The sequence below is a fragment of the Hemiscyllium ocellatum genome, chromosome 1 (genome assembly GCF_020745735.1).
Source record: "Hemiscyllium ocellatum isolate sHemOce1 chromosome 1, sHemOce1.pat.X.cur, whole genome shotgun sequence".
NCBI lineage: Eukaryota > Metazoa > Chordata > Chondrichthyes > Orectolobiformes > Hemiscylliidae > Hemiscyllium > Hemiscyllium ocellatum.
This window is the reverse complement of record NC_083401.1, coordinates 61467996-61581256: the sequence shown is the minus strand read 5'-3', so window position 1 is coordinate 61581256 and position 113261 is coordinate 61467996. Positions and strand designations below refer to the sequence as shown.

At 41.0% G+C, this 113261-nt stretch overlaps 1 protein-coding gene and 1 long non-coding RNA gene across 2 annotated transcripts; one reads left to right on the top strand and one right to left on the bottom strand.

Annotated features, from left to right (window-relative positions):
• Window positions 1-1146: 1146 nt before the first annotated feature.
• Window positions 1147-96145, bottom strand: LOC132818630 (gamma-secretase subunit Aph-1b-like). The gene is made up of 7 exons (XM_060829643.1): window positions 95783-96145; window positions 74837-75007; window positions 56616-56689; window positions 37938-38060; window positions 12768-12895; window positions 8718-8841; window positions 1147-1726 (listed from the first exon to the last, which is right to left on the bottom strand). Exons 1-7 carry the CDS (start codon window positions 95893-95895, stop codon window positions 1710-1712), a joined length of 750 nt encoding a protein of 249 aa, XP_060685626.1. The 5' UTR covers window positions 95896-96145; the 3' UTR covers window positions 1147-1709.
• LOC132818640 (uncharacterized) lies at window positions 95557-112377 on the top strand. Its single transcript, XR_009645006.1, has 3 exons — window positions 95557-95645; window positions 107933-107997; window positions 111546-112377. It is a non-coding gene; the product is annotated as an uncharacterized LOC132818640 (long non-coding RNA).
• Window positions 112378-113261: the final 884 nt, after the last annotated feature.

The following is a 113261-nucleotide window of genomic DNA, read 5'->3' as shown; positions in this document are numbered from 1 at the left end:
TTAAAATTTACATGGTTAAGAAAGGTTTAAAGGGATACTGGCCAAATGCAGATAGGTAAGACTAGTTTAATTTGGGAAACTTGGTCAGCATTGCCAAGTTGGACTGAAGGGTCTGTTTCCATGCTGTATGATTTTATTTCTTGTTTTGGATACTGTGGTCATGTACATTACCAACCTGAATTAGATTCATTCAATTTTGTATTTATCATCCTGAATACTGAGCTGTATCAAGTTTGCTACAAACTGTTCTGTCATTCATTTTGACAATTACTGTAGATCATCTTCCAGGAAAAGGAAAAAGAAATTGCAAAAGCTGCAAATATACAGTTATCCTCCGTAATGGAAAAGGCAGGTAGTGCTATTTTATGTACATATCCTTCATCATGTTGAATGATGAGATAAAGCAGTCAATCAAATGCTAAATAGAGAAGCTGTATGAAAAGATCATCAGTGAAATAACGGTCATAAAAATGACAAGTGAGACAGCGGAACAATGAAAAGTGCCAGAAAAAGCCAGTGACAATCTCTATAAAATAACGGAACTGGAAAAGGTTCTGTATAATATGATTTATCTAAACAAGCTATTTTCAATGGGCAGAGGTACTTCTACCCAAATATCATCATGGTCTGGATTTTAAGGAAGGGCTAGGACATGGTTTGGAGAGGGGGGTGCTGTAATGTACTGAGGAAGATGAATTGATAAGCAAGCATCATTTCCTCACAATTACTTCTGCATCAGCAGTGGAGAAGATCAAGTACAGCATCCACAGGCCAACACAGTCACAAATTAAAGGCCTCTTCACGCTGGCAACACACTGAGACCTGTCTGACTGGCTTGGAGCACCCAGGTCCCACTCACCTGGATGGCAGGGCAGTTGTGGCATCCTCAACTACTGGGCACAGACCCAATCCCAGTGATGCTGCCGAGCAAACTCCAGTCCCAGGAAGGTAGCATGATATCTAAAGTTTAATAATAATGTTGGCATTTAGACCAATCTCAAAATCTACTTAGGCTCCAGGAGCATTGGGCCAAGAACAAAGCTCGATGTTTGCCTTCCCCCACACAGCCAGATGTCTGTAATCTTTCCAACAGCTTCAGGTAGCAAATGAACACCAATAATAATCCAGCAAAGGTCCACTCAAAAGTAGTATTTCATTATCAGACTTTATTATTTAATGCATTGATAAACATGACTCATGATAATGTCAAAATAAATGACTTCAAAGGAAACTGTAATAAAACCCTGGTGTATGAATTGTTCCAGATCCACAATACACCTTATACATTTACCCTGGGATACTGAGCACTGCATAAACAATTTTCAGAGAGTACCATTTCCAGGTTGTATAAGAATTACATTTCTAATTTATAAAAAGCAAAAGCCCATCAGTTACCACAAAACCTAAAATTTCCCATCCCCAATCACGGTGCAATGCATTGTAATTGCAAACTTTTCTGTTCAGTAAAAAAAGTTTTCTTCCAACTACCCACACAGAAGCATACGGGCAGTCCCACAAGTGTTGAATAGAAGAACAATGGATTCCTGTCTTCTGTTTAGAATTGTTCCCTGTAAATAAAATTTGCAATGGTATTGCTTCAACTGTTTTCAAGGCTGCTGTTAATATTCCAGCACTCTGCAGTTTCTGGCAAGATCTCATCCTGGAACAGTGGTATGTGTTTCTATCAGGAGCCAGCCTGTGTTGCAATACTATTTGTTTTCCTTACCTGAAGCAAAGGAGAGAAAAAGAACGTTATCATATTCCTAGCAACAAAAATGTCAGCTCACTTCAGCGGCAGCATCACCTTCAGAGTTAGAAAGTTGTTGGCTCTACCTCCATGTGAACATAGTGTACTTCATTGAATATCATTATACAAAAGGATGGCTACATTCTTCAAAGTGTCATTTTTCAGATGCAATTTTATTTTGTAAAAATCAAGTGCCTGTTTGTAGGTGGATGTAAATGAGATGAAAGTATTTGGAGAACAGGTGTTGTTTTCCTGTGTCCTTAGTCGACATCACTAAGATATATCACCAGATCATTTAAATCAGTAGATTTTATTGCATATCTTGATATCTGAAAACTTGTAACAGTTTCTGCCTACAAACCAAAGTGGCCACCTTTCAAATGTAATGTACTGACCACATAATTTGCCGTGCCCTTAGAACTTGTAAGGTGTTATAAAAAGATTTTAAACTATCTCCCTTTTCTTTGATACTGAGAGGATAGCTTCTGGATTTTCATCTAAACTCTTCATTGGCTTCCATTCAAACCTTCACATTCAAACGTGAAAAACAGTCCTTTCTCACTTTCTGCTCAGGCATGAGCAATCAAGCTAGTCAGCTGGAGCAAACTACATTAACAAAACATTGTCGATCAACAACATACCGTACCATCCAAGGACAGGGTATCATAAGAGTCAAGAGGGTCTGGTGAAAATGGGACCCTCAGAAAAACTAACCATAATGCAGAAAGACTCCATACAATAAATGGATCAGTTCTGTTTAAGCACAGCCTATTGTGATATAATGTATTTAATTGTTACTGTAATGTTAAGATTCTGTTGGTTGATTTCTTCATAAACTTCAATTATCATTTTCATTTGGATGGATCAGAGATGGGGGGGAACAACACTGTTCTTCCATATTAGCCAGGTTTCCCCATCACATTTATTGGTGCTGAATTTTATCCACCCATCTCATCGCTCTCCTTACAACTTGCTTTCCAGCCACATAATAATCCACTATGCCTCCTATTGTAATATTGCCTACCATCTAAACCAGTTCTATATCCAAATCACAGATGTACACAATGAATAAAAGAAGTTCCAGAAACAGTGAGTAGAACACCAGTGCCCATGTAACATACACCACAATGAATACAGTAGCATAGTAGTTGTGTTATTGGACTAGTAATCTAGATGTCTAGACTAAATATCTGGAGATGCAAGTTCAAATCAAATTGGGAAATTTAAAACCAGATTGTTAAATAAATCTGGAATAATTTAAAAAGCTATCATCATTAATGGCGAGCAGGAAACTGCAAATTCAAAGTTTGTGAGAAGATTTGTAGCTCGGGTGCTCGTTGTTGTGGTTCTGTTCGCCGAGCTGGGAGTTTTTGTTGCAAACGTTTCGTCCCCTTTCTAGGTGACATCTTCAGTGCTTGGGAGCCTCCTGTGAAGTGCTTCTGTGCTGATTCCTCCGGCATTTATACTGGTTTGAATCTGCCACTTCCGGTTGTCAGTTGCTGTCCACTGCAGTGGTCGGTATGTAGGGTCTAGTTCGATGTGTCTGTTGATTTCTCACATTCTGACCACCAAGATAAAAGGTTCTCTGCCTATTCTGTCTGTATACAATGTCACTTTTCCTTTGAATGTTCACACTAAAATTGAATTCCTTTATTTGTCTTTTCCCTGAAGACCATTGCAATGTACCAATTGATATTAGTTTAAGATTAAAACCTTTAACAAGTTCAGAACTGATTCAATAACATATATTGACCTAACAAGCTATTGGAGATATTTTCATTTTGAAAAAACATGCAAGACAGTAAAGTTATTAAATATAGGGGACTTCAGCTATGGGGATAGATTGAGGGAACGGTGATTGTTTTCCTTGGAGGAGATTGAAGGGAGATTTGAAAGAAACACTAAAAATCACAAAATATTTTGAATAAACAGTGAGAAACAGTGCCTTTTGACATAAAGGATAAGAATCAGTGGATAGGGATTGGGACTTAGTGTTATCCTTACAGAGGGGGTATGAACACAATGGGTCAAATGGCCACCATCTATGCTGTAAACAATCCACAATTCCACACCCAACTGTGAAGTCCTTGAGCAGTGAGGCAATATGGGCAGAGCTCAGAAATAGGAAGGGTAGGGTAATAATGTTGGGTCTGTACTGCAGGCCTCCCAACAGCGAGCATGAGATAGAGGTGCAAATATGTAAACAGATTATGGAAAGATGTAGGAACAACAGGATGGTGGTGATCAGAGATTTTAATTTTCCCAACATTGACTGGGATTCATTTAGTGTTAGAGATCTAGATGGAGCCGAATTTGTAAGGAACATCCAGGAGGGTTTTCTAGAGCAGTATGTAAATAGTCCAACTCCGGAAGGGGCCATCCTGGTGTTGGGGAACTAGCCCGGCCATGTGGGTGACATTTCAGTTGGGGATTACTTTGGGAATAGTGATCACAATTCCGTAAGTTTTAGAATACTCATAGACAAAGATGAGAGTGGTCCTAAAGGAAGACTGCTAAATTGGGGTAAGGCCAACTATAGCAAAATTCAGCAGGAGCTGGGGAATGTGAATTGGGAGCAGCTGTTTGAAGGTAAATCTACATTTGATATGTGGGAGGCTTTTAAAGAGAGGTTGATCAGAGTGCAGGACAGACATGTCCCTGTGAAAATGAGGGATAGAAATGGCAAGATTAGGGAATGACAGGTGAAATTGAGAGACTAGCTGAAAGGAAGCATACATAAGGTCTAAGTGACTGAAAACAGACGAAGCTTTGGAAGACCACTGGAAAATAGGACCAATCTGAAACGAGGAATGAAGAGAGCGGAACAGGGTCATGAATTTCTTTAGCAAACAGGGTTAAGGAAAATCACAAAGCCTTTTATTCATATAAGGAGCAAGAGGGTAACAAGAGAAAGGTTGGCCCACTCAAGGACAAAGGAGGAAAGTTATGTGTGGAGTCAGATAAAATGGGTGAAATTTTTAAAGAGTACTCTGCCTCGATATTCATCAAGGAGAGGGACATGACGGATGCTGAGGCTAGGGATAGATGTTTGATTATTCTAGATCAAGTTGGCATAAGGAGGGAGAAAGTGTTTGGTCTTCTAAAAGGCATTCAGGTGGACAAGTCCCCAGGTCCGGATGGGATCTATCCTAGGTTACTGAGGGAAGCAAGAGAGGAAATAGCTTATGCCTTAACAGATATCTTTTCAACATCAGTGAACAAGGGTGAGGTTGCAGAGGACTTGAGGATTGCAATGTTGTCCCCTTGTTTAAGGAGTATAGCAGGAATAATTCAGGTTATTATAGACTGGTGAGCCTGACGCCAATGGTAGGGAAGCTACTGGAGAAGATACTGAGGGATAAGATCTATTTATTTTTGAAAGAAAATGGGTTCATCAGTAATAGACAACATGGTTTTGTCTTACCATCTTCATAGAATTCTTTGATGAAGTGACAAAATTGATTGAGTAAGGAAGTGCTGTAGATGTCATATACATGGACTTCAGTAAGGCATTTGTTAAGGTTGCCCATAGTAGGCTTATGGAGAAATTAAAGTCGCATGGGGTCCAGGGTGTACTAGCTAGATGGATAGAGAACTGGCTGGGCAACAAGACACAGAGCAGAAGTGGAAGGGAGTTTTTCAAAAAGGAGAACTGTGACCAGTGGTGTTCCACAGGGATCAGTGTTAGGATCACTGTTGTTTCTGATATACATAAATAAGCTGGAGGAAGGCATAGGTGGTCTGATTAGCAAGTTTGCAGATGACATTACAATTAGTGGAGTAGCAGATAGTAAAGGGGACTGACAGACAATGCAGCAGAATATAGATAGATTGGAGAGTTGGGATGAGAAATGACAGATGCAATTTCGAGATGATGAATTTTGTAAGATCCAATTCAAGAGCGAACTATACAGTAAATGGAAGGGCCCTGGGGAAAGCTGATGTATAGAGAGGTCTGGGTGTTCAGGTCCACTGTATCCTGAAAGTGACAATGCAGGTCGATAGACTGGTCAAGGCGGCATATGGCATGCTTTCTTTCATCGGACAGGGTACTGACTAACAGAGTTGACACGTCATGTTACAGTTGTATAGGACTTTGGTTTGGCCACATTTGGTACAGTTCTGGTTGCCACCTTACCAAAGGATGTGAATGCTTTGGAAAGGGCACACAGGAGGTTCACCAGGATGTTGTCTTGCATAGAGGGTCTCAGCTCTAAAGAGAAGTTGAGTTGATTAGGATTATTTTCATTAGAAAGACGGAGGTTGAGGGGAGAGATGATTGGAGGTCTACAAATTCATGACCGGTATAAACAGGGTGGTTAGCAAGAAGCTTTTTTCCCCCCAGAAAGAGGGACTCAATTACTAGGGGGTCACAAGTTCAAGGTGAGAGGGGAAAGTTTTAAGGGAAATATGCATGGAAAGTTCTTTAGGCAGAGAGTGGAGGAAGCCTGGAATGTGTTGCCAGCAGAGGTGGTAGAGGCAGGCACGATAGCATCATTTAAGATTAATCTAGACAGATACATGAATGGGCAGGGAGCAGAGGAATATAGATCCTTAGAAAATAGGCGAGAGGTTTAGGGAGAGGATCTGGATCGGTGCAGGCTTAGAGGCCTATTCCTGTGCGGCAATTTTCTTTGTACTTACTATTTCACTTTACTTTTACTTGCATCCATTAATGCTAAATAAATCTTCCATTTTTCTGCCTAATTACATTTTTATCTGACATATCTAATTTAGATAACTTGCAGTGAAACCTCTGATCACTGAATCCTTTGAATGTAGACTATTTACATAAAAGAAAAAAGTGAAGAGGTACCAACACCAAGAATCAAGACATTACTTAATCCTAATCCCCTGCCTATATACGTTCTCCATTGGGTACAGCTGCTAAGGCACCAAACTCTGGAGTTGCCTCTAAACGATCCTCCTTTTCTACTTCTTACTCTTCCTTCAAAACGATCCTTAAAATCTACCTCTATCAAAGTCTTTGGTCATCTATCCCAATATTTCCTTACATACATTGGTGTTAATTTTTTTTTCCCATAGTGCTGCTACAATCTATTCTGCTAAAGGCACTGCACAAATGCAAATTCATGTTTTGCACCCTTCAGTCCATTTCTTAGTTATTTCTAGGGTTGACCAAGAATCCTTATAGTTAAGGGCTTTACCAATAGGCTTTGGCATGGAATTTCATCCAATGCCTTTTGGAAATGGAGGTACACCAGGTTTGCAATCTGCTGCGTGCAACTGGTTTTGCTTTACCTCAAAGAAGTCAAGGAAGTATGCTCAGGTAAAATCTTCCTTTTCTGAAGCCATGATGACTACTGCTTATATTAGTTTGCAAGATCATTTCTAATGGGTCTTTAGTTGTTTTGTGGTTGTCTTCCTCCATTTTTTGAACTTCCACTCAACCAATAGCTTTCTCGTATCCAGTGACAGTTTCAGAATGGTATCAATGTACCAATACCTAAGTCTCCTCCAAAGCACTTCAACATTTCAAGATAAGAGTATTATATTCTTACAGTCAGGGTTTAAAGGCTTAGATTTAATCTAAGATTTCAATCTCATTTACATAACTGGTCAAACAGAGCCTGTATTCTCTGGAATTTTGAAAAATGAGAGGTGGCCTCAATGGAAACTAGGAATACACAGGGTAGATGCAGGTAAGGTGTTTCCCCAAGTTGGAGAGCCTATAATCAGGGGCCAAAACGTAAAAGTAAGGGGAATGCATTTATGCCCCAGATGAGAATTTTTTTTTTCCCACACAGAAAGTGATAATCTTTGGAATTTTCTATCCCAGAGGGTGGAAATAGCTTAGTTTTTGAGTATATTTAAAATGAAATTTAATAAGTATTTGATTACCAATGGAGTAAAGGGCAATGGGGATAGTGTAAATAAAAGGCAATGAACTGTTTGATCAGCCATGATTGCATTAAATCATGGAGCAGATTCAATGGGCTGAATGGCCTACTCCTAGTGCTAGGTAATGACTGACTTTGCTTAGCTTACGTCTATTTAGGGATGGGATGTTGTGAACATCTGATAGAAGCAATCATTCAGAATATTGACTTTTGGGTTTGTCTTCATTTTCAAACACATCTGTCATTTATTTTCACTTCTTCTCTAATTACCATGCTTTTACTTTTACACATGTCTACACTTTCATCCTTGCAAATAACTGCAGCAGCTGCACTATTCCTAGATATCTCTTTATCTCTCTGTTCATTCCTTTGGAAAGTCTTTGTATTTATTATCAACAGTGAACTTATTCTTCCTCTTCCTCAGAATTTGTATACACTAGACTTCCTCTTTATTTCATCTTTGTCTTGTTTAGGCACATGTTTATCCACTTTGACCTTGGTCATTCGAGAAATGTATTTATCATTACGCCCAGCATTATTTATTTAAAGATATTCCATACGCCTAGATGACGTACAGTGATGGATAGCAAATTGCACACAAAGTGAGAGCTCATTCATCTTTCTTTGGAAGCATCTTCTCAAATAAAGCTTAGTAACCAATATTGCATCCAAGTGTGGTCTTACTATTGAATTATAATGGAATCCATGTAACATTTAGAAAATCAGGTTCCACTATTTTGGTAATGTCGATCAATATTCACCCTGCAGTGCTTTTTAAACTTGTTTTGACAAAAAGTGATAAAACCACTTGGTTTCCAAGTTAATTCTGTATTGCTTTCTATTTTACAAGCACTTAACGTACACATTTTTACTTGTCAACAATAAATATATTTTTCCAAAACTTTGTTTAAATGTATAACTGACCTAAAACTTTTTACATCTCCTTTGCTCCCTACTTTAGTTTCCCGTGCAAAAGTTGAAACATTTTTCTGTAAAATGCTTCTAAATGGTTGCTGTTATATAAAAATGAAGACCTTTATTAAAACTAACATGGGTATTTCTGATAGGATGATAATCGTTAATACAAAATTTAAATAAGATGGACTTACACATGAAGAAGTGTTGAAGATTTTGCAATGATCCACCTGCTGTAAAGTAAGCCCAAGTTGCCATAAGAGCCATAATCATGTATGCTGGAATAAGGCTGCCTTCATAGATTGGATTTAGAAACGTCTGTAGAATTGCAAAGAACAAACACTGTAGTCTGATATGCCTTGTACAGTTATTTCTACTGGTTAGGCTGAAATTGTAGTATAAAATAACAATTATGTTGCTGAACAGCAAACGGCATGTTTGGTTTTAAAATTATATGAATACGTGGACAAACAGATCTTGAACAAAATGTAATTTTTTAAAGAGAATCTCAAGGACACATTTTCTAAAACAGCATAGGGTGTAGATGCAAGCTATAAAATTTGAGAGCATGGTAATTTTAAATTCAGTTTATATTTAAATTATTTTACTAAAATTTAGGTTTGCATGACCACAACAATTTTTTACATGCAACAATGCTTGCAAGGAACATTCCAGTAAAATAATTCATACCAACTGGGACATTCCCTCCATGACACTCTAGTCCGCTCCTCCTCCACTCCCAATCCCTAGACCATAAGATCTAGAAGCAGAACGAGGCCATTCAACCCATCAAGTCTGCTCTGCCATTCAATCAGTCTGATATGTTTCTCAACCCCCATTCTCCTGCCTTTTCCCTATAACCTTTAATCCCCTTACTAATTAGAACCTATTTATCTATGCCTTAAATACACTCAATGACTTAGCCTCCACGGCCCTCTGCAACAATGATTTCCAGATTCACCATCCTCTGGCACAAGAAATTCTTCCTTATCTCAGAGCTGAAAGGTTGGCCCTTCGCTTGGCTTCTACTCTCTCCTACTAGTAGAAACATCTTCTCTACATCCACTTTATCTAGGCCTCTTAAGTTTCGATTAGATCCCCTTAATTCCTCTAAACTCTATTGAGTACATACCCAGTGTCCTCAACCATTTGTCAATAGCCAAGCCTTTCCTTCCCAGGATCAGTATCGTGGATCTCCTCCGAATCCCTTAAGGCCAGGATGCTCTTCCTTTCTTACGGGGCCAAAACAGCTCACAATATTTCAAACGCAGTCTGACCAGAGCCTTATACAGCTTCAGTAGTATATCCCTGCACCTGTTTCTAGCCCTCTTAAAAAGAATGCTAATGTTGTATTTACCTTCCTAATTGCCAACCAAACCTGCATGTTAACCTTAGGAGCCCTAGTTTAGGGTTATCCTAAGTCCCTTTAAGTTTCAGATTCCCAAAGCTTTTCCTCATTTAGAAAATAATCAATGCCTCTATCTTCTCACCAAAGTGCATAAACTCACATTGTATTCCATCTGCCCATTGTTTGCCCATTCTCCTAGTCTTTCTGAAGTCTCCCCACTTCTTCAACACTATTTGTTCCGCCACCCATCCTACCTCCTCACACTCCTGCTGCACCTTCCCATTCAATCACAAAAGGTCCAGAATTTGCCTGTCTACCTACGACCTCCTCACTACCCAAAGTTTCAGACTTCTGGGTAAATCAATGATTTACCTGCACTTCATTTAAATTATTCGACCATATCTGCTGATCACAATGTGTTTTCCTCTAGATTGGGAAGATGAAACTCAGACTGCTTAGTACATAAAAATAATTCCAAACTTTCAACAGCCTGTAACTTCAACACACCACTGCATGCCCTGGCCAGCATTGCTGTCTTAGGCCTGTGGCAGTGCTCCAGCAAAGCTCAGCACCAGCTGGAGGAACACCTCACTTTCCACCTAGGTGCCTTACAGCCCTCGGGACTCAATATGGAGTTTAACAATTTCAGAGCATGAACACTTTCTTCCATGTTCGTTACCCCACTCTCCCAGTGGCTGTTCTGTATGAGTCGCTCCCAATCTATTCTCAACTATTCCCAGTCCCTATTAGCAGCCATCCAGCATTTCTCATTTTCCTGGCTTATCATCTGCAATCCTTTTATCTGCCTCTTCTTTTTCCTCTCTCTCTGGGCACCACTTCATCTATTCAACTCAATTCTTGTGGGTGGTAGATGGTGGGAGATTTTGAGGAGACAGGAAGCAAATTACTTGCTTCAGAATTTCCAACCTCTGAATTGCTCTTGTAGTCACTGTGCTTATATGGCTGGTACAATTCCATTTGTGGACGACGGTGACACCAAAAATATCCCTGGGACAAGGGGCTTAGTCTAAAAATTAGAATTAAATCTTGCAGCAATGAAATTTGGAAATAATTCCTACACATATGGAAGTAGTTTAGAAATATGATGCTTCTGAAAACATGAATTTAAGACAGACAAACTTAATTTTTCCTAACAAAAGTCTGTCATGGTAAATATTAAAGGTGTTAAGAAATATAAAGATATCACAGATCAGCCGTAATCTCAATCAATGAAAGAGCGGTTTGAGCAGCCAAATTACCTATTCCTGTTTCTATATTCCTATGGAAATTCTCAATTTATAATGGTACTTCAGTACTAGCTATTCAAAATATAATGTCATTTAAATGATAGGAATTTAATCCTTGATTTTAATCGAGTTCACTAATAACAAAGAGTGGCAAAGAAATAATGTTAAAGACCTCACTATCCCCATGTGATAAAGGAAGAATTCTGCTAGAGTTCCCACTCAATTTTCAAGTGACCTTTTGAAAACTCTAGTCGGACTATGGGCCTATGCGGATGCAACAATCTCTTCTCTCCTCCCCTCCCAAACACCCAGTGAAAATTCCCCTGCAATTTCACGGACACTAATTGTGCTGTAGTCTATTCTTTCTGCAGGCAGACCTTCCCTGTAGCATTGTGGATGTACTTAGAGTCATAGAGATGTACAGCATGGAAACAGATCCTTTGGTCCTACTTGTCCATGCTGACCAGATATCCCAACCCAATCTAGTCCCACCTGCCAGCACCCAGCCCATATCCCTCCAAACCCTTTCTATTCATTTACCCATCCAAATGCCTCTTAAATATTGCAATTGTACCAGCCTCCACCACATCCTCTGGCAGCTCATTCCATATACGTACACCCTCTGCGTCAAAAAGTTGCCCTTAGGTCTCTCTTATATCTTTCCCCTCTCACCCTAAACCTATGCCCTCTAGTTCTGGACTCCCCAATCCCAGGGAAAAGATTTTGTCTATTTATCCTATCCATGCCCCTCGTAATTTTGTAAACCTCTATAAGAGCACCCCTTAGCCTCCGACCCTCCAGGGAAAACAGCCCCAGCCTGTTCAGCTCTATAGCTCAAATCCTCCAACCCTAGCAAAATCTTTGTAAATCTTTTCTGAACCCTTTCAAGTTTCACAACATCTTTCTGATAGGAAGGAGACCAGAATTGCACGCAATATTCCAACAGTGGCCTAAACAATGTCCTGTACAGCTGCAACATGACCTCCCAACTCCTGTACTCAATACTCTGACCAATAAAGGAAAGCATACCAAACGCCTTCTTCACTATCCTATCTACCTGTGACTCCACTTTCAAGGAGCTATGAACCTGCACTCCAAGATCTCTTTGTTCAGCAACACTCCCTAGGACCTTACCGTTAAGTGTATAAGTCCTGCTAAGATTTGCTTTCCCAAAATGCAGCACCTTGCATTTACCTGAATTAAACTCCATCTGCCACTTCTCAGCCCACTGGCCCATCTGGTCAAGATACTGTTGTAATCTGAGGTAACCCTCTTCGCTGTCCACTACACCTCCAATTTTGGTGTCATCTGCAAACTTACTAACTGTACCTCTTATGCTCGCATCCAAATCATTACCAAAAGAACTGCAGCAAATAAGCAGACAGCTCATCACAACCTTCATGAGAGCAATAAATGCTAGCCTGGTCAGTAATGCTCATAACTAAAAATAATATCAAATAAAATATTTAACATTAAGATCGTTCACACTTTTCCATTATCACAAAACAATTCTGAGATCATGTGATAATGAATACTCAGCACAGAAACCACCAAATGACAAATCATACAGAAACAGCTCTGGCACAAATATATATGTTTCAGAGAGTGTGCACATTAAATTAAAATATATTTAAGAGTAGACATCTCACCAGTCCTGATACTAGCAAGTGTGTTCCAATAACTGATACCACAGCGAACCATCGTCTCTTCTCAAATCCATCAAAGAATATCACACTCCAGAAAGTATGCAGCAAGATGATGGCCATGGTCATAAAAGCTGCAATAAAAAGAAAGTAAACTGAAACAGTGAACTGCAGAAGAACATATTGCAAGAGAGCATCTCAAGTGTATAAACATGTATCCTGTTAACACTTTTCTGGCAGTGAATAATGCGAGGAAGAATTTGCACATTTTACAGTAATAAGACAATCTATTAGGATAAATTCAGTCATAAAACAGAAGGTGGAGAAGAGGCAAAATGGAATATCTGTTCCCAATACATTAAAGATGGCATCTAAACCATTTGCTCATGCACAACCAACTTCCCTGACACAGTGTATGCCTCAATCTGACTGCTGTTCAAATTGCTTCTAAGACAAACTGGTGTGGCTTGGTTTGATGTTGGTTTATGGGTGCTCAGACTTGCATTTGCGATGTTTCGCCATGACCAATGCCCCATTCCAATTAAAATGCAACTGTCATAGATATTTACCTCTATGGCACTGTTTGCCTCTGATGATTCTCTTACGCCATTTTAAACTGAAGAATGGGGAATAGATATGGGTTGACTGCTTCCACTTTCTGGCAGGATCACATTTTAAGTTGCTTTAATGGTCACCCTGTTGCAGCCTCTAAGGAAGGCTGCTGTGATCTTGCACATGTACATGTAGCGCTCCACCTAGTGGTAGCATTGCTACAATTAGATTTTAGATTTTATCGTCATGTACTCAAGTACATAAGTGCAGGAGTACAGTGAGAAGTGTAAATTGTTGCCACAAATGGCGCCATCTTAGGTACCAAGGTACCTACAAAAAGCTTGGTACAAAGCAGTAAGAGAAACGAGAGTTAAAAAGTTAAGCATTACTTCATAGAATAGCAGAAAAATAAAGAAATAGATAATAAATAACATTAAGTCTTTTGTAGTTTAAACTAGGAAAATTAAGAAATAAATTGAACATCTTTGAGTCCTCCACCTGTCTCACTCTGCTGTCTGTTCTCGATGTTGTAGCTGCAGATACCATCACTGCTGCAGCAACAGTCACCTCTCCAATCTCCCCCAGTGCCTCGGGAACATACCCAAGCCAGAATCCACTTGCACACTGAGCCAAAACACCATGAGCTGCTGAAAGACCAGCCGACCTACTGCCTAGAAATCAGGCTGAGAGCCACCAAGACACCAGGCTGGGACCTACCATGAACTGCTGACAGACCAGGCTGGGACTCGCAGGGAGACGAGGCAGAGAGCTACCCAGAGACCAAAGTGGGAAGAAAAGACAGAAAAAAAGAAAAGGATCTCCAGTTAGAGCATCCTACTCTGCCACCATCTTCACCGGATGCTTGCAGACAAGGTGAAATTGGGTTTGATAATGTAAAGATCATATAATTTTATATTCCTGTATTTTTGACTGAAATAGGCAAGGGCAGTTTTAAACAAAACAAGGATCGTGGAAGGGATTGATGCACTTTTAAAAAGCAAGTTACCAACAGTCACTAAGTTTTGCTTACATTGTTGTTTGTTCAGCCAGAGGGAGAAGTTTAATTGCAGAAAAACTGGCGTTGGCGACTATGTACAAATGGCATTCGATTAGATTAGATTAGATTCCCTAAAGTGTGGAAACAGGCCCTTTGGCCCAACTAGTCCACACCGACCCTCCGAAGAGTAACCCACCAGACCCATTCCCCATATCTACCCCTGACTAATGCACCTAACTCTATGAACAAATTAACATGACCAATTCACCTAACCTGCACATTTTTGGACTGGAGGAGGAAACCGGAGCACCCGGAGGAAACCCACGCAGATACAGGGAGACTGTCCGTGTGAAGTTTGCACAGTCTCTTGTGGCTGGAATCGAACCCGGGTTACTGGCGCTGTGAGGCAGCAGTGCTAACTACTGAGCCAGCGTGCTGCCCCATTCGACCAACAAGTAGCTGATTGACAATTGATCACTCCAAACATCAATGTCAAAGGCCTGTCAATGACTATATGATTAGCTCCCAGGTGACTAAACAGCCTGAGAGTGTGAATGGGATAGCTGAAGCCTTCAGACCTCTGGAAAGGAAGGTGCTGTATTAAATACCTTAGAAAGCCAACTTAGTATCCCCCTACCAATTGCTATAAGCTGTTGTTTTTAGCCAATGAATCAGTGAGTGGTTTTATAATTTGTGAACCAGTTGCTTTGAACCTCCTGCAAGGAAATGGAATACATTTGCAGAAGAGGAGAATCAATGAACAGCAAGTCCTGACTTGCAAGAGGATTATCTCAGTGAACACTGTGAAACTGGGGTTATTGAACTGCGTTCCAAGATTTTCCTTCCAGTCATAGTACCAACTGTGTGTCTATCTACAGGTGTGTCAAGGGGTGGGGGGAGTCAACATTTCATAACTGCTTAATTCTTGTTATACACACTTTGTGCTGTGCACCCAAGTCTAAATTGAGGAATTTGGTGTACTTTTATAAAATCTTTTAGATACTACGAATAGTTAGATTTCCAGCATGCTACTCCAGTGAGATATGACAACAGCACCTGTTGTTTGGGTGTCACGTTGTCTCTTAATGTTCTGAAATGTTTCCCCACAGTGCACCCTTCACTTCAGGCATGAATCTGGCTGAATGTCATATTAGTGTAAGATCATGAATACTCAACATCTGCCAAAAATATGATGCCAACCACACTATGGATCTGGAGATACACAAGAAACACAGGAGGGGTATGGAATGTTTTTTACACCAAAGGATATTAGTGAACTAGTTTGGTTTTTAGAATAATCTAGTGGCTTCGTGATTACCATTACTTATAACTTTTTGTCCCAGATTTAAAATCCTCAACTATTGTGGTGAAAGATGAATTTATGACACTGCACTATTAATCTACATCTCTTGCTTGCTAACCAGAGTTGAAAAGTGCAGTGCTGGAAAAGCACAGTTGGTCAGGCAGCATGCGAGGAGCAGGAGAATTGACTTTTCCTGCATAGACCCTTCATCAGGAATTTAGGGCTTATACCCTAAACTTCGACTCTCCTGCTCCTCTGATGCTGCCTGACCGGCTGTGCTTTTCCAGCACTACACTTTTTGACTTCGATCTCCAGCATCTGCAGTCCTCACTTGCTCCGTAATTGCTAACCGGTAAATTAAGCATTATGATACCATCCAGAACAAAGCAGCCTGCTTGATTGGTACCACATCCACAAACATTAAGTCCCTCCACCCCTGACACACAATAGCAGCACTGAGCATTATCTACCAGCAATGCAGAAATTCACACAAGTCCTTCTAAATCCACAATTATTACCATCTAAAAGAACCAGGGCAGCAAATTCCTCTCCAAGCCACTCACCATCTTGATTTGGAAGTATATTGCCATTCCATCAGCATCACTGGGTCAAATTCCTGAAACTCTCTCCCTCATGGCATTGTTGGCCTACCTACAGTGCACAGACTGCAGCAGTTCAAGAATTCAGCTCACCACTTTGCAAGGCCATATGTAGACGGGCAGTAAGTTCTGGCCCAGTCAGCACACACTCATCCCATGAGTGAATTTAATTTAAAAAACTCCGTCACTATTGGTTACGTAGCTCAGTAGACATCATGAGCAGTGCTTTCAGCTGAACACCAACACAGTAGCCCGTTGGCATGGAGTAACGATTGTTCTGCCTGAACTAATCTGTGAGCATGTGCTGAGCAGGTCACAAGAGTCACGGTGACATGCCATGGGCTGCACAACCTTGACATCCTGACAGAACTGCTTCCGCCATTAGCTGTCAAACAAGAAGCTGAGGAGCAGGGGAATAAGGAGGTAGCGGTGGCAGACAAGAGGCAGAAAACTTGTATAGGGAAGGCATCCTGCAATCTGGGCAAATCCAGTCCGGCATGAGGCTTTCTGTAGACAACCAATTCAAATGAAATACAGTAGCACCTTGACATACAAACAACCCCATTCACAAACAAATCGGTTTACGAACAGGATTGTACGTAAAATTTTGCTTCAACGTACGTACGAAATTCAAGGTACGAAGAAGGTACGATCGCAAAAAGCCCGTGCGCGACCACGTGGTTTCATTGTTCTGCTTTGCTATGTGCTTGTTGAACGCAAAAGCTCTCAGGCCCCGCGTGATCTCATTCAGTTTGTCTTTGGCGCGTGAGCTGTGAACAGCATTCATTGCTACTTCCAAGCATTCTTACGCTATCCGAACAATGGGAAAAATTGATTCAGTTCATGAACTTTTCGGTTCGCGAACCGGGTCCCGGAACGGATGAAGTTTGTAAGTCAAGGCGCCACTGTACCAGTAATCAGTGAAGGCAATAAATGCTGACCAGTCAGCAACATTCCTCGCCCAATAATGAATTCAAAAACCTCAATCACAATTTCTCATGCGTCAACCATCCTATGCCCATATGTTAGCTCAGGCACCGACTAATACATTATTTTCTTTCCCAACATGTAAAGATTTCAAACTACCATAAAATATATATTTCAATTTAAAAACAAAATCACGCCACCTCATATATAAAATTAAACAAATCACCATTACGCATTCCCAAACGTCTTCCTTCCACGTGCCTGCTGTTACACAGTGCTACTCCAGAGGCAGCAGTACGGCTGGTGGGAAGTTACTGTCTTTCGTAACAGGGAGATGGTAGATGATTTTGAAGGGCAACATCAAGTACCTCTGGGCCAAAGGAGTTGAATTTCAGACTGTAACAAATCAGCAGCAATTTGGGCTGGCCGGTCAGGGGCATTAACCAGGTGGGTAGGGACCTTAGCGTGACTGCCAACATCTGAAAGATGGCAAAACTTTGGTTTCCACAGAGCACTGCCCACTCTTCCAGTGCAGCTCCTAGGTACTCCTTTGCTGGAGGATGGGTTACTAGACTGATATGGCACTCTGAAATCCCCTTTGAACACAGAGGTTTAATGACGGTAAAAGCCTGAGCTTCCTTTCAGCGGAGTCACATCACATACCTTCAGTTTTTCAAAAAGCAACATTTTTTTGCAGCTGCTGTATTTGTTATCTAAACAGCTCTACATATCTTTTTCCCCATCATCATTCAGGTTATGCCGCACAATGGAAGTGAAGACCATCAGCCATTAGACACTGCATCACAGTTGTTCCACAGTATGCACACGGAGTTGACCACACTACCACAGTGGAATGGATGGGTTTCAATCTCTAGTATGCCTTATAGCACTGAGTATTTTGGTATGTGCACCCCAGTCAACCGAGTGACTGACTCCTCTGAATTTTCCATCTGAGTCCTTTGCAGCAGAACTAATGCAAACGCCTAGCCCATTGGCAAATGTTGCTCTCCCTTTTTTCCCCTCGCTGGTAACTTCACACTTGTGCCCAGTGTTGCAAGATGCGCAGAGCCCTTCACAGTGCTCTCTTCTAAATTAAGGGCAGTGGAAACAAACTGATAGATACAAGAGTGAATTCATGTGCCTTTGCCTTTTGCATTCTGATCGGCCTGGACAAGTCACAGCCCATCATATTTGAAAAGGAAAAAAAAGAAATGAATGATTAGATTCAATACTTCATCTGAGCTGCTTGTGCCCAGTAAATTAGAATATAGCATGTATGGCAGAAGGCTATGGAGACCAAGTCACCAAGTGTCTTTAGGACAGTGATTAGTTCTTGATTAGTAACAGGATCAAGAGTTACAGAGAGAATGTAGGAATTTGGGGTTGAGAATCACATTAGTGTTTTGAATACCAGTGGAAACATGATGGGTCAAATGGCCTGTATCCTATGGTGCTATAAATAGACAACACGACCAAATGCTCCTTGTGAGGTCTATACTCATCCAACAAATTTAAATGCACTATGCAGGACAACAAATAGGTCACACACAGTCACTATAAATTCGAGGGAACAACAGTTCCATGTAGTTAGGAAAGCAGAGACAGTAAGTGGTATATGCTTACATCATCTGCAGCTTGTAAGTCAAAACAGTTAGGGATGAGGGAGAACTGATTAGGCAAGAGAATATCATCCTCAGTATCTACAGCTCTCCACTAGAAGTCACAGCATCAGCAAGGGCCCTGTTAATGGCCAATAGCCTCTTTTCCATAGAGAATTCTAATCTCCAGTCTCACCCTTGCACCTCCAGTTTGTTCCTGTTGGCACTGACTGAATGCCAACTTTTCCTGCGAGAGAGAGGGGAATGTGTTGGTGATATTCTGAAACTTGCTTGTGGCTGCCAAATGCTTGCCATGGTGGGACAGCTGACAGTAGGTGGAAGCTGACAGATGTGGGCGTGACACACACAGAAATGCAAGAAGATGACATAAAGATTAAAAACATTTGGCATGAGTTTCTTTATTTTCGAATGGGATCACCGGCCTGGTCTGCTATTGTTGCGCATCCCCATTTACTCTAAACTGTGTGGTTTGGCACAGTTAAGAGTCAACCACATTGCTGTACGTCTGCAGTCACATATAGGCTAGACCAGGTAAGGATGACAGATTTTCTTCCCTCAGGATAGTAATAAACCAAATGAGATTTGACAACAATTAAGTAAAATTTCATGGGCATCTCAAGTGAAAGCAGCTTTATATTCTCAAATTATTAACTGAATTTAAATTCCAGTACCTGACAATTATTGGACTTGAACTTGCATCCCTCAAAAATTATCCTGGACCTTTGGATTACTGATTACATTATGTCTGCACCATATCTCCTCCTGACTGTAGGCAGGTGAACAATTGGGGGCATGGTAAATTAAACAGTAGCTGAGGTTAATGGTACAGTTGTTAAAAATAGAGCACTTGAAGATGTATCCACTGACTTGTCCACCTATGTGAGATCATTTAACATCCAACGGCATTGCCACAAGGTCCTCAACGCTATACAAGGGGGGTCCTCCTTGTTGCGGTTAGAGGCGTGGGGTTAGAGAGCGGAGGTGCGGGAAGAGAATGAGATATGCTGGAGGGCATCATCAACTACATGGGAGGGGAAATTGCGAAGGAGGCCTTCTGGTGTAATTAGTCCCTCTGGGAGCAGATGCGAGAGGCGCCAAGGTATTGGGAATAGGGATAGCATTTTTAGAGGAGGCAGGGTGGGAGGAGATGTAGTCCAGGTAGCTGGAGGAGTCAGTTGGTGTGTAGTAGATGTCCATGTTGAGTCGGTCACCCTTGACGAAGATGGAGAGCTCCAGGAAGGGGAGGGAGGTGTCCGAGATGGTGCAGGTGAACTTAAGATTGAGTGGAATGTGTTCGTGAAGTTGATGAACTGTTCAGTCTCCTTGTGGAAGCACAAAGTGGCGCTGGAAGAGTCATCGACGTAGTGGAGGAAAAGGTGGGGAATGGTGCTGGTGGAGCTTTGGAAGATGGACTGTTCTACGAGGCTTCAACTTAGATTGTCACAATTTGCAACACATCGCTATCAAAAAGAGAAAGATCCTTTAGAGACGAAAGATAAATCTGATCGCTAAAGTGATTTTAGATTAGATTAGACTTACAGTGTGGAAACAGGCCCTTCGGCCCAACAAGTCCACACCGACCCGCCGAAGCGCAACCCACCCATACCCCTACATTTACCCCTTACCTAACACTACGGGCAATTTAGCTTGGCCAATTCACCTGACCCGCACATCTTTGGACTGTGGGAGGAAACCGGAGCACCCGGAGGAAACCCACGCAGACACGGGGAGAACGTGCAAACTCCACACAGTCAGTCGCCTGAGTCGGGAATTGAACCCGGGTCTACAGGCGTTGTGAGGCAGCAGTGCTAACCACTGTGCCACCGTGCCGCCCACAATTAGGAAATTAAAAATTACAGTAAGAATAAAGGGTTTCATATAAATGAATTTTCAGAATTTTATTTAAGCAAATTTGAATAGGAATTAAGGAATTAAGGATTTCTCCCATCCTTAAGAACTACTCCCTTCCCATCTTCGAGGGCACCAGCCAAATCTACAAATCTGTAACAATTGGAAGGCTAAAGGCAGCAGACCCATGGCAAACTCATTGCCTGCAAATTATTTTCTAAATTACAAACCATCTTGATATGGAAACGAGCACCATTTTGCAGGGCCAAGATCCTGCAATTGCTCCCATGGATGTGCCTACATCACTTGTACTGTTATTCTGGTAAAAGTTAATTACCTAGACCTTGGTGCACTGGCACAATTTCAACATCTAATCAGATCAGATGATCTGATCCTTCCAGGTATTATGTACCACATGGAAGATAAGTACAGAAGTGGAATGGGAGGACAAGTGGCATATGAAATTTTATATGGAGAAGTATGAAATAATTCACGTTGGTAGGAAGAATGTGGAAAGGCAGTATAAAGGGGTCAATTCTAAAGTGGCTACAGGAGCAAACGGACCTGGAACGTATATGCAGAAATCAATGAAGATGGTAGGACAGGTTGAGAAAGCGGTTAGTAAAGCATGCAGCATCGTTCGTGTAAAAACATGAGGCTATGCACCATGGTAGGTGCAAAATGTTTCTTAAATTGTGAGGTTGGAAATGTCCAAAGGGTCATGGGTGTCCTTTGAGTCATCTCTAAAGGCTAACATACACTTGCAGCAAGCTATGAGGACGGCTAATAGTATGTTAGACTTTATCATAAATGGAAATCTAGTGTCAAATGAGGCTTTCAAAAAGGAACTGGATTATCGTGAATTTGAGAAGTAGGTAGGGCTATGGGGAAAAAGGCAAATGGGTAAATTTCCAGCACAAACATGATAGGCCAAATGACTTCCTTCTGTGCTGTAGCCATTGAGATTCCGAAACAGCACACATTAAAATGCATCATGGTGGGCCTGAAAACTCCTCTAGGTTGGAGAGACTGCTGCATGGTGGCACTGACTGAAAAAAAAATGAGAACACAAATTGCTGAGGCAGATGTTATGATGCCAGCCAGAGTGGGAAACATGGTGTGCAGGGTGATGGGATTAAGTGGGATACAGAATGTTGGTTTGCTGACAGCAGGTTGAGATGCAGAGGTAAAGTCAGCAGACAATCTATGGCACATTGAGCCTCATGCTGGCCTGCAGCAGATTTGTATTCAAAGCATTTGCATGTTATGATTACTCACTAACATAGACATTGTCGTTAATAAAGTCCTAACTTCAAATGGGCACAAAAATTCCACTCAGATCACATCTGTACAAGGAGTACGGCACCAGTTGATTTTGATTGGTATGTCCGAGGTTAGCGGTTTCCCTGGTTTAATTCTACAATGCAAAAAGAAAGAAGAAGGGCAGGCTCAGGATAAAAAACAGTGAGTCAATGGTACAGTTGAGAGCACAGGCAGTGGAACAGGGATTCATGGGAGGCCAGAGGATGGGTCAGGGGCACAGAGGTCAGAGGTGGGAAGGGCCCTGGTCCTGGATGTGGTGCAGCAGTTCAGCTGGTCAAGATAAGAAAATGAGGGTTTTAAGTCTAATGCCAATACTGTCTAAATGCATGCCAATCTCAAGTTGCTGGCTGGAAGAAGTTTTACAGTTCGCCTACGCATTTCAATTATCCCACCAAGAATGATCTTAGAAAGACAATGTCCTTTACAATGCACAGAAGGGAGGGCCAGCTGAGCACATTCAGCCATGTCCCTTGGAATGATGAACACAACAACTCAGTGTTCATTCAAGAACATTCAATAAAGAGTGAAACCAACCCACAACAGTGTTTTTTCCACAGTGAAGGACAACTTCCCTGTAACCATCAATGCATGTCAGTATATTTAGCAGTCTGACTAAGCTAGTCTCAATAAATAAGGATGGTGCACACATTAATAAAGTGAAACCAATATGATGTGATATATTTACAGTGCAATTTAAATTGAAAAACACCCATATCACTTTTGTGCTCTAAATTAGCCTTAGTTTAATAGCAATAGAACTGGGCAGGAAAGTTTGGATCATGACACAGAGCATCTCCTGATTTGGCCAGGAAATTCTTCTACTAGTGATTGGCAGCTGCAGCATCATTAGCTTATGGCAGGTTTCACTGTGGAAAAGCATTCCCATGCAGTCACGTGCAAGATTCAATGCAAAAAAAGCTGAGCAATCATATATCACTGACAAATTTGAGTATCATTTTGAGTCAAAACTTGTGACGAAAGAGGAATGTAATTTAGTTAAACATAAGACTATAACTTTGATGATGGGTATAGCTACATATTCTATTTGTCATAAGTCTATATGCTTCTTGATGCATTCTGTTTTATCTAGACCTGTAATATTTCAGATGAAATTCTTGTACCTAAGTAATGAGCAATCTCCATTTGCTAGATTTGAAAATTGTTGATTGGTAAAGATTATGTGAGGTTCAAGACTGAGATATAGTCTCATTGACTATAGAGATTTCACTTATTTAAGAGGAGGTGTTTGTGAAATAGGCGATGTGTATGCACAACCTTTTTGAGAAAGCCAGATCAATGACAAGCACTATGTTTTGGACAAGTCTGCCTGTATCTTGTCTAGATATCATAATTCTTCAAAGGCACTAAACTTTCTATCTTAGAAGGAAAAGACTGATAACCCATGATGTCTTTGTAAGCCATTCAATTTGTTCCACTCCTCTGTCCTTTCTCCATAACTCTGCCTAGACTTTTTCCGAAGACATATTCAATTCCCTTTTCAAGACTTACTTTTTATCTGCTTCCATGTTTTCAAGCAATATATCCCAGAACACAGCAAAATGCTGCAGACAAATCTCTCTTCCCCTTAAATTACAAACTTCAGGGTTATAACAAATGATTTTAACATTTTGGAACAGTCCATTTAATTTTGGGTAAACTGGAACAGTACAGGGAGTGCTGTTGTGAATTATGCTTTAAGGCCCACATTGATTTACATCAAGGAAGGTACAGGTTGTTAACACCTTTGAATAGGTGCCAGTGGGTGGGTGCATGTGCAGTGGGAGATACAGATGGTGTAAGGGCAAGAGAGAGTGGTGCCAGGGTGTGCAAGGGTGAGACAGAAAGAAATGAGCATGTGAGAAGGGAGAGGGGAGGAGACTAGGGAATGGGGGTGGGAAGGGGAGACAGACAGATATCAGGTGATGGGAGAGACACAGGAAAGATATGGTGTAGAATACAGAAGCAGGAAAGTCTTGTTGAAACTTTAGAGCATTGGTTAGTCTGCAAATGGAACACAGTTTGATGACTAGAACTGCACACATTCAGAAGGACGTGATTGCATGGAAAAAGGTGCAGAGGGAATTCATTAAGATGTTACCGGAGTTGGAAAGTGTCAATTATAAGAAGCATCACAGAATAGGATGTCTTGAAGCAAAAAAAAGGCATGCCAGGAAAATTAGACAGCACTGGTGCAGCATTGCCTGAAGTTATTATTTTGGGATTAATCTTATTCGAAGGCACATGTACTTACCTATGAATACACCAAAGTGATTCTGAAAATTCACAATGAGTAAACCTGTAACATCCTTGCCCACCCTGGCACCACTCTCTCTTGCCCTTACACCATCTGTATCTCCCACTGCACATGCACCCACCCACTGGCACCTATTCAAAGGTGTTAACAACCTGTATCTTCCTTGATGTAAATCAATCTGGGCCTTAAAGCATAATTCACAACAGCAATCCCTGTACTGTTCCAGTTTACCCAAAATTAAATGGACTGTTCCAAAATGTTAAAATCATTTGTTATAACCCTGAAGTTTGTAATTTAAGGGGAAGAGAGATTTGTCTGCAGCATTTTGCTGTGTTCTGGAATGTATTGCTTGAAAACATGGAAGCAGATAAAAAGTAAGTCTTGAAAAGGGAATTAACTAGGTCTTTGGAAAAAGTCTAGGCAGAGTTATGGAGAAAGGACAGAGGAGTGGAACAAATTGAATGGCTTACAAAGACATCATGGGTTATCAGTCTTTTCCTTCTAAGATAGAAAGTTTAGTGCCTTTGAAGAATCATTTCAGTGGTAATTAAAATCATTTCCATCCTCAACCTCTGCTTTCATTTCTTTCCAGACTTGACACAAGGATTATTGCCATATAAGCAAGGAGCATATGGTCTGATATGTCAAAAACGCGATGCTGCCCAGTTCAGCACAATCCACAGTATTATTTCAAAGTGAATGCTAACAGTAGGGTGACCACACAGTTGTATTTCCAGAAGCAGATATGACAGCCAACACCTATCTGTAGTTGATCTAGATGGCCATCCATGCATGTGTTCAAGTACATGCATAAGATGGATTAGACTTGTTGATTATAATTGATAGCTGCATGACCTTGAGTAAGTCCTGTGATGGGTGACTCACATTCCTGTATGTGCCAAAGATGGCACAAGCAACTTATTTTTAAGAATGTGTTTCATTTTGAATCATTGGACTTCCCTTCAGACTGGGATCGCGAACGGTGCCAAGAACAAACCTAAGCCTCCAGGCCAGTGATTGATGAATCACCGATGGGCAGAAGGGCGAGAGACGTATTGTTTCTTCCCTTTCTCTCTCATCTCTATTTACTTAATAAATGTTCATATTTAAGTACATTTACAATGTTGAGTCTTCTCTCAACTACATTTAACTGAATCTGAAGAACCATTTGGATACACTTTGTAAACCAAGACAATATAATGACCTTATGTTCTTTACAGATTGAAGTGTGCAAAGATGGCACAGGCAGCTTGAGTAAGCAGTATGATGAAAAAAGGGTGCAAGAATAGCACAACATTAAACATTGACAAGCAACACTTCTTGGCATGCAGAATTGGATCATACACCTAGCAAACAGCATTGCTGGTTAGGCTTACCTTGGCAACTTTGTTGTAGCCATCCTCAACCAGTTGTCTGTATGCAGATAGTATAAAGCACTGATAGCAACTGCATTGCTATCCTTATAGATGCAGCGTGATTTCACACGCTACATGCAACCACATCACAAACCGTCAAACAAGGTAATTTATCAAAGCCTGTACCCTTCTTAGATGCAAAATTTTTGCTTTGTAAATTTATTTTGCCAGCCTCTTTTTATTCCTGCCTTACATCCTTTGTAAACATTTAAATCATGTTTCAAGTATTCACACTTATAAAGTCTGTTAAAGACAGCACTGGTTTTCCCTATAAGTTATCACTAACCTTTTAAATTCATACAATAGCCCTTGCTTATCCAGACTAACTTCGCTTTTTATCTCATAACTCTTACTATCTCGTGCCTCATAATATTTAAATGGTATAGATGGATGGATAACAAACTGAAGTATTCCCAGCCACAGCTTAGTAGTGGGTGCTACTGTGACTACAGGCAGAATAATGAGGAACACAACAATAGATCCTCAACCAGGGTAAGTCTGGGTTATTGGCAGGGACAGTTTGGGCATTTTATGGAGGGGAATGGGAGGGGCCCCAGTCAAGCATTAGAATTTACTTCATTAAAAACAAACTGGTCAGCTGAACGAACATTCCTCTATTTGGTACAGTTGATTTTTTAAAAATCATTCATGGGCCGTGTGTGTCACATGTATTGCCCATCCCTAGTTATCCCGGAGGTGGTGGTGGTGAGGCACCTTCTTGACCAGCTGTGGTCCATTTGGTACAGCTACCACAGTGCCCTTAAGATGGAGTTCCAGGATTCTGAACCAGCAACTGAAGCAATGGTGATATGTTTCAAAGTCAGAATGATGAGCTGATTGGAGGGGAACTAGCAGATTCATGTATCTGCTGCCCTTCATCTACAGTGTAGTGATTGTGGGTCAGAGCCATAGGGATGTACAGCATGGAAACAGACCTTTCGGTCCAACTCGTCCATGCTGACCAGATATCCCAATCCAATCTAGTCCCACCTGCCAGCATCCGGCCCATATCATTCCAAACCCTTCCTATTCATACACCCATCCAAGTGCCTCTTAAATGTTGCAATTGTACCAGCCTCCACCACTTCCTCTGGCAGCTCATTCCATACACATACCACCCACTGTGTGAAAATGTTTCCCCTTTGGTCTCTTTTATGTGATTTCCCTCTTATCCTAAACCTATGCCCTCTAGTTCTGGACTCCTGACCCCAGGGAAAAGACTTTGTCTATTTATCCTATCCATGCCCTTCATAATTTGTAAACCTCTATATAGTCAACCCTCAGCCTCCGAGGCTCCAGGGAAAACAGCCCCAGCCTGTTCAGCCTCTCCCTATAGCTCAAATCCTCCAACTCTGGCAACATCCTTGTAAATCTTTTCTGAACCCTTTCAAGTTTCACAACATCTTTCCAATAGGAAAGAGACCAGAATTGAACACAGTATTCCAACAGTGGCCTAACCAATGTCCTGTACAGCCACAACATGACCTCCCAACTCCTGTAATCAATACTCTAACCAATAAAGGAAAGCATACCAAACGCCACCTTCACTATCCTATCTACCTGCGACTCCACTTTCAAGGAGCTATGAACCTGCACTCCAAGGTCTCTTTGTTCAGCAACACTCCCTAGGACCTTACCATTAAGTGTATAAGTCCTGCTAAGATTTGCTTTCCCAAAATACAGCACCTCACATTTATCTGAATTAAACTCCATCTGCCACTTCTTAGCATCATTGGCCCATCTGGTCAAGATACTGTTGCAATCTGAGGTAACCTTTGCTGTCCACTACACCTCCAATTTTGGTGTCATCTGCAAACTTACTAACTGTACCTCTTATGCTCACATTCAAATCATTTATGTAAATGACAAAAAGTAGAGGACCCAGCACTGATCCTTGTGGCACTCCACTGGTCACAGGCCTCCAGTCTGAAAAACAACCCTCCACCACCACTCTCTGTCTTCTATCTTTGAGCCAGTTCTGTATCCAAGTGGCTAGTTCTCCCTGTATTCCATGAGATCTAACCTTGCTAATCAGTCTCCCATGGGGAACCTTTTCGAACGCCTTACTGAAGACCATACAGATCATATCTATCGCTCTGCCCTCATCAATCCTCTTTGTAACTTCTTCAAAAAACTCAATTACGTTTGTGAGACATGATTTCCCATGCACAAAGCCATGTTGACTATCCCTAATCAGTCCTTCCCTTTCCAAATACATGTACATCCCGTCCCTCAGGATTCCCTCAAACAACTTGCCCACCACCGACATCAGGCTCACTAGTCTATAATTCCCTGGCTTGTCCTTACCACCTTTCTTAAACAGTAGAACCACGTTAGCCAACCTCGAGTCTTCCGGCACCTCACCTGTGACTGTCGATGATACAAATATCTCAGCAAGCCGCCCAGCAATGACTTCTCTAGCTTCCCACAGAGATCTAGGGTACACCCGAGCAGGTCCTGGGGATTTATTCACCTTTATGCATTTCAAGACATCCAGCATTTCCTCCTCTGTAATATGGAAATTTTGCAAGTGTCATCATCTATTTCGCTATATTCTATATCTTCCATATCCTTTTCCACAGTAAATACTAATGCAAAATACTCGTTTAGTATCTCCCCCATTTTCTGCAGCTCCATACAAAGGCTGCCTTGCTGATCTTTGAAGGGCCCTTTTCTCTCCCTAGTTACCCTTTTGTCCTTATTGTATTTGTAGAAACCCTTTGGATTCTCCTTAATTCTATTTGTCAAAGCTATTTCAGTCCCCTGTTTGTTCTCCTGTTCTCCCTCAAGTATACTCCTACTGCTCTTAAATTCTTCTAAGGATTCACTCGAGCTATCATACCTATACCTGACATATGCTTCCTTCTTCTGAACCAAACCCTCAATTTCTTTAGTCATCCAGCATTCCCTATACCCATCTGCCTTTCCTTTCACCCTGACAGGAATATACTTTCTCTGGATTCTCATTATCTCATTTCTGAAGGCTTCCAATTTTCCAGCTGTCCCTTTACCTGCGAACATCTGCCCCCAATCAGCTTTCAAAAGTTTTGATTAGACTTACAGTGTGGAAACAGGCCCTTCGGCCCAACAAGTCCACACCGACCCGCCGAAGCGCAACCCACCCATACCCCTACATTTACCCCTTACCTAACACTATGGGCAATTTAGCATGGCCAATTCACCTGACCCGCACATCTTTGTGACTGTGGGAGGAAACCGGAGCACCCGGAGGAAACCCACGCAGACACGGGGAGAACGTGCAAACTCCACACAGTCAGTCGCCTGAGTCGGGAATTGAACCCGGGTCTACAGGCGCTGTGAGGCAGCAGTGCTAACCACTGTGCCACCGTGCCGCCCAAAAGTTCTTGCCTAATACCGTCAAAATTGACCTTTCTCCAATTTTGAACTTCAACCTTTAGGTCTGGTCTATCCTTTCCCATCACTATTTTAAATCTAATAGAATTATGGTCGCTGGACCCAAAGTGCTCCCCCACTGACACCTCAGTCACCTGCCCTGCCTTATTTCCCAGGTGTAGGTCAAGTTTTGCACCTTCTCTAGTAGGTACATCCACATACTGAATCAGAAAATTGTCTTGTACACACCTAACAAATTCCTCTCCATCTAAACCCTTTACACTATGGCAGTCCCAGTCTATGTTTGGAAAGTTAAAATCCCCCACCATAACCAACCTATTAGTCTTACAGACAGCTGAGATCTCCTTACAAGTTTGTTTCTCAATTTCCCTCTTGACTATTAGAGGGTCTATCATACAATCCTCAGGTAGAATGCAACATAAAATAGAAACATATATTCATCAATTTCTTATTTCTCAGTTCCACGCAAATAGTTTCCTCCCACAGTCCAAAGATGTGCAGGTCAGGTGAATTGGCCATGCTAAATTGCCCGTAGTGTTAGGTAGGGGTAAATGTAGGGGTATGCGTGGGTTGCACTTCGGCGGGTCGGTGTAGACTTGTTGGGCCGAAGGGCCTGTTTCCACACTGTAAGTAATCTAATCTAAAAAAACTTCACCGGATGTATTTCCAGGAATATCCTCCCTCAGCACAGCTGTAATGCAATCCCTTATCAAAAATGCCACTCCCCCTCCTCTCTTGCCTCCCTTTCGATCCTTCCTGTAGCATTTGTATCCTGGAACAGTAAGCTGGCAGTCCTGCCCATCCCTGAGCCATGTTTCTGTAATTGCTATGATATCCCAGTCCCACGTTCCTCACCATGCCCTGAGTTCATCTGCCTTCCCTGTTAGGCCCCTTGCATTGAAATAAATGCAGTTTAATTTATTCGTCCTACCTTGATCTCTGCTTTATCCCTGCCTGCCCTGATTGTATGACTCACTTCTGCTCTCAACTATACCAGTCTCAGATTGATCTCTCTCCTCACTATCTCCCTGGGTCCCAACCCCCCCACCTTACTAGTTTAAAATCTCCCGAGCAGCTCTAGCAAATTTCCCTGCCAGTATATTAGTCTCCTTCCAATTTAGGTGCAAACCGTCCTTCTTGTACAGGCCACTTCTATCCCAAAAGTGATTCCAATGGTCCAAAAATGTGAATCCTTCTCCCATACACCAGTTCCGTGGGTGTGGAAAGTCCTTTCTAGGGAGCCTTGATCATGCCTTGCTACTAAGCATACTGCAGATGAATGTGGTCCAATCAAGTGGGCTCTTTTGTCCTGGCTGGCATCAAGCCTCTGGAGTGTTGCTGGAGCTCCACTTATCCAGGCAAGTGGGAAATATTCCATCACATTCTAGACTTGTTCCTTATAGACGGTGGACAGGATTTGCAAAGTCATGAAATTGATTACTCACTGCAGGATTCCTAGTCTGTGACCAGCTCTTACAGCCACAGATTTTATATTGGTTAATCCGGTTCAGTTTCTTATCAATGGTAACCCCAAAATGCTGACAGTAGAGGAATCAATGAAAGGAATGTCATGGGATGATAATTATGATTCTGTCTTCTTGGAAGTGGTAATTGTCTGCCACTTGTGTGGCTCAAATGTTACTTGCCAGCCCAAGAACTTACATATTAACATGGTCATGCTGCATTTGGACACAGATTTTCTTCTAGTATCTGAGGAGTGCGAGTGGTGATGTACGTTATGCAATCATCAGCAAATATCCCCATTTCGGACTTTATGCTGAGAGAAAGTCATTGATAAACAGCTGAAAATGATTGGGCCTTGGACATTATCCCAAGGAACTCCTGTAGAGATGTCCTGGAACTAAGATGGCTGACCTCCACAAACACGACATTTCCTTGCGAGTGTCAGTATGTTAACTACTTGAGTATTCCTGTCCATTAAAATTTAGTTTAAAACTGGGAAATTTTCTATGTTGTAACACCCTTGAAAATATACAATTTCACTTAAACTATGCCATTTGTGCAAAAATCATTAGTTCATCCATCTAGAAAACCAAGCAACTCATCTTGAAACATAGTTGATTTTCATCTTGTGACTGCCTTACATGTACTAAAACCCTGACTGTAGTAAATAGAGAATGAAGCAGCTCAAAGTGCTGCCACATTGTCAGCATTTTAACATTTGATACAAGGATGACTGATCACTATCAGTTTATGTTGCCACCCAATCCAACCACCAATCAGAATTCAGAGGGTAGTCACTCAGTGATATTTAAAGGAATCATCTTCTTCCTGGAAGAGATTGGGAAAGAATTTGTCCCCAGTAATACCATAAAAGGGACAGCATTCATCAGCCTCACTCAATATACAGTATCACTATATAACCAATAGTGAATTCAGCACTGCCTATTTAGTGCTATTACCAGAAACAAATTTTTGCTCCAGCCGGCCATTTATTTTGTAAAGTTCACTTTAATGAGTTTGCTGTGAGATGCTGTAGGTTATAAATTTGCACTGCCGAAAGCAATGTTTTGCTTCTCTCTGCTCCTGATGAAATTCTCTTCTGCATTCAAGTTCTTACTGCAATTCCTTGAGAAGCAGCCACACTGCCCGATTTTGTGCATCCCAAGTTAGTGCACTGCCATTAGGAGGTACTTTGCACTCTTGCATCATATTAACCAGGTGTTAATGAAAATTTCACAAGTATCCCCATAGTTTCTGCCCATTTTCCACATGGGTACACAATCATTCTAAAGATATTGGGATTTGGATAGATAGTTAAAAGCCAATCCAATCCCATGTTTTCCTCAGGTAGAATGCAACATAAAATGGAAACATACAGACTTACAAAACATTGACAAAAATACTCCGGAAACTTCGAGAAATTCAAGGTGCTCTTGTAGAATAGTACAAAATTACCGAACGACTTCACAGGTTGAATGCTGAAAGGCCGTTTCCCCGACAAAACAATCTGAAAGGACTCAAGTCCAAATTTTGCATTCAAAGCCATAATCATGATGCAGGCCTTTTCCAGGCATTATGATCTTATCTCTTGCCTGGCAATGCCTAACTACACAGCCTTCGTGGAAGAGTGGTTGGGCAATCCAGAGTCATAGCTGCCAGCTTCAGCAGGCCAGAGATGGTAACAGGCAGCAAGGCTAACCTCTATTCATCAGGGCATTGGTCTAATTCTGTGTTAAGGATACAGGAGAAACTCAGTTTTGGCAGCATCTACGGAAAGGTAAATAGAGTTAATATTTTGAGTTCAATATGAATTATCTTCAGAACCAGTTCTGAACCTATAATAGGCACATTCAACTTTGCCTCTCGTTTCCTGCCCACCCACTCATTTCCTCACCCTATCACTCGCTGCTTCCACACCCCCAAACTACCCACCCCATGCCCAGTCACCCAGTATCTAGAATTAAGAGAATTCATGACCTTTACTGTGACATTAGAAAGTCTTTGGAAAACCAAAATAACTGTCAAAAATGACCAAATATCCTTTCATAAATTTCTTCATTCTCCTGTGTTAGGAGCCTACACAACTGTCAAACAAAACAAAGCTTATACTCCTTGACAGCTGTGACAGCAACCTCTGTTATGCTGAGTCCATTACTTGAGCTTGAAGCTTAGTCAAACATTCATAATGAGATTCTAATCCTAGCTATATAAACAAAGCTAAATATATTAAAGCTTTAAAATAGTTAAATGAATGGCATCTTCTACACTTTTTCAAAGGCTGAAACATGTCTTCTGCTGTTAATCAACGTTTGTTGCAACAAAGAATCCATGTGACACATTAAAATCTGACAAATTTTGAGAAGAGCATTTTATCCAGTGAATGCTGTACTGTAATGCAACTGAGCACTTTCACAATGCTGGTTAATTCAATTGCCACTTAAGGAAAAAAAATCACTATCAGTCAATTAAGAACATATTTAAATTATTATACTACATCTAATTATGACAGGACGTGAACAACTTTTAAAGATTATGTTAAAAGATTTTTGACTGCACAACAGACTTCCTAAGTTATTCACTACACTTCTGACCCAATACAGAGTCATAGAGATGTACAGCATGAAAACAGACCCTTCTGTCCAATTCGTCTATGCCGACCAGATATCCCAACCTAATTTAATACCATTTGCCAGCACCCAGCACATATCTCTCTAAACCCTTCCTATTCATATATCCATCCAGATGACTTTTAAATGTTACAATTGTACCAGCCTCCACCACTTCCTCTGGCAGCTCATTGCATACATGTACCACCCTCTGCGTGAAAAAGTTGCCCCTTAGGTCCCTTTTATACCTTTCCCCTCTCACCCTAAACCTATGCCTGCTAGTTCTGGACTCCCCGATCCCAGGGAAATGACCGAGTCTGTTTATCCTATCCATGTCCCTCATGATTTTATAAACCTCTATAAGGTCACCCCTTAGCCTCCGACCCTCCAGGGAAAACAGCCCCAGTCTATTCAGCCTCTTCCTATAGCTCAAATCCTCCAACCCTGGCAACATCCTTGTGAATCTTTTCTGAACCCTTTCAAGTTTCACAACATCCTTCCGATAAGAAGGAGACTAGAACTGCATGCAATATTCCAAAAGTGGCCTAACCAATGTCCTGTACAGCCGCAACATGACCTCCCAATTCCTGTACTCAATACTCTGAGCAATAAATAAAGCATATGATGTGGTTCACACAAGCTTCAGAAATTTATTGCCTCATTGAAAATTTAAACTTCAGAAATTGCAATACTGAGACCAGCCAACACAAGTTTTCATGCATGCTTCCAATACCAATCATAATGGCAGTTAGTTGAAATGAGATTGCAATTTGGAATTCTCCATTTCTCCTTTTCCCTGCCTGATGTGGGTTTGTTGAAAAGGATATTTCTCAGAAATAGGTTGAATCATTATTTTGTATGTTTATGGCAAAATCTTTAATTGTGTTGTAACTTCTTGTTTGGTATCATGAACTTGTTCACAAAAGCCTGCCACATGAAAATATGTTGTGACTGATGACATCAATGAAAATAAAGTGTTATTTCTGTAATGCACAGCATAATTCCCTTGGCACGGTGTTGGATATGCATTTTCAGCATCCTTGGGACATAAGTATGCCCAGCAAACATCTCTCATTTTTTTTGTATTAGCCAAAAATGTAGTGTAAAACTATTCTGACAGCCCTCAGTACATAGAGAAAAGATGGCATACTGTTGACAGGCAGCACAACAGCATTGGGGACACTTAGTTATGCTCCACCATATATTAAAGTCAGAGTGAATTACAGCAGTCCAAAATGTGAACACTTGGGATTATTTCACAAGTGGTCATCCAGCCCAGACTTGCAATATTTGGAGCATAACATCTAAGGTGGGAAGGGATTATGCAATTGGTCAACACTTGCTATGAATTATACTAACAGGCAATTGAGTATTATCAGTCATAGTCGCAATGTAGTTCATTTACATTTGCTAGAATCTACATTCAGAGACTGGGACATCACCCCCCCAACCATAATACGCGTTACAAACACACACCTTCAAACTTAAACTCAGTTCCAGCTACCTTTATATGCGTACCATAAGTGAATCCACAGTTAACATCCACCATTTGAACACAGTTAAGTACTCAATTACCATAAAATGAACAAGGATGCTGAGGAATATCCATTTAGTAATGTTCCATTTTGAATAAGTCACCATCAAACTACAGGCACGGAATGGAATTATATTGTGAAAAAGGAAAGGTAAATGGATAGAACTAGGGTTGCCAACTCAGACGTTTCATCACTTGATTCTTTATCTGCAGCTACCCTGCCCCCACACTTCCATTACTGTTTCACAAATCACTCCTTTCTCACTTCAATTTAAATCTAAGAAGACGTTTTGCTTTTCTTACGGAGGATTCTTGACTGTCAATGACATCATTATATTAGTCCAGATGAAACAAAAATTTACCATATAAAATTAAAACTAGATGGGATTCTGGGTAGCATACTGATAATAGATAGCTGGTCAGCAGACAAGAAACAAAGAAAAGGAATAATCAAATCATTTTCAAATGGCACGTAGTGATTTGTGGAATACTGCAGGGATCAGTGCTTGGACCTCAGCTACTCGCAATATATATTAATGATTTAGATGAGGGAATTAAATGCAATACAGGCAGTCCCCCAGGTTGCGACAAGTTTCCATGCTTGACTCAGTTTGTACATAAGTTGGAACAATGCAGGACCTGTAAAATGGCTGAGAGTACGTACAGGAAACAATTATATGTCAGATCTTTAAAATTACATCCTGTAAATTAGTGATCCCCTGTATCTCCAAGCTTACAGATGACTCAAAGCTGGGTAACAGTGTAAACTGAAGGGAGGACTAAGAAATACTTCAGTGTAATTTAGACAGATTGCATGAATGGGCAAACATATGGCAAATGATATTTCATGTCATAAATCTGAGAGTATCCACTTTGGGAGTAAAAACAGATTATCATCAGATGGTGATTGATTGGGAAAGGGGGAGGTGCAACGAGACCAGGGTGTCCTTGTGCACTACTCAAAGTATGTATGTATGTGCAACAGGCAGTAAAGGCGGCAAATGGTATGTTGGCCTTCATAGCAATAGAATTTGAGTACAGGAACAGGCACACCTGGAGTATGAGTAGCTTTAGTCTCTTTACCACAGGGAAGACATTCAATGGAAGGAAAGAAAGTTTACCAAAGATGAATCCTAGGACTCACACATGAGAGGGGCTAAATCAATTAGGACTTTATTCACTGAAATTTAGAAGACTGAAGGAGGTTCTCATAGAAACTCTAACAGGACTGGATAAGATAAATGCAGGAAAGGCATTCCTGATGAGTAGAGAGTCCAGAACTAAAGGTCACAGTCAAGGAATACAGGGAAGGCCATTTATGGTTGAGGGAAAGAGAAATTTCTTCTCCCAGAGAGTGGTGCACCTGGAATTGAGGACACAAAATTGAATGTTTGCAAGGAGTCAAGACATCTTTCTTAGAACTAAATGGATCAAAAAAATATGTGGATAAGTGAGAACAGGCCACTGAGTTGGATGATAAACTGCCATATTGATTGGCAGATCAGGCTCAAAGGGCCGAATGGCTGATTCTTGCTCCCTTTTCTATGTTTGTACAAGAAAACTGTTTAAATGACACTAAAAATAAACATTTTTAATGCCTTATGTCGTCCCTTATTAATACTGGTCCCTGGAGATGTTAGGGCAATCCTAATGAGTTGATAACCCTAAACAGATCAGATGTAACTGCACTGGAGAAATAACCATAGAGTTAAAGGTTTAGGAGAAGATTTGTAGCTCGGGTGCTCGTTGTTGTGGTTCTGTTCGCTGAGCTGGGAATTTGTGCTGCAGATGTTTCGTCCCCTGTCTAGGTGACATCCTCAGTGCTTGGGAGCCTCCTGTGAAGCGCTTCTGTGATCTTTCCTCCGGCATTTGTAGTGGTTTGAATCTGCCGCTTTCGGTTGTTCAGTTCCAGCTGTCCGTTGCAGTGGTCGGTATATTGGGTCCAGGTCGATGTGCTTATTGATTGAATCTGTGGATGAATGCCATGCCTCTAGGAATTCCCTGGCTGTTCTCTGTTTGGCTTGTCCTATAATAGTAATGTTGTCCCAGCCGAATTCATGTTGCTTGTCATCTGCGTGTGTGTCTACTAAGGATAGCTGGTCATGTCGTTTCGTGGTTAGTTGGTGTTCATGGATACGGATCGTTAGCTGTCTTCTTGTTTGTCCTATGTAGTGTTTTGTGCAGTCCTTGCATGGGATTTTGTACACTACATTGGTTTTGCTCATGCTGGGTATCGGGTCCTTCGTCCTGGTGAGTTGTTGTCGGAGAGTGGCTGTTGGTTTGTGTGCTGTTATGAGTCCTAGTGGTCGCAGTAGTCCATGAACACCAACTAGCCACGAAACAACACGACCAGCTATTCTTAGTAGCCACACACGCAGATGACAAGCAACATGAATTAGACTGGGACAACACTACTATTATAGGACAAGCCAAACAGAGAACAGCCAGAGAATTCCTAGAGGCATGGCACTCATCCACAGATTCAATCAATAAGCACATCGACCTGGACCCAATATACCGACCACTGCAACGGACAGCTGGAACTGACAACCGAAAGCGGCAGATTCAAACCACTACAAATGCCGGAGGAAAGATCACAGAAGCGCTTCACAGGAGGCTCCCAAGCACTGAGGATGTCACCTAGACAGGGGATGAAACGTCTGCAACACAAATTCCCAGCTCGGCGAACAGAACCACAACGACCATAGAGTTAATTTAGAATCCGTCAGGAGTTTGTAACCTGAAAGTGCTAATACAAATCAGACCACAAAGGCCCAAACAAATAAAATGTGAATCATCATGGTTAGAGATCAAGTCTTCATGTCTACTGACCGGAGATAATTTAGCAACAGCAATATAATCACATCCAGCTTTATCGTGCCATGTGCACAATATCAAAGATAAAAATGTAGAGAACAAATAAGTACCCTGACACTCCACTGATTTGGAAGCAATTACAGATAATAACAGGGGTGTGCGAAGACCTACCACACTAAGAACAAACTCTTCTAACACAAATCAGATTAGTCAATGCCTAAAGTATGCAACAGGCAGAAGAGATTCCTTTTGGTGGTTTACATTTGTAAAATCAGCCCAACTAAACACTGCTGCAGTTTTCAGCACCAGCAGTATGAAATCAGAGCCCTGTCTATAACTATATTGAATGATATTTCAAGGACTCTCTCATTCAAGTGAAAAAGAACAAATTACCAAATATGTTTTACTTCTAAAACATTCAACCAGACCTTTTAAAAATAACTTTCTAACAATCAGTTAATTAACATTTATTTTGTTAGAAAGCTAATATTTGATTTAAAAAATTCGTATAGCAAACTAAAGATTTGTTTTTGCAGGGAATACCTGATGTGAGGAAGTAATACTGAGAATCACGGAAGATTCCCACAGTTCCTGGTCCCACCGAGCCTGCAAGTATGTTGACCACAGAGAAAGCTCCACTCATTATTCCAAATCCAAGTCCTGCCACTGAAAATATAGAATGATTTAAATTTTAAAACACATGATTATGAAAAATTACTTTCTGGTGAATCAAACACACATCAAAACAAAACATGAATCTTAGTTCTCAATACGTTGTAACCACCCTTACACTGACTATTGTTTCTGGTTGCACTGTTGCCTTTCCTGTGACATGCACATCCAAGAAATTGTAATAGAAATTTTTAAGCAGGATAATGTTTCCTATTTTTCTTGGCTAATCATTACTTTGTAGTTTTCCTTTTTTTTCAAGGAACAATTTGAGTCATCTAGTTTTGCTCCAAACAAAAACCTTATGTAGGAAATGATGGGCAATAGTTATCTTTGTAATCTTTATGACTGACAACTACGAGATACCCATTTCCCTGACCCAAATAATGCTGCTACATGATCAGTTATCATACAAACTGATCTATAAAGAAACATCTGGAGTCTAACCGATACCTCCACTTTATTGCTGCTAATAATTAAGTTAGTGTTCGAAGCTGAAGATCATCTATACATTTTTTTCAGTCAATGGCTAGATGTTTGAAATTTTAATATGCTACAATCACAACAGGCCTTCAAACGAAGATTCAAACATAAAGAAACGTGACCTGATCAGATCAGAAAACTCTTGTACACATCGATCACCTATCATGGCCTCATGATGTCCTCTAGCAAATTGTTACAAGTTATTCTGAAGTACAGTCACCACTGTAATGTAGGAAATGTGACAGCCAATCAGCATAGAGAGGTCACACAAACAACAGTAAATAAATGACCAGATTATTTATACTTGAATTTTAAGACAAATCTTGCCTAAAAGACTGTCATTGTACTACCATTGCTCCAAGAAGAAGAAAACTCTCTTGTTCCACTTTATGTAATGTAAGCATAGACGATAGTGGAAGCAATGGCATTGTGGTAATTTCAGAACACTAATAATTCAGGGGTGCAAACTAGTGTTCTGGAGACACAGGCAGCTGGCAACATTTAAAATTCAATAAATACATCTGGAATATAAAGCTAGTCTCAATAATGATAAACATGAAACTATCAATTGATATAAAAGTCCACCTAAATCACCATTAGCTCTTAGGAAAGGAAACTTGCCATTCTTACTGGGATGCTTACATATGACTCCCAATCCATATTAATGTGACTGGCTTTTAATTATCTTATGAAACGGTTTAGCTATCCATTGTGCTCAAGGCTAAATTAGTGTGATGATGCCCATGTCCCAAAAAAGAATAGAATAAAACAATAAAGGATGTATATTTGTGCTTCCCTTTTCACTGTCACATTAATGTGTAATTTGAGAGAAAAGATCCATGCCAAACATTCTTTTGAACTAAAGCATAAAGAAAAACAAATAGCAAAATATAAAAAGACATTTGGCCGAACGCAGTCTATTCTTTTTAAGCTGCTTATAAATTAACCAACATGCCTTTTAATAGTCATGATTTTATTCAGTTCACTTGCACTTTTCAAAATTAAAACATGAAGTCACCATTTGTAAATAGCTCAAAACTGTTCAGCAAGAAATTTCCATTTTAATCTGAATGACTTGCGTCAATAGGAAGTGTTCAAATTATGTCTCAATGTTAGCCTTCAGTTTAACATGTGGCTTGTCACCCAAATATTAAAAAAAGTTTGCAAATTGAGCAACTGCCCCAAAACTGGGATTAACTTAGCAAACAGTGATAAATGCATCAGCAGAAAATGCAAAACATAGAACATAGAACAGTATAGGCCCTTCAGCCCTTGTTGTTGTGCTGACCTTTTATCCTACTGAAACATCAAACTAACCTACATAACCCTTCAGTTTACTATCATTCAGGTGCCTATCCAAGAATCACTTAAATATCCCTAATGTATCTGACTCTACCATCACAGCTGGCAGAGCACTCCACACACCCACCAATCTCTGCGCAACCGATCCTACCTCTGACCTCTCTCCTATACCTTCCTCCAATCACCTTAAAATTGTGCCATGTTGTGATAGACATTTCTGCCCCGGAAAAAATCTGACTATTCACTCCATCTATGCATCTCATAATTTTATATATCTCTATCAAGTTGCCTCTCACCCTTCTTCGCTCCAACGAGAAACGCCTCAGCTCCCTCAACCTATCTTCCTAAGACAAGCACTCCAATCCAGGCAACATGCTGGCAATCTCCTCTGCACCCTCTCTAAAGCTTCCATCTCCTTCCTATAATGAGACGACCAGAACTGTACACAATATTCCAAGTGTGGTCTAACCAGGGCTCTACAGAGCTGCAGCATAACCTTGTGGCTCTTAAATTCAATTCCCCTCTAACAAAAGCTAACACACCATTTGCCTTGCTTACAACCCTATCAACTTGTGTGGCAAATTTGAGGGGTCTGTGGACGTAAAACCCAAGATCCCTCTGTTCCTCCACACTGCCAAGAATCCTGCCTTTAACCTTGTGTTCTGCATTCAAATTTGACCTTCCAAAATGAATGACTTCATGCTTTTCCAGTTCAAACGCCATCTGCCACTTACCTGCTCAGTTCTGCATCCTGTCAGTGTCCCATTGCAACTTAAAACAGCCCTCTACACTATCCACTGCTCCACCAACCTTCGCGTCATTGGCAAACTTACTAACCCACTCTTCCACTTTCTCATCCAAGTGATTTATAAAAATTAAAAAGAGCAGAGGTCCCAGAACAGATCCCTGCTGACCACCACTGGTCACCAAGCTACAGGCTGAATACTTTCCATCTGCTACCACCCTCTGTCTGCTACGGACCAGCCAATTCTGTATCCAGAGAGCCAAATATCCCATGCCTCCTTACTTTCTCAATGAGCCTACCATGGGGAACCTTCTCAAATGACTTGCTAAAATCCATGTACACCACATCAACTGCTCTATGTGTTTTGTCATATCCTCAAAGAACATGTGAACTAGGAGCCCAAATGGGGAATTCAGCCCCTCAAGGCTGCTCTACCATTTAATATGATCATGGCTGATCTCACCTTTGCCTTAATTCTACTTTTCTACCTGCTCCACATAACTTTCAACCCATTACACTAATAATAAGTCTGTCTCTTTCCTCAAACTGATTCAGTGTCTCTGTGCCCACCGGGCTCTGAGGTAGTGAATCCCACAGTTTTGTGAACCTTTAGAGAAGGAATTCTTCTTCTGTTTTAAATCTGCCGATCTATTGATTCAAATTTCTCATTTTTGTTTCTCCTTCTGATGCAATCTATCATCTTTAGCATCTTAAATGCCTCACTTAAATCCCCTCTCATTCTTCTAAACTCCAGCAAGTAAAAATCTAAACTGCTCAATCTCTCTTCATAAAAATCTTTCATTCCTAGAATTAATCTAGAGAACCTTCTCTGAATTGTCAAACCATTTCTTTTGCGTTGGAGACAAGCACAAAGTTTGAAATATTTAAATGTAACATAATAAATTAGATAGCTTTTTGTTTAATAAAGATTTGACCTTAGCCAATGAGTGTGTGTTGGCTGGATGTGATTGTAGCTCAACTTGATAAAACCAGACTTTTCTACAATGCAATAGATTTTCTTCTACAAGTACATAACAGGCTGGCGATTAGGCTCCAATAGACTGCCAGTGTCTACACTAGAGCTTATAGTTTATAGTTAGCTTTCTGGGATAAGAGGAAACATTCTCAAACCACAGAGAGCACCGTAAAAGTAGGTACTTCATGGATCTAGCCTCTCCTGCCTCATTTCATATGGCAGGCTTCCTCAAATTCACCACTCAGCACAAGTTAAAAGCAGAAACAATTTTATGTGGAGGAACACATGCCCACAAAAAAGTTTAATCAAATTATTCAAGTCCCAAATGCAGAATTGTCAATCAATCCTTGTCCTGCTTCTCTCAAGTTGAAAGGTTGGTCTAAAGTGGAAATGTTTTAGTTTGTCTTCCCATTAAACTCAAACCCATCTGATCTGGGGTTTAAATATTATGTTTAGCAGTGCTTCAAATAAATTTTTGAGGTTATTGGCAATTTAAAATGTACAGATATCAGTTTAGTGTAGCCTTAAAATCAAAAACACCCAGAAACCTTCCTCTTAATATTTCACAACGTTTCTAATTTTTCTGAGAAATTAAGATGGACAAAAAATTTAAAACTGATAATTTATTTTAAACTTACAATATAAAAGAAATTGAAGAATTAATGTGATCTGCCAATCTTCAAAGCTGTAAACCCAGAGTTCATAGCTGCTGTCTTTACCATTGCCATTATCTACAGACTTTATATTTCAAACCAGATACATTTAGTCACAAGACTGCACATTACATGGAACAGTGGCAGGGAAATAAGCAATGATCCACCATTTCCATAGCAGGATATCGAATAATGTGTGCTGGCCTCTACATAGGCTTGCCCTTACATGCTTACATTTTTCAAACTTTTGTGCTGGGCATTGCCAAAGGTACAAGCTGACAACATCACCGTAACAGTAAACATGACTCTAGAATATTACTGAACCAGACAGGTAACTGTCTAGCTTTAATAAATCAGATTGTGAAATGAACAGTACAGGTACAGAGACGGTACTGCCAGTTACAGTGGACACATTCAATGTCAGTACCTGTACTTAAAGACAAAATAAGAAAACGAAAAGGCTGTATAAAGAGAAGGAGAAAAAGATTATTGCAAAGGAAAATGGAAAAAAACTTGCACACTAATAGTTCAAATAATAATTCAAACTTCAAGGAATGAGACTGCACAATTGTAGAATATTATTTCAGTACTGTAGAGGTTCGCTAGCAAATAATCATATCATGTCTTGGAATCAGAGAGTCCATGGAAATAGACCCTTTGGTTCAAGTTGTCCATGCTGACCAGATATCCCAAAATAATCTAGTCCAATTTGCCAGCACTTGGCCCATATCTCTCTGAACCATTCCTACTCGTATACCCATCCGGATGCCTTTTAAATGTTGCAATTGTACCAGCCTCCACTGTCATTAGAAGTGCAGTCAAACTGATAAAATAGGGTGAAATTAATTGGCAATTACCATGCAAATACAATACATACATGTTCAATATATTTCAGTGGTGAAGCAGATAGTAAGAAGCCAGTTTTGCAAGGTAATGGAACATTTCAGACGAACAATTGGATTTCTATGTTGAATTTCATATTTACACTATCCTAAAGTTGCTGTAGCATTTGCACCTAAATAGCAGTTAGCACTATTAGCCTCACTATGTATTAACAGTGTGCTACTGGCCACATTTTTTAAAATTGAATTCCAAGTTTTATTATTTAACCTATTCCATGAAAAGTACATGCAGAGAAACCTCGAATATCCGGCAAGACCACAAGGTCCTGATGCTTGGCTAAACTATGTTATCCGGAATTCGATTAATCGAACGAAACACTCCCCGCCCATGTCCTTTGAATAATTGAGGTTCCTCTGTATCTGCATTTCAAACAGTCAGCAAAGTGCTGCGGATTTTGCAGTATCAGCACATAGTTGTGATTTTATTTGGCAAGACTAAGTCGTGTTCAGCAATAAGTTTGAAAAGTGTGGGAACAACAAAGACATCTACTCAAAAAGTAATAAGTTAAAACACAAATAAAATGCAACAGCCTTTATCAAACAACAGCATAAATAAGATTTTAAAAGTCGTCAATGTCCCCCCCTCTGTTCCTGCCTCAAGGAAAATGGTCCAGAGTCAGACATACCAGCCAGCAGTGGGATATTACAGGTCCGCCTGACTCTGCAACTGAAGTAAAATTCTACCCACCATCTCAGTTTCTCTCAGAACAGATACTGCAAGACCAGCTTATTATTTCCTGCAAATTTTTATTTTTATTTGGTGTGTTACAAACTCCACAGAGACCAGTAAATTATTTTAATTTACAGAGACTGGCTGGAAAGATCACACAATAAGATCTCACGTTTTAAAACTTTTACAGAAACTAACATACTTAAAGTAACAGACTCCCAACACGTTTTTGTAGACAACCTAATTCTCTAATAAAGAAAATAAAATTCTAATTTGATTTTTAAAATGACTGAAAATTACCTGCCATGGTTATATTTTACACTGTTCCTCAACTGCATATTTCATTCTCTCAGAATAAGTCCAAAAATAGTGTCCACTCCTAATGGTCTGCTTCCTTTTCCCTTTCCCAACCAGTCAACTTTAAACCCCAGAACTAACCGCTTCGGTGAGTTACAGTGAAGATCTGTTCCCTTTAGCCCAAGATCACTCAGCCTGATCGTTAACGGATTTCTCTCCACAGACACTGCCAGTCCTTCTCAGCTTTTCCAGCAATTTGTATTTTTATACACGATTACAGCCTCCTTTAAGTCTTCAAAAACTCTTACAATATACAGCCTGAGCTCCCACTCACAGTGCATATTGACTAACAGGCCAGCATTTTGTCTGCTTCATGAAGACGACTCACTATCTTTTTATCCTGCTTCTTGATAGCAGTTTGACTTGAGTCTGTGAGGTTTTATGATATCTTAGGGAACCTGATAATCTGATACGTTATACAAAAAGTGCTAGGAAATTCATCAGGCGCCATTAGTGGAAAGAGGAACAGTTAACATTTCAAATCCAATATGATTCTGTTTCTGAATTGAAGGCAGCAGCTGGAAAGTGATGGGTTTTACACTGTTGAAAAAGAAGATAGTAAGAGCAAGTTGAACAGATGGTAAAAGTGTCCTCGAGCAAAAGATAAAAGAGAGCACTAATATTAGTAAGGATGAAGACCAAGTATTAATGAGAGAAGCTAGTTGCCTTGGAGAAATGATTTAGAGATGCCGGTGTTGGATTGGAGTGTACAAAGTTAAAAATCACACAACAATCACTTGATGAAGGAGCGTCGCTCCAAAAGCTAGTATGCTTCCAATTAAACCTGTTGGACTATAACCTGGTGTTGTGTGATTTTTAGCCTCTGAGAAAGTAAGACATGGGAGAAATTGCTTAAAATAAGAACAAGCTCAGCCAGACAAAGGGTAGTGTTGGTGTATGGGGAGTGTTCAGGCCTCAGCTCAAGGAAGATCTGAAAGAACCCTCAGGCTATCCAGATGGAAGGGATAGAGGTGTAAAGGGATTGCATGTCCATTGCACGGAAATTTTATAGTTATTATAAACCATCTGAAGAAGCGTAAATGTCGATAGATGAGATTGGATACTATACATCATGGCTTTCACTGGACCTTCTTTTACAAAGCCTAACACCAGGGTAATGTGAAAGACATAGGCCTGTGTCCAGGTACAAATATCAATTCTCTATCTTTTAAAATTACAACTCCACTCTATCTTGGATTTACGCAATCAAATCAATGAACAACGATTTTTAAAAACTGATTGTCTGTGAGACTTGAAGGCAAACAGTCTATCCACTGTCAGCACAGATAATACAATCACTCTCCACGGGTTTGAACATTTTGCCACTCTACCAATAAGTCTCTTGACATGTTCCCCTCTTGTACTACAGCAGCCAAGTCACAGGGATGCTTTTGGGTAGAAAAGACAGCAGGCCACATTGCGTCATCACTCCTCCATTTTACTTTACATAGTAAGACTGTAGAAATTGGAATGAGAGTCAATTGGTCAGCCTTTCAGCCCCTCAAGCCTTCGCCACCATTCAATAGGATCACAGCCAGTCTGACATGCCTCACATCCACTTTCTTGTCCTTTCCTCTGAACTCTCGATTCCCCTATTAATCAAGTATCTATCTTTATCAGCCTTAAATATAAACAAGGATTCTAATCTCACACATCTCTGCGGCAAGCAGTTCCAAAGACTCTTAACTCTCTCAAAAGAAATTTGTCCATGTTTCAATCTTAAATTGGTGTCCCCTTATTATGCCCTCTGGGACTAGAATCTCCCAGGAGAGCAAACATCATCTCAGCACGTACCCTTTCAAACCCCTTCCGAATCCTATATGTTTCAAAGACAGCAACTCTCATTCTTCTAAATTCCAATGAGTGCCAAACCTGTTTAATCTTCAATCATAAGACAATCCCTCCATCCTGGGATCATCCTCGTGAACCTTTTCTGAACGTTCTCCATTGAAATGATTTATTTCCTTAAATACGGGGACCAAAACTGCCCACAGTACAACAGATCTAGACTCACCAGCATCTTGTACAGTTGCAACGGGACTTCCCTATTCTTATACTCCAAGAAACAGTCACAAAAAATAATCTAAAAACTTCTGTATTTGTAACTGATACAGATACAGGTAGGGATTTCAAGAAATTCGTCACAAATTCAGTCAGTGGTCAGGGACAGCAGGGTGTGACTGCAAGTGAGGCAGTAAAAGAATCCAGGTAGAGCAGCCTCAGCTATTGATCTTATCCAACAGGTACGAGGTACTTGCTCCCTGTGTGGATGAGGAACAGAGCTGTCGGAAGGATGAACCAGCTAACCATGACACTGTAGTACAGGCCATTCAAGAGGCGAGGAGTTGTAGGGGATTCTATAATTACGGGAATAGATAGTAGCCTTTCTAAGTAAGATTGAAAGTCCCACATGGTATAATGCCATCTCTGACCGATTTGAATAGATGTTGGAGAAGGTGGGGGAGCATCCAGTTTTTGTGGTCGGGACAAACAATATAGGCAAGATTAGGAAAGAGGACCTGTTTAAGGATTATCAGGAACTTGGCATCAAATTAAAGGACAGGTTCTCAAGGTTATAATGTCTGGATTACTGCCCAAGCCATGTGAAAATTAGCATAAGGACGTGAGAATAAGGAAAGGAAACATATACCTAAAGAGGGGCAAAGAAGGGTTCCTTTTCATTGGGCACTGGCATCAGTATTGGAACAGGAGGGAACTGTACTATTGGGACATTGGTACCAGTTTGCTTCAGGTGGGCAGTGTTCTAGCAAAAAGGGTAGATAGGGAGGTCATCAGGGCTTTAGACTAGAAAGTGGGGGGGGGGCGGGGAAAGGGACCTCCAATAAGTATAATGGCCAATGGGAAGCAAACCTGCAGGTTAATATCTGTGGACGAGGATTCAATTGCATTTAAAAATATGAAAATAAAGGAGAACTCAGGAGAGGTTATTAAAGTCTCCAGCAGGCAAAATAGAACAGTGGTAAGAAAGGATAAGGAATCAAACTTCAAACATACTGGATAAATGAATAACAATGACAGGACGGACAGTCAATACAAGGCTGAAGGTATTGTATCTGAATACCCGCAGTATTCGAAATAAGGTGAATGAGCTTGTGGCACAGATCGAAATCGGCAGGTATAATGTAGTGGGCATCACAGAGACATGGGTGCAAGGGGATCAGGACTGGGAAAAGACAGGTAGGTGGGCAGAGGGGGTGGGGTTGCCTGGTTAGTAATAAATGAAATTAAATCGATTGCAACAAACGAAGTAGGGTAGAATGATGTAGAATCTGTGCGCATGGAGTTGAGGACCCGCAAAGGTGAGAAAACCATAATGAAAGTTACCTACAGGCCTCCAAACACTAGTCCAGATTTGGGACGCAAGATACAAAAAAGGTGTGTAAGAAAGGCAAAGTTACAGTGACCATGGGGAAGTTCAATATGCAGGTGGACTGGGAAAATCAGGTTGGTAGTGGATCGCAAGAAAAGGAATTTGTGGTACGTCTATGAGATGGCTTTTTGGAGCAACTTGTGGCAGAGCCCACGGGGGGTGAACAGGCCATTCTGGAATTAGTGTTGTGCAATGAGGCAGACTCAATAAGAGAGCTTAGGGTGAAGGAACCTTTAATAGGCAGTGACCATAATATGATAGAATCTACTCTGCAATTTGAGAGGAAGACGGTGGAATCAGACGTGACAGTATTACAGTTGGATAAAAGCAACTAGAGAGGCATGAGGGAGGTGACCAGAATTGACTGGGAGAGGAGCCTAGCAGGAAAGATAGTGAACCAGCAATGGCTGTAATCTTGGAGGTAAAGCAAAAATTCATCCCATGGAAAAAGAAATATACGAAAGGGGTGGCACAGTGGTTAGCACTGCTGTCTCCCAGTGCCAGGGACCCCGATTTGATTCCAATCTCGGGCAACTGTCTGTGTGGAGTTTGCACATTCTACCCGTGTCTATGTGGGTTTCCTCCACATGTGCCAGTTTCCTCCCACAATCCAAAGATTAAGTGAACTGGCCACGCTAAATTGCCCATAGTGTTCAGGGAAGTGGAGGCTTGGTGCATTAGTCAGGGGTAAATATAGGACAATAGAGTTGGGGAATGGGTCTGGATGGGTTACTCTTTTGAGGGTCAGTGTGGACTTGTTGGGCCAAAGGGCCTGTTTCCACACTGTGGGGAATTCTATGATTCTATGATAGCTGACCAGGGAAGTCAGGGACGGCATCAAAGCAAAAGAGGAAGCATATAAAGAGGTGAAGGGCAGTGGGAAGCCAGAGGATAAAGACAACAAGGACAACAAAGAAAGAAAGAAAGGAAGAAAGAAGAGAGAAGATTAAATATGAAGGTAAACTAGTCAGTAATATTAGGAAAGATTTAGAGAGTTTTTTTGGATATATAAAGGGCTAAAGAGAGGCAAAAGTGGACACTGGCCCACTGGGAAATGAGATTACAGAAGTAGTAATAGGGAACAAAGAAATGGCTGAGGAACTGAATAAGTACTTTGCATCAGTCTTCGCAGTGGAAGACATGAGTTACATCCCAAACATTTGAGCGTGTTGGGGAGGACAGAGATGAGTATGGTGGCCATCACCAAGGAGAAAGTGTTAGAAAAATGGAAAGGTCTGAAAGTGGATAAATCACCTGGACCAGATGGACGACAGCCTAGAGTTCTGACACAGATAACTGAAGACATAGTTGTGGCTTTAGTAGTGATCTTTATCATATCACTGAAGTCTAGGAGGGTCCCAGAGACTGGAAAATCACCAATGTAACAGCCCCCATCCCGTTTAAGAAGGGAATAAGGCAAAACACGGGAAATTATAGGCTGATTAGCTTAGCCTGACCTCAGTCATTGGTAAGATTGTGGAGCCCATTGTGAAGGATGAGATTTCTGAGTACTTGGGAAGTGCATGATACTATAGGGCATAGTCAGCATGTTTGCATCAAGGGGTGGTCATGCCTGACATAGCTGTTAGAATTCTTTGAGGAAGTAACAAACATGTTAGCCCAAGAAGAGCCAATGGATGTCATCTATCTGGACTTCCAGTAGGCCTTTAATAAGGTAGTGCACAGGACACTGCTGAGTATGATGAGGGCTCATGGTGTTCGAGGCAAGGTACTAGAGTGGATCAAAGATTGGCTGTCTGACAGAAGGCAGAGAATGGGGATAAAGGATAGAAACCGGTGACTAGTGGTGTTCCACAAGGGTCAGTGTTGTGACCATAACTTTTCACTTTATACATTAATGATCTGGATGAAGGAACTGAGGGCATTCTGACTAGGTTTGCAGATGATACAAAAATAGGTGAAGGGGCAGGTAGTATTGAAGAGGCAGGGAGGCTACAGAAAGATTTAGACAGGTTAGGAGAGTGAGCAAAGAAGTAGCAGATGAATTACGTGGGAAAGTGTGAGGTCATGCACGTTGATAAGAATAGAGGCATAGACTATTTTCTAAATGGGTATAAAGTTCAAAAGTCTAAAGTGAAAAGGGACTTGGGAGTAATCTGGGAGGCACAGGAAAAATTCATCCCAAGGAAAAAGAAACATACTAAAGGGGTGTTTATACTTGGAGCTGGGAAAGATGAGTGAGATCTGATTGAAACTTACAGAATACTGAACGGCCTGACAGAAAGGATGTTGGGAAGATGTTTCCATTGGCAGGAGAAATGAGGAGTCGAGAGTGTGGTGCTGGTAAAGCACAGCAGGTCAGGCAGCATTCAAGGAGCAGAAGAGTCGACATTTCAGGCAAAAAGGAAGGGCTTTCGCCAGACACTCCTGCTCCTCAGATGCTGCCTGACCTGCTGTGCTTTTCCAGCACCACGCTCTTGACCGATCTCCAGCATCTGTAGTCCTCACTTGCTCCTAGGAGAAACAAGGAGGCAAGGGCACAGCCTTAAGGTAAAAGGAAGACCAGTTAGAATGGAGAGAAGGAGAAACTTCTTTAGCCAGAGAGTGGTGAATCTGTAGAATTCATTGTCACAGACACAAACTGCAAGTTTACCTTAAGAGTAACCTGGACAAAGACTCCCAAATTCCCTTTGCACTTCAAATTTCTAAATTTTCTCCACATTTAGAAAGTAGCCCATGCCTCTATTCTTCCTACCTCACACATTGTATTCCATCTGCCACTTCTCTGCCCATTCTCCTAACCTGTCTAAATCTTTCCGCAGCCTCCCTGCCTCCTCAATACGAACAGCCCTTCCACTTATCTTTGTATCATCTGCAAACTTAGCCGACATGCCCTCACTTCCTTCATCCACATCATGAATGTGGAGGCCAGTTCATTGAGTATATTACATTTTTGATTGCCATGGGATCTAAGGCTACAGGGAGAAAGCAGGAAAATGGGGTTGAGAAACCAGTCAAGATTGAATGGCAGAGCAGATTTGATGGGCTGAATGGCCTAATTTCTGCTCCTCTGTCTAATGGTCTTAAATACAAGTAGATAAAAAGAAATACAATTGCTGGAAACACTCAACAGGTCAGAAGAGGACAGGATAGGAATAATATTTCAGGTGGCCTTTTGTCAGAATTCTGATTTGGACAGTGTGAACACAGGTTCAAAGTAGAGACAGTTCGAGTCAACAGTACTCTATTGCTTCTATAATCTAATATCAAACTTTCAAGCATTATATGACTGCTTAGCTCCATACAAAAGACTTACTTTAAATAGTATTTGCAATGTGGGACTGTTGTTGTGACCATTCTGCATGCTCAACACATCAAAAGGATATGGAACCAAGAGGTGCAGTAATGTACCCCAGATCAGCATGAAAGCCAAAAGCCACGATCATAGAGTCACAGAGACGTGCAGCACAGAAATAAACCCTTCAGTCCAACTCGTCCATGCCGACCAGCTATCACAACCTAATCTAGTTCCACCTGCCAGCACCTGGCCCATATCCCTCCAAACCGTTTCTATTCATATACCCACTCTAATGCCTCTTAAATGTTGCAATTGTACCAGACTCCACCCCTTCCTCTGGCAGCTCATTCCAAGCACATACCACCCTCTGTGTGAAAACGTTGACCCGGAGGTCTCTCATCTCTTTCCCCTCTCACTCTAAACCTATGCCCTTGAGTTCTGGACTACCCCATCTTAGGGTAGAGACTTTGTCTATTTATCCTACCCATGCCCTCATGATTTTGTAAACCTCTATAAGGTCACCCCTCAGCCTCCGACACTCCAGGGAAAACAGCCCCAGTACAACCTCTCCCTACAGCTCAAATCCTCCAACTTTGGCAACATTCTTGAAAGGGTTCAGAGAATATTTACAAGTTTCACAGCATCTTTCCGAGAGGAAGAAGGTCAGAATTGGACGCAATATTCCAACAGTGGCCTAACCGATGACCTGTAAAGCTGCAACATAACCTCCCAACTCCTACACTCAATACTCTGACCAATAAAGGAAAGCATACCAAACGCTTTCTTTACTATCCTATCCACCTGTGACTCTACTTTCAAGAAGCTATGAACCTGCATTCCAAGAGCTCTTTGTTCAGCAATACTCCCTAGGTCCTTACCATTAAGTGTATAAGTCCTGCAAAGATTTGCTTTCCCAAAATGCAGTACCTCGCATTTATCTGAATTAAACTCCATCTGCCACTTCTCAGCCCATTGGCCCATCTGATCAAGATCCCGTTGTAATCTGAGGTAACCCTCTTCGCTGCCCACTATACCTCCAATTTTGGTGCCATCTGCAAACTTACGAACTATACCTCTTATGCTCACATCCAAATCATTTATATAAATGACAGAGTAGTGGACCCAGCACCGATCCTTGTAGCACTCCACTGGTCACAGGCCTCCAGTCTGAAAAACAACCCTCCACCATCACCCTCTGTCTTCTACCTTTGAGCCAGTTCTGCATCCAAATGGCGAGTTCACTCTGTATTTCATAAGATCTAACTTTGCTAAGCAGTCTCCCATGGGGAACCTTGTTGAATGTCTTACTAAAGTCCATAAAGATCACGTCCACCACTCTGCCCTCACCAATTCTCTTTGTTACTTTTTCAAAAAACTCAAGCAAGTTTGCGAGACATTATTTCCCATGCACAAAGCCATGTTGACTATCTCTAATCAGTCCTTGCTTTTCCAAATACATGAAAATCCTGTCCCTCAGGATATCCTTCAACAATTTGCCCACCACCGAGGTCAGGCTCACTGGTGTACAGCTTCCTAGCTTGTCCTTACAACCCCTATTAAACAGTGGCATGACGTTTGCCAACCTCTAGTCTTCTACCACCTCACGAGAACTGCACACAATATTCCTATGACTATCGATGATACAAATACCTCAGCAAGGGGCCCAGCAATCACTTCCCGAGCTTCCCACAGAGCTTCAGGGTACATCAGATCAGGTCCTAGGGATTTGTCCATTTTTATGTGTTTCAAGACATCCAGCACTTCCTCCACTGTAATATGGACATTTTGCAAGATGTCACCATTATTTCCCTTCAGTCTATATCTTCCAGATCTTTTTCCACAGTGAACACTGATGCAAAATACTCATTTAATATTGCCCCCATCTCTTGAGGCTTCCCACAAAGGCTGCCTTGCTGATTTTTGAGGGGCCCTTTTTTCTCCCTAGTTACCCGTTTATCCTTAACGTATTTGTAACAACCCTTTGGATTCTCCTTAACTTTATTTGCCAAAGCTATCTCATGTCTGCTTTTTGCCCTCCTGATTTCCCTCTTAAGTATCTTTAATACTCTAAGGATTCACTCGATCTATTCTGTCTATACCATACATATGCTTCCTTCTTTTTCTTAACTAAACCCTCAATTTCTTTAGTCATCCAGCACTCCCTATACCTACCAGCCTCTTCTTTCACCTTTTCGCCCTATATTGTCTCTGCATTCTCATTATCTCATTTCTGAAGGCTTCCTATTTTCCAGCTGTCCCTTTACCTACAAACATCTGCCCCCAAACAACTTTTGAAAGTTCTTGCCTCATACCCTCAAAGTTAGCCTTCATCAAATTTCGAACTTCAACTTTTAGATCTGGTCTATCCTTTTCCATCAATATTTTAAAACTAATAGAATTATCGTTGCTGGCCCCAAAGTGCTCCCCCACTGACACCTCAGTCACCTGCCCTGCCTTATTTCCCAAGCGTAGGTCAAGTTTTGCAGCTTCTCTAGTAAATACATTCACATACTTTATCAGAAAATTTTCTTGTACACACTTAAATTCCTCTCCATCTAAACTCTTAACACTATGGCAATCCCAGTCTATGTTTGGAAAGTTAAAATCCCCTACCATAACCACCATTTTATTCTTACAGATAGCTGAGATCTCCTTACAAGTTTGTTTCTCAATTACTCTCTGACTATTAGGGGGTCTATAATACAATCCCAATAAGCTGATCATCCCTTTCTTATTTCTCAGTTCCACCCAAATAACTTGCCTTGATGTATTTCCAGGAATATCCTCCATAAGTACAGCTGTAATGCTATCCATTATCAAAAATGTCACACCTCTCCTCTCTTGCCTCCCTTTCTATCCTTCCTGTAGCATTTGTATTCTGGAACATTAAGCTGCCAGTCCTGCCCAACTCTGAGCCACGTTTCTGTAATTGCTATGATATCCCAGTCCCATGTTCCTAACCATGCCCTGAGTTCATCCGCCTTCCTTGTTAGCCCCTTGCATTGAAATAAACGCAGTTTAATTTATCAGCCAACCGTGTTCGCTGCTTTGTCCCTGCCTGTTTGACTCGCTTTTTCCCCCAACTGTACTATTCTCAGATTGATCTCTTTCCTCACTATCTCCCTGGGTCCCACCCCCTGCGAACAGCCAAGTATCTGGTATTGAGACTGGCTCCAATGCAACGAGGGGTACGTCGGCTTCCAAGAGATCAATTGTGTTAGGGGATTCTGTAGTCTGAGATACAGACAGATGTTTCTGTGGTCAGCAGCGAAAAATCAGAATGGTGTGTTGCTTCCCTGGTGCCAGGATCAAGGATATCTCCAAGAGGGTGCAGAATATTCTCATGGGTGAAAGGGGCCAGCAAGAGGTCAATGACATAAGAAGGGAAAAGGTCGAGATTCTGAAGGGAGATTACAGAGAGTTAGGCAGGAATTTAAAAAGGAAGTCGCCGAGAGTAGTAATATCTGGATTACTTCCAGTGCTACGAGCTAGTGAGGGCAGGAATAGGAGGATAGAGCAGATGAATACATGTCTGAGGAGCTAGTGTATGGGAGAAGGATTCACATTTTTGGATCATTGGAAGCTATTTTGGGGTATATGTGACCTGTACAAGAAGGACAGATTGCACCTAAATTGGAAAGGGACTAATATACTGGCAGAGAAATTTGCTAGAGCTGCTCGAGAGGATTTAAATTAGTAAGGTGGGGGTGTGGAACCTCGGGAGTTAGTGAGGAAAGAGATCAATCTGAGACTGGTACAGTTGAGAACAGAGGTGAGTCAAACAGTCAGGGCAGGCAGGGACAAGGTAGGACTAATAAATTAAACTGCATTTATTTCAATGCAAGGGGCCTAACAGGGAAGGCAGATGAACTCAGGACATGGTTGGGAACATGAGACTGGGATATCATAGCAATTACAGAAACGTGGCTCAGGGTTGGGCAGGACTGGCAGCTTAATGTTCCAGAATACAAATGCTATAGGAAGGATAGAAAGGGAGGCAATGATCTCTTGATGGTCCCTCTCCCCCGTGAGAACATTCTGCACCCTCTGAGACCTCCTTGACCTTGGCACCAGGGAGACACACACCATTCTGAATTTTCACTACTGGCCACAGAAACATCTGTCTGTGCCTCTGACTAGAGAGTCCCTTGGAACCCAATATACCCCTCATTACATTAGAGCCATTCTCAATACCAGAAACTTGGCTGTTCTTGCTACATTGCCCTGGCAATCCATCACCCCTTACATTTTCCAAAAGAGCATACTTTTTTGAAATCGGGATAATCACAGAAGACTCTTGCACTACCTGCCTACTCTCTTACCTTTCCTGGAGTTAACCCATCCATGTGACTGTATGTGCGACTTTTCTCCCTTCCTGAAACTGCCATCCATCACACCCTTTTGCTCTTGTAAACTCCTCAGTGCCTCTAAATGTCACTGCAACTGATCCATTCGATCTGATAGGATTCGCAACCAACGGCATTTATTGCAGATATAATCATCAGTAACACACAAACTCTCCCTAAACTCCCACATCTGACAAGAAGAGCATATCACTTTTCTAAAGACCATTTTTCATCTTCTAATTATAGACCCAGAAAATAGCACTGTCTTATTCCTCTACAAAACACTGCTCCAGGCTAACTTAATACTTATGGCTTATATTTTTAAGTTTAATCAGGAGACATATCTCAATAAAACATATAAGCAAGAAATAATCCATTTTACTCACTACTGCAGACTTACTCTAAACCCACACTTAAAAATATTCACTTAATTGTTTCTGTGCTGTGACCTCTCCCAAACAGGTTCCGCTAAAATTAGTTGTGAATTTCACTGTTTGGAATTTTTCTTGGAAAATTAACAATGTCCTGTGATATATGAATTCAAACTGCAAAGGCAGTAACTGCGCAGGTTCACTGTTATGTCAGTTAGCAGCGTGGGTTTCTTTTTCTCTCTAATGCACTGACCGCACCTGCTTTTGTCTGTTCCTCCCCCTTTCAAAAGTGCAGTTGTTTTGACTTTTTTTTCTCCAAAACTTCCAAAACAATGCAACAGCATATAAAACAGCAATTGCTGCTCCTGGAATTTGAGGAAATCACCTCCAACACCTAAAATACCTCAAAATAGGAGCAGCTTGTTCCAGCCAGAGATTTTTCCTGTCCTCCATCTTGGATTACCCAGAATCCACAACCAATTACCAGCATTCTTCCTTTCCAATTGCTTTTTCAACACTCCCATCCTGATCACTACCTTGAGGCTTCCATTAACAAATTCAATGGTGAAAACTGCTCAAACAACTGAATGACCAGTCCTATTCTATACTCATTTTTCTTGATTTCCACTTCTCTACCGTTCCATTGCATAGCATGCCATTTGAGGCTATACTTTAACTCGGAGCCCCCTAAAGAGTTCTACTCTTGTGCTAGAAAATCTTTTCACATACTTACTTATTTTTATTCACTCATGGGATGTGGGCATTGGTGGCTGGCCAGCATTTATTACTTGTCCCTAGCTGCCTTTGAATTGAGTGGCGTACCAGACCATAACAGAGTATAGTTGAGTTGCAGTGGGTCTGGGGACACATTAAAGGAAATAAATCATTTCACTGGAGACGGTTCAGAGAAGGTTCACTCTGGTGATTTACAGAAGCACAATTTTAAAAGAAACAAAAAAAAATTAAACTCATTACCAGCTTACGTATTTGGGTTAAAAGACCCAGCTCAACATGTATGCTTTGCTGTAAAAAAAACAGTTGCGAAATATATCTACAGCACATAATACAATGAATTTTACAATAAAATTCTGTCTCACCATAGGCCATTTGCTGGACTGATAGGGGTGACTTCCCATCTTCATTTAGTGCTGCTAAGCCTTCATTTGCCTTTCTAAAAGAATAAAAATGTTACTGATTAAACATTCTTAAGAGGTGAATTGTTATGTTACTACAGAAGTAAGCTAACAAATAAAACATAGCATTTGAATTTCCATTGATAGTGTTCAGATTTCCCAAGTCAAACACTGTATGGTACAGAGTAAGCTTGGGTAACTTAAAATTTGAACAATACTTTGCAATCTAATATAAATCATGCATGCTTCAGAATTTTTATGAAGCAAATAATTGATCCAAGATCAAAAAATTCCAAGGAAATAAAGTATATGACTGATACGCAAAAAAAGTCAAATATTCACCACATGGAGTGTTTTTCTCACTTCAGCTTTTCATAAACTAATGTTGTCCTGAGACAGTGCCAAAAGGCCTAATGCTGTTCCATCATCTAATTCAAACAGCAAGATTCCACATTTGAGCTAAGACAAAATGTGCCTGCAAGTTATTAGATGATAAAGAGCACAACAGGCCTTACCTGATATCTGTACACCGACTTGTAGCATGAGCATGACAGCAATCGAAGGTGAGGGTCATGCCAGAGTACAGAATTCAGTGATATGATCTAGAATGATTAATGCTGATTTTGTCTCATTGCCTTCAGTATATAGCATTACAAGACAGAACATGGAGTGCTTTATCACTGTCTAAATTATAAGTAAAATTGCATGTTTCAAACTAAAGCCATATGAAAAAAAAGCTATGTTTTCATCCCTGTGTATCACTAACAACAGATCAGATATCTGAAAACTTCGTAGAAAACTAAGAAATTCACATTCTATAGATTTCAAAAAGATTTTGCCCTCATATCCTGCCTGTATACAGATGAACCTCGATTATCCAAATGAGATGGGCAGGCACTCTTTCGTTCAGATAATTGATTATTTGGTTAATCGATTCAATGCCTTTCCTCTGAGGGTCGGAGCTTTCCATTAAGCCTGCTCCGCGTTCAGAAAACTGGAACACACTGTGTGCGACGTCCCACCGCCGGGGGGGGGGGGGGGGGGAGGATTAAGGGTACATCCTATGTAGAACTCCAAAAAGGTATGGGAAGAGAGAGAGGGGGTATGAGGTCAGTCATTTAGAGACGGTGCCTGCGTTATCATCAGTCCAGGACTGTACTTGCCAGCACTTTTAATCCCTGTAAACAAAAGGCGCAATCAGTGTTGGACACATGTCTTTGATATATAATGTTTCTGTCAGGACCTACAGACCTCCTTTGGATAATCCGATTTTCAGATAATTGATATACGGATAATTGAGGTTCCATTGTATTGAGAAAAGATATATTGTGTTATATGGCACTATCACCCGTTTAAGTGGGAAAGACTTGGAACAAATCTTGGAAACTCATTCTTGAGTTAATGAGCTCAGTGCATCTTGTAGATAGTACACAGTACTGCTACTGAGCCTCATTGGCACCACATCCATCCATCTGCCAATCAAATGGGCTGTTTTGTCCACTTTGGATGGTGTCAGGTTTCTTGATTGCCATTGGAATTGCATTTAACCAGGCAAAAGATGAGTTGGAAGTGAGTTTTCGTTGTAGTATTCCTAGCTCTTGCAGCAGGTATGTTTATGTGGCGACTCCAGATGAGCTTCTGGTCAATGATAACCATCAGGATGTTGATAGTGGGAGATTCAATGATGGTAATGCGGTGGTCAGATTTTCTCTCTCTCTTCTGTAATGGTCATAAACTGGCATTTGTGTGGCACAAATTTTACTTGCCACTTGTCAGTCCAAGCCTGGATATTGTTCAGATCTTGTTGTGTTTTGTTCCAACCTCAAAGCATCAGTGCTTTTCCTCAGATTTAGCCTTACACAGGAAAGTGTTAACCACCATCTTGCTCTCTGACTTGGCCTTCTCCTGTGATATCGATGTCATTGTGCTGGAGTTCTAGGGCTTTGAGAGCAGTGAGGATTCAGTTCTGATGTCACGGGATAAGAGGTCCATTAAAACTGATTAAGGAAAAGTCAGATGTGTTAGACTGCATGTCCATGTTTCTGGACAGACTCCCAGGAGCATGCAAAATAGCAAAGATCCATATAAAAAGCAAAGATGAAAAAATAGGCACAAAGATAAAATTAGAAATGAAATATTATTATTGCTTTGCAAATTATTGGTGCTGATGCACGAGGTCACAGGAAGGAGAACAGTGATACCGTACAATGTTACAACAATATCATCGTAGAGAGAAAGTTAATCTGCAAGATTGTCAAATGGTGAGAATAGTGAGAATGATGGAGACTAAAACACAGGTAACAGCAAATGTAGATAATTCACAAATTGATCCTCCTAATATCTGACTAGTCAATACCAAACTACTGAGGCAGTTCAATGCTGCATTCTTGTACTTAAAAGAAGGATAATGGAAAGATCTAATGAGGTTATTTGTGGATTTCAAATAAATCTGTAGATACACCGGTGTGTGCAGCCTTGGCCAAAAAATGATGTGGATATGGAGGAATCAGTACCAGTAAAACAACATCCCTATTGTTTAAGCCCAGAAAAACAAACTCAATTGGAGCAGAGATTTGGACATCTTAGAAAACCACTTAATTCAACCTAGCCAAAACAGCTGCAGTCCTCCTACTTAATTGTGACAAATTTGACAAGTCAACTAGATTTGGCACAGTGCATGCAGTATCATAAACAGATTTGTGCCCAATTTTTCAGTTAGAAGACTGTATTGATAGGGTTGGCAAGTCCCATTTATATCAAAAGTAAAGAGGTATTAGCTCTCATTGCACCAAATGGGTTGCATCGATGTTGAGTCATGTCATTCAGGTTTAAAATCATTCCAGCTACATTTCAAAGATTTAGGAACCTATCTGTCACTATTCTATCCAAGTAAATCACACAATTGGGTAATGCTTTAATATACTGTGCTGTAAAACTTGGGAAGAAAATATGAAACAAATGGAAGCCTAACTCAAACAGTTACAATCAGCTGACTGAGCAACTTATCTTGCCAGTGAGTCTGAGAAAGCAAGTGTACATTACCCAGGACACAAAGGTCAAGAGGCAGTCTTGTCAAGAACATTAAGAGCAAAGATAAAATTTCCGCTTCCGAAAGCAAAACAAGATAATCATGAGATTCTTAGAGATGTTTTAATGGTAATTTAATGCAACTTCAGCAGAATAGCTGCCTCCATCAGATTTTTTTTTACAAATAACAGGCAACGGTAATATGCACAGAAGAATGCCAAACAGCTTTTGAGAAGCTTAAAGCAATCCTAAAGGCTAAATCAGTGTTGGTCACTCCTGACATCAGTAAAACTTTTAAAATGGAGCAGGTGCACCACCCTTTGCATGCAAAAGTTGCCACTTAGGTTCCTTTTAAATCTTTCCCCTCTCACCCTAAACCTATGCCCTCTAGTTCTTGACTCTCCTACTCTAGGGAAAAGACCTTGTCTATTTACCTTACTCCTGACCCTCATAATTTTATAAATCTCTATAAGGTCACCCCTCAGCCTTCAACGCTCTCGGGAAAACAGCCCCAGCCTGTTCAAACCCTCCAAACCTAGCAACATCCTTATAAATATTTTCTGAACCCTTTCAAGTTTCACAACATCTTTTCTATAGGAAGGAGACCAGAATTGCACACAATATTCCAAACGTGACCTAACCAATGTCCTGTACAGCCGCAATGTGACCTCCCAACTCCTATACTCGATGCTCTGACCAATAAAGGAAAAAGCGTTCTTCACTATCCTATCACGCACAAATCACGGAAGGCTAGTTTGCAAGTACAATAAGAAATTTAATGAAAATAATAGAATGTTATAATTTATTCCAATGGAATTCAAATATAAAGTAACGGTAGTCCTGCTTCATTTATACAGTAAATGTAGGCCTCATTTGGTATTCTGCATTTAGTGATCTTTTATTCCAAATGTTAACACAAATACTGAAGGCATTGCTACTAGGTGACTATCACTTAATAAATAAGAGAGAATGAAAAAGAAACCTCTCAATACCAAGAATAACCCCCAAAAAATCAAAAGGTAACCTTCAAGCATACTAAAAACATTTATTTTGACCCTTGCTACAATTAATTAAAATAAACAAAGGTAACAAAATCATAATTTTAATCTAACAGTTATAGGTTGGTGATATGGAAACATCTATGGAAACAAGCATGCATAACCTTCTTTGTACCTAATACTTTTTATTCAGCAAGCAATAATATTGTACAGTCCATCTCTATTATAGTTACTGCAGGTATATCCACCCTGAAGAAATCCTGCCATGTGTAAACCTATTTTCATTTGCTAATGTTGTATTAAACTTAAGTTACTGGCCAGAATCATCCATATCCTCCTCGGCCAGTCTCAACACACACATTGTAGTGAAGATGTTATAAGCGTACAAATGAGATGTTTTTACATTATATAATAGGTTTCAAGAACATTATTTGAAGAGATCAAAGGTGCAGATTACAAGTTTCTTGAACTCAATTCTACTTATTTCTGAAAATATTTGTCTTACAATAGCACAATGGCAGCTTGTAGAATAATGTTCATAATGAAAAAAATGTTTGCAAAGAACAATAAAAAAAACTGCAAGTTTTCAAAATCAATTGACATTCATAAAGCCTGTTTTGCAAAATGGAACAGTCTAGTGTCATCCTCTACTCCATGACTTCTGTGATACCCTTTACTGCAATGATGGTGTGGATGAAATGTTTACCACACGAATGAAACAATCATACTGTAGTCATAACAAAAACACAAAGTGAATTCCATGTTTTATGCCACAAAAGCGAAATCTGCTTAAAATGAGCTCCTAATTTTCACAAACAAAAAGTGGTGAGACTCGAATTATCCTACGAATCTAGCATTACTATACTGAACAATTCAGGAGGATCTACACTGACCAAATCAGATATAAGGATTAATAGAAATTCAACCCAAGTCTGACTGAAAGATAAGGGAGCAAGGGAGAAGGTGAGTGTGCAAGTGAGTGAAGACAGCTCAACATCTGTATTAAGTTAGCAAGTAGATGCATTTTATTTCTGAGAACAAAACCTGCAAAGAACTCAGCTTAGCAAACAGCCCTGCTGAAACACTGGACAAGCAGAGAAAAAAGTAAGACCAGTGTCAAAGATGAAACATCAATCAGAAAAAAAGTACATACTGTGGCTAACAATCATCTTCATGCTACAATCTTTAAATAGCAAGAGAAACATTACAGCATCATGTAAGTTGCAATGCACAAAGACTGAAAATCTGTCTGTCATGACCTAGAACTGAGGAATGTTTTGTGACAGCTAACAGAAACAGCATTTATTAAAAATGCACGAATAATTAAGTACAATTTATGCAACTTAAAAAGGAACTAAAACTATGTTCAATTGAAATGTGGCTTTTCTTGTTTTCTGATTGAACAAGATACCATACCAACTATGGTGAACACATGACAAACTTTTACAGTGACACTAAAGAGGCTTGTATTAATTAAGTTGTTACGACATGGGATAAACCCTCCTGCTTAATTTAAAACCAGCAACACAGAAAAGATTTATCCCGTGCAGTAATCTGTGAGGCCAAGAACTATTTAAAGTAAAAATTAACAACTTTATTTCTTAAAGTATAACAGATAATAATTAACTAACAACTATTTACAATTCCTTACTCTAACCTGTCTATAATACTAGTCTGATAAAGCTCCCAATTAAGATTTAGAAAACAACACTTCTTATCTCAAAACCAGGCAGCTTTCGGTTTACCTATTTAGATGTTCCTGTGTCTTTTTTTTTCTTCTTTTTAGGAATTTCTGTTTCACAAGTTACTGATCAAAAAAGGTACTTTTTAGAGAGCTATTTTTCAGGTAATCTTTTACCTCCTGGTACTTGACAATTCTCCCCTCAACTGTTCAATTTCCCCCCATTTTATATCCCCAAAACATCGGATTGTGTCATTGGCTTTTAAAATTGTCAATATACTAAATTCAAACTGGATTGGAGTTTGGTAGTTTTCAGGGTATAATTTAAACCGATTGGCCAAATTCTAATTTGTTTTTGTCTCCAGGTAATGAGCTAATCAAGTTGTTCGACCATGTGTTACCTTATTGAGGATACTTGGTGCTGTGTCCAGTGGTTCTGCTGCTTTTAACTCTTTTAAAGTACACCCACATCTTCATAAAGTTCAATTGTACATACAAACCAAGTCAATAAGAAAAGGCCTGACTCTAAATAATATTCATGCACTTTGCTGATGGAAGATTCCATTTTTAATTTTTGATGCTAGATGAACTTGCAATCATGCATGTCATAGCCTTCAAAATGTCAGTAAAGTGTAGTCATTTTATTTGGAACTTGTTTCTTTCGCAATATCATTCTACATAAAGGTTCTCACAGATGGAGGACAACATAATCAAAGATTTTTAGGCAGACACTCAAGTATTCATTAATGTCTGTTATTATAGCAATCATCTATTCATGAAATTCTTTATTACTGTTTACTTAGTGCTGAAAACAAGCTGTGCCATTAAATAAAACAATGCATATCATGCAGCAAATAGATAGCTTAGAATATTATTTTAAACATAGAAGATAGCAACAGGATTGAGAGATGTACTTCAGAGACTTGCTCTACAGAACTGCTAAATGACAAATGCTTGCTAGTAATATTTCAACCATGGAGAATGTAAAACTGCAGAGTAAATATTTCAATTCGCAATGATTACCTAGAAACAAGAAGATAAGCCAAGCGCATGTTGGGTTTCATAAATTGAACCATAATACAAGTATCAAAAGTGGACAAATTTGCACAAGTAGTTGGTTAGGCCACAATTGGAGTAGTAGGTCCAATGATTGGAATTGAACAGTAGAAAGGATGTAGAAGTTAGAGAATGCACAACCTAAACCTACTGCAATGTTATCAATATTGAATAATTATAGCTATTAAAAAGTCTGAAATAATAAAAATGTAAGTTAGCTCACTGAACTAGAAAATTTATTTTCAGGCGTTTTATCACCATACTCGGTAACATCATCAATGAGAAGCTCTGGTGGAGCACTGGTGGTATGTTCCACCTCTCTATTTTAAGGTACTGGTTTCTTAAGGTGGGTGATGTCATTTCTGGGTTTTTTTCCAAGGGAAGGTAGATAGGATCTAAATTGATGTGTTTATTGATGGAGTTATGATTAGAATGCCATGCTTCTAAGAGTTCTTGTGCGTGTCTTTGTTTCGCCTGTCCAAGGACATGTGTGTGGTGTCCCAGTCAAAGTGGCACCTTTGTCTGTATGTATGGAAACTAGTGGTAGTAGGTAGTGTCTTTTGGTGGCTAGTTGGTGTTTGTGCATCCTGATGTCAAGATTCCTGCTTGTTTGTCCGATGTAGTGTTTTTTTACAGTTCTTGTGTGGTATCTCGTAAATGACGTTAGGATTTGCTGGTAGTATCTAATAGATCCTTTAGTTTCATCAGTCGCTGTTTTAGTGTGTTGGTAAGTTTGTGGCTGCTTGTTCAATGAGCTACGTCACACTGCAGCACCCAAGAACTACAAAAAGCAGAAGAAAAATATCTAAACAACATTTTCAAGAAAGACTGAACCCCAATAAACACAATCCGTCGATTCCTCAGAATCAAACCCAAACAAGCAGACACAATGCAACCAAATACTATAGCCACATTACCTTACATTAAAGACATAACAGAAATGACTTCCAGACTACTCAGACCCAGGATAGCCCACAAACCTACCAACACAAATAAATGTGGTTTCAGTGAGAGGATGCAAAAAAACCCAAGAAAATGTTGAAATTAAGCTTGTACTAATAGTTGGATTGAAAAAGAAAAGTTTAAATATAAATTAAGCCAAGCTGAGTGTGTTTGATGTTTAACAATTTTGGTTTGTTAAAATACTGGTTCAGAAAATCCTTTTAAGAACTATTTTGCCTTGTTTGCCTTGTTGTCTGTGTAGTAGGACAGATTTTGTTTTTACATTGAAATTGTACAACATTAAGTCCTTTTTAAAATTATCAAACATGCAATCTTAAAATTAATTGATTTGAGTGCCTTGAGCCCCTAATTTGTTTGAAATTCTACAATGCCTGTTTTAAAAATAACAGTTGAGTCAGTGGTCATGCTGTAGCCAAATGAGAGTATTGTATTAAAATATCTTTGCTGAGTTTTAAATGCAGTGTGTTCACAAAAAGAAGAGTGCATTTTGAGTTTGATGTTTTGTTAAGATTTTCTAGAGAGTATTAGAACTCGAGGCTGAGCTGCCTAAATTCTGTTATTGTTCAGACTTCTTTGGCCACATTCATATTGCAAATTCAAAGAATGTTGATCTCTACCAAAGTTGCCACTGTAATTCCAACCACTTTATTTGGGAAGTTTCATTTGGAGAACATATTTTAAAAAATTCAGCATTTGTTTCCCATGAGCGTTTAAGATTTAAATCTGAACAGAAACTGCCTCTTTAATTGCCAAAGCACAGGAAACATTTTGTTGTTTTCTTGCTGTTCTAGATTTTTGAAATACTTTTCTCAACAGCTTTCACATTAGCCAAGTATCAATTTGTTAAAGGAAAGTAATTTTAGCATAACCTGAATGGGGCCCCCGAGGGTTTGATTTTAGGACCATTCATTGTTGTTTGTGATTGACGGAATTGTTTTGACATTACAATTTAGAAGTTTATGGATTGTATAAAACTTGATGATGTCATAAATAGTGAACAGACCAATAGATTTCAAGAATTCAAAGAATATTGAAATAGGCAGACAATTCAGTGTAGTTAAATGTGTGACTGCCTTCATGCTGATAACCACCTTGGCAAGGAAGGAATGAGATAGAAAATGCAAAGATACTTTCAACAGCTAACATCTTCTCTAGTGTTTCTCCATTCACAGGTAAAGCACACCTTCGGACCTCCGCCCATCCCTTCTCAACCTGATCCAATGGATTCAATCAGCTCCCCAGTCATAAGCATGAAAGGTTAAGGTAACAACAGTGAAGAGGAGGTCAGTATGCTTTTTGTCAGTGGCCTTCCTATGGGCATTAAACTACATGAGCTTTACCTTGTCTTTTAATCATTTAAAGGATATGAAGGTTCACAAATCAAGCTAAAATCACAACAGCCAGTTGGCTTTATTGCATTTAACTGCTGCTCCTGCTCCTGCTCCTGCTCTGCTAAGAATGCTGCATTCTCACCCAGTGTGTTGCTGCTCCACTGCATATTCAGATGTGCTGATATCCTCCATCTGAAGCATCTCTACAAGGACGAACAACTCGTCAGTTTTGTGAAGTATTTAACTGCCCTTACGCAAGAATTCAGATTTCTCCGTGGAGTGATGCAAGAACAGATTGAATTTTGTTTTCAGGTTGGACTTTATTAAAAGAGATTTTGGTGATGTGGCTTATTTCCACTCCACTTAGAATGGATGGAGTGGTCACTGCAGACTGTGGATTTAAGAACTTTACTGGTGAATTTTTTTCCCACGTGGGAGGATTCTTCAAACACTAATTACTGTAATGGACTAATAATTTTTGTTATAATCAAATACTGGCTGTCAGAGCCTTTTGAAAGCTGTTAATGCCATTGGTTATCAAGGAGGGAATGAGGAAGTTTAGAAGTTATAAGCTGGCGAGCGTTCTCACTCCCTCCAGGGCCCAGAATAAAAATGGAGGAGGTAAAGCCACACTGTGTCTCTGAGCATTTTGCTTCGACTGAGGGGGGAGCTGGACGACACCACTATCACTAGTTTTCATACATATAGACAAGGAAGGACACCAGTTTGACTGGGACAACACACACATCCGAGGACAGGCAAAACAAAGACACACACAAGAATTCTTACAGGCATGGCATTCTAACGAGAGCTCCAAGAATAAACACATCAATTTAGATCCTATCTACCTTCCTTTGAACAAAAAAGAACTGAAAATGACATCACCCACCTTAAGAAACCTATAAATAGAGAGGAGGGACATACCAACAAAGCTTCACTAGGAACACTCGCTGGTGATGTTACCTAGTACAGTGACAAAACATCTGAAAATGAATCTTCCAGCTCAGCAAGCTAACTTACATAATTATCATCAACCCGAGTTACAAATCTTCTCAAAAATCACTAATCTGAAATAATCAGATTTTCAGAATTATGAACAATTTCCTTTAATTGGGATGCAAGTGGTAAGGAATCATCCACTCCACTCCCCACCCCACCCACAATTCAACAGTATCGGAAACCCACATCACCCCTCAGCTCAGCACTCCGTAAGAAGCTAATCCTCATTCCATCCATTCCTACATATTTTCACACACAGCCACTCACTCCTTCCTCCTATTGCTGGTCACACCCAAAGCCTCCAAATCCCACCCCACTAAGATATACTCACAATACTCCACTTCCCCTCTCATAAATGCTCCAACACAGCCCTGACCACACACTCCCCATTCCCCAGGCCAAACAATGCCACACTCATCTTCCCCATCCCATACACAAACACACATACACAAAAAGCTCCAACCAAAATTCCTCCTTCTCCTCGCTTCCAAACAATGCTCACAATTCCTTCCTCTAGCAAGCTGCAATGTAGGTTAACTGCATCACCATCCGGAATCTGTCAGCTGCTGGCCAATGACAGAAGAATCAGCCATTTTGGGGTATGTGGCAAGTGAAGAAAATGCGCACTGTTCAGGGTGATGGGGAGAGGGAAGGAAAGGATGAGCATTGTTAGGAGCAAGAGCAGAGATTAACATAGTCAAGAGAGCGACGGAGTTCGGGAGGCTGGTCAATATTGCCAAAGGAGAGTGAGAATTTTGGAGGTGATGAAGAACATTGGGGACTGAGGAAGGGGCCAAGTATTGTCACAGGAGGTAAGGCAAGGGGTCAGCATTGCTGGGGGTTAAGATGCTGTGAAAAGTTATGGGTGACAAGCTTTTAAAAACTCTGTAAATTGGTGCAAAGAAGGCCATCCATACTATTGCTCTGCACCAGCTCTTCACATGACCCCATCATTACCGATAAGAGTCATAGAGCTGTACAGCATTGAAACAGACTTGTTGATCCAACTCGTCCATTTGCCAACATTTGGCACATATCCCTTCAAACCCTTCCTATTCATATAACCATCCAGGTGCTTTTTTAAATGTTCCAATTGTACTAGCCTCCACCACTTCCTCTGGCAGCTCATTCCATACTCGCACCACGTCCTGTATGGACAAAGTTGCCCCTTAGGTCCTTTTTCATATCTCACCTTAAACCTGTGCCCTCTAGTTTTGGACTCCCACCCCAGTGCAAAGACCTTGACTATTCACCCTATCCATGCCCTTCATGGATTTTATAATCCTGTAATATAAACCCTCAGCCTCCAACACTCCAGGGAAAACAGCCCAAGTCTATACAGCCTCTCCCTATAGCTCAAACCCTCCACCCTGGCAACATCGTTGCAATTGTTTTCTGTTACGTTTCAATTTTCGTAACATCCTTCCTGTTGCAGGGAGACCAGAATTGCACACAGTATTCTAAAAATGGCCTAACCAATGTGCTGTACTGCCGCAACATGACCTCCTAATGCCTATACCCAATGCACTGGCCAATAAAGGCAAGCATTTTTCTGTCGGCCAGTCAGCCTAATATCTGTGGGGGGTAAGTTACTTGAGAAGATTTTCAGGGATAAGATATACACACATTTGGAAAGACAGGGTTTGATTAGGAGTAGTCAGCATGGCTTTGTGATTGGGAGATCATGCCTCATAAATTTGTTAGAGTTCTTTGATGAAGGTGACTGGAAGGTTGACGAGGGCAGGGTGGTAGATGTAGTCTATATGGATTTAAATAAGGCCTTTAATAAGGTTCCACATGGTAGGCTGCTCTGGAAGGTTAGATCACATGGAATCCAGGGGGAGCTGGCAAATTGGATACACCATTGGCTTGATGGTAGGAAGCAGAGGGTAATAGTGGAAGGATGCTTGTTGGACTGGAGGCCTGTGACTAGTGGAGTGCCTCAGGGGTCAGTGCTGGGCCCATTGTTGTTAGTTATCGATATCAGTGATTTCGATGGGAATGTACAAGGCAGGATGACACTAAAATAGGCGGGACAGTGGACAGAGAGGAAGGTTCTCAGAAATTACAGCAGGACCTTGATCAGCTGGGGAAGTGGGCCATCAAAGTCTTAGAGAGAATTGTAAGGGATAGGATTTATGAACATCTGGATAGGAATAATGTGATCAAGGATAGTCAGCATGGTTTTGTGAAGGGCAGGTCGTGCCTCACAAACCTTATTGAGTTCTTTGAGAAGGTGACTAAGGAGGTGGACGAGGGTAAAGCAGTAGATGTGGTGTATATGGATTTTAGCAAGGCGTTCGAGAAGGTACCCCATGGTAGGCTAATGCAAAAACTACGGAGGTATGGCATTGAGGGTGCATTAGAGGTTTGGATTAGGAATTGGCTGGCTGGAAGGAGACAGAGGGTAGTAGTTGATGGAATAGGTTCATCTTGGAGTGCAGTTACTAGCGGTGTTCCACAAGGATCTGTGTTGGGACCATTGCTGTTTGTCATCTTTATAAATGATCTAGAGGAGGGGCTTGAAAGCTGGGTGAGCATGTTTGCGGATGACACGAAAGTCGGTGGAGATGTGGACAGCGAAGAAGGATGTGGCAGGTTACAGCGGGATATAGATAAGTTGCAGAGCTGGGCAGAAAGGTGGCAAATGGAGTTCAATGTAGCTAAGTGTGAAGTCATTCACTTTGGTAGGAGTAACAAGATGATGGATTACTGGGCTAATGGTAGGCTACTTGGTAGTGTGGATGAGCAGAGGGATCTTGGTGTCCATGTACACAGATCTCTGAAAGTTGCCACCCAGGTAAATAGTGCTGTGAAGAAGGCATATGGCGTACTGGGCTTTATTGGTAGAGGAATTGAGTTCCGGAGTCCTGAGGTCATGTTGCAGTTGTATAAGACTCTGGTGCGGCCTCATCTGGAGTATTGTGTGCAGCTTTGGTCGCCATACTATAGGAAGGATGTGGAGGCATTGGAACGAGTGCAGAGGAGGTTTACCAGGATGTTGCCTGGCATGGTAGGAAGATCGTATGTGGAAAGGCTGAGGCACTTGGGGCTGTTCTCATTGGACAAAAGAAGGTTTAGGGGAGATTTGATAGAGGTGTACAAGATGATTAGGGGTTTAGATAGGGTAGACACTGAGAACCTTTTTCTGCTAATGGAGTCAGCTGTTACTAGGGGACACAGCTTTAAATTAAGGGGTGGTAGGTATAGGACAGATGTTAGGGGTAGATTCTTTACTCAGCGGGTTGTGAGTTCATGGAATGCCCTGCCAGTAGCAATGGTGAACTCTCCCTCTTTATGGTCATTTAAGCGGGCATTGGATAAGCATATGGAGGTTATTGGGCTAGTGTAGGTTAGGTAGGCTTTGCTCGGCGCAACATCGAGGGCCGAAGGGCCTGTACTGCGCTGTATTTTTCTATGTTCTATGTTCTATACCAAATGCCTTCTTCACTATCCTATCTGCGACTCCACTTTCAGCAACTATGAACCTGCATTCCAAGGTTCCTTTGTTCAGCAGCACTCCCCAGGACATTACCATTAAGTGTATAAGTCCTGCCCTGATTTGCCTTTCCAAAATGCAGCACGTTTATCTAAATTAAACTTTATCTGTCACTCCTTGGCCTATTGGCCCATCTGATCAAGAACCTGTTGTAACCCGAGGTAGCCACCTTCGCTGTCCACTGTGCCTCCTATGTTCACATTCACAAACTTATTAACCATACCTCCTTTGTTCACATCCAAATCATTTATATAAATGACGAAAAGCAGTGGACCCAGGACCGATCCTTGTGGCACAACACTGGTCGTAGGCCTCTAGTCTGAAAAACAACCCTCCACCACCACCCTCTGTCTTCTACCTTTGAGCCAGTTCTGTATCCAAATGGCTAGATCTCCTTGTACAGAGGAACATCGATTATCCGAACACCAATTATCCAAAAATCGGATTATCCAAGGAGATCTCTCGGTCCCGATGGAAACATTACATCAAAGACGTGTTTCCGACAGTAATTGCATCTTTTGTTTACAGTGATTAAACAGGCAACGTCTCCAAATGGCTGTCTGCCCGCGCTCTCTCTCTCCCCACACCTTCCCTGGAGATTTACACAGGGGTGTACCCTAATCTTCCCCCTTCTCTATATAATCTATCCAACATTGGAGGGCAAAGGTGGAACCTGTCAAAAAGTGGCAGTAAAAAGTTGCGTGTGTGTGTGGCTATTTGGAGACTTACCCCACAAAGGCAACTGCAGAAGTCTTGTTGTTGGTGTCCAGTCCAGCAGCAACTGGTCTGGGTAGCAGTGCTGGACGGGGATGGAGGGGTGGGCGAGGGCAGTGTTGGATGGGATTGGGGGCAGGGTGCAGTGTTGGGGGCAGGAGCGGTATTGGACAGGATTGGGGCAGTGGGGTTGGGGACGGGGGGCAGTGTTAGATAAGGTTGGGGTTAGGGTTTCACGCATTGTGTGCTGCTTCAGTGTTCTGAATGGGGAATAGATTTTTAAAACTCCAAGCCTTAGAGGAAAGGCATTTAATCGGTTAACCGAATAACCAATTATCCAAATGAAATAGTGCCCGCCCAACACCTTCAGATAATCAAGGTTCCCCTGTATTCTATGAGATCTAATCTTGCTAACCAGTCCACCACAAGGAACCTAACTGAAGTCCACATAGTTCACAGCCATCACTCTGCCTTCATCAATCCTCTTCATTACTTCAAAACAAAAAACTCAAGTTAGTGAGACATGATTTCTCATGTTCAAAGCCATTTGACTATCCCTAATCAGTCCTTGACTTTCCAGAAAAACGTAAATCCTGTCCCTCAGATTCCCCTCCAAAACTTGGCCAGCACTGACGTCAGGCTTGCCGGTCTATGGTTCCATGCTTTTCCTTATCACCTTTCTTAAATAGTGGCACATTAGTCAACCTTCAGTCTTCCAGCACCTCACCTGTGGATATCGATGATACCGGGAGCCCAGCAATCACTTCCCTAGCTTCCCACAGTTCTAGGGTACACCCAATCCAGTCCTGAGATTTATCTACCTTTATGCATTTTAAGATGTCCAACACCACCTCCTCTGCAACATGGATATTTTTCAAGAGATTGCTATTTATTTCCTCTAGTTTCTATGTCTTTCTCCACAGTGAACATTGATGTAAAATACTCATTTAATATATTCCCCCATCTCCTACAGTTCCACACATAGTTGGCCTTGCTAATCGTTAAGGGATTTTGCTCTCTTCCTAATTACTCCTTTGTCCTTGATGTCCGTGTAGAATCCCTTTGGATTCTCCTTAACACGATTTGCCAAAGCTTGCCAAATTCTCGCTATTTTGCCTTACACTACCATAATATTTATTTCCAAAAAGTTGCTCAACACCTTCTTGAATGCCTCAATTGAACACGTCTTCACCACACTTTCAGGTACTGCATTCAATAGTCCAACTGCTAGATATGTGAAGATGATTTCTCTTGCATTCCATTTGTTCATTTTGCAAATCATTTTAAATACTTTCTAGGTTCTTGATAATTTCACTACCAAAAATAATTGTTATCTACTCTATCCACACCACTCATGACTTTGAAAACTATCAGATCTCCTCTTAGATTTCTTTTCTTTAAGGACAATAGCTCCAACCTCTTTCAATCCATCCCCACAACAAATTTCTCATGCCTGAAACCATCCTTCTAAATCGCTTTTATATTCTCTCCAATGTGGTTATAATCCTTGTGTCATGTAGACCTGTTCATAATACATTGGTTAGGGTCTAACAAATATCTTAAATTCAGCATCACCTCCTGGCTCTGGTACTCTATGCCCTTATTAATAAAACCAATATTATAGATTTTACTAATCGCTCTCTCAAACTGTCCTGCCACCTTCAGTGTTCTGACAATATATGCATCCAGGCCCCTCTGCTCCCGCACACCCTTTAGAATTGTATCCCCAATGTTACATTGTCTTTCTATTTTCTTCCAACCAAAATGCATCACTTCACACTTCTTTGCATTGAACACTGCCACCTGTCTATCCACACCACCAACTTGTCCATATCTTTTTGGAATTCTACACTGACCTCCTCACAGATTACAATTCTTTCGAGTTTTGTGTCATTTGCAGATTTTGAATTTGTCCCCTGCATGCAAAAAATCTTGATCATTAATATAAATCAGGAAGAGCAAAAGGTCCTGATACCAACCCTTGGAGAATGCTACTACAAACCTTCCTCCAGCCAAAAAATAACTATTGACAACTCTCTATCATGAAGCCAATTTTGTATCCACATTGCTACTGTCCCTTTTACTCCATAACATATTACATTCCTCACAATATTTTGTGTGAACTGTACCAAACACTTCCTAGAAGTTCATGTACAACACATCAACAGCATTGCTTTCATCTTTCTGTGAACCTTTCAAGAAAACTCTCGCAAGTTAAACACAAATCCCCCACTTAGAATTCCATACTGACTCTTCCTAGTCAACACAAGCCTTTTTCCATGAGACTACTAATTCTATCCTAAATAATTCTTACTAGAAGTTTCCCCACCAGTGGTTAAACTGACTGGTCTAATTGCTGGGCTTATCCTTACAACCTTTCTTAAACATGCCATAATGTTTGTCTGCCATTCCGAAGAAAGGTCACTAGGCCCGAAACGTAATTTATTTCTCTCCATAGATGTTGCCAGTCCTGCTGAGATTTTCCAGCAATTTCTGACTTTGTGTCTGCAATGTTTGCAATTTTCCAGACTTCTCACATCTCCACCAAGTCTACTGTAGACTGAAAAATAATGACCAATGACCTTACGAGAAGCTTGGTAGAAAAATGGTGTATAAATCTCCATTGCTGTTATCTTGGCCTCACAATGCTACTCTTTAAAAGGAAGCTGGAAGCAGACTGCCCTAAGGATCCAGCATGAAAGGATTAATCTTATTAAAATGATTGGCATAGACTCTGCAGCTAACCAAAAGATCTGGATCACTGGGGTGGAGGGAGAAACCAGGAGGATGTGTTTTGGAATTTTAAAAATTCTTGCCCAGAATATGGAGAGTGGGTTGCCTTCTTAATAAATCCCAACAATCTACTCCTTTTGAAGAAGTCATACTTAAAATATTAACTGCTTTTCTCTCCATAGATGGTGTCAGGCCTGCGGAGTTTCTCCAGCATTGTCTGTGTGTTTCAAGCTACCCTTTCAAGCCAAATAGATTCAGACACAGAACCATTTAGTACAGGCTACTTAAAACTGTGGCATCATCTTTAACTCATAATGCACACCTCCTCTTTTCCCTTCATTTTCATTCCTCAGTCCACAGCAATGAGGATCATTAAAAACCCAAACCTGGCCTTGTTTCAATCATGGCATATGATAGTAACTATGTCACAACGTTATGTACAATTCATTCCTGCAGCTTTGCAATTTTTTTATTAATTAAATTGTTCTCTGACATATATACAAGTTAATAATCCCATTACTTCTTTTCATTAAACTAGTTCCTGCAATTTTGGAACTTTGCTAATTTTACCATCTTTAATATCTCTCCATCCTCCTATCTCATTTCTTCTCCTTTCTGACTTCTCGGTCCCAACTAAATTAGTCTAAGCCGTCCTCTACAGTACAAGTTAAACTCAGAGAGAACATTGGTTCCAATTTTGTTCAGATATACGATCCAAGTTACAGTTTTGTGTTGCGCCAGAATATGTCATAATGCCCCAGGAATCTGACACCCACATTTATTCATCTGGTGGTGACAGTTACCTCATCCTAACGCAACACGGTACATAAATCTTATCATCACACTCAAGAGAAAAAAACAATACATCACATTCATTCAGTAACCTGTCAACATATGCAGGAAAAGTGCAAAAGGTAGTGGAGGAACCAGATCAGAGATGGACTAGCAAATACAGTTCCACTCACTGCAGATTGGATATACTACAGCCAAGTGGTACAACTACATTTCTCAGTTAGAGATGGACAGGTAATGAGCTCTGATATCATTTCGTTCACTTGCAAACAGATGAGTATTCAGCTGGTGATTCACACCTCACAAGTGAACATAACCAGATCCTTATGGCAGAGACGTTTATAATCCAGCAGATGGGAGTATTGATATGGTAATTTGTAAATTATACATACCTTAATAGTTTGTAGTAAGCAAACCGAAAAACTTCCTGCAGTAATACAGAGAACATCACACCAAAGATAATGAGAGATTTTTGGAGTTCTGCATCCTTCTCATTGCTGGCTTTTACAGCAATAAACCACACTAACGAAGACAGCAGCAAGGATAGTAACCAGAAAAATGCCCTGCAATGAAGATATCACTCAATTATTAAATGGCATAAATTAACAAATTAAATAGTATGTTAGCTCGCAGACAATAATTTTGCCTGCAAGGCTGCAGGAAATATTTCAATATTTCAGTGTAGGAGGACAGCATGATGGTAAGTAACACCAGGCTGGTTTTTGGTTTAAGGCTTTTGCAGATGGTGTATAATGTAAAAATGAAAGTGCCATCAGAAAAACAAAGCAAAATTACTAATTAATGCTGAACAAAAAACATGATGTAAACATGTTTCTAGTTTCTCAAAAGATATCTGTAACAAATTCAAAAGACAGTATTGTTGAATAACTGTTTAGCTCCATATGTTCTAAACTATTTAGCCTTCCACTGACTGTTTCATCTCCAGATTCCCTAAATCCAGGGTTGAATTTACTTCTGCACTTACAATTCTATCTCAATACCATAAAACAAACACCAAGGTTTATAAAATTAAATAATTTGCTATTGAGAAATCATAATACAAACCCAGAACAATCGTTTACTTTCATCCAACTGGATACTAATTTGTTTTAATTATATCTTTTTCTTCCTACCAGTAGTATTGATGATTTGTCAAAAAAAATTAAATTTTCTTAATGGATCTGAAAAAAATATTTTGACCTCAGATTTTCTTTACAAGACAGTTAGAACATAATCGATAATGTTGAAGTTATGAACAGAAATTCCTTACACTTAAAAAGCTGCAAGTGAAAAGAACAAACAAATCACAAGTGGTAGACAAAGCCAGTGGCTATTGTCACTTCTGTGGCTGGACAGAAAACATTTCACCCAGACAAGTTTACCATACAAAATCTTCGCGAAATTGGAAAAATTGACATTTGTGTTTGCTCTTATTGTGGATTCAGTATAGAGTCAGAGAGATGTACAGCATAGAAACATACCTTTCGGTCCAACCCGTCCACGCCGAACAGATATCCCAACCCAATCTAGTCCCACCTGCTAGCAGAGGGCCCATATCCCTCCAATCCCTTCCTATTCATATACCCATCCAAATACCTCTTAAATGTCACAATTGTATCAGCCTCCACCACATCCTCTGGCAGCTCATTCCATACCCATACCACCCTCTGCGTGAAAATGTTGCCCCTTAGGTCTCTTTTATATCTTTCCCCTCTCACCCTAACGTATGCCCTCGAGTTCTGGACTCCCCGATCCCAGACAAAGTCTTTTCCCTGCTTATCCTACCCATTCCCCTCATGATTTTGTAAACCTCAATAAGGTCACCCCTCAGCCTCCGACGCTCCAGGAAAAACGGCCCCAGCCTGTTCAGCCTCTCCCTATAGCTCAAATCCTCCAACTCTGGCAACATCCTTGTAAACCTTTTCTGAACCCTTTCAAATTTCACAACATCCTTCCTATAGGAAGGAGACCAGAACTGCATGCAATATTCCAACAGTGGCCTAACCAATGTCCTGTACAGCCGCAACATGACCTCCCAACTCCTGTACCCAATACTCTGAGCAATAAACGAAAGCATACTAAACGCCTTCTTCACTATCCTATTTATCTGCGACTCCACTTTCAAGGAGCTATGAACCTGCACTTCAAGGTCTCTTTGTTCAGCAACACTCCCTAGGACCTTTCCATTAAGTGTATAAGTCCTGCTAAGATTTGCTTTTCCAAAATGCAGCACCTTGCATTTATCTGAATCAAACTCCATCTGCCACTTCTCAGCCCATTGGCCCATCTGGTCAAGATACTGTTGTAATCTGAGGTAATCCTCTCCACTGTCCGCTACACCTCCAATTTTAGTGTCATCTGCAAATTTACTAACTGTACCTCTTATGCTCGCATCCAAATAATTTTTGTAAATGACAAAAACTAGAGGGCCCAGCACCGATTCTTGTGGCGCTCCACTGGTCACAGGCCTCCAGTCTGAAAAACAACCCTCCACCACCACCACCACCCTGTCTTCTACCTTTGAGCCAGTTCTGTATCCAAGTGGCTAGTTCTCCCTTTATTCCATGAGATCTAACCTTGCTAATCAAGGGGAACCTTGTCGAACGGCTTACTGAAGTTCATACAGATCACATCTACTGCCTTCATCAACCTTCTCTGTTACTTCTTCAAAAAACTCAATCAAGTTTGTGAGACATGATTTCCCATGCACAAAGCCATGTTGACTATCCCTAATCACTCCTTGCCTTTCCAAATACATGTACATCCTGTCCCTCAGGGTTCCCTCCAACAACTTGCCCACCACTGAGGTCAGGCTCATCGGTCCACAGTTCCCTGGCTTATCTTTACCACCCTTCTCAAACAGTGGCACCACGTTTGCCAACCTCCAATCTGCCGGCACCTCACCTATATCTATAGCTTCAAAGAATATGGCAGACTAGGACGCTAGGAAAAGAAGTGAAAGGGATTTAGAAAATAAAATGCTATCCATGGCAATGTCACAACATTAACTTCCTACTTCTCTTATACAAGATACTAGATAGAAAAATCCAGATCTAGAAGATGCTTCCAGAAGCGGATCTAACAGCCCCTCTGGAGCTGGGAAAACCAGTCAATTGCCGACATTCCTCCTGAAGCACCCCATCATGCCTGTGTCCAGCAAATGGCCCCTTCATAAAGCAGCTCCAATAATGGAATGTCTTTGATGAATTTGGATAATTATGATGTTATGAATGTCTAAGGGGTACTGTACCTATAAGAGAGTTCAAAGCTAGCAAGGACTTAGGGAGGCAGAGAGTGTGCAGAACAAGGTAACAACGTAATGCTTGGCCAGAACAGCTAGCACTGGCTGGGTTGCTATGAGACAAAAACAAACTCAAATTCAATCAATTTAAATTCTGCCTCAAGATACCAAACTCCAATCAAATTTGAATTTGGTATTTTGACAATATTAAAATCAATTAAACGATCTGATGCTTTAGGGTATAAAACCGAAAATGATTGAACAGGCGGGGGAAAACTGCCAAAAGACCAACAGATTGTTAGTAAGAACTTTCTTAGAGATACCTGTTGAAGAGAAGGAGTTTGCACAGAAAATAAACATCACCAACCTGGAGAGCAGGTCTACAGAGGAAGACACAAAGTGAAGGTTCGACAGCTGGCTGGTTTTGAGATTTGAATTTTTTGGTAAATCTTAATCGGGAGTTTTATCAGACCAGTATTGTAGAGGGGAAAGTAATAGTTAGGTTTGGATAAATGAGTTGTAAATAGTCGTTAGTTAATATTCTCTGTTAGATCTTTAAAAAAGTTGTTAATTTTTATTTTAAATAGTGACATTTGGGATAGTTCTTTGCCTCTTGAATTTTCACAGATTGCTGCATGAGGTAAATCTTTTCTGTGTTGCTGGTTTAAATTAGCTGGGGGGGGTTATGTCATAACAGTTTGGGGGCTTTCGTCCGAGGTTTAGACAGATTTGAATAGATTTGGGGTACAAAAAGGCCCTGCAGATTTAACCACCTGCAGGTTAGTGTCCTAGATCTTTAAATGAAACATAGGTGAGGCAGTTTGTTTAATTTCAGTTACTTGTGGTTAATTAAATTAAAAGTGAGAGACATGGCTCTTAAAATTGCTAAAGAGGTTCTGGGATTTGAAGATGATTCTCAAATTTGCCAAGAAAGTTTAGAAGGGAAAGAAAAAGGCCATACTTTTAGAATTAGCAAAGAATTTAGATTTGGGTTTAACCAAGGACAAAAGTAAAGCTGAAATTCTAAGGGAGTTACTCAAACACTTTGGTGTGTCATCAGCATCCTGATAAAGGGTTTTTCCTGCTCCTTGGATGTTGCCTGAGCTGCTGTGCTTTTCCAGTTATCCACTGGAATCTTGACTCTAGTCAGATGAGGGATCAAGAGATCATGAAGAGGTTAAACAGGCTATTTTATGTGCTTATGAATTGGTGTCGGAAGCATATAGACAGCAGTTCAGAAACAAAGAAGGAACCAGGTTAGACTTATGTTGAGTTCAAAAGATTTAAACTTGGTCATTTTGATAGATGGGTCCATGCTTTAAAAATAGGTAGGACCTTTGAGGCTCTAAGAGAGATTATTCTGCTGGAGGAGTTTAAAAACTCGCTTCCAGAGGTGATAAGAATTCATGTGGAGGAACAGAAAGTTCAGGAAGTGAGAAGGGCAGCAGAATTAGCAGATGAGTACAAGTTGGTGCATCAGACAAGCTTCCAGCCAGAACTTTGTCCTGTGAGGGATAGAAGTTGAGAGAAGGGGAGCTCCTACATTACTAAAACAAGAGTAGAGAACACTGGTAAGAGGGTGGAAAGGAGGTGAAAGGCCTCAGGTGTTTTCACTGTAATGGAGTGGGACACAGAAAATTACAGTGCTGGTGGTTTTAGAACGGCACTGAGAAAAGGTGTTTCCACTGCCAGAAAGTGGGACACATAAAGTCACAGAGCAGGTCGTTAAAGAAAGGCACTATGGGAGAAGATGTGCTAAAGGAAGCGAGTGAAGGTAGTAAAGGAGACCTCCAGTACCAACTATTCAAGGAGGTTATGGATAACTTGGGAATAAAGCAATTCAAATCCGGAATCGCAGGGTGCACTAGAGAGATAGAATCAAACACTAAAGACCATGTTGAGGGCTTATTGTCAGGATTATCCAGATTTTTGGGATAAGGGAGTTCCGTTTCTACTCTTTGCGATCAGAGATGCACCGAATGAATACTCCAAATTCAGTCCATTTTGATTAATTTTGGGGCATGAAGTAAGAGGACCATTAAAATTGATTAAGAAGAAATTAATAAGTCAGAATTTAGAGACCACACATTTGGAATATGTGTGAAATTTTAGAGAACGATTAAATAGAGCTGGAGAGTTGGCTAGACAGTATTTAAAAGTATCACAGCATACAATGAAACATGAAGTGGATAAGAAATCACAAATCCCCAATTGCAAAATTGTGAATAAGGTACTGGCGTTACTTCAAATGACAGGTGAGCCTTTAAAAGCAAGGTTTAGTGGACCGTATCAAGTTGAGAGAAATTGAGTGAGGTGAACTACTTGATAAGGACTCCAGATAGGAAGAAGTCTCACAGTGTGCATCATTTGAATATGTCCAAAAGGTATTTTGATGGGAAAGGAAAGCAGGAGAAGGTGTGATTACAGCACAGAAGGAAGAACGAAGTTCAGAGGATTCTGAACTGGACATTCCTCAAATCAAATTGGACAATGAGGAAGTTGTCAAAAATTTGAATAAATTATTGAGTTAACTTCCATGAGAAAATCGAAATGACCTGAAAGAGTTATGACTATCACATGGGGAGATATGTGGAAATAAACTGGACGTATTAACCTAATCGTGCATGATGTAGATATCGGAGATGCTGCTCGGATTAAGCAACATCCTTATAGGCATAACCCCTTAAAGTTGGCATGGGTTCAGTGCATGCTCCAAGATGGCAAAATCAAAGTGAGTTAAGTGACTGGAGCTCATCCATAGTTATGGTGCCAAAGCCAGATGGTCCCCAACAGTTACATGGGGACTATTGCAAAGTCAACGTCATTACAAAGACCAATGCATATCCAATTCCATGGTTGGAAGACTGTCAAAAAAGTGGGACAAGCAACTTACATTTCTAAGTTGGACTTGGTCAGAGACTACTGGCAAATACCTCTGTCAGAGAGAGCAAAGGTGATTTTGGCTCTCGTAACACCAAACGGACTATTATCAGTTCAAAGTCATGCCATTTGGTATGAATAACACTCCAGTCACATTTCAGAGACTGACTAATAAAGCCATTGCTGGATTACCAACCGTGTGGTGTACATCGATGACCCGGTGGTTATTAGTCACTCACCGAAGGAACATTAACCGCATTTATCGGAATTGTTCGGTTGACTTCGGAAGGCAGGCTTGGCAGTAAACCTTGCTAAAAGTGAATTTGTCAAAGCCCAAGTCACCTTCCTAGGCCAGGTTACTGGACATGGACAAATGGCCCAAGATATGCAAAAACGAAAGTCAATGAAAAATTTCCCACACCATCCGCGAGAAAAAGCAGTAATACGGTTCTTTGGGTTGAGTGGATTTTATCAAGAGTTTGTGTTGAACTTTAGCAGTGTGGCTGCTCCACTTGCCGAATTGTTAGAAAAGAGCAAGAAGTTTCAATGGACAGCGGACTGTCAAAAGATATTTGACAGCCTAAAAACTTTACCACTGCCCCAGTATTAGCCACACCGGATTACACGAAGCCTTTCAAGGTGACTATCAATGCCAGTGATGTGGGTGTCGGTGCAGTGCTTCTGCAGAAGGATGAAGAAGGGATAGAAAGAGCCATCAGGTATTTTTCCAGGAGATTGAACATTCATCAACAGAAATATTCAACGGTGGAGAAAGAGACTTAAAGCTTGGTGTTGACCTTACAACATTTCAGTGTTTATATTACCAGCAATGCATCCTGAGATAATCGTATACATTGATCACATTGACATTTGTGGAAAATTTAGGGACAAAAATGCCAGACTGTTTGGAGCGTGTTGTTGCAGTCATTCAATTTGACAACTGTGCATGTGGCAGGTCATGGAAACGTGATTGCCAATGTGTTATCGAGGCGCGAAAGAGATACAGAGGCATTCGGTGGTGGGTGTACTGCAGCCTGAATTTGTATGTGGTTGTGCATGTCTGCATGTTCATAATTAGTATAGTGTGTATGTATGTTTAGACTACTAACCGAGTTTTGAAGGTTAAAAATGAAGCCATCTTTTGGTATTGATGGATTTTTTAAAGGGGGGAGGTGGCACAAAGCTAGTCCCTATTTTTCTAAAAGCTGTTACTTGGCGCAATAACACTCTATCCTTGATCTTTTTTCAGATGGGTAATAAACCAAACCGGGCTCCAATCAGTTTGATTTGGTACAGAGATGAAAAGGATTTTGAGGGGTTTTTTGTTTATATGTTAATAGATGAGACTTCAGGCCAAAGTGGTCATGTTTTAGAAGTGACCAGTATAGTGAAAGGGGAATGGTCAGTTCTCTAGCTGAGCAGTTTAGTTTAGTTCAGTTTTGAATTGGTGAAGAGTTGAACAGTGAGCTGTTGGAAACTCTCTTTCCGCCCTTCAACTTCAACCTGTAAGCATGCATTCCACTTATACTGGTTTCTAAAGCAACTTTGCTTATTGGGACTGTTGTGTATATCCGGAACAGCATACTTAAGTCTAGTTTCGATAGATCGAGGTCTGTAGTGGTTATTTATTCTGTTTTTTGGTTCATTGCGTAATTTTGTGAATAAATGTTTGTCTGTTTTAAAATTTGGTAGTGAACCTAGCTAACTTACTCTGGGTAACTGGATGTAGATTTGCTCGCTGAGCTGGAAGGTTCATTTCCAGACATTTCATTACCTTACCAGGGAACATCTTCAGTAGGCCTCAGGTGAAGCACTACTGAAAATTCCTGCTTTCAATTTATATGTTTGGGTTGGTGATGTCATTTCCTGTGAAGTCACTTCCTGTTCCTTGTCTCAAGGGGTGGTAAATGGGGTCTAACTCGATGTGTTAGACTTTCCAAACATAAACTAGGACTGCCATGGTGTTAAGGGTTTAGAGGGAGAGGAATCTGTACAAGAAAATTTTCTGATTCAATATGTGGATGTACCTACTAGAGAAGGTACAAAACTTGACTTACTCTTGGGAAATAAGGCAGGGCAGGTGACTGAGGTGTCAGAGCACTTTGGGGCTAGCGACCATAATTCTATTAGATTTAAAACAGTGATGGAATAGGATAAAGTTTGGGAGAAGATTTGTAGCTCGGGTGCTTGTTGTTATGGTTCTGTTCGCCGAGCTGGGAATTTGTGTTGCAAACGTTTCATCCCCTGTCTAGGTGACATCCTCAGTGCTTGGGAGCCTCCTGTGAAGCACTTCTGTGATCTTTCCTCCAGCATTTGTAGTGGTTTGAATCTGCCGCTTCTGGTTGTCAGTTCCAGCTGTCCATTGCAGTGATCAGTATATTGGGTCCAGGTCGACGTGCTTATTGATTGAATCTGTGGATGAGTGCCATGCCTCTAGGAATTCCCTGGCTGTTCTCTGTTTGGCTTGCCCTATAATAGTAGTGTTGTCCCAGTCGAATTCATGTTGCTTGTCATCTGCATCTGTGTCTACTAAGGATAGCTGGTCGTGTGGTTTCGTGGCCAGTTGGTGTTCATGGATGCGGATCGTGAGCTGTCTTCCTGTTTGTTCTTTTTAGTGTTTTGTGCAGTCCTTGCATGGGATTTTGTACACTACATTGTAAAAGTCCTGCATTTTTACAATTAATGATTGGGCCTTGGATAGTGTTGTGGAACAGAGGCTCGGGGCTCAGGTACATAAATCTTCAAAATTTGCATCAAATGTAGACAGGGTGGTTAAGAAGGCATTTAGCATACTTGCCTTCATTGCTCAGACTTTTAAGTATAGGAATTGGGATGTCATGTTGAAGTTATACCGGACGTTGGTGAGGCCTCTTCTGGAGTACTGTATCCAGTTCTGGTTACCCTATTATAGGGAGGATATTATTAAGGTGAAAAGATGTCAGAAAAGATTCACCAAGATGTTGCTGAGAATGGAGGGTTGGAATTATGAGAGAGGCTGGATAGGCTGGGACTTTTTCACTAAAGTGTAAGAGGTTGATCAGGTGTCTTCAGCCAAAGGTGGGAGGTTTCAAGGTGATGGGGCATATTTTTAAGGTGAGAAAAGAAAAATTTTTAAAAGGACATGAGGGAGATTGTTTTTTAAAACAGAGTGGTTCATTTGTGGAATGAACCTCTAGAGGAAGCGGTGGATTTCAAAGACACTTGGACAAGTACATGAATAAGTAAAGTCTGGAGGAATATGAGCTAGCAGGTGGGACTAGTTTAATTTGGGATTATGGTCAGCATGGACTAGTTGAACCAAAGGGTGACTAAGCCATGAGACATCAGCCCAAATTACATTGTACAATTCATTCTTATAGTATATTTATACCAACAATTAAACCATAAAATAGGAACAAGAGTAGGTCATAAGGTTCTTCGAGGCTGCTCTGCCACGTGTGCGAGCAAGCAGTTAATAAATACAACAGAAAGCCAGCAGTATTAAAAGAAAGCTCAAAGTCAGGTTCTGGAGTTATTGTCCAGGAACACAAACACCACCTGATACTTGAGAGACAGTTGTAGCTGATGAGAGCGCGCCATGAGCATGCAGGCCAATGCCCCTGACAAAGATAAGGCTTCAGGCTACAAAACGTACTTTCTGGCAGATGGCTCGATAGGCCAGTTACATTATGAAATTTAACACTAAAATCGCTAAAAATATTCCACATAACATCTGTTTTAAAAAAACATTCACCCCCAAAATAGCAAAGGAACTAATGAAAAGTAAACACCAATGAAAAATAAAATCCTGTAGAAGAAGCATTTAATCACAAAGTCTGAAACTGAAATATGCAAGTTCAACATTTGGGTCAGGTTTTCAACTATGCATCATAAAGCCTGATGAAAAATGAATAAACATGCACAATCATTATCAACATGTGCATGTGTATTTTCATATAAATGCATTTGTGGGATCAAGTTCAGTTTTGATGTCTTCTGCAGTCAAATAACTTGTTAATATCCACTTCCACAAGTGATGGTCACTTGAGTGAGTTACCAAAAGGCACTAACACCTGGGAACTATTGCTCCTTAAGTTGTCAAGACAGGACAAATGACAGACAGGCAATAGCATTTAAAATGTTTCAAGAGGATCACTAAATATTTACCAGGATGTTGCCAAGACTGGAGGGTTTGAGTTATAAAGAGAGACTGGATAGGTTGGGACTTTTTACCTTGGAGCGTAGGCAGTTGAGGGTGACCTTGTAGAGGTTTTAAAATCATGAGGGGCATGGATAGGGTGAATAGCAAAGGGTGTGGAAGTCCAAAATTAGTGAGCACATTTTAAGGTGTGACGAGAAAGATTTAAAAGGGATCTGAGGGTCATTGTTTTGACACACAAGATTTTTAATGTGTGGAAAGGACTGCCAAAGAAAGTAGTACAGATACAGTTACAACATTCAAAAGATATTTCGACAGGGACATGAACAGAAAAATAGAGGAATTACCAAATACAGGCAATAAGGCTTGAGTTCTTGGGAAGATTTACAGCTCAGGTTGTGGATTCATCGCTGAGCAGGTGTGTTTTTCTGCAAACTTTTCATCGCCTTGCAAGGTTACATCTTCAGTACAGCTTTGATAAGGTGTTGGTGCTCTGTCCCCCCTGGTGTTTATATGTCTCTGTTTGTTGGTACTTCTGGTTCTGTATCTGAATGGTTTGCATACAGGGTCAAGTTCAATGTGTCTATTGATTGAGCTCTGGTTGGAATGTCAGCCTTCAAGGAATTCTGTGATGTGTCTCTGTGTTGCCTATGCTAGGATGGTTACATTAGGATGGGGCTAGATTAACTTAGGGACCAAAAAGATTGTTTCCATGCTGTATGACTCTATGAAGCTGTGTAAATACAGTTGAGGTACTAGTCACCCAAGATCTAGTTGAATGGCAGAAACAGAACTCAATAATTTCGTCTTATTTCTGTGCACCATGGGTGAATGCAAAAAAAACTCACATGGGATACTCTCATCCAAAATCAATATTTATCCTGCAATCAGCATCACAAAAGCAAATTATGTGGTCTTCATCTCACTGGTGAAATGTTATTTCCTGCATATACACTAATGACACCCATTTCTTCTTTACCAACAGTCTTTCAGTTCCTTCACTGGTGCTAAAATGTTAACTGTTTGTCCAATGTTGAGTATTGGATGAGCAGAAATTTCCATCTAAACAATGGGAGGATTAAAGCCATCGTCTGTAGTCCATCTACTTTGCTCCTGAGCCACCAGCTCAGTCCAAGCCCCTGACAACTAATGAAACTGTCGGTTTGTAATGTTTGCATCATATTTGACCCCAAGCTAAGCTTCTAACCAGATATGCATTTAATCACCAGGACTTAATTCCAATTCCATAATGTCACCAGAATCCATTCTCAGCTTAACTCATTTACTGTTAAAACCATCCTTCTTACTTTGTAACTTCCAGATTAGAGAATTCCAGTTTTGTAAGTTGATTGGATCCAAACTCAGCTGTTCATCCCCCAATTAGGATCAAACCCTGTAGCCCAACAGATTCTTGCTTGTTGATGGACATTGGCTCCTTGTCAAATGCCATCTCAATTTTCAAAATCTATCCAGGGTCATGCTCTTCCCTCCAGGAACACAATTCTCTTTTTTCCACCAATTCTGGCCTCTTCCTGAATTTGATTGTTCCAGATTTGGTTCTAATTTCTGGAATTGTCTCCGAAACTCCTCTGCCTTACTTTCCTCATTTAAAAAAAAAACCACCTTAACATCTGCCCCTTTGGCAAAGTATTTCAACAACTATACCCCCATTAGTCCAAATGACTCCCTGTCATCTTTTGTTTTATGTGAACATTATATAATCTTAAAAGCACTGTATAAATCTAAATGTCAATAGTCTAGTGGTGCATTTGTGGGACTTCATGGTGTGCAAATTGGCTACCACAATTTTGAACACTACAAAACTTGAAAAATATATCACTGACTTAACATATTTTTATATTCTAAACACATCAAAACTTAGTGAAATTTCTGGGTCAGCATGTATGAGTTGAGTTCCTGATGACCATTACAAAAGGGAAGTCACGCTGTTAAGCAATGTATTGCAACAGAGTTGCCTCAGTAATTACAAACAAAGAAGTGTATTTCAGGGTCTCAACTACACAAATGTAACTGAGAAAGATTTACTCAGATGTATGACCCTCATGTGGTAGAGTAGTAGTGTCCTTACCCCAGATCAGGAAGCCTGGGTTTGAAGCCACCTGTTCCAGGTATGTAATAACATCTCTGAACAGGCGGATTAGAAAAATGGGTTTTTTTTTTGTTAAATCAGAGAGTTCTAGAGACCCTCAGGTTCGATAGCCTCCAGTAGAAGAGAAACATTTTTTTTTTAAAAAGTCCTAAACGACTTCTTTAAAATTGATAGGCCACTCCAAATCTGGTGTCCTTAGGTGGCACATGGACTAAGCTCCACTGCTTTGTACCCAAATTTCTCTTTGAATTTTCCAATTGGTATGAAAAACAAATGTGCACACTTAAGAAATCAATCAACTGTCAGACAGGCATCAAATTAATATAAGTCTTAAACACAGAATTGTTACAACACAGAAGGCAGCCATTCAGCCCAATATCTCTAGGCTGGATTTCTGAAGAAGAATCCCATCATCCCACTCCCCTGCCTTTTTTCCTACTGTCTTCATTTTTTTTTCCCTTTTCAGATAATGGCCCAATTCCCATTTGGAAGCTTTGAATGAATCTGCCTCCACCCACACTTGCAGACAGCCCATTCCATACTTTTTCCAGGCAATATAGGTAAAGGTTTCTAATATCGCCATTGCTTATTTTAAAACTGTACCCCCTTGTTTTCAATCTTTCCACGAATAGTAAGTTTCACCTGATCAATTCTATCCAGATCCCTCAATTTTCAACAGCTCTATCAAATCTCATTTGAATTTTCTCTGATCCAAAAGGTGCAGTTTCAACTTCTCCAAACTTTCTATCCTCTTGAGATTCCTGACCCTGGGGCCATTTCAATGGATATTTTCAGCAATCTCGCTAATGCCTTCACATTTTTTCCCAAAGCGCAGTGGTTAGAACTGCAAGCAATTATCCAATTGTGGCCAAATCAATGTCTTTCTAAGGTGAGACATATTGTTATGCTGGACTCAATCTAGGGGTCCCAAAATTAGGGTTGGTGGGACACTGACATAAACCCATTAAAGCAGCTGCTAGAGTGTAAATTCAATTCTTCTGGAATTGGAAGTTAATCTCAGTAACGGCAACCATGACAATGATCATTCAAAATCATAAAAATAAATCTGGTTCCCTTAGGGAAGGTAATCTGCCAACTTTACTAGGTCTGGCCAACTTAAGGTCAACAACAATACTAAGTCTCAAGTGCCCTTTGAAATGGCTGAGCAAGCAATTCAGACGGGCAACCAATGCAGGCTTTAAAGCATAAAGAGGGAATAAAAATCAACATAACCTTCCTGCTCTTGTAAGCTATGCCCCTATTATCAATGCTAAGGATGCTATATACTTTATTTTCACCCTCTTAACCTGCCCTGTAACGTTAAGTTACTATGTCCTTCTCTCGTGCATCCCATCTACAAATGCTCTCTATTTTTTTATTGTCTGCTTGTACCTTCCTAGCAAAATGAATCACTCTACAGTTCTCTGTATCAAACATCATTGCCACTTGACTGTCCATTGCACCAACTGGCAGTCTTTTTCAAGTTTTCAACCTCAGTGTTTGTAACATTTCAAGATTTCATATCATCCACAAATTTTAAATTTATGACTGGAGACTGAGATTTTTCACTGATATACATCAGGAAGAGCAATGGTCCTAACACTGACCCATGTGGAACTCCAATACAAACCCTTTTCCAGTCATAGAAACATTCACTAACAACTCTCCATTTCTGGTCACTCACTCAATTTTTTAATCCATGTTGCTACTGTCCCTGCATTTGATCATAATTAGACATGACAGATCTTAACATAGACAAAATCAAAGCTTGCTGTAAAAACTCAGCAGATCTGGCAGCATCTGCGGAGGGAAAGTGGAGTTAACGTGTCAGGTCCAGTGACTTGTTCCGTACTGATTGCAGCAAGGAAAAGATTGGTATCTATGCTAGAGAAAGATTGGGGACACACTGGACCTGAAACATTAACTCTGCTTTCTCTCCACAGTTTTTCCAGCAATTATTGACTCTGTTCCTGTTTTCCAGCATCCACAGTTCTTTGGTCCCTTTGTTCAGATCTCAACATGGAAATTGGGTCACAACTTGCATTTTACAAGTACAAGCCAAAAAGCCTTGTGGTGAATATTTCCCCGTTTGCCCTCAACTGACCTTTGCATAATTTACTTCTATTTCTGGAAACGTAAGGTAGAATTGAAAACCATTCGGCCGGCCATGCTTGCGCTGACTTTCTAAAAGGGCAATCATGCAGGGCTGTACACTCTTGCTTTTTGTCTGTTATACCTGAAGTTTCCCCTCAAGTAACTTTCAAAGTATTTTTAAAATGGAATCAGCTTCCGCCACCAGTTCATGTAGAACATTCCTTAAGGCAACTACTTAATGAAAAAAATTTGCATATTTTCAGTGACTTGACATCAACAACCTCAGATTATTAAATAACTTTGTGAGCAAATTATTTTATTTCCATATTATCAAAATATCTCATCATTCTAACAGACTTTCAACCATCTATGTTCCATGAAGAACAGTCTGATTTCTTTCAACTTCCTCAAAGTTGCTAATCCCAAGTAACAGCTTAATGAGCTTAATGAAGCTACTGTATCTTTTCCAAGGCTTTTTATATTTTTCCTTGAAGTGCCACGCCAAAAACAATCCACAATATTCCCAGATAATTTATGAAGTCCAAACATTAGCACTGCTTTTCTAATCTGTGACATTTTTATAAAGGAAAGTAACAACAGTTCTGTGCGGAGTTGGCATCTCCCACAATCCAAAGATGTGCAGGTTAAGTAGATTGGCCATGGGAAGAGCAGAGTTACAGGGATAGGGTTTTTTTGGCATAATATCTTTCAATATTAATCCAGTGAAATGCAGATTTTCATACTCCACGTTCCTGTCCTATTGATCATTATGCCCATTATTATCAACCTGACACTGGAAACTACTTTCAAGATTATCTTCTATGCAATATTTTTTGCATCAGTGTTAAGACTTCGAAATGTTACTCTCAACATTCGAGTCTACATGCTTTATAAGATAATCCCTCCTCCATTTCCTCAATATTGATCTAACTTTCCTCCAGACTCTGGTACAATGAGTATTGAAAGACTGTAATCATTATTTCGACGACTTCACATTTTGCTTCTTTCAAAAACCCAGGAAATATTCACCCAAGTGACATAACTTTCCTAATTTTAAGCATATTCTTTTTAATTATTACATCTTGCCCATATTTTTCCCGTGGGAGGTTTAAGTGTAACCTTCACGTCATATTTCTCGATTGTGAAGACGAATGTACTTATTTAATGCTTTCAACATGCTCCTTGGTTCGTTAGGAAATCATTCACATTTTATACATTTGTTAATTCACTGATGACAGCAAAACATTTCTCAGATATCACGATAGAAATTTAAGGATATGTTACTGGCCTATCTAAATATATCTACCAACCTGAATCTTATTAATGGAATCTATAATAGAATGACGCACAAGCTGAAGACAGTAAATTGGGAACATTACTAAAAGGAATGTCAGTCGATAAGGAATGGCAAACATTAAAAAGTGCCTGGAGGAACTGCAACAATTGTTCATTCCTGTCTGGCACATTTTTGTCAAACGAAAACAGGAAAGGTGGCCCGACTGTAGTTAACAATGGAAATTAGGGATAGCATTATATCCAGGGAAGGGATTTACAAAATGGTCAAAACGAAACAACACATCTGAGGATTGGGAGTTTAGATTTCAGCTAAGGAAAGTACAGGTATTGATTAAAATGGGGAAAATAAAGTACAAGAGTAAACTTGTTAGGAATGTAAAACCGACTGTTAAAGCTTCCATAGGTGTGTGAAAAGATAATGATTACTGAAGACAAATGTAGAATCTTTACAATCAGAAGCAGGGTAAGTTAAAATGGGGAACATGCCACAAAAATGTTGGGGAATGCAGGGTCTAGTGAGAGGAGGAACTATAGGAAATCAGCATTAGTGGGGAATGGAATTAGGAAAATTGATGGGACTAAAGGCCCATAAATCCACAGGGCCTAACAACCTAAATCCCAGCACAGCAGGAGAAATATTGGATGCTTTGGTAGTCATCCTTCAAAATTCTGCAGACTCTGAAACAGTTCCTCTGTATTGCAAGATAACTAATGTGACACTACTTTTTTTTTTAAATGGTATAAAGAAAATAGGGAATTTATAGACTAGTTAGCCTAACATCAGTAGTAGGGAAGATGCTTCAGTCCATTATAAAACATTTAAAAGCAGAGTACATAGAAAACAGGAACAAGATTGGATAGAGTCGGCATGGATTTATGAAAGGGAAATCATGTTTGATAAATCTATAGGAACTTTTTGAGGATGGGACAAGTAGAAATGATAAGGGAGAGTCACTTGATGTGGTTTACTTGGACATTCAAAGCTTTCAATAAAGTACCACATAAGAGATTGAAGAGCATAACATTGTGGGTAGTGGATGACCTGTAGAGAAAATGGTTTGGCAGAAAGGGAACAGAGTAGAAATAAACAGGTAATTTTCCAAGTGGCAGTCTGTGACTAGTGGGGTACCCAGGGATCAGTGTTTGGATCCTGCTATTCACAATATATATTCATGATTCAAACAAGAACTTTAAATGTAATATTTCCAAGTTTGCAGACAACACAAAGCTGGGAGGGAGGGTGAATTGTGAGGAGGATAGAGAGATGCTTCAATATGATTTGTACAAGTTGAGTGGGAAAATTCATAGCAGATGAGGTTTAATGTGAATCAATGTGAGGTTGTCTACTTTGGGAGCAGTAACAGGAGGCACATTATTATCCGATTGATGATTAATTGGTAAAGGGACATGTGTAATGAGACCTAGGACTCCTTGTACACCAATCACTGTTAATAAATATGCAGGAGCATCAGACAATGAAGGCAAATGATATGTTGGCCTTCATCGTAACAGGGTTCGAGTACAAGAGCAGAGTGGTCTTGTTGCAATTATACAGGTGCTTGATGAGATCACACTTGGAGTACTGTATGCAATTACAGTCTCCTTATCTGAAGGATAATCTGGATATGGAGGGAGTGTAACAAAGGTTTGCCAGACTGATTCCTGGCACGGCGGGATGAAAACAGACTGGATTAATTCAGAAGACATTCACAGAAGATCACATAAAAACCTACTAAATTTTGATAGGACTAGATAGGAATAAATGCAGAAAGGATGTTCTAACAGTCTAAGCACGTGGGGTCGTTCATTTAAGACTGAAACGAGAAATTTCTTCATCCAGAGAATGAGACTCTGAAATTTTCTGCAACAGGAAGCAGTGAGGCTAAAACGTTTAATACTTTCATGTGGGAGTTACATGTAGTGCTTGGAGCTAGTTCAAAGCATTTTGGGAGAAAGTGGAAAACAGAATACTGAGTTGGATGATCAGCCCAGATGATAATGAATGGTGGAGCATGCTCAAAAGGCTGAAAAGCCTACACCCCCTCCTAGTTTCTATCCTCAACTGGAATCTACGAATGTGGCACTTTGAAGTTGGTGGGGGAGCATAGTTTATCAAGGGTACAATTACACAGTCAAGTTATGTCTTGTGTATTTTTATTCTAATCAACCCATGAGAAGACCAAAGGAAAACAATGCAATACTGCGTGCAGTAGGACTTGTGCAAAGGCATGTCAATAGAATATTCTATGCATGTCTCACATCTATTAAAATGATGTGGCATATGTGGAAAATGGCAGCTGGAAACTTTTCTAACATATTTAACTCTGAAGAAATTTTTCTCTTAATGGTACTGCCTTTTTTGGTAAGATTGAACAATTTAAATTGGACCACATAATCTAAATAAAGCTTATTTGGTTTCCACATTGTACTCATTCTGTTCACTATAGATGGATGAGTGAGGCTCCACTCAGATATTCTCCCATATGGATATTTCTTCAATTGATCAGATGATTTAAATGAAAAAAGATCAATTAACTCATCTCTCCAGTTCTCTTACTGAAACTTCTGAATAAGAAGAGCAGTTCTTTTTACATGCTCAATATTAATTAAGAGTATTAGTTTAATCTAAAGACTTCACCTCACCTCTTAATTTCATTTAATTTGGCTGCTTGACGAAAGAACAGAAGCATTTTCTTTTGGATTATATCAATTACATCTCACTTGACAAAAAATAATGAGGATTATCATCATTACTAACATTATATACACCGTTAATCTCAGATAACACACATCAAATCATAATGTCCTGGAATGTTACATAGCCAACGGCTTTCAAAAGCTGGAAAAACTGAGCAGACCAGGTAGCAGTGGAGACAGAAACAAAGTTGACACTTCAGGCACTTGATCTCTAAACATTCGGGACAATGGGCGATAAGGCCTAGGAATTCCTTAAAGGCTGAACTGTTGCATACGCTAAAATCAGAGCAACACATGTATCTAGTAAAGTTCTAAAACACTTAGTTCAGCCTTGTTAACAAGTATTTCCAGATCTCCTTTGTCTAACAGAAATGCAATAACATCATTTCATTCACTGAGGTGGTATTTATAAATTGATCATTATCATCCTCCAGAGAGTTTACCCTCAATATTTGTCCTACTGCCCCAACTCCAATTTCCATCAAGATCTCTGAACATGCTGTCACTTCCCAAAACTACCCATATCTCTCCCTGTACCCTATTTAAATTCATTTTATCAGCTTTCTGCTTTTGCCACAGCACCACGGATAGTCACGGATGACACTCAACGTGACTATGAGCAAGTACATATTATCAGCCTAAAACTCTGCCAGTCAATCACTATGCCTCTTCTCCACTGCCCAATGTGATAGGCAGTCTGCTTTCCAATCCATGGAGCTGAAGCTATTAGTTCTCCAGCAGAGGACTTATTTCATCCACTTAATTTCAGACTTCCCCTAACAGTGTCTGCTCCCCACATATCCACTTCTTGCCATTCTGACATGATTCACTGACTGGGTCAGTAACCAAATGTACTGAACTTCTTCACCAACTTTCAAGGCCAGTTGTTCAACATCCTCTTTTAAAGCTGATGTTTCCTTCACTAAGCACTGAAGAATTATAGCATCATTATAGGACAAACTCTTGCCCACAGTCAGATCCCCCATTTCAGTCTCAGGTTGAATGAGCTTCTTTGTAGCTTCCTATTCCAACTGAGATTTTCCATCCTATCCCCACATCATCAAAATGACTTACTTCCACATGCACATCATCATCCAGGTTTTCGTCTACCTTGTTCCATCTGCCATTGATATGCACATCCATGCCTTTGCTGGCAGGCTTAGCTGCGCTGATGCTTTACTGACTTCAGCGAACTTCAGCTCACCCAAATGACACCTCTTCATATTTTAGCATGAACCAAGTCCCAATATTTACACTGCTCTATACTGGCTTCCATTCCCCTCATGTGGCCACAGAAAAGTTCACAATATTGGGTTTAAATTCCTCATGCTTTATTTTCCCTCTCAATCGTTCTAAACTCCAGTGATCTTACAATCACACCTCAAACTCTATTTCTATAACTCTGCTTCATGTACATCCTCACTTCCCACTACATCACTTGTGTTAGCTGTTGTGTTTTCCATAAATCCCTCAAGTTCCTTCCTTCCTATAGCTTCCTCCTCAAAATCCACCTTTACGACACTCCATTTGATTATGCCTTTCTGCTTTCTCTTTTTTTTCAGTTCAGCTTCAATTTTCCTGCTGATACCTTCAGGAAATGCCTCTGGGCATTATCCAGGTTAAATGTAAATGTATAAATGTAATCTGTTGCAGCACCAGCACTGCCAGGGGATGCAACAAGACATCTTTACATGACCAGTTTCCATTCCACTATGGAAATCTTATTATTCAAATGAAATCTATGACTTTTAAATGGGGAAGGAATAACATCTCTATCATCTGATCTAACTAAACATACATTCTAAGCTAGCTTCACATGAAGACAACACTTGATCTTCTTTAAATAAGAAAATCACAGTGGAATGGTGGAGGGAGTGTGAAAGGCAAGTATTTCAAACAAAAATATTTTTCACTAGATTTTAGTTCTCCTTTAAATTTTCTAACATATCACTAGTTTTAAATTCTTTGCGAGCTCGCAAAGGTGGTTGCTGGTTCTAAATCATACAGTTCAAGCAAAGTTTAACAAGGAAGAAACAAAACAATAACTCACAGGATGAGGCCAAAGATAGGTTGACATGAAACAACCTGGTAACCAGTGAACAATAGGAGGAAAAAAAACTACACAAACCCCTATAGAACTAGACAATGGGGAAAACAAAAGAGTTGGTGCAAATTGAAATCTGCCAGTGTTCCCATGCCATTCTAACCTTTTCAACATGTTGGCCAGCCAAATCTCATTTTACAAACAAGGTCACGGTTTGTTTTTAAACGAAACGATGTGTCAACTTGTTCTATCACACAGAAGTGGGGAAAAAACCTGTTTGATTAATCACCACGTCAGAAAGTTCCAATCCCAGATGGAGAGCAAACAATCTCGACACAGAAAACTTGACTTTATTTTTTTTTCAAAAAAAGGTGAATGACAGATTTTACAGACAATGTTAGCTGAAGTGACAGCCACTCTGCTGGGCGTCTGGCCCGAACTCGAAATTCAGCTCCTTTTCTGAAGCTTCCGACGGACTTATCCCACATTCAGGTTTCATGGACAGCCATGGGACCATGGCCTGGGTGTAGACAAGGAGCACCTCTGATTGGAAAAAGCTCCAGAAAGGGAGGGAGGGAGGGAGGGAGGGAGGGAGAGGAAGGAAGGGGGTCAGGAAAATAACGCAAGAAGTCACGTTCAGATGCAGCTTTGCCTTTGTGCTGACGGCCGGACGGACAGATTGCTCGGCCCGAGATAAATAAGTAAATATATATATATATATATATATAAACACCCCCTGGTTGATTAAAGAGCAGTTTCAGAGCATTGATGAGAATGAACCCGAGGAGGGGGACTGCGACAGAGGAGGGACGGCAGGCCGGCCCTGCACCAAGCTTACCCGGCGATCAGGATGATAACTCGGAGCGGGTCCTTGGCGATGGTGAAGATGAACAGAGCCAAAGCGGGTCCGAAGGCAATGAAAGTGCAACCGAAGAAAACAGCCACGGTCATCTCGTCAGCAGCGAGCCCGGGGGGCGCAGCTCCGATCCAGTCCCCGGGACATGACAACCCGCTCCGCTGCTGAGGCCGGGGGGGGGGGGGGGGGAAGGTGTACGCTGCTGCCCGCACACGCTCCGAGGCTCAGCGCCAACACCGACAAAGAGCCTGCTCTCGCCTCCGACCTCTCCCCGGGCTCCTTGTCCCTTCACCAGAAACAAAAGGCAATCCGCACAGCGCGGCCCGGAGGGGGGAGGGGGGAGGGGGAGGGGCGACTGTGCCCCGCCTCCACTGCTCCGCCCACATCACACCACACCGCCCCCCCGCCCCCGCGAGAGACCCCCCCCACATCTCGCGAGATCAATCCGCGAGGGTGGAGCAGGGCAGAGGTGATGCGCCTGCGCACATCTCACATGATTTGGTACCTTTACGTCAAAATCAGCTTAACCTGCCTCTGGTGCAGCTTTGTACAAGGCGCGTTCAGGATTGCGGTGAAGCGATAGGTACTTGCTGAGATGGGCGTGGATTCCAGCAACACTAGCCCAGGGGAGTGTACGTTGAATGTTAGAGTAGTGGAAAGCAGACTGGGTACATTGGTGTGTATGACCATAGATCATTGAAGACAGCAGGACAGGTAGGGAGGGTGGATCAGTGGTGCTGGAGGAGCACAGCTTCAGGCAGCATCCGAGGAGCAGTAAAATCGACGTTTCGGGCAAAAGCCCTTCATCAGGAATAAAGGCAGAGAGCCTGAAGCGTGGAGAGATAAGCTAGAGGAGGGTGGGGGTGGGGAGAAAGTAGCATAGAGTACAATAGGTGAGTGGGGGAGGGGATGAGGGTGATAGGTCAGGGAGGAGAGGGTGGAGTGGAGCTAGGCAGGTCGGACAAGTCATGGTGACAGTGCTGAGCTGGAAGTTTGGAACTAGGGTGAGGTGAGGGGAAATGAGGAAGCTGTTGAAGTCCACATTGATGCCCTGGGGTTGAAGTGTTCCGAGGCGGAAGATGAGGCGTTCTTCCTCCAGGTGTCTGGTGGTGAGGGAGCAGCGGTGAAGGAGGCCCAGGACCTCCATGTCCTCTGCAGAGTGGGAAGGGGAGTTGAAATGTTGGGCCATGGGGCGGAGTGGTTGATTGGTGTTCCCTAAAGTGCTCTGCTAGGAGGCATCCAGTCTCCCCAATGTAGAGAAGACTGCATCGGGAGCAATGGATACAATAAATGATAATAGTGGATGTGCAGGTAAAATTTTGATGGATGTGGAATGCTCCTTTAGGGCCTTGGATGGAGGTGTGGGCGCAGGTTTTGCAGTTCCTGCGGTGGCAGGGGAAGGTGCCAGGATGGGAGGGTGGGTTGTAGACCTGACCAGATAGTCACGGAGGGAACAATCTTTGCGGAAAGGGGTGGGGAGGAAAATAGATCCCTGTGGTAGGGTCTTTTTGGAGGTGGTGGAAATGTTGGCGGATGATTTGGTTTATGCGAAGGTTGGTAGGGTGGAAGGTGAGCACCAGGGCATTCTGTCCTTGTTACGGTTGGAGGGGTGGTTCTTAGGGCGGAAGTGCGGGATGTGGACGAGATGTGTTGGAGGGCATCTTTAACCACGTGAGAAGGGAAATTGCAGTCTCTAAAGAAGGAGGCCATCTGGTGTGTTATGTGGTGGAACTGGCCCTCCTGGGAGCAGATACGGGGGAGGCGGAGGAATTGGGAATACGGGATGGCATTTTTGCAAGCGGTAGGGTGGGAAAAAGTGTAATCCAGGTAGCTGTGGGAGTCGGTGGGTTTGTAAAAAATGTCAGTTTCATTAATGGAGATGGAGAGGTCCAGGAAGGGGAGGGAGGTGTCAGATGGTCCAGGTAAATTTAAGGTCAGGGTGGAATGTGTTAGTGAAGTTAATGAATTGCTCAACCTCCTCGCGGGAGCATGAGGTGGTGCCAATGCAGTCATCAATGTAGTGGAGGAAGAGGTGGGGAGTGGTGCCAGTATAATTACGGAAGATTGACTGTTCTACGTAGCCAACAAAGAGACAGGCATAGCTGGGGCCCATACGTGTGCCCATGGCTACCCCTTTGGTCTGGAGGAAGTGGGAGGATTCGAAGGAGAAATTAAGGGTGAGGACCAGTTCGGCCAAACGAATGAGAGTGTCGGTGGAAGGGTACTGTTGGGGACGTCGGGAAAGGAAAAAACAGAGGGCTTGGAGCCTGATCATGGCGTATGGAGGTGTAGAGGGATTGGATATCCATGGTGAAGATGAGGCGGTGGGGGCCGGGGAAATGGAAATCTTGGAGGAGGTGGAGGGTGTGGCTGGTGTCTCGAACGTATGTGGGGAGTTCTTGGACTAGGGGGATAGGACAGTGTCGAGGTAGGTAGAGATGAGTTCAGTGGGGCAGGAGCATGCTGAGACAATAGGTTGGCCAGGGTGGTCAGGCTTGTGGATCTTGGGAAGGAGGTAGAACCAGGCAGTGTGGGGTTCCCGGACTATGAAGTTGGAAGCTATGGGTGGGAGATCTCCTGAGGTGATGAGGTTCTGTATGGTCTGGGAGATGATGGTTTGGTGATGGGGGTGCTGGGGTCATGGTCGAGGCGGTGGTAGGTAGTTAATCAGGCATGTGGGATTAGTCAAGACGTTGATGACCAGAGCAAGGAAGTTACGATGGAGCTGTATGTAGCATTAATTAGGGCACAGCTGAAGTACTGTGTGTAGTTCTGGTTACTACACTGTAGAAAGAATGTAATTGCATAGAGTTTGCAGAAGAGATTCACCAGGGTGTTTCCTGGGTGGGAGCAATTCAGCTATGAAAAGCAATTAGAAAGGCTGGTATTGTTTTAATTAGAACAGAGAAGCCTAAGGAGAAATTTGATTTGAGGTGTACAAGATTCTGAGAAGCCTAAATTAGGTAGTTTTAAGAGAAACTCTTCCTGTTAGTGTAGGGGTCAGTAACCAGGGGCCACATTTTCAATTTAAGGAGCACTATGTCTAGAGGGGATTTGAGAAACAGAGTCCTAGAGATCTACAACATGGAAACAGACCCTTCAGTCCAACTCATCCATGTTGAGCAGATATCCCAACCCAATCTAGTCCCATCTGCCAGCACCTGGCCCAGACCAAACTTCCTATTCATATACCCATCCAGATGCCTTTCAAATGTTGCAATTGTACTAGCCTCCACCATTTTCTCTGGCAGCACATTCTATACACGTGTCACCCTCCAGGGAAAAGACCTTGTTTATTTACCCTATCCATGTCGCTCATGATTTTATAAATCTCTATAAGGTCACCCCTCAGCTTCCAACGCTCCAGGGAAAACAGCCCCAGCCTATTCAACCACTCCCTATAGCTCAAATGCTCCAACGCTGGCAACATCCTTGTAAATCTTTTCTGAAACCTTTCAGGTTTCACAACATCCTTCTGATAGGAAGGAGACCAGAATTGGGTGAAATATTCCAAAAGTGACCTAACCAATGTCCTGTACAGCTGCAACATGGCCTCCCAACTCCTATACTTGATACTCTTGATCAATAAAGGAAAGCAGACCAAACACCACCTTCACTATCCTATCTACCTGTGACTCTACTTTCAAGGAGCTATGAACCTGCACTCCAAGGTCTCTTTGTCCAGCAACACTCCCACATTAAGTGTGTAAGTCCTGCTAAGATTTGCTTTCCCAAAATGCAGCACTTCGCATTTATCTGAATTAAACTCCATCTGCCACTTCTCAGCCCAATGACCCATCTGGTCAAGATCCTGTTGTAATCTGAGGTAACCTTCGTCGCTGTCCACTACACCTCCAATTTTGGTGTCATCTGCGAACTATATCTCTTATGCTCACATCCAAATCATTTATAAAAATGATGAAAAGTAGTGGGCTCTGCACCGATCCTTGTGGCACTCCATTGTCACAGACCTCCAGTCTGAAAACCAACTCTTCACCACCGTCCTCTTGTCTTCTACCTTTGAGCCAGTTCTGCATCCAAATGGCTAGTTCTCCCTGGATTCCATGAGATCTAACCTTGCTAACCAGTCTCCCATGGGGAACCTTGTCAGGCACCTTACAGAAGTCCATATAGATCACGTCCACCAATCTGCCCTCCTCATTGTCTTTGTTATTTCAAAAAACTCAATCAAGTTCATGAGACATGATTTCCCACGCACAAAGCCATGTTGACTATCCCTAATCAGTCTTTGCCTTTCCAAATACACATACACCCTGTCCCTCAGGATTCTCTCCAACAACTTGCCCACCACTGATGTCAGGGTCACCGGTCTTTCGTTCCCTGGCTTGGCCTTACCACTTTTCTTAAATAGTGGCATATGTTAGCCATCCTCCAGTCTTCTGGCACGTCATCTGTGACTATCGCTGATACAAATATCTCAGCAAGGGGCCTAGCAATCACTTCCCTAGCTTCCCACAGAATTCTAGGGTACACCTGATCAGGTCATAGGGATTTATCCACATTTATGTATTTGAAGACATCTAGCACTTCCTTTTTTAAATGGACATTTTTCAAGTTGTCACTATCTGTTTTCCTACATTCTATACCTTCCATGATTTCCCTATATTCCATATCTTCCATGAAGCTCAACCTTCTTGAGGGCAGCAGGACAGATAGGTAGGATGGTTAAGCAGGCATTAGTCATTAAGATGGGATTAGTCAAGACATTGAAGACCATAGCAAGGAAGTTTTGATGGAGCTGTATCTAACATTAATTAGGACACAGTTGAAGTACTGTGTGCAGTCTGGTCAGTACGCTATAGAAAGGACGTGATTACACAGAGGTTGCAGAAGAGATTCACCAGGGTGTTCCTGACAAAGCAACCCCATTTGATTGTCACGTTATCCACTACCTACTGCATCCACTCCCTTTGCCCTTGACATGCACTACTAATATCATGTCCCTTCCACAAGATGCACTGCAGTAACGTACCCAGTCTCGTCTGACAGCACCTTCCAAGCATTTGATATCAACTGCCAGGTTGAGCAATTCTTGGACACTTTGCCAGAAAAACGGGAGAGTATGTGGGATGGTATGGGTTTGGTGGCTCCCATCCTTATCACTTCAGGTTTGCCCTGAAACCTTAGCTCCCACCCTCCCTGCCTAACATCGTAAGCCTGCCAAGAGACTCACAGAATAATAGTGTGATTCAGGACAGAAAGAGGCCTCGAGGCCAAGTTGTCCATGCCAGACATCAAACAGCCATCAGCTTGAATGCCACCTTCCCAGCACTTCACTCAGCCTTGTTTGACGTGGTGTTTTCAAGCATTCATCTAAATTGTTCTTAAACATCTTGAGAGTTCCTGCCTATATTACCCTTTCACGTAGAGAATTCTGGATACCTACCACCCTCTGGGTAAAATAATTTTTTTCTCAAATCCCCTCTAAATCTCCTAATCCTTAAAACTGTGCCCTCTGGTTATTGTTCCCTCTACAACACTAGACTTTTTAGTCTCTCTTCACAGCTGAATTGTGCCAGCCCTGGCAACAACATGCTGGTGAATCTCTTCTGCACCTTCTTTAGTGCAATCACATCCTATATTGTGGTGACCAGAACTGCACACAGTATTCCAGCTGTGACCTACCTAATGTTGTGTACCAGTCCATCACAACCTCATGCTTGTGTATCAATGCCTTTACTAATTTCATATGCCCACTGAATCATCTTACCTACTTATTGTGCCTTCAAGGATATATGGACATGCACATCGAGGACCTTGTGTACTTCCTAAGGCCCTACCATTCAACATGTACTCTCTTGCCTTGTTAATCATCCAAAAATGCCTCATTTTGCATTCTTAAGGATTAAATTTTATTTTCCACTATTCTGCTCCTCTACTCACGGAAGGATTGGAGAAGCTCCAGCTGAATCGTTCTACTCTGCCATTGTGAACCCCACTAGGGTCTCTCCCAGACCCAGATTCCCTCCCAAGTGTAAAAAGCCTCTGTAAGAGCCAGACAGATGACAGTGCTAGGAGAAAGTGAGGACTGCAGATGCTGGAGATTAGAGTCAAGATTAGAGTGGTGCTGGAGACGCACAGCAGGTCAGGCAGTATCCGAGGAGCAGGAAAATCGATGTTTTGGACAGGAGCCCTTCATCAGGAATCCAAATGAGAGTGTTGGTCAGTTCTGCCGCTCCCTCATGCTTAAGTATCCATGCATACATACTGTGCTGCTCCTGTACAGCGCAGTTCCCAATAAGTTCAAGGAATGGGAAGAGAAGGCCATAAGTAATCAATCCCTCCTTACGTAGAGAAGTATGGGACACATAGCACACCAGGAATGCAAGAACTAAATTCCAGGACAGTTTGGGAAAATTTACGATCACTTGTCAACTCATCTATCACCTAAGAGGACAAGAGCAACAAGTACATGGGAACACCACAACCTGCAAATTCCCCTCCAAGCCACAAACCATCCTGACTTGGAACTTTATCACCTTTTCTTCACTGTCACTAGGTCAGAATCCTGGAACTCAACCTAACAGTCATGTGAATGTTTCGAAACTACATAGACTGCAATGATTTGGAGATGTCAGTGTTGGACTGGGGTGTACAAAGTTAAAAATCACATAAAACCAGGTTATAGTCCAACAGGTTTAATTGGAAGCACTAGCTTTCAGATCGATGTTCCTTCATCAGGAGGTTGCAGTGCTCCAAAAGCTAGTGCTTCTAATTAAACCTGTTGGATTATAACCTGGTGTTGTGTGATTTATAACTTCAGACTGCAATGGTTCAAGAACGACTCACCACTTTCTGAAGGGCAGTGAGGGGTGGGAATAACTGCTGCCCATCCAGTGACATTCATCACATTAACAATTTTTTAAAAACCCTGCTGGGAATACTATTAAAAATTTCATAACTTTTTTAAAACACAAAATCAAAAGCAAACAATGCGGATGCTGCAAATCTGAAATAAGTCTTTAGACTTGAAATGTTAACTCTGTTTTTTTCTCTCCAGACTGCCAGATCTGCTGAGATTCTCCAGCATTTTCTATTTTCATACTTTGTGAAACAATTTTCTTGTCCAAATCTGAGCTAATTCAGTGTGGATGTGTTATGACTCTCTGCTGCTATGTCTTTATTAATAGATCCTACCATTTCCCTACAATCAATGGTTGCTTATAATTCATAGCTTTCACTCTCCTGCTTTTCTTGAATAGTGCTGTTATGTTTGCTACCTTCCAAAGCATTAGAATGTTCTAGAATCTGAGCAGTTTTGGAAAACCAAATTAATGCATCCATCGTCATCAATCCAGATGGAAGCTGAAACATTATTTCTCTCCCAATAATGCTATGTGATCTGTTGGGTTTTTCCAGCTTTTTTTTCTGTATTTAAATTTATCCAATATCTCTTTTGCTGTATTATTTAAAGTCTCAGGATGTTTAGAATTAGGTCCAACAATTCCTTGATGATGTCATATTAATTTGTCCTGTACTCTAAATAATAATATTCAAGTTCCTCAGTTTCACCAGACACTTCTTCCAGCAGTTTTTTTCTGTATCTTCTATCAGATGTTTTCAGTATCAGGGAATCAACAGGCTATGGGAATGAAAAAGAAAGTATTCCTTTAACTCTGGCTCTTGTGCATCCCCTGGCTGTGCCGTTAGCATCTACAATTTAGAATTTCTTCTCTAAGTCTTCATCTTTTCCCTTTGATCCTTACAGCCCACCTTCATCATCAATCCCTTCAGACCAGATGGGCCAATGGGCTGAGAAGTGGCAGATGGAGTTCAATTCAGATAAATGTGAGGTTCTGGTATAGTGGTGCTGGAAGAGCACAGCAGTTCAGGCAGCATCCAAAGTGCAACGAAATCAACGTTTCGGGCAAAAGCCCTTTATCAGGAGGGACTTTTGCCCGAAACGTCGATTTCGCTGCACTTTGGATGCTGCCTGAACTGCTGTGCTCTTCCAGCAACACTGATCCAGAATCTGGTGTCCAGCATCTGCAGTCATTGTTTTTACCTAATGCGAGGTGCTGCATTTTGGGAAAGCAAATCTTAGCAGGACTTATACACTTAATGCTAAGGTCCGAGGAAGTGTTGCTGAACAAAGAGACCTTGGAGTGCAGGTTCATAGCTCCTTGAAAGTGGAGTCACAGGTAGATAGGATAGTGAAGAAGGCGTTTGGTGTGCTTTCCTTTATTGTTCAGAGTATTGAGTACAGCAGTTGGGACGTCATGTTGCGGCTGTACAGGACTTTGATTAGGCCACTGTTGGAATATTGCATGCAATTCTGGTGTCCTTCCTATTGGAAAGATGTTGTGAAACTTGAAAGGGTTCAGAAAAGATTTACAAGGATGTCAAAAAATGTGTTGCTGGAAAAGCGCAGCAGGTCAGGCAGCATCAAAGGAGCAGGAGAATCAATGTTTCTGGCATAAGCCCTTCTTCAGGAAACTTTCCTGAAGAAGGATGCCCGAAACATCGATTCTCCTCATTTGATGCTGCCTGATCTGCTGCGCTTTCCTAGCAACACATTTTCAGCTCTGATCACCAGCATCTGCAGTCCTCACTTTCTCCTTTACAAGGATGTTGCCAGGGTTGGAGGATTTGAGCTATAGGGAGAGGCTGAACAGGTTGGGGCTGTTTTCTCTGGAGAGTCGGAGGCTGAGGGGTGACCTTATAGAGGTTTACAAAATTATGAGGGGAATGGATAGGATAAATAGACAAAGTCTTTTCCTTGGGTTTGGGGAGTCCAGAGCTAGAGGGCATAGGTTTAGGGTGAGAGGGAAAAGATATAAAAGAGACCTAAAGGGCAACTTTTTCACGCAGAGGGTGATATGTTTATGGAATGAACTGCCAGAGGATGTGGTGGAGGCTGGTACAATTGCAACATTTAAGAGGCACTTGGACGGGTATATGAATAGGAAGCGTTTGGAGCGATATGGACCGGGTGCTGACTGGGTGGGACTGGATTGCGTTGGGATATCTGGTCGGGATGGACAGGCTGGACCAAAAGGTCTGTTTCCATGCTGTACATGTCTATGTCTCTATCTCTTCTCCTTTTTATTATTGATTGATTTTGGGATATTTTCTCTGCTTGAAATTGCTTTTTAAATATATCTTGTTATTGTAGCAGTTCATTTTTATTTTTTATTCTGGCATGGGTTGTTGGCATCACTGGCAAGGCCAGTATTTGTTGCACAACCCCTAACTGCTCTTGAACCGATTGGCTCTCTAGGCCATTTCCAACAGCATTTAAGGAACAACTACATTGCTTTGCGTCTGAAGTCACATATAGACCAGACCAAGTAAGGTTGAAAGATTTCCTTCCTTAAGGCCAGTATTGAACCAGATGAAATTTTACAATGATTGACTCGTGGTCAGCATTAGGTTTTAATTCCAGATTTTGTTGAATCAAATGTCATGATTAGACAAGGTGGGTTTCAATTCCCTATTCCCAGAATACTAGCATGAGCTCTGGATTACTACAGTGCTACTATTTCCTCCATTCTTGTGTTTTCTTCTGCTTCTCTGTATTGCGACAGTATATACCCCTCTAATTGATTAGATTGGCTGTAGGAACTCCTGAATCCATCAAATGTTCTCTCATTGTTCATTAGGTGTGGAGTTGCCTGTGTTTATTTTCTCACCCTTTAACCTGCTTCCAATCTGCTGCTATCTTACCAGTGTCCAGGGACTCCTTTACAACAATTGTCCTTCTCCAGTGTTTAAGTGCTTTCCTGTGATTACTGTCTACTCCTGGAATTTATTTGTTTCAGTTTAGTTAGTCTTTCTGGAAGTCTCATCTGATTTGTAAGAATAATTGTTGGTTTCAGTTGAGATATTTTGTTTGCAACGTAGAGGGTGTTCTTCACACGGTCTTAATAAATTCTTGGAGGAATTAGATTGTTTACTGTTTCAGCAGAACACACATTTGAAGTATTGCCATTGGTTTAGTCGTGATGTGGAGGAGCCGTTGTTGGACTGGGGTGGACAAAGTTAAAAATCACACAACACCAGGTTATAGTCCGGCAGTGCTCCGATAGTTAGTGCTTCTTAATAAACCTGGTGGACTATCATCTGGTGTTGCGTGATTTTTAACGTTGGTTTAGTAGCAGTGCACTTGCTTTTGAGTCTCAAGTTCATGAGTTTGAGCCTCATTATAAAGACTTGAGTATTGAATCTAGGCTGAAACCTTAACGATGTACACTGAGAATGCTGCACTGTTGGAAGTGCTAGCTTTCAGGTTTTTTGACAAAAGTTCTTTGTGGCACAGTTGCTCAGTGGTTAACACCATTGCCACCAGGGACCCAGGTTCAATTCCACCCGCAGGTGACTGCCTGGAGAGGTTTCTTTTAGGTGCTCTGGCTTTCTCCCACAGTCCAAAGATGTGCAGGTTAGGTGGATTGGCAATGCTAAATTACACATTGTGTCCAAGGATGCACAGGCTGAATGGATTAACCATTGGGAAATGCGAAATTAGAGTAGGTGCTCTTTGAAGGATTGGTGTGGACTTAATGGGCCAAATGGCCTGCTTCCACACTGTAGGGGATCTATGATTTTGCCAAGAAAGATATCCTGAATAAAACCAATTACTTGTTCCTAAATACGATGGAACTTATAGCTGCTTTCCAGCATCCATTGCATATCGAGAGTACTGCTGATTTCCACATGTTTTCACAGTCAATAATTACCTGTAATTAAGATGAATGATGAAAATTTAGTGAAATATGGATAAAGCAATTATGTGAGATACTGTGGGAGCCCTTGAACTCCACTAGCATTATAACATCTCCCCTTTGGCGGGAACACTTACTAATGGAAATTCTGTCAGGATGCCATTTAGAGGCATGACAGGTGATGTTGAAAATACAGAGTGCGAAAATGCATACTGAATTTTAATTTGTTGCTGTCCTCTCTCACATCTTTCTTTAATTTAGCAAATAAAGTGTCATAACTGAAAAGTGGAACCACTGTGCATAAAATTGGGTTTAATCCTGTTTGTGTGTGTGAGAACAAATGTTGAGTCTAACAATGAGTCATGCATCAGTCACACAAATGCATGTTAGTATATATTGCATGCTAAACTGCTGTGATTCAACTTCCCATAGACCAACTGGCAGAAGAGGGAGGATTAACATATGTGCCTGAAGCAAATCACATTTCACTGGCAATTATCAACTGCTCCCATCTGAACAAGTTCTGACAAAGTTAGATTAAGTAATAGTGTCTTGGTCTCTTGGTGTCCCAAACATTAATAAAAAGAACACTTTCAGAATTTATATTTATGACATCAATGAGGCATGAAAATAGGCTTCTAAAGTAATGCCTCGAAAGTTGTTAAACAAAAGGAGTCTTTTGCCTTTGCTTACTGGGTAATAACCTGGTTCAACGGAATAATGACTAGTGACATTCAATTTTGAGCTAATAGGTCATGCTTGTCAAATTACTGTCTAGACCACAGACAAAAGTCTAACCCAATTATTTTCAAAATAAGTTGCCTGAATAAAATTTGCACATGACAAGGTTTACCACATATACTCGAGTAATAGTCAAATTGTTTGACTACTTTTTAAGGTTAAATTTATGGGGTCGACTATTACATGGATATTATTTTGGGGGGCTGAAATTCATGCCTGTCAAAATTCATACCATATCATTAGCAGAAGCCCAACTGCTCTCTAAACGAATTTTTAAAAAGTGAATTACGGTAATTCTGAAAACCCGGGCCAGAATTAACATCCAGCAGACCGGAAGACCAAGAGTGAAGCGGAACATATGATAGCCAGCACACTGACTCATAAACTTTGATCTGTTATCTGTGAGAACTAAGGTCCACTTTTACATGAGATATATGGAAAATCCCAGATTATTTGAACAAAAATAGGGAGTCAACTTTTACATGAGATCGACTATTACACAAGTATATACGATAATTTCCAAACCTTATTCAATAGCCCATACCTCCTTAACAATTGAATATTCTTTAACTGCTGACGTACAGCTCCCCAATCTATGGGAGACAAGAATTTTGCATTTGAGCTCAAAGGCAGCAATGGATGTCTTGGAGCTTGGGGATTTCCATCAGCTGTAACTCCACCATTAATCGCTCACATTTTTATCTCATAGTGACGTGGCCTAAAGGCGTGTTGCCTCCAGACTGATTGCTGCTGCAAAACAAAACCTGGGAAAAGGTAGGTGTTCATTTTCATTTTATAGTTCACTTTTTTTTTGGAGAAATTCAGCTTTTTCAACAATTCCCCAAAGCTGACTTCTTCTTCTACCAGCCTCCTTAGCCAACTATTGAAGTATCTCATCTGCTCAACAACCAAAAACTTTTCTCCTCCCCCTGAGCAAGTGAAGCACTCCACCTCCACTCAAAAACTATAATACCCACCTGCCCAGATCTTCACTCTAGGGACAGTTGAGGTCTGACATATCAAAATGATCTCACGCCTGGAAAAGGTTTGAGAAACACTAAGTCAGATTTACTTAGTGAATGATTCATCTGGGACTCCTCTCATGTCCCCAGCATTACAGATACCAGTCTTCAGCCAATTTGATTCGCTCCATGTGATATCATGAAACGGTTGGAGACAATGAATACTGCAAAGGCTGTGGGCCATGACAACATTCTGGCAATAGTACTGAAGACTTGTGCTCCAGAACTTACTGCTCCCCTAGCTAAGCTCTTCCAGTACATTTACAACACTGGCACGTATTCAACAATGTGGAAAATTGCCTAGCTATATCCTGTACATAAGAAGTAGGACAAATCCAACTCATCCATTTTTTACAAAAAATTATTCACAGGATGAAAGCCTCATAGGCTAGGCCAGCATTTATTGCCCATCCCTAATTTTCCAGAGAGCAGTTAGGAGTCAACCACATTGCTGCTGGTCTGGAGTCCCATGTAGGCCAGACCAGGTAGGTCCTTCCCTAAAAGGCATTTATGAACCACATAGGCTCTTTCTGACAATCGGCAATGGATTCATGGTCATTGTTAGACTCTTAATTCCAGGTTTTTAAATTGTGTTCAAATTCCATCTTCTGCCATGATGAGATTTGAACCCGGGTTTCCAGAATATACCTGGGTTTCTAAGCTTAAGATAATACCATGATGCCATCACTTCCCTCAATTATTATCCCATCAGTGTACTCGCAACCATCAGTAAGGTGATGGAAGGTGTCATCAACAGTGCTATCGAGTGGCACCTGCTCAACAATAACCTGCTCAGTGACACCCAGTTTGGGTTCCACCAGAGCCACTCAGCTCCTGACCTCACTACAGACTTCATTCAAACATGGACACAATTGATTTCCAGAGATGAGGGGAGAATGATAGCCTTTGACATCTCGGCTACATTCAAGGAAGAATGTCATCAAAAACCCTAAACAAAACTAAAATCAGTGGGAATCAGGAGCAAACTCTCTGCTAGTGAAATCATACCTGGCAATAGGAATGGTTGTTGGACATCAGTTATCTCAGCCCCAGGACATCCCAGCAAGAGTTCCTCAGGGTAGTGTCCGAGGCCCAAACATCTTCAGTTGCTTTATCAATGACCTTCACTCCATCATAAGGTCAGAAGTGGGGATGTTTCCTGATGATTGCATAATGTTCAGCACTATTCATGACTCCTCAGATACTGAAGCAGTTCACATTCAAATGAATCAGGTTCTGGACAATATCCAGGCTTGAGCTGACAAGTAACATTTACATCACACAAATATCAGGCAATGAGCATCTTCAATAGGAGACAATGTAACCACACTCCCTTGACATTATTTGGTGTTCCCATCACTGAATCCCCCACTATCAATATCCCGGGGGTTACCATTGATCAGAAACTCAACTGGACTTGTCCTTCCCACAATCTAGCCCAAGCTTTGTGTCCACTATGTGGGTGACACCTTTGTCACCATGAAACGCAACAAATTAAAAGAAATCCACAAACAGATAAACAATACTCTTACTGGTATAAAGTTTACCAAAAAGATGGGGAATAACAACAGACTCCCCTTCCTGGACATCACGGTAGAATGCATAGCCAATGGAGAGCTGCACACCAGCGTTTACAGGAGAGCCACACACACTGATCAGATCCTCAACTACAGGAGCAATCACCACAACACCCACACACGGAGCTCCATCAGAACATTATTTAAATGAGCCACAACACACTACAGCACCCAAGAACTAAGAGAAGCCAAGCAAAAATTCTTGTACAATGTATTCAGGAACAATAGGTACCCAATAGGCACAATCCGTGGATTCCTACAGAACAGACATAAACAAGAAGACACAACATGCCCAGAAACTCTAGCCATCCTGCCATTCATTAAAGACAGCTTGGGGATGACTCCAGACTACTCTGGCCCCTAAGCATCATGGTAGCCCACAAACCTACCATCACACTGTAACAGCTCCTGATGAATTAGCAGAATGACAGTCATATACAAAATACCCTGCAAGGACTGCAACAAACATTACATTGGACAGACGGGCAGGATACATGAGCACCAACTAGCCACCAAACGACATGACCAATTATCACTGGTGTCCATGCACACAGATGAAGTGGGACACCAGTCTGACTGGGACAATACACCCATCCTGGGACATGCTAAACAAAGACACGCTCAGGAATTCCTAAAGGCCTGGAATTCCATTAACAAACGTATATGAGGGAGGTTCTCGAAATGGAGAAAGGTGACCAGTGGTGTTCCACAGGGATCAGTGCTGGGGCCACTGTTGTTTATGATATACATAGATGTGGAAGAGGGCATTGGTGGTCTGATCAGTAAATTTGCAGATGATATGAAGATTGGTAGAGTAGCAAAAAGTGTAGGGGACTGTGAAAGTACAGAAGAATATAGATAGACTGGAGTGTTGGGTGGAGAAGTGGCAGATGGAGTTCAGTCCAGGCAAATGTGGGGTGATGCATTTTGGAAGGTCTAATTCTAGAGTGAACTATACTGTAAACAGAGAGCCTTGGGAAAAGTTAATGAACAGAGAGATCTGGGAGTTCCGGTCCATTGTGCCCTGAAGGTGGCTGCACAGGTGGATAGAGTGGTCAAGAAGGCATGGTATGTTTGCCTTCATCGGATGGGGTATTGAGTATAACAGCTGGCAGGTCATGTTAAAATTGTACAAGAAATTGGTTCAGCTGCATTTAGAATATTGTGTACAGTCCTGGTCACCACATTACCAAAAGGGTGTGCATGCTTTGGAGAGGATGCAGAGAAGGTTTACAAGGCTGTTGCCTGGTATGGAAGGTGCTAGCTATGAAGAGAGGCTGAGTAGGTTGTTTTCATTAGAAAAAAAGGAGATTGAGGGAGGACCTGATTGAGGTCTACAAAATCATGAAGGATATAGACAAGGGTTGATAGAGATAAGCTTTTTTCCTGAGTGAAGGATTCAATAAGGAGAGGTCATGGGTTCAAGGTGAGAGGAGAAAGGGGATACACGCAGAAAGTACTTTACACAGAGGATGGTAGGTGCCTGGAATGTGTTGCTAGCAGAGGTAGTAGAGACAGGCACAGTAGATTCATTTAAGGTGCATCTGAACAGATACATGAATAGGTGGGGAGCAGAGGGTTACAGATTCTTAGGAATTAGGCGATAGGTTTAGACAGTGGATTTGGATCGGCACAAGCTTGGAGGGCCATAGGGCCTGTTCCTGGGCTGTAAATTTTCTTTGTTTTTTCAAATTGATTTGGACCCTCTTTATCAACCTCTCAGAAGAAGAGCCGGAAGTGATATCACCCACCACGACAGACCAAGACAGATAATAACAAGTGGAACAGAACACCAAAGCTTCACTGGAGATGATGATGTCACTAGCATGGTGATGAAATGTCTGAGAACAAATCTACCAGCTCAGCAAGCAAACTGACAACCTGATCCACAAATTGAGCTATAAATCTTCTCCAAAATCACAACCATTCAGTGTCAATTGACTAAAGTGTTTCAAGAAAAGGACCACCATTGCATTTCAGTGCAACAACGGATGGTCAATAAATGTTGCTCCTTTGAACCATGGTCATATTCTTCTTTTTTGATTCTTTATAATTGTTGTGAAGAAAATGTATGCAAATTTTTAATTTTACAAAAATAGTTAAAATAGTAACATTGGTTTCTTTATTGTTTGGAAAAAAGAGAAGGTATTTCTTCACCCAAAGAGTGTTGAGCCTATGGAAATATTTGCCACAGACAGTGGTTGAGTCAAAACCTAGAAAGAAGACAACTATAGTTCTTAGGGCTAAAGGAATCAAAAGGTATGGGGAGAAAGCAGGAACAGGGTTCCTAGTTGGATTATCAGCCATGATCTTACTGAACAGATTCAAAGGGCAAAATAGTCTACTCTGATTTGTATATTGTGTGGTTGAGCAATAAGGAGAAAGTGAGGATTGTCGATGCTGGAGATCACAGCTAAAAAATCTGTTGCCTGGAATTGTTCAGATTCCTGAAGAAGGGCTTATGCCCAAAACGTCGATTCTCCTGCTCCTTTGATGCGGCCTGACCTGCTGCGCTTTTCCAGCAACACATTTTTCAGCTCTGGTTGAGCAATAAGCCAATGGGATGATTTATAGAATCTATTTCTTGTAAGTTTCAAATTAAAAGGGTGGTTGGGAAACACTGTTGTTCAACTGCAACTTAGCTCAGTTTATCGTACTGTTTCCTCTTTGTTTGAAAACAAAAACTAACAAACTTAAAAGACCCATTACAACCCATGGACAAAACCAACGTCATCTACAAAATTCCATGCAAGGACTGCCACAAACACTACGTAGGACAAACAGGAAGAAAGTTAGCCACCAGGATACACGAACACCAGCTAGCCACAAAAAGACACGACCCTCTCTCCCTCGTAGCCCTACACACGGATGAAAAAAAACCCACCATTTCGACTGGGACAACACATCTATCCTGGGACAGGCTAAGCAAAGACATGCCAGAGAATTCCTAGAGGTTTGGCACTCCAACCACAACACCATAAATAAACACATAGATCTAGATGCCATCTATCAACCCCTCTGAAAACTAACAGAAAATGGCATCACCACAAACCCCAGGAACCTAATCCAGGAGAAAGATATAAATAGAAAGCAGGAGACAACAGCTTCGCTTCACTTGGAGGTCGCCATTGATGATATTACCTAGCCAGGTAATGAAACATCTGGATATCAACCCTACAGCTCAGCGAGCAAACCTACACCTTTAAACTCAATCTGAGCTACAAACCTTCACAAACCTTGCATTTTATATGTAAGTTATGTGCTGATAGAAAATAACTTTAAATAGAATAATGACTTAATGAAGCCAAGTGGAAACATCTATTAGAACAGAACTTGTTTTTAGTTTTTTTTCCTCAGTTTTCTTTCTTCTATGGTAGTGCTGAGCTCCAAATGGATGCAGTTCCATGGGAACCAGTACCTACGTACACTGTCCCAATAA

Excerpts from the sequence above, each read along its gene's own strand:
- LOC132818630 (XM_060829643.1), bottom strand. The coding sequence starts at position 95,895 with ATGACCGTGGCTGTTTTCTTCGGTTGCACTTTCATTGCCTTCGGACCC. Across the intron at positions 56,690-74,836 it reads GCTTACTACAAACTATTAAG|AAAGGCAAATGAAGGCTTAG; the intron begins GTATGTATAATT and ends TTATTCTTTTAG. Across the intron at positions 8,842-12,767 it reads ACTTGCTAGTATCAGGACTG|ACGTTTCTAAATCCAATCTA; the intron begins GTGAGATGTCTA and ends GCAATTCTACAG.